This window comes from Macaca mulatta, chromosome 6 (assembly GCF_049350105.2).
Source record: "Macaca mulatta isolate MMU2019108-1 chromosome 6, T2T-MMU8v2.0, whole genome shotgun sequence".
Lineage (NCBI taxonomy): Eukaryota > Metazoa > Chordata > Mammalia > Primates > Cercopithecidae > Macaca > Macaca mulatta.
Window position 1 is genome coordinate 112,904,345 of NC_133411.1, and position 144,179 is coordinate 113,048,523.

Genomic DNA, 144,179 nt, shown 5'->3' on the forward strand with positions numbered 1-144,179 from the left:
ATGGATCAATTCATTATAGGAAACAGCTTAACAAATATCAGTAACTATTGAAACATGTATCTTTGAGGGCAATCTTGTTCCAACCCTCTTATGCAATACCACTTTCAATCATATAGAGTTCTGGAAATTCAATATTATCTATCTTGTTATATTTACAGTGATATTTTGACTTTCCCTATAGATTGGAAATTGGCTTCCTGGCAGCTACTGAGCACCCATGACATTTAAAAGAGATTTAGTTAAGAAATAACATATTTTGCTTAGCTTATTTGCGTTTAAGGACTTCGTGGTGGGCACAATGCAAGTCTGAAATGTAAAAGAGCCTACAGCAGGAAATATCACTTTAAAAGCTATAGTAATATTGATAGTTAAAATCATGTTAATTGATGTCTTCTTGGTAAGGAAAGAAAAATATAGAGAATCATGAGATTAAAAGCACTTGAGCACTTGGGAACACCAAGATTTAAAGAAGGAATGAGGAAGAGCAATTGGGGAATAAAACTGAAAAAAACCAAAAAACAAAAAACAAAAAAAAACCACAACTAGTCAGAATTGTAGAAGAGATTAGAAACATTGTGTATGGAATGACAGGAAAAGATGAAATTTTCAAGAAGGTGATGGTGAATAGTGTGGGAAAGTGAAAAGAAATATTTGGATGAAGACAAAGAAGATGCCAACAATCTAATACTTGGAAAGTCTTTGGTGAGAAATTGTAATAGAAATATTTAAGACATATTAGAAGAATTGAAGAGACACGATGAACAGAGATCAATTGGTGGAGTCTTCTCTTTCAAAGTTTTGGAATGAATAAAAAAATGTAGATTTTTTTTTCTGAGAGAGAGAATTTACAATGTCTAATTAAATAATGTAATTTGATAGGGGATATAGTTATAAAATCAGGAGAAGGAATCAAAAGAGAAGGAGTGATTGATTAAGGGTATAAGAAATTGATAGGAACATTAATGGTCTAAAGTTCCCAAAGAGGCAATATAATTGTTTATTGGAGTAGGGAGGTAGACACCAAGAATACAGGAAACAAAGAAAAAAAAAAAAAAAAAGGAAAATCTGCATCAAGAAAATAGGAAGACTAACATAGCAGGCCAGTTGGACATTAACAAATTGAGCCGATTGTGGTAAAATTTGTAGCTACTACTGTGTGTTAAAAAAAAGAAAAAAAAAGTTACCTAAGTAGGAATGAGTTAATTAAATTCTCATTAGTATTGATGATGATAAGATAATATCACATATGGTAGCTTAGATGAGAGATTAAGTGATATCCTAAGTGCTAGTATCTGAATGTGTTCCCCAAAATTCATATATTGAAACTTAGTAAGTAATGTAATAGTAATAAGAGATGGGGCCTGTAGGCAGTGATTAAGTCATGAAGGGGGAGCCCTCATGGAAGGGACTAGGGTGTTTATGAAAGACTTTCAGTAAAAGCGTTAGCCTTTCTGTATCCCTTCCCCCATGTGAGGACACAGCGTTTATCCCCTCTGGAAGATGTGGCATCAAGGCACCCTCTTGGAAGCAGAAGACTGTGTCTTCACCAGACACCAAACTTGCTGGCAGCTTGATCTTGGGCTTTCCACCCTCTAGAACTGTAAGAAATACATGTATATTGTTCATGAATTACACTGTCTCAGGTATTTTGTTATAGCAGCACAAACAGACTAGACACTAGGTTTCAACATTATTGGTTTCAGGAATTTTTGTTGTTGATGTATCAAAAATTATCACAGCTTAACATGTTTCTCTGATGAAATTGACTTAGGTGGCCAGGGTTTTAAAGTATAGAAAATTATATTATGCTAGAGTAAGTATGTTGGTATAGACTGTGTTTGTTTGCTCTGCTTTGTGTAGAAATCAGTTGAATAAAAATCAAGAAGTGTTTTTTTTTTTTAATCTCAGTATTAAGATAAAAGTTCTAAGTTACTCTGATTGGGATATCAAGTTTATTGATTAACACAGAAGTCATATAAAGCCTTGGATTTTGGTAAATTATTACTTAAAGATATTTTCAGCAATTGATTCTTTCCCTAAGACTCTTGAAGCACTCAACTTACACTTTCATGTTAATATGATTCATTTCATACTAGTATTTGGTTAAACAATCCAATATTTACGTAAAATTGGGTTTTACAGTAACACATGAAAATTTCATAAGCCCTTTGGACTAAAATAACTGACTCCAACTTATAAATGCAGATATGCCTAAGTTACTGGGTCCTCTAATTATGAGCTACCCATATGCATATTCACAAAACACACAAATGGCCACAATCAATAAAAAATCAGCAACTCATTGTGCCAAAGGTCTTTTGGGTGTATCACAAAGCATAAACAAGTTAAAATGGGATGTTGAACATCATTTGTAGGTTATTCAAATGTATTACTTAATTGTTCTTTGCTTCTCTGCTTCTACATTTAATCTATCTTGTTATCCATGTTCTCAAGATCTCTTGAGAACTCTTTCCAGAGAGCTTATTAACATATTTTCCATTAAATATAAAATTCTTATAGGCACAGGAAATCCATGACCTCCTTTTAAAATAATTTTCTTTCTTACCACACTGCTTACATTTCCAGAGCTGTGTATTGTCTTTTTCCTTAAGACATGACATATCCCAGAGTCTAGGATAAGTTTTATCTTTTTGGTATTGGAACAAGTGAACAGACAATCACAAGATGGGGCATTGTACATATTGTAAAGAATGCTGATGCTATTTTATTTCACTTTAATTCCAAAACAGTTTATTTGGGAAGTGTGGAAATGGACTGCAAAGTTTCCTAAAATAACATTTTCACGACTTCAATTAATTAGAAGTTTTTAACTTGAAGCCATTGATTTTTGCCATTGACCATTTTTTTCATTTATCCATTTGCTATAGACATATTACCATTTCATGATATTTTATGTAATGCTTTGCCATCAGACTTAGACCAATTTGTTATGAGTATCTACTAGGTTTTCCCAGTCAGGTAATAGTTATTGGCAATAATTAGGTGAGCGTTGGCTATTTCTCTACACCCTTACTTTCAGATTGTAATTAAGACTGAGACCAGATTCTTCCAGATATATAAATCTTCATTACTGAGCAGGCAGAAAAGAGTCACACAGACTATTTTGTTGAATAACCTTAATGAAGTTTTCAGCTTTCTGTTGTTTGAGATGTTGAATCACAACTTACATTACAGGTTTATTCAAAGCATATATAAAAATATTATAAAATCAGCATTCTTTTAAGTTAATGTCCAACAATTACATCTTTCAAGTGCATGAATGGGTGCAGGAATTAAACCTAGAGTGTTTTTATGATTTCAATAGTTCACTTTAAAATAATTCAACATAAGCAAATATGATATATTACACTTCATTTTTATTTCCAGATGCAGTCAGTTATCCTAACCCATATTCCATGAGTGATCAGCTTACTGTGTTTCACTGGAGGTAACTTCAAGAGATACTGTTGTCTATAACAAAATTTTGTGCTTTTTACATTAGAACAGTGAATGTCAAAATTGATTTTATTATTGGAAATAATGGCCTATTAACAATTATCTTAATGATTGGACTGTTAACTAGCATAGTAAATTGGAATAGTTAGAGGTACTCAAGATATGGAAATTAGATATTCCCTAACTTTTTATGATCAAGTTGTAAGAACTCTGTGGATCTAGGACCTGAAGCTTGATTCCTAAATATGCTTGTGCCACTATTTGTTTAGGAGGATTTCTGAGTCCCTGATGCCTCTTATACAGTATAAAAGAGTTCTGCCTTTGGAATGTTGTCATATCTGACTCTAGGGAACCTTTCATGCAAAGATGTGATCAGAGAATATAAAAGGATAGAGAGCTGGAAAATAATGTACCTGACAGAATAGGTTCTATAAATTGTTTGTGCCTGCTTTCTGATGAATGATTGCTTAATAAATGTATATATGTGTGGCAAAATTTGGTTTAAGGCATGCTTTTATTGTAGCATAGTTGAGAAGTTGTGATGAAATAGCTAAACCTCTGCCCTCCGCAAAGTTCTCTAGTGTATGTATATATTAGGCACATTCAGGTTAGCCTATGTCAGTTTGCTATGGGGATCCTTCTTCTTTTGCAGAGATGGGAAGTGTTTCTAAAATATGTCAACTAATCCATTTTGTTGACCATCACTATATGGCCTAGTGAAAACACATTTATTTAGGCCACTCTGTTAATCAGCAAATCCTCTGGTGCTGATAGAAACTAAAGCTCTTCTTGTAGCTACCTAAAGATTTTCTGATAAGAATAATAACTGACAGTCTTTGTTCTGTGAATTCCTGTTTAATGCAACTTACTGCACCTAGAATTCGATGTAAATATATATATATAATATATGCATAACATCATACTACTTATGCTGAAATATTCAAAGTGAATTATATATATCTTGATAATCTTTGACTTTTAAATAAGATTTTCATAGACAGTATAGCCTCATAAGAACACAAGAAATTATAGATAAACCTAAATGGCTTCCTAGGTATTTTCTTTTTGTAGATTTGGTACTGAGAGGGTTTGACAGCATCAGTAGACACTATCTGCTAATAGTGATTTTCAGTGGGGATGGTCTCATTCTCTCAGTAGGCATTTGGACATATTGGGGAGGGAGCTTTTACAGGATTCAAGATGATTCTCATAATGATTGAAGAATGCTACTGGGAGGCTATATTCCATAATATCCGAGGTTTAATGCCCAAGAAATACAAAAAACCATTCCTCCCAAAGTTTCAATTGCATTTCTATTGGAGAGCAATGCCAGCCTAAGCAATATCATTTTTCTCATACTTCTATTATATCATGAATTTGGCACATTGTAATTACCATTTCTTCTGTCTGTATCTCCACTCATCTGGAAAATTTAAGGGTGGACTGTCATTTTGGATTTTAGTGTATTATAATTACTATTTCTTGTGTCTATATTTCCACTCATCTAGATAATCTGAGGGTCTGTCAACTTAATCTTCATTTGTTGAGAATTCTTACAGTGTTTGGCAAACAAAAGGTTTTCAATAAGTGTTTATAGTTGAATAAACAGTATGTATATGCTACACAGTGCCTTTGTGTCCTTTAGGAAATGCTAAAGTTTGCTTCCTGAAGCTGACTTAAACATTTTCAGGGATTTGAGATCAGCAATATATAATTTGAAATAGTTAAAGATAAATAAATAAGGTTGAATTTATTTTTCCTACAACTGGTAGGAATTTTCTAGTTGGTGGAATTTTAAACAAGGGTGGAGAAACACAATAAAGGTGTTCTCTAATTTGGTCTTCCTAGATAAATTAGAATCAGATGTCTCAAAAGATAACTCAGTTTTTTACTATTTGTTCCTCTAATGTTAATGTTGAACAAGTTTCAGCACAAACAGGAAAGCTACATCTCTACCTCCACTTTCTAGAGCAATACTTTTCTGAGTTTATTTTTTTCATGGCTGTCAAAAATGTAGGGCTTCAGTGCTGTTTTTTGGTAGAAATTATATTTGAAAATTATGACACATGTTGAGACATATACTGTTGTCTTATGAAGAATCATAATGCCCTCTAAATGTTTCATAATTCCATCAGAATATTCAAATTTCATTTTGTATTTTGGGTGCAGAATTTTGTTCTTTGAATATTCAATAAAATATCCAAGTTCACATAAACTTTTTCATGAAAATCTTATGGAACCTCAACAGTCTCCAAGACTGTGGACTATAAATCACACTAATATCTTGCTAACATACTGGAGGAGACAAAGCAAACCACTAGTAGATTGAATTTTACTGCTTCCTTTGGCTCATTTCGGATTTCTCTTTTGGTGCACATTGGTTTGAGGTGGAAATTGGTTTTCTTTTTCCACTTTTATATTGAGTGTGTTTATGTGTGTATATTTCTTTTCAAAAACTTTTGATTTCCATCTACTGTGTAAAAATCAATGAAATAAAATAGAGGTTTTTAAAACTAAAACACTATACAGGCTGATAATAATTGATTCAGCAATTGTTTCATTGGGCTAACTAGATTTTACTTAACCTGCAGCCCTTCAGCAGATTCAGGGTTAAAGAGCTGGTTTTAGGAACCCATCTATTATATCATTAGTCTATGATGATAGGCTATCTGGAGCTTAGGATAAGCACAAGTGAAATGGTATAATTTCAGGAATGGGAATATTGTACAGACTAAGAGAATGTTAGGAGGTTTGCATCACAGTGTTGAATTGAAGCAGGAGAATGTATCATTTAAAGAATGTCTCTGCAGGGCAAGCGTATACCTATATTTGATTTAATACTTTGGAATTTGCATGATGATAGTATGCTTACAACTTTCTGTTATCTCACTACCATTAATACAGAGAACAGTAGCTTTGAACCTAACTTAAGTTATGAATTGTTTTTTAAATAAAACTGTGAGAAGCTGGGCTAGAAGATCGTTGAATTTCAAATTCTCCCTCTGCATTCATAATTTCAAGTTCATGTTCACAATATTAGAATGTATAGCTCTTTGAACTGTTTGTTCTGCAAGTAACACAACAGCAACAAACAGCAAGTAGCTTCATTTTTTATCTAGTTGAAAATCTCCAGAACTAAGACTAGGTCAGATAAATATGACCTTACTAGCAGTGAGTAAAATTAGCAAAGAAAACATGTAGAACATATTTAGAGGGAGTGCCTTCTTAGATAGGACATGAAAAGTTGTTTTATTTCTTGATATCATTACAAAACCACACACTGATCTGCCATCACCACAAAGAAATTCTGCTTTAAAATTTTTTGAGTTAACTCTCTTGACCAATTTATAATATGTCACTTATTTTATTTTTCACTAGGACTGGTTCATAAAATAAAGACAAATCTCATATATTCTTGTCAAAGTCACCATGAACTCCCACACCAAACATACAGTCAGACATCCCTGTAAGCAACAGTCACAGTTTGACCTTGAGTTTAGTTTGGTATATATTAAAGACATTGTTTTACTTTTAATTTACAAAGGCAATACAAACCCCTCAATCAAAAAACTATGACTGGTTTAGTTTAGATTCACAATATTATTTTGTTGGTGAGAAGGGAATATACAATATCTAAGTGATATTGGCATGGCATTTTGGATATTGTTTTCATGAAGTTAACACCTGTGTGCAAGGAACTGGTGAAGTGAGCCTGCCAAATCATGACTTATCAATTCTAGAATAGCTGTCAGATACCTACAACATTCAGTTACTGCAGTGATTTGGATAGAACGAGAACTGATATGGAGAATTTGCTTGAAGGCTACGTATGTCATTCCCAATAGCCAAATTCATTGAATCCCCTTTCTGTTCTACCTTTGAAAGCCAATACACTCATAATAGAATTTGTTGGTACAGTTTCTTTTTAGTAAGTACAATAAATTTTTTTTGTTTTCTCTTTTCATGATCTACTACTAATATTATCTACTACTGAAAGGAAGAAAAGTACAATTTTTAACTTTATGAAAAGTTTTAACTTCCTTTGCTTTTTAGTTACCCGCATCTTAATATTTCTTTTAAAATTTGTTGAATAAAATATTTATCTCGCTGATAAGAGATCTTTCTAATTTGTTCTACTCTAATGATTGAATTCATTTAATTTCTAAAATTTTATTTTATTTATTTAAATGCAATATATTTTTCTTGTTAAATATTACTATTTCGATCATCTGCAAGAACCTAGTGACACGGAGGTTTGAATTGGGTAGAGTCTGAGACAAAATAAAGTGTTGGTCACTATGAATCACTTGAGAGGGCATACCCGGGTCTAATTATATTTCAATTCCCAAGTATTTCCAACTGAATGTTTGTAAAATGAAATGTTTTTGTGGACTTCTAGGTTACAAACCTATCCAGCTTGTTAGTGTACTGAATATTACAGGCAATTATAATACAATGCTAAGTATTTGTGTATCTAAACATAGAAAAGATATAGTACAAATACAGTATACAAAACAAACAAACAAACAAACAAAAAACAAAAGATGCACTTGTGTAGAGCACTTAACACAAGATGAGCTTCCAGGACTGTATATTCTCTGGGTGAGTCAGTGAGTAAGTGGTGGGTGAATGCGAAGGCCTAGGACATTATGGTATACTACTACAGACTTCATAAAAACTGTAAACTTAGGATACACTAAATGTATTAAAAATATGTTTTCTTCAATAATAAGTTAACCTTGGCATACTGTAACATTTTCACTTTATTCACCATAAATTTTAAAAATTTGATTCTTGTAATAACACTTAGCTTAAAACACACATTGCACAACTGTACAAAAATATTTTATTTTTAATATCTTATTCTATGAGCTTATTTGTATTGAAATTTATACTGTTTTAATTTTCCAGCTTTTAGTCAAACACTAAGACACAAACACACATATTACCCAAGGCCTACACTACACAAAATCAAGGTCATCAATATCATTGTCTTCCACTTTTACATTTTGTCCCACTTAAAGGTTGAGGGGCAATGAACCATGGAGTTGTCATCTCCTATTATATCAATGCCTTCTTCTGGAATACCTTCTGAAGTACCTGTCTGAGGTTGTTTTACAGTTAACTTAAAAAAAAGTATAAGCAGAAGGCGTACACTTTAAAATAAAAATAAAATTATAGTATAGTATATAAATACATAAACCAGTAACACAGTCTTTTATTATCATGACCAAGTATTATGTAATGTACATAACTGAAAGTACTATACTTTTATATGACTGGCAGCACAGTAGATTTGTTTACATCAATATCACAACAAACACATGTTGCACTACAATGTCATGATGGCTATGACATCACTAGGACATAGAAAATTTTCAGCTCCATTATAATCTTATGGGACCATCATTATATATGTAGTCTGTTGTTTACTGCAATGTCATTATGCAGTATGTGACTATATTTTCTTGAGGATTTTTGCATCTGTATTTATCAGGGATTTGACCTATAGTTTTCTTCTGTTATGATATTTTTGGCTTTCAGGGTTCCCAGTTTCCTCCTCTTCAGCATGTGTGTCATCCCTCCATCTGCTCTCAATGCCTTCCCTCTGAAGATTGGCTAGGAATGTACCAGTCTGCAGTCCTCCTGGTCCCTCAGTGGGAGCTATTCCTCCTGGCTCCATCTAGTCATCCATCTTGGAGTAAAACTCAGCCATCTCTCCACGTATTTATAGACTGGCTTCATACATGGAAATAGCTTTACCAATCAACCTGGCTAGAGATTCTATGGGCTTCTCAAACCTTTTCTGTGAATGTGTCTTCTCTGGAATTTTGTGTGTAGATTTATAATTAGAGCTACTTACTGTTTTTATTTCTTTCAGTAACATAATCTTTTGTATCCACTCTTTTTCATCTTCTTTGAATTAGATACAACATCAACATGTCTGAACATTATGGTAAACAACTTAATTCTACATATGCATTCATGATGAGGAAAAAAGAATAATTTTAAGTGAACAATTCAACATTTTGAAGATTGACATCGTTTTACATGGTTTCTTTTCTCAGTTAATGATGTTTATATCTACCTATTTCCCGAACTGAAAACATCCCCAAAACATCTTTAGTTCATATCACTTATTCCTTTAGTTAATCAATCACTGAAACATGTTGATTAGAGCTCCCAAGATTCCTTTGGAAATTTCAGCACATCATTCCCACCATGATTCTCTTTTTGCATAATCCAATATCTACTATTAACACAAACTCCTGTTCCTAAAACTCAAATGTCATTGGTGTAATCATCCGCTAATCTTTTTCTCTCTCTCCCCGCTCTCTCTCACACACACCTACACACACACACACACCCCTACACACACACACACACACACACAAACACACACAACTCTTTACCTTTTCCATCCCTTTACTTATGCTAATACCACACTAGTATGTCCAAAATCATTAGAATGATACATAAGACCCCTTTTCAGTATTTTAACCTAATCTTATAGCTTTGTATTTTCCATTAATTAAGACACGTGATTTGCTCTTAAAACATGCTATAGTCTCTATTACCCTGTGGCTCCCGATTTCTTTCACACCTCTTTGCCATTGAACCTACTATTGAAACAACCTTTGCAAAAAATATAGCAGTGAGAAAATTATGACAGTGAAAGAGATCTGACCTAACCAACTCTATCTTGCCTATAACCTTCAAATTGCCCTTGGTCATTCCTGGGAGTGGACCAAGCTAATTTTGCGAGAAATTTAGTTTATAGTTTAAATGACAATACCCATTCACAAAGCTAAACTGACTTTTTAAAGTTAATACAAAGCCCCAAGTTTAGGATTACAAAAGGGGCCTGAATTATGGTAAGTTGTAGTCATAGTTAAATGATTACCAGATGATTATCATTGTTCCAGATGTCACAATATTTATCACTTCCCCAATTATTCCTGTAAATAACATCACTACTGTAGAAGCTAAGATTGGTCTTTTGAGATGTCTTTTCAGACTTTGAATTTCTGTTGACTGGCTGACTCCACCTGGACCGGCGACTCATAACTCATCTGGCCCCATAGCCCCTACCCAGAAGCACACTCAGTGCATGAGAATTATTTTCCACAACGCTGTAATTGCATCCCCAACCAATCAGCAGTATCCATTCCCTAGCCCCCGACCACCAAACTATCCTTGAAAAATCCTAGCCTCCAAATTCTGGGAGAGGCTGATTTGAGTAGAAGGAAACACCGATCTCCCATTGAGGTGGCTCTCTGTGTGTTAAACTTTCTCTATTGCAATTCCCTTGTCTTGATAAGTTGGCTTCATCTGGGCAGTGGGCAAGAAAAATAACCCACTTGGCAGTTACACTATTCTGTCTGATTAAAATTTCCTACTTGGGTTAAGTCTGCCACATCTCAGTCAGAATTGTATTTTTAAATAAAAACTTGGACCCATTTTTCTCTCTCTCTTCCTCATTTCTATCTCTATCTAACTCTAAAAACATATTGTTTTAAAATTTTCTATATTTCTTGTATTTTCTATATATAGAAAAATATATTTTCTATTTTCTATTCTCTTGATTATGTATTCAAAGTACAGGGGAAAGTGTTAGGTATTCTTTTGTAATGTCAAGATGTATTTCTATATAGCTAATAAGAATATTAAAATATGTAACAAAATACAGAAAATAGAAAATGCCTTTAATTCCATGAAAAAATCTCAAAAGATAGTTGAAATGTTCATATATCCTTTCGTGTAGTGCACTTCACACATACACACACACAAATTAAGAACATGTAATATAATTTTTAAAAGCCATTGAATATTGCTGTGTTTGGAGCATTCATTGTTTAAGAGTGGCATTTGAGATTTTTATCCTTGAATAATTATTTTATCAATTACCTGATATTATATAACAATTATTCATGACATAATGCAGTTGAAATTAATTCACTAGAAAAATAATAGCCTACACTTTTGCTTCTCCATTAAAATCCATGACTTTTATATTTGTCTTTCAGATAAAAAATTTATTTAGAGATGTAGGAAAGGCACAAAATGTTTTCTTAGGTAGCATATAGTACAGTGCAGCATCTGAGAAAAGGAGCAGCTACACTCATGAAAATTGCATTTATTATTTACAAATATATAGTTACAGAGATTGTCATATCAATCAAGTAGATATTGTAGACAGGGAATGCTCTTTTTTCATGTCCTTCTATTTGCCTTTCTTTATTTCCGTAAGCATTTGTTAGACATCTTCTATGTAACATCTTCGTGGAAATTACCACCTCTTTTGTATTTCTCAACTCCTGAATTAGCATATTTTTCATCATAATGGGTTGAGTTATTTTTGCTATGTCAAACATTTATCTATTATGTCTAAATGTTTACCAGAGCACAAATTGTCCGTACGTATATGTCCCAAGTCAATTTTACATCTTCAGATATTAAAGAAATAAAAATCCAACAAAATAAAACAAATAAATACAAATAAGCAGAATTAGAAAAGGGTATAATGATAACAGATTCACTAATTGTTAAGGACTGAAAATGCACTAGAAAAATATGATATTCTATATCTAGATTATAATAATTATTTTTTGTCATTGACTTTCCAAATCTTACTAGAAGTTTTCTATCTCTTACCTTAATATTTGGTAAATGGAAAATCACTCTAGATTGAAAGTTATGTGATACAGATCACATGTAATTTATATAGGTTCGACATGCCATAGAATATCTTGTTCTCATTTTCCTTTTCAGTTTAAAAATATTATAAATTAGAACATTTTTGTGCATTGGATAGAAAAATGAAACTGAAACCATATTTATGCCTTGAAGTTCATCTCTTCAAAGTAAAGTGATAAATTTTCATCTAATTTTGGTATACTGTTATTGCAAAAAGTTCCATTTTCTGATTTTAATCACCTATTACCCAACACCAGCCCTACTAACTTGCAAATAAGTATGCTGTCTTCAGTCATAAATGTGAAGGATTGCTGGATGGAGGTTGTGCAAAACAGAAAAGAATGAAGACACAAAGTAAATATTATGGCAATATTCATAATATAATATGAATTATAAGGAAAAATATAATGTTTGATTTATTGCAAGATTTTATTCTGACCAAGATTTTACTTGTTTGATATTGTTACCATACTCACAGTAAGCTTTTCCATAGTAATACAAACTTGTGTGAGTATAGTATCTCTCTTTTGCCCCTAAGATTGACTTCTCCTTCAGTACATTAACTATATGAACTACATCAACGGGCTGCTGTAACAGTCTGTTTTTGGTTTGGGTTGACTAATAAGAGGAACCAGCAGGAGGCGGGGGACAGGGAAGGGAAGGGAAGGTGAAAACTGGTTTTGGGGTAATTATTTATCTGGCTATATTCCTCATAGGTCATATTTGTTCTTTCTGTTTTCTCTATCAGCCATAGTTTTTGTCAGGTACATTTTTCTATACAACTACTCTCTTTGCCTGGATATTGCGAAGGCTTCTTGTTCTTACCATCCTCTGTTGTACTACTATCTTTTTTAAGTCTCCTTAATCCCTCCGCACAAATAATTTTACGCTGAACCCCTCAAAGCACGCAGTTTCCATGCACCATCTGCTTGTTGCCCGGAACCTAATTTATACAGTGAAAGAGAACAATGTTTATATTGCTTCTGAAAAAAATATCTATTTATAAATTTGAAGAATTAGTAGACTACTTAAAATCATTCTATAAGTTATTTTCATACTTAATATAAGAAACAATTTACAAAATGGATTTCTTTTGTCCTTTTGAATCTTTTAAAACAAATAAACTCTAAGGGGAAATACTAGAGAGCTGTGTTAACATATATTTCACACATGTGTGCACACACATCTACCCATTCACATATATATCTCTGAAACTTTAATTCTGTAACTTAATAGCAATTAAGGTATTTCCATTTTGCGTTCACATTTTTAAAAACTAGAGAACCCCTATGTGAAACCCAAAGTATACTTATCCCTCTGTCAACCTGAGAATAACCCATTGTTTTACTCTAAAAGATTGAGGTTAAAAGCAACATATTATTTGAGAAAACATGAAACATAACAGAGAAATTAAATTTATCTCTGCTTTTCATGCCTTTCAAGTCTAGCTCCCTAGTTTACTTCCCACACAGCTGCATCTAGTAAATTGGCAAGACATTTTGGTAGCTGAGGCAATAGCAGCCTTTAAATCCAATAATTTAAGATCTCATTCAAACAAAATAAATAAATAAGAAAGGAACAAATGCAATTACATAAAAATCACACTGTCATTATAACTAAAAAAAAAAAATCTAAATTTTATATTATCTGTGGGTAAGAAAAAATCAAGCAAACAGAAATATTCAAGAACACCAACAGACTCCAACAAGCTACCTCCATGGAACAGGGGAGAGGGCAACTAGCAGAGTCTAAAATTAATGCTGAACCATCAGCCAAGAATGGAATATTATTCAACATGTGAAATAAAGATTGCAGGGTTAGAATTGATAAGGTATAAGGGCATGTTGGATGAAAAGGCAGTCTCCTAGGAGTGGAGGAACACGGTGAAATGAGTTGATGGAAATGGAAAAACATTCTTTTGGAAGTGGAAAAAAACAAGATTTTCAGAGCAAGAGAAAATTTAAAAAATTAAAAGCATGCACCCTGGTCCCCACTTCCTCACTCCTCCTAAGAAAAATCTAATACAGAATTATACTTTGTTACAGAGACATAAGTGAGAGATTTTTGAACCAAGATCAAGTGAGTGATTTTTCAACCAAGATCCTTATAAAACAACAGATTGTCAGTCTTGTCAATAAAGATTCAGAATATCAAACAATCTTCTCTGAAAATGGTGACAAAGCTAAAATGAAAAATATAAAGTTATACAATTTAGCTGGCAAAAACCTTCCCCCCAACCCCCCAAAAAATGACACTTGGTCAAGCAGAAGAAAATTGAAATATATAAATCGAATTGCAAATCTTAAACCAAGTGTTTATGGATCTGAAAAATCATCTTGAATCAGAAATCAAAAATCTAAACTATAATGTTAACAGGAAGAAATAAAACAAAATTTATTGAATCAAAATAAATAGAAGGAATGATAAAATCATATTAGAAATAATATGAAGTTACAAAGTGACCTAGAAAGAATAAATTTGAATGAGAAATATTAAACTAAGACTAGATATAGCTAGATAGTCAAAGAAACAGAGAGAGAGAGACAGGAAAAAAGGAAAGAAGGAAAAAACAGACGGAAAGAGGAAAATCTAATAAAACACATGGGGTAAAATGTAAACAATAGGTGAATCTAGGTAAAGAGTGCATATATATGGGATATTCTCTATACTATTTTTGTTTTATCAACTTAAACAAAATGTTAAATTATTACAAAATTCAGAGTTTAGTATATACATGCAGACCTCTACAGTGTACACATCATACTGCAGAGTTACAATAAAGACATTTTTTTCTTTAGCACTTATAATCAAGGGAGGATAAGAACTACAAATGATTTTAATCATAACATTTTTAATCCTTGCATATCATTCTTTTGCCATCTTACTCACAAGTTCTCTTCTGTTAGCAATTAATATTATTTCATATAGTTGTAAGATGGTAGTCTTTCAAAAGGCATACCTCTTCAAGAATACATAGCCATTGATATTCTCATTTAAAATATTAATCATTATTTTTGTAAATTATATATTTTGTCCATTGGTTATTTGGTTAAATTTCATTTTTCTCTCTGATTTTTAAATATTTTTTGTATATTTAAATTTGGTTTAATAATAATAAAAAATAAGGGTCATGAAATAAAAGCAGGATAAAAAAATCATAAATAAAAGTCAGAGATGAATGTATTAGAATGGAAGAAAGGAAAATAATAAATAATATATGCTTAACAGAAGATAATAAACAAAAAATCAAAAAAAGGAACCAAATTAGTTTGTGACTATAATCCAATTATACTTTCCAGAAACAAAAAGAGACCCAAATCTATACTGAAAGAAATTATCATACCCCAGGGAAAACTAATTCACACAATCCATCCAAGACATATTCAAGTAAAACTTTTAGACTTTGCAGATATAAACAATGACAAAATCCTCAGAATGTCCAGGTGAGAAAACGATCAAATAAGCAGGGCAAGAGACTTACAATGGCTTCAGAGTTTTAAAAACAACAAATAAGACAGTGCAAAAATAATGAAGAATTTTCAAGAAACTCAAGGAAAGAATACAGACATAATGGTGTGTGTGTGTGTGTGTATGTATGTGTGTGTGTGTGTGTGTGTGTATATATATGTGTATGTGTGTATATATATATATATATACAGCTATGATTTCCTTCAAGTATCAAGGACATAGGAAAATAGTTTTAAGACATCAAGGATTTCAATACCCAGGACATAGTCTATGAGAACATGAAATTCATTCAATAGGAGAGAGCTGGGAAATTTTAGCAAGAGGAATAATGGTGAACATTTAATACACTTACTTTTATATCTAAGACTAAAAGCAGAATCAGGGCATAGATGAAAGAATAATTTATTATAGGCCATATACCATGTGTTGGATATTTTGGCAAAGCAGAAATAACACACATAAAATGAGAGGTGAAATTTGAGGAAAAAAATTTAGGGTAAATGAAAAAGTGTGTAATTAAAGATTGCCACTAGAGACTAAAAACACAGTAAAGGCTTAAATTAAACAATTATAAATAAGGATATTAAAAGAGTATCAGCAAACAAGCAACCACTAGGGGAAAAATATCCAAGCCTTCCTAAATACTTAACACATAAAAAAAGAAAGATTGTAAAGATCTGTAAGCAGCATAATCTGTAAGGTAGACCATACACATGCAAACATACACACAAAAATCCTTCATTCCCAAATGACATAAAACACAGCTGTTTCTCAAGTGCACATGGGACATATATTAAAAAATGATCATAAAGTAAGGTATAATAAAAATATTGTTAAGCAACAATGTTTTCTTAAAAATAGAGTAGAAATCTTACAAACAAAACTATTGGATTAAAACACAATAAAACATCACGGCGATTAAAAACATAGGAAATATGATATAATGCACATACTAAGTATAAGACATAATATCAAGCTGAGCCCAAACATATCAGTCACATAAAAATTGGGAATGAGCTTCACTTACCTTCTAAAAGAAATAATGCTTAATTTTCAATTTATCTTGCAAAGCAGGACCCCTCTATATGATGAATAAAAGAGAGACATCTAAAACAAATGATTTTAAAAGGTTAAAATGAAAGCAAGAGGCAGGTATCAATCCTGATGTGAGGTAGAATTCAAAGTGAAAAAACATTGTGAGAAAGTCGTACACATTCATAATGTTGAGAACCACAAAACACAATGAAGATGTCATAATTATAAATATCTATGCACGAAATAATTCAGTTGCTTTTATAAAGCAAAATCTGCAAGAGGTGAAAGGATGCATTGATAGATGAAAAGTAAGTGACTTTAACATACTACACTCAGTACGTGACAGATCAAGTATATAGAAAAGAAAATATATAGAAGTTACAAGCAGCATAATCTATAAGGTAGATTATACACATCTAAACACACACACACACAAATGCCTCATACCCAAATGACAGAAAACACAACTTTTTCTCAGGTGCATACATTAAAACTGATCATATAGTAATGTATAATTAAAATATTGATAAGCAACAACATTTTCATAAGATAGTGTGAAAATATTACAAACAAGACTCTTGGATCAAAACACAATATAAAAATAATAATTCTTAACAATATAACACACAATAAAATAACAATATAAAATATAATAAAAAAAACCTTTGCACCTAGATATTAAATACCTCCTCTTAAACAACTGTTGGGTAAAAGAAGTACAAGGCCAAACTAATGAATTTCTAAAAAAAAAAGTAGTAATGAAAACACCAATTATGAAAATCTGTGGAATACATTTAAACCAGTGATGACAAGAACATTCATAATAATAAAACTTTCATCAAAAAAGTTAAAAATAAATAATATTTTCAATTGAAAAGCTAAAAAGGAATTAAATGAAAAAGGAATATTAAGAAATAATAAATATATAAACAAAATTGAGATAGAAAATAGAAGTAAAATAGTTTAATGAATTCATATATCAAAATACTATTTATTTGAAAAAAATTTAGAAAGACAAACCGAGAGATAACAATAAAGTATAACATAGGAGAAAGGAGGAAACACAAATACAGAAAATAATGACAAGGAGAAAACAACCTTTAAAACAGAAATAACAATTTTCTTTTTTTGAGTCAGAGTCAGTCTTGCTCTGTTGCCAGGCTGGAGTGTAGTGGCACGATCCCGGCTCATTGCAACCTCTGCCTCCCAGGTTCAAGCGATTCTCTTGACTCAGCCTTCCGAGTAGCTGGGATTACAGGCACCCGCCACCAGGTCAAGCTAATCTTTTATTTTTAGTAGAGATGTGATTTCACCATGTTGGCCAGGCCGGTCATAAACTCCTGACCTCAAATGATTCCGCCTCATCCTTCCAAAGTGCTGGGATTACAGGCGTGAGGCACCCCGCCAGGCCCAGAAATAACAATATTAAAAGAGTCTGACAGTGTCTGTAACCACACTGAAAATATTAATTGTATATGTACTTTCAGAACACTTAAAATTATTCTCTTAATGAACATATAACCAAAATTGCTATTTATTATCTGGAAATGATGTCTTACAATGGTTTCTCATCCAAGTAGATTTTATTATTTAATATGAAATATAGTTAAATATGTTGTCACTTTCATCAATGATTAACAAATTATTCTGTAACGTGAATATTGTTTGATATTTATTGTTTAAGGTTGAAGATCAGCAGATGGTCATATTTGATTGGTTAATTTTGCAATGGATAGCATAACAAATGAACTATGAGAGTTTTAAGTCCTTGGTATTAATTTTTAAATCACCTTAAGTGAATTTCTCTACAGTTATCTCTAAAGTTACTAAAAAACTGAAAGTCCTGAATGAAATTTGAAATGTCACTGTAAATTGTAAGACCAAGATTCTTGGGCTTTCTTTTGTTGTTGTTGTTGTTTTGTTTTTGTTTTGAGATGGAGTCCCGCTCTGTTGCCCAGGCTGGGCTCACTGCAACCTCCACCTCCTAGTTCCCGATTTCTAGCCATTCTCTTGCCTCAGCCTCTGGAGCAGCTGGGATTACAGGCACCTGCCATCATGCCTGGCTATTTTTGTTGTTGTTGTTGTTTTTGTTGTTTTTAGTAGAGATGGGGTTTCGCCATGTTGACCAGACTGGCCGCAAACTTCTGATCTCAGATGATCTGCCCACCCCGGCCTCCCAAGGTGCTGGGATTACAGGTGTGAGTCATTGCGCATGGGCAATTCTTGGGTTTTTAAATTGTTCTTTTTAATTTTCGTTCTTTTTAATAGAATTCATAAAAGCTGCTAATAACAAATTCTGTAGATTGAATAAAATACAGTTTATGTATCAGGACACTGGCTATGTGGCCACCAGGTGATAAGCTGGTTTAGCAAGTGATTTCCATCTCTAGCCCCTCCGTGGCTGCTCTTGTTACCATTTTTAGACAGCAGGAAAGGGCATGTGGACATAAAGGAAAACAGTATTTTTTTTAGGCAAGTTGAACCCAGTACTTCAACATACATCTCAGAGTCTAGTCTTACATTCATAACTAGTTGCAAGGGCAGTTGATTACTGACAGGAAACATGGAGAATATATTTTAAGGGTTCCATTAGATGGCTTTTCCACAATATAGACTATCTACTTTTGTGTGATTAGAATATTTGGTGATTGATTGCTTATTGTGAAATGACATTGAACCAGTACAACAATTACAGATATGGATGGCTCTCATTTATGATTAGGGGATCTCAACATATTTTTCTTTGTTGATAATATTTTTTATGTCAAAGCAATGGTGGTTGCCCTTTTTATCTTGATTTTAATCAACTAATTTTACAATACATAAACATTCTTTACAGTGTTATATTAGGTCATTATTTAAGAATTATATTCTAAATGTGAATAAAATGACTTGTTAGCCTATAACTGAAGTAACTTGCTTATTTTCCATTAGTCTCATGACCACATCTAGCTCCAAAAGTTAATAGAAAATATCATTTTCATTACAAGCAATTGTTTACCAGGCTGAGCTTTGGGGGTTCAATGACCAAGAAAAAATGGCAAATAGATAAAAATAAGTGAAAAAGAAGTAGCATCTACTAGCCTGTAGCTGAAATATACTAAAAGTCTATCCACATAATCCCAGCAAAACATGCTAATTTACCTAATTTGCTATTTGATTTCCAGTCCTGTGAAAATGCTTACCTCTTTCATTCAGCTCCATTGTAAAAATATTTGAAATGTTTTTAATTGTATTCTACAGTCCACAATTGCAATACCTTGTAGAGCTAGCATCAAATTCAGCTTGATTGGACATATAACCTTTGAAAACCCCCTTCCATTTGTCTACATAACTTTATGATTTCTGGTTCAACCCTTTAAACTTAAAGGTTTAAGGCGACAAAATTACTTTCACTTGAACCTGCGAGTGACAACTTCTAGCAGATAGGGTACCCATCAGTGTCACGGATGTCTTTTAAAATAGTGAAAATGTCGACCTGTGTTCCCATGAATGTTCCTCCAGCCATCCAGCGTCATGTGAAGAAAATATATTTCCAAACTGTCTGTTACTTCTGGTAAAAAGGCAAACCTCAAGGGCACTTGGAGGTTTAGTTTATCAAAACAATTCTTTTAAAACGTTTCTGGAGAGGAACTGCTCAGGTCATCTGTCTTGATATCATGTCTTAACCATTTCTAATTTGACTCTTCATATTTCTTCACGTTTTGCTAGGTCTCCGGAGAAAAATTCACATTTCAAAGAAATTTATAATTTTTTCTGCGTTCTAAGAATAGAGGCAATCTCTTTAAAAACTACATTTACATGAATTATAAAAATAAAACAACTTTTAGCTATTTTCGCCAGATACATAATTTAATATTTTACTACGTATCTTTAACACATGGTAGAAACTTTACCATTATGAAAACATCTAAAAATTAAAAATGGAAATGCAAGCAATAAGAAATGTTCTAAATCTCTGTTATGAAATCTGTATACCAGTGAGTAATAGTAACATTATATGAAACAGACTTAGCAATTCTGAAGTAATTTTTCAACTCTTGAGAAACACTTTTTCTATTATTGTAACTGTTTTATTTTGCTTTGTTAAATTTGAGAGCAGAATCACATTTGCTACTTAGTAATTAACAGATAAAATCTGCTATAATATGTCATTATAGATCATTGCCAAATAAAAAGCAAGCACCAGATGGTGTGCTTTATGTTAAGCTACAGTGCACATGCATTAGTACTTTTTTTTTTTTCTCCCAGGAAAATTGCAATTTATTTTAGAGAGATTCTTTACACTATGGAAGCTGTAGAGGAAGAAGCTGTTTTATACTAAACTGGAATCCATAAAGAAGTATGGTATCATCTCATGCTTTAATGCTGTTTGTTGGGTTACTGTAATAAATAAGGCTTCCTTTATTTTCTTCCTTCTCCTCCTCCCCTTTCTCCTCCTCTCTTCCTTCTCTTCATTTTTCTTCTTATTGTTAGAATTGGACAACTGCATAGGCAACTGAAGCTAAATTATAATAAATCTTATTGTCTATCAGTTGTTAATAGAATCTTAGATTATGTTTAAGTTATAGATATTCTTTTTAACCTCCCCTTCATTGGCATTCTATTATATTCTGAGAGAAAATATTTTCCATCCCCCAACAATGATATGCCTCTTAATATTTGTCTGAAATGTCTGTGTTCAAACACATGGAAGCTTGGCTTGTTCACTGCTCATTGTACTCCTGTTAATAATCAAGCTCTTTTTGTGGACTTTGAAGTCCTACATGCTGAGACCTTTCTTATCATTCTAGCTTTATCTTAAGCAGTCTTCCTCTTGTCCAGTATTGCTGGCTCTACTGGCCATCTCTCAACTCTTAAAACAGAGCCAGCTATTCCCCATTTTAGGACTTTTAAATATGCCATTTCCCTCAGCTTTCTAGATTTCTCTTTTCGTCAGTATGGTTCTTATTTATTTTACTTAATTAATTAATAATTTTTTGAGGGAGGGTCTCACTTTGTCACCCAGACTGGAGTGCAGTGGCATGATTTCGGGTCACTGAAGTCTTGCCCTCCAGGGCTCAAGCCCTTCTTGCTTTTTGAAAGCACTTTAAGTATCAGGGAGGCCACATCCTCACCCCACTTCCATCCTGACCCTAAAACTTGTTTCTTTGATTTGTGCCAGTTTCTAGTCATGTATTTACATTCTGTTAAATTATTGCTTGTCTACCTCACAATATTTAAAATCAAGAATGGTAGGGACTATGTAAACTTTATTTACATATGTGTGTGTGTGTGTGTGTGTGTGTGTATATATATATACACAAATATATATACCTGAAATTCAATAAAATGTATTAATTATAAATCACTAAAATCAAAAAGAAAAATAACTATTTGACATACTATCCAATAAATGTCATATGCAGTTAATACTTAAGTATTAATGTAAAAAACTACTACATCTACTGTGGAAATAATTCAAATTGAATTGGAATCTCTTCTCTACCTTCCAAGTTCTTGTAAATTAGCAGATACAACAGACATATACAGGAAGAATTCTCAGAATTAGCACTTGTAGAATTGTTTCACCTGATGAGAGCTAATACATTTGATGTAATGCAGTTATCCATTGTTCTCCATATTTACTAGGAATTGCAGGAAATAATTATTTAAAGTTTATTAAAATGGACTTAGTTGAAAGATCTTACTGAAATGGAAAATCTATTATTTAGAGAATATTTTCAACATATTTTTAAAAGCACAAATGGGTATGTAACTGCTGTTTTATAAGCAGGAGAAACATGATTTCTCTAGCTCTGAGATTTTGAGGATGGGCATGTTGCAACCTAAGGAAAAGAATTCCGTAGCATCTCTGTCTCCCTCACTTGAAAGACCATCTTAAATTTCTGCACCGTTTGGATACACCTTTCTTTATCACTTACTTTTATTATATTAGCTTGACTTTTCATAAGGGGAAAAAGATATTGAGTAATATTATGGGAAATTAAATATACTCAGATAATCAAAATGTTTATATACACTCTACTTCCACTTTGGGTGTTCACACGCTATATTTTTCCAATCAGCCATTCAGAAATATGAGATGCTACTTAAAAGGCAGAAATTAAAAATATATGCAGGCCATTCAGAGATCATTTCCCCATAAAGTTCCCATGGTGCTAGTCAAGTTATTGAAACTTAGAGAAGTGGCAATAAAATCCAGAAGTGAGACATAAAAAAAAAAAATTGTGTGAAAACCTTTTATACCGTTCCTTAGTCCACTGCTTCACAGAGTGTGTTGAGATGAATAAATCTCCACTGATTCTGCTTGAAAAAAGTATTACATCTTCAAATAAGTTTGGTGAGTCCTGCATATGAAATGCTCCTTGTGGATACTCACAATGCTGTGTACTCTAAGAAATGCACAGTTGGTAGAAAGCTTCATATTAACATAGGTTACTGTTTTCACTTCTTGTTAAAATATTGGGAATTCCAAAGATATTTCTGCATAAAATGCACTGAAAAAACCTCCTTACTTGAGGCACCCTTGCTCTAAAGCACAGTGAACGATATGAATCTGTCACCTTAAATGCTAATCTTCTACTTGCTGACTTACCCACACTAAAGGGAAGTATGTTTAAACTTTCTGACAGTTTATTGTATTGTGGTTATTTTAGCGATATTGTCTGTTGAGAATTTTAAAATGTGCAAGCCTTTCTATAACTCTACTTTAAAAAGTAAAATGAAAAAGGAAAGTTCAATATTGTAGAATGAATAGAGGTGTCAGAATGGAGATTCACTATTTATTATGAATTATCTTGCCTTTATTGGCTGCAGTCAAGCTTTTGAGGTTAAATAAACAGTTTTCTGAGACTGACTGACTATACTTCATTTGTACATAAACATGTTCAAGAACCATAGCGATATTAGAGGTTTCAGAGTGTTGTATACATTGAACAAATGCACACATTGTATCTGTAGACATTATTTATTCAACATTTGTCATGCATTTCAATGACTAAAACTCACATGTGCATAGAAAACACTTCTCTAGAAATCAGCAGATTCTTGTTTTCCTTCCAGAAGAAACCCGACAAGAGAAAAAAGTATCTGAAACATTCAGTGCCATTCAAGTTCACATACTGAATAAACTTGCTGTCAGTCAAAAGTCAGATATATTAGGAAAAGAAAAACAGCTTGTAAGTAAACATCAATTCAGTTAGGTTGGAAAAATATGAAAAACCGCAAGCACAATGGACTAACTCACAGGTAGCTGCAGAGTGCTTCTGGTCTTACACAGCTTCAGAGAGGAGAGAACAGAGTTTTGATATAGAGGTAGAAGAGCACTTTCATTCCCTGATCCCTAGATACCTAGAATGCCCTTATGCAACCCTTGGAGGAAAAAAAAAAATAAACTTTAGTGTTTCAGTGTCGTTTGTTTGAAGATAACTTAGAACTCTATTAAACAGATTTTTGGTATGGTATAAATATTACATGTTTTCTAGTCTTTATTATTAATAAGCCTGAACTTATTGCAAATATTTTAATATATAATGCAATGAGAATTAGTTGATAAATTGAAAAATATCAACAACAAAAAAAACTAATGGGTCTTTAATAATGAGAAGCTAATTTTTAAAAATCAGAAAAATTAAAATTAACTAGTAATCATGATTTGTTTTTGTAGTTTGCCATTTTTGCTTTATTTAAAAAAGTTTTTTTGAGTTAGTGAATTCTACATTGAGTGAAATAATATATAGAGAAGAAAAATGAAGAAAATATTTTAATTCAAACTTATACATTTTGAATAGCACAGCTAAAAGTTATTCAGCACTGCCTCGTTTTTAAAAAAGTGATTTTTTTTTTGTTTTAGCTTTCAAAAGAAAAAGATCCAGAGGATAAGTATTAAGTAATTATTGCTTTTCTCATGACAATTGTGACTGGGAAATAGATATTTGAAGACAGGACATCCCAGCTTTAGTAATTAATTAGTACACGTTACTTATTTTACTTTATTTTCAGAAATGTCCACACCTTATTGGACTTTCCTTAGTGTAACTTACAAAGAAAACATTAAAATTTGTCATATAATTTATTTCCTCGAAGTATACTGTCTAGTGTTTTTGGAATTTCTTAATATAAAAGCAATTTAACTTAAACTCTATTAGATCTATTTTAAGTTTTTTATTACTTTCCATCAACTTCACTTCTACCCTAAAAGGTAATAATGATAAACCAAAAACTTATTTGTAGATTCTCAAAATAGAAGATTTTATAGGAATTTTTTGTTCATCAAAATAATTGCTCCTTCTATCATTAATTCATTCCCTAAATAAATATTTCTTCTGTACTTGAGAAACATCTTTTCATTTTAGACCCAAAATATTGTTTCAGGCCAATATCCTTGATGAACATTGCAAAAATCCACAACAAAATACTGGTAAAGGAAATCCAACAGCACATCAAAAAGCTTATCCACCACGATCATGTGGACTTCATCCCTGGGGTGCAAGGTTGGTTCAACATGCATAAATCAATAAATGTGATTAATCAGGTAAACAGAACTAAAGACAAAAAAAAAAAAAAAAACCCAAAAAACCAAATGATTATTTCAATAGATGCTGAAAAGGCTTTTGATAAAATTTCACATTCCTTCATGTTAAAAATTCACCATAAACTAGGTATTGAAGGACCATACTGCAAAATAGTAAGAGTCATCTATGACAAATCCACGGTCAGCAGCATACTGAATGGGCATACACTGGAAACATTCCCCTTGACAACTGGAACAATATAAAAATGCCCTCTCTCACCACTCCTATTCAATACAGTATTAGAAGTTCTGACCAGGGCAATCAGGCAAGAGAAATAAATAAAGGGCATTCAAATAGATAGAGAGGAAATCAAACTATCCCAGCTAGCAAACAACATAATCCTATATCTAGAAAACCCTCTTATCTCAGCCCAGAGGTTTCTTAAGCTGATAAGCAACTTCAACATAGTCTCAGGATGGAAAATCAATGGAAAAAGTCGCTAACATCCCATACACCAACAACAGTCAAACTGAGAGCTAAATCACCAATGAACTCCCATTCACAATTGCCACAAAAAGAATAAAATAAGTAGGAAAACAGCTAACAAGGTAGGTGAAAGATCTCCACAAGGAGAACTAAAAACCATTGCTCAAAGAAATCACACATGACACAAACAAAAGTGAAAACATTCCATGCTCATGGATAGGAAAAATCAATATCATGAAAATAGCCGTACTGCCCAAATAAATTTGTAGATTCAATGGTATTCTCATTAAACTACCACAGACATACTTCACAGAATTAGAGAAAACTATTTTTCAATTCATATGGAATAAGAAAAAGAGTCTAGATATCCAAGGCAATCCTAAGCAAAAAGAACAAAGCAGGAAGCCTCATACTATCTAATCTCAAACTATACTACAGGCCTACAGTAACCAAAACAGCACAGTACTGATACAAGAACAGACATAAATCAATGCAAAAGAATAGAGAACCCAGAAATAAGACTGCACACCTTCAACGATTTCATCTTTCACAATCCTGAGAAAAACAGGCAATGGGGAAAGGATTTCCTATTCTATGAATGATGCTGGGATAACTGGCTAGCCATATGCAGAAAATTGAAATTGGACCCCTTCCTTACACTGTATACAAAAATTAACTCAACATGGATTAAAGACTTAAATGTAAAACCCAAACTATAAAAACCCTGGAAGACAACCTAGGCAATCCCATTCAGGAAATAGGCATGGGGAAAGATTTCATGACAAAGACACCAAAAGCAAAAAAAAAAAAAAAAAAAAAAAAAAAGCAAAAATTGACGAATAGGATCTAATTCAACTAAAAAGCTTCTGCAGAGCAAAAGAAACTGTCAGCAGAGGAAACAACAGCCTACGGAATGGGAGAAAAATTTTGCAAACTATGCATCTGACAAAGGTCTAATGTCCACCATCTGTAAGGAACTTAAATTTATATGAATGAAACAAACAACCCTATTAAAAAGTGGGCAAAGGACATGAATGGACACTTCTCTAAAGAAGACATATATGTGGCCAAAAATCATGGAAAAAACAAGCTCAATATCACTGATTATTAGAGAAACGAAAATCCAAGCCACAATGAGATGCCATCTCATCTCACACCAGTCAAAATAGCTACTATTAAAACAGGTGCTGGTGAGGTTGTGGAGGAAAAAAATACTTATACATTGTTGGCAGGAGTGCAAATTAGTTGAACCATTGTGGAAGACAGTGTGGCAATTCCTCAAAGGCCTAAAGACAGAAATACCATTTGACCAAGCAATCCCATTACTGGGTATATACTCAAAGGGATATAAATCATTCTACTGTAAGGACACATGTATGCAAATGTGAATGTTCACTGCAGCACTATTCACAATAGCAAATACATGGAATCAACCTATGTGCTCATCAATGATAGCCTGGATAAAGAAAATGGGGTATTTATGCACCATGGAATACTATGCAGCCATAAAAAGTAATGAGATTATTTCCTTTGCAGAGACGTGGACAGAGCTGGAGGCCGTTATCCTTAGCAAACTTATTGAGGAACAGAAAAACAAATACCATGTGTTCTCACTTATAAGTGGGAGCTAAATGATGAGAACACATAGAGGGGAGCAGCACACATTGGGGCCTGTTGGAGGGTGGAATGTTGGAGGAGGGGGAGAATCAGGAAAAATAACTAATGGGCACTAGGTTTAATACCTGGGTGATGAAATAATCTGCACAACAAACTCCCTTGACACTTGTTCACCTATGTAACAAACCTGCACATGTACCCCTGAACTTAAACGTTTAAAAATAAATATTTTTTCAATCTTTATATATCCATTTGTCAAACATGGTTGGTGGAAATTTGTCATCTGAAATGACTAGTTACAATTTAAAAATTCTTTTGGTTCTTATTATATTGATGCTGAGATTATTTTATAGCAAGTGGCAAAAGAAAGTAGGTATTCTTCCTAGTAATTATGCCTGGAAAAATGTTTTAAAACAAATTTTGCTGTTCTTTTCTCATGAAAATAGTCAAAAAAATTAATTCTATAATATTTTGAAAGGAAAGAAATCTACTATAAATCTACTACATTTTACTTTCTGAAGATACAAATCAAATTCTTACCTTTCCTTACTATTTACCATAACTATTAATACTCTATTACTAATTTCTAACTAACATATTACTTTTGAAAATAAATGTTATTTTTGAAAAATATACTTTGGCCCTAAAGTAGGTTATCTTACTAATTTTCACAGGAAACTCTTCTATTTCTAATACATTATTGGACATATATTGCATCTATAATGCTACAATTTTGTTTTTTATCACCATACTCATAGGTCTGGGGATTACATGCATAAGATGCAATCTGTGCATATTATATTCTAAGTGAATACTAAAAGAAAATGTATAAGCTTCATAAAGTAAAATGCAAAATAAAATACAGATGATTTTGCTCGAATCCTCTCAGTTGGAAAAGATAAAAATACTTTCAATATTTGAACATGTTAAAAAGAGCTCTCAATGAACTTTAAAAAGAACACCTTGGAATATTTAGTTGAATACCTTATGAAAATGTGACCTCGAGATTGATAACACTGACTTTGAACACATCATCAATTCTTTCAAGAATAGCCTTAGGGTCTTGATGCATTTTAAGTGTGGTGCCAATATCCAGGATCAAGTCCTTAAATTTGCATGTTTCTAAACTCAGTTTTTTCACATTTACCCAGGACTGTCAGACTCTAGGGAATTCCTTGCCATAAAGAAATTTAAATTAACAAATTAAGTTATAAATTTTAAGCTAGTGGTGGGGATAGGTGTAAGGAGAGAGATGAAAGTAATACTTATCCTGAATAAGGCACCTGCATATCTCCGTAGAATGGTTCTTTGTCCAAAGGACACATCAGAATATTGTTTGAGGAACAACAGAATTAACCCAAAGGAGTTGGATTTTGTTTTGGAACGCATTGAATTTTAGCAGTTGAATTTAAATTCTTTACTATGCAAAAGACTGCAGAGTAGAATAAAAGAAGGTGTCATTTTAAATATACAATTTAGGATCAAGGTTAGCCAAAATCTGTCAATAATTCTGTGGAGTAATCCTCAATATCTTTATCTATAAAATTATAATAATAAGAGTAAGATTGATTACCTCTACCTCAAAGCATACTGTGAGGAAGGTATAAGTTAAACTCTCTTACAAAGTGTCAAGGATATAACATTTGTTAGTTATTTTATTTTACTCTATTCTATTCTATTCTATTCTATTCTATTCTATTCTATTCTATTCTATTCTATTCTATTTTATTCTATTTTATTTTATTTTATTTTATTTTAAAGACAGAGTCTAGCTCTGTCACCCAGGCTGGAGCGCAGTGGCGCACTCTCGGCTCACTACAAGCTCCGCCTCCAGGGTTCACGCCGTTCTCCTGTCTCAGCCTCCCTGGGAAGCTGAGACCACAGGCACCCGCCACTACGCCCGGCTAATTTTTTGTATTTTTAGTAGAGATGGGGTTTCACCTGTGTTAGCCAGGATGGTCTCGATCTGCTGACCTCGTGATCCGCCCGCCTCGGCCTCCCAAAGTGCTGGGATTACACGCGTAAGCCACCGCGCCCAGCCAACATTTGTTAGTTATTTTAAATGAGTGATGTAAAATAGACTATGTCTAGAATGATAAGTGTAGAAAAATAACTTAAACCTGCTTTTCTCTAACTCATTGCTATCCAATAGAATGTGTTTTATATCTGTTCCTATATGACAATCGTTTGTATGTGGCTATCAAGTTCTTGAAACAGGGCTAGTGTGACTGATGAACGAATGTTTTAGTTTTATTTATTTAAAAGTTAAACCTTAATAGTTACATGTGGCTAGACTACTTGATTAGACAGTGCAGATCTTTTTAAAAAGTATACATTCCTCATTGTGGGGAGATTCTGGGCAGAAGGATCCAGTACCAAGGATATTGAATATTTCTGACCACCTATCCAGATGGAATGAAAGCAAGTAGAATAGGAAAAACACAGTCTTGTAGACAACATTTACAAGACAAAAAGCAATTCAGTGACAATATATCCAAGAGTACCAATACATGATCAAGTAGGGATGAACCACTGACAGGACTACAAGACCTATGTAATATCAAAAATACAACATGAAAATACACAGAAAATAAATTAGCTGCTAGATAGACCCAAGAACTCTAAAATAATCAACTGTTACTTAAAGGAAAACCTGGAGGGAAGTTTTTAAAAGCTGCTAAAATCACGAAGAATGTTGCCCACTCCAATAGTAGCAGAATGTAGTATGTCCAAAATGATGTCTAAATTGAATGGAGAAGTAAGGCCCAACAAATCCTCAAAACTAGCAGACAAAAGCCATCTTTTAGAGCAATCTGCACACTGCAGAGAAACTGCTGGGAACAGAATCTAAATTGAGTATACCATGCATAGTTTATTTACACAAAACTTTATGTGTGTATATACGTGTGTGTGTGTGTTTGCACACTGGAAGTGCATATAGTTCTGCTGCTAAGATGTACTGTACAGTTAATTTTATACATTACTTTTTATATCAGGAATCTTACGAATTCACTTATTAAAATTAATAAGTGATATATACACTCTTGTGAATCATATTCAATTTGTAAAATTAGAGTAACTGATCTCTACAATCAATCCAACTTCAAAATGATATATTTTAATAAGTTAGGTTTGGTTTTCTGATATGGGAAAGATTTTAATTACAAACTCTAATTCTTTAAAGCATTTTTCAGATTTTCTATTTCTTCATGTGTCAGTTTTGCAAATTGAAACTTTCTTCTATTTTTTCATTTTCTTTAATATTTTTAAATTCATTGACATAAAGTAGTTAATAATATCTTCTTAGATTCTTTTAGTGTCTATAAATTTTGTAACGATTGCCTCTTTTACTGTTTTCTTTTAAAATTGTTTTTAAAAATAAGCTTCACCAAGCTTTTAGGTATTATTTTCCATCAACACTTTGAATATATCATTCCCTTGTCCTCTGTCTTTTATGTTTTCCTTTGATAATTCAGCTGTCAGTCTTATTGCTGAAAAATAGATATGTAAAAGAACTTGGTTGCTCTTTTACATGACTTCTTTTACCCTTGACTGTTTGTATAGTATTTTCTTAGTCTTAGATTTTGAATTATTTTACTATGAAGTGGATTGGTAAGGTTTTCTTTTGATCATTTTTGGAGCTTGAGTGTACACATTGATGTCTTCTTTCAGTTTTGATATTTAGCAATTTTGCTGTTTTTCCCAAAGACAAAAACGTAATTTTTTGAGCCTCTTTTTTTGATAGATTTTTAAGAGAGATGTTTTATTAGTTTTTACTTCCCCCCTCTCTATATACATGTATGATATAACATTATATTACATATTAGCTGTTCTTCTAATCTCTTTAAGTTATATATGCTGTAATTTTTCTATCTCCTTGGGATAAACGATTATATATTAGAAACTTTTTGTCTAGGTAAACATATTTTGGAATCAAATTTTGTTTTAATACAACTCTATGCATTTCATCAGTTTTCAATTACTGTTATTATTACTTGGTCAAATATTTTCCATTTCCATTTGGAGTTACACATTGAGCCATATGTAATTTAGTAATAATTTTCTCAATTTCCAAGCATAAAATTATTTACTCATAATCTTTCTATTTCTTGTTTTTTTTTTCTGATTTATAACTTAATTATTGTATGACACTTTATGTGATGCAAGCTTTTGGAATTTGGTGAGGTATTCTTCATGTTTCATAACGTGGGCAATTTTAGTAATTTTTTGTGCACTTGAAAGAGATGTGCATTTTTTTCTGTCTCATTCTCTTACTTATTCCTTAAAAAATGTGCTAATATGTCCCACATTGATTTGGATTTGTCTATTATTCAAATTCTGACTCTTTTGGTTCAAATATTTCTCATTGATGTATTCATTAACGTATTTTAATGTATTCATTTTTTCCTCTGAGAATGCATTCAGCCACCAAGTTTACTTTTTCAACGTTCCTTTAGTGGCATCATATTTTCTTTTGCTAATATAAACATAGCAAATACTTTGTCATTCTCTTTCAATAGAATTCAATGATATTGTTTTTATTTCTGGAAGTTAATATTTATTTTTACTTATCCTTATATATGCTCTTCTTATATTCTCTTCATTACTTCCTGTATCTATGGTTTTCCATCTGAGATTATTCACGTTTTGATTGAGAGTAAACTCTTTAATATTGTATTTTGTGCTGGCATGTTGATGATCAATTTTCTCAGCTTTCACTTTTCTATACATGTTTTTCAGCTTCTTTTTAGAAAGATATATATGTTTTTTTCTGGATATAGCATCCTAAGTTGGCAATTATTTTCCATCAGCACATTAAACATATCATTCCCTTGTTCTCTGCTTTTTTTTTTCTGTTAAATATTCAATGTTCAGTCTTATTGTTGCTCTTTTAACAAGACTTTTTTCCCCTTTGACTATTCGTATATTTTCTTAGTCTTATGTTTCTAATTACTTTGCCTGAAGTGCATAGTAAGTTTTCTTTTGATGATTTTTAGAGCTGCTTGAATGTATGGGTTGGTGTCCTCCTTCAATTTTGATATTTTCCTTTCATTATCTCATCAAATATTGCTTCTACCTCGTTCTATTTTTTTCTATTTCCTGGATGTTGATTATACTCTTGTTACACTTCTATTCCATGATTCAGTTATGTTATTTTCTGTATTTTCCATCTCATTGTCTCTTTGTATTTTATTCTGGATATTATTGTTATTTATTATTATTTTGAGACAGGGTCTTGCTCTGTCACCCAGGCTGGAGGGCAGTGGTGTGAACACGGCTCACTACAGCCTCAACCTCAGGAGCTCAAGAGATCCTCCCACCTCAGCCTCCTCAGTAGCTGGGACCACAGGCATGTGCTACCACTCCCATCTAATTTTTGTATTATTTTTTGTAGAGATGGGAGCTCACTATGTTGCTTGGGCTGGTCTTGAACTCCTAGGCTCAAGTGATCCTCCCATCTCAGTCTCCTAAACCTGGGATTACAGGTGTGAGCCACTAAACCCAGCCTCTGATCTGTCTTTGAATCTTAATTGTCTTTTCAGCTATGCCTAATTCTCTGTAAACAATTCTTTATGATACATAGTTTCTGATATTTTCAGTTCTCTTTGTTTCTTTTTGCTGACCTTAAAGTACTTTGATAAAATTATTAATGTAATCTTTTTAATTTCTACAGTGCCTGTATTATACTTATTGTAAAGTGCATGACTGAAATCACCATTATTCATACCTGTGTAGTTTCTTTCCCTATGCTGATTTTTCTCATTGTGTACAGCTACATATTTTAATTTCCTTATGCACTGGAAATTATAAATAAAAATTTTAGAGACTACTTGAGATTCTCAATGATATTATCTTCCTCTGAACATGATTGAAACTGGCCGCCAGAAACCCCAGATTATCTTAATTCAATAAAAGATTGAGGCAAATTGAAGCTAGATGTTTTATCTTTGGGAAGAATGCTCTGTTTTTGTTTAACCTTACTCTTAGGATTTAGCATATCAGCGTCTCAGCCAAATCCTATGGGACTAACAAGGCTTTGTCCAATTCTTCCCCTCTACCTACTTTCATGTGCTCTGTTTAAAATTATTATCAGCTCATTAACATATCATCTGCTATGCATAGTCAAATTCCTGTTGAAGAAAAGCAGTACCAAATCCTGGGTACACGTGTGCATTCCTACTCACATGGATCTATGACTCACAGTTCCTTACTTCCTTGGAAGATGTCCACAGCCTTGACATACACACACATATGTAAACACACTCAATATATATGTGAAATAAAAAATATTTGATTTCTGTTTAAGGGATGATTATTCCAAACCATTATGCCACTACTTCTACTTTGAAGAACTTGGAACCTTGTCATTTTAAGCACATATTCAATATTGCATTTTTCTATCAATGGCTAGCACCCATTAAGTTCTCCAGTCTTCTCCGAAAAGTATATATTATGGTTAGGCTTTGTGTCCCCACCCAAATCTCATCTTGAATTATAATCCTCATAATCCCCACATGTCAAGAGTGAGACCAGGTGGAGGTAATTGAATCATGGGCCAGTTCACCCTTACTGTTGTCCTCATTTTGAGTGAATTCTTATGATATCTGATCGTTTTATAGGGGGTTCTTCCCCCTTTGCTCGACACTTCTCCTTCCTGCTTCCTTGTGAGGAATGTGCCTTGCTTCCCCTTTGCCTTCTGAAAAGATTGTAAGTTTCCTGAGGCCTCCCCAGCAATGCTAAACCGTGAATCAATTAATACTCTTTCCTTTATAAATGCCAGTCTTGGGCACTTCTTTATAGCAGTATCCAAACGCACTAATACAGTATAATTTAACTTACTTACACTTTCTCCTCCCTCTCCCATTGCTACTACCTATCTAGGATGTTGGGTCAAGATTATTTAAATGATATATATTAAAATAAATGTTTTTTAGATTGACCATAATTTTATGGATTTTGGCTATTTGAATAAAAATAAGTGAGAGCCCACTTTATAATTTCTGTCACACTTTTCAGAAATGCTCTTTTGCAGGTGTTTGGAGTAATGATATCTTCTATAATCAGATTTGGTATGCTCTTGATCTTTCTGGGGTTTGTTATATTTTCTGGCCCACTGAGGATACTTCTTGTTGCTTTGCAGAGAAACCGTGGAATTTAAACCATAGTAATTTTTTTTCCTGAATCTGAAGAGTGACTTCATTTACCATGAACCAGAACATTCTCAGTGTTTAAGCATTTTTTTTCTCAACATTTGCTTAGAAATGAAAGAAGCTGGAACATTCAAACTGATTCAATCACTGCTTTGCATATAAAATGTATTTTTGACCAACCATAGGACTGCATTTAAACATAGAGTAATTTTTACACAGTGAATAAAAGAATAAGTTATTCTGTACTTGTGAAATATAAATTTGAATTGTCTACATTAATTAACTATGTCCATCTGGAATATTTTGCTTCCCATTTACCATAATAACATACTTCAACTTTCACACTCACTCAAGCTATGTAGACAAGCGTGCTATTTCTACACAAATATTATTTAGTATGTAAGGTTTAATAAATGCTTTAAGTACTCTTTATAACTGTCTAAGTTCTAATGAGTCAATATTGAGATTTACAAATGCTACTGGCAAGAAGCATAGAATTATTGATGTTACAAAGTATGATGTATTTTTTGCACGTTTAGTCCAAAAATAAAATCTTATACGTTTTCTGTAAAATTTTGATCATTTTTGTTTTGATAGTTTTATCTACTATACACAACTTGAGCTATCTCATAATTTAATCTTAATAGAATAAGAGTCCCAATGAAAAATTAAAAGTAAGACTCTGAGTCCCAAATTTACTGTGACAATACAGTGTATTCTTGATGTACATATATATGTAAAAGCAATTTGGTCACTCAATTTGAGTGTCGCCACAGAAAAAAAAAAGATAAATATATATTATATAATGCATTGGCTGTGATTTATTATTACAAGCTTGTCATTTCATAGAAGGCATTTAATATGAAGGTTTTAGTTATTTTGCAGGGAAATAAGGCACTTAACTGCTCAACTTAAAACTATTGCCTGCATTTCATAAGCTAATTACACATTTTGGTCTTTGATATTGTTTTTTAAATAAGTGATCACAACCAAAAATTTTTGAAAACATTTTATCAAATAGATATTATATGTGTTATATGTGTAATACATATTTTGTATTTGATTTCCTTCCTTCCTTTCTTCTTTCCTTCCTCCCTTCCTTCCTTCCTTCCTTCCTTCCTTCCTTCCTTCCTTCCTTCCTTCCTTCCTTCCTTCCTTCCTTCCTTCTTTCCTTTCTCTCTCTCTCTATTTTCCCTTTTTCTTTTTTTGTCTTGCTCTGTCGCCCAGGCTGGGGTGCAGTGGCCAGATCTCAGCTCACTGCAGCCATCACCTGATGGGTCCAAGTGGTTCTCCTGTATCAGCCTCTGGAGTAGCTTGGATTACATAATGGCCTCCACCACCAAGCCCAGTTAATTTTTTTACATTTTTAGTAGAGATGGCGTTTAACAATGTTGGCCAGGCTGGTCTTGAACTCCTGACCTCAAGTGATCCATCTGCCTCAGCCTCCCAAAGCGCTGGGATTACAGACGTGAGCCACCGCGTCTAGCCATTTTTTGTGTTTGATTTATAAATATGCTTTTGTAATTATTTTCTAAAAATACAGAATTATTTTGGCACTGTATTTTTAGAGATTAGCATTTAAGAAAGTTGTATCAAGTTACTTAACTTGAATAGACAAACATGTATGTATGAGCTATCAGTGTCATTATTTTGTCTCTCCTGATTGCATATTTTTACGGAAAGACACTTTAGTATACCTTATTAATTAAAATATATTAAACATCTATAAAAGTTGTCTAATACAGTAGCAATTTTTGCTGTACTTCATTTTAAAAAGTTAAAACTATTCTTTACTATATAAAATCAACATGACTATATTGCTATTAAATCTTCTAGGCTATAAAAATGGAAGAACTGATATATATTTATATTAGTGCAGTATATGATATATTATTGTTATTCTTAAATAGTTTTAAATATATTTTCTCAGAGAATGAAGGCAAGTATAGCCATGATCTCTGTAACCCACTACCAAGCTAGAGAGTGACTCAGAATACAGATTTGTTAGACTTTTATTCACAAGTTGGTAGACTTGACAATACCACCGCTGACTGCAATGTGACAGGCTGACCTTAAAAAATTAATTGGAAGTTACACCACATTAAAGATGTGTCGATTGCTTTAATAGGTATTGTGAGACAGAGAAGCATCTATTAGCCCTCCAGCCCTAATGATTCTGTGTGGATCAGTTAATGAGATGTAAACCTAGCAGCCAATTCAGAGAAGCAAAAATGATAGTGTGGATGGCAAGAAGCAGCTTTATTTTTCCTTATCTTATTCAGCTTTCCAACTAGGTATTCTAAATACAGACTATTTCTCCAAAGGTGTTTTATAATTGAGCTAGAAATAGGTCTTCTAATTTCCAGTAAATAGCTACTAATTTTACTAATGTTATACATTTTCACCTTTATTGTCTTGTTTCATAATTCCATGCTGAATGGTGTTTTAAAAACCAATGGTTGGTTCAGTGGCTACTCTATTTAAATGTAAGCTACTAGAGGCTAAGAAATGTCAGAAATGTCAGACTGCTTTGTCTGCTTTTTATTGTCATTATTGTAAAAGAGCTGAACTGGAGAATTTAGGGGAAAATAATCTACATGTGCTTTTCAGAAAATGAAAGCATGGGTATTATCTGGACTTTAAATTGAGGACAATTGTTACCACAAACCTCTTATACTTCTTACTATACCTCCTACAATTATCTATTTAAATAGACGCTATTTGGTGGCTGACATTTTATATAACATTCAAAACAATCCTTGAATTATCATTGTAACAACCAGTGCCAGATGTTCTATGTGTTTTTTCTGAGCATGTAAGAATCTCATTGAGCTCATTAAATTCGTGGCCAAAATGCTCATTTTCTACCATGAATACTATTCATCTTGCCAGGCCATTTAATCTCAACAATTATTTCAACAGGTACAGAGTTGTAGTTATAGCTCACTTTATTCAACTGTAATTGCTCCTCTGTGTTTGGAACTTATTCCTGAAATTTCTTATTCGATATTTGAATAGACATGGGCAGCTAAATGTAGGATATTTGCATTTGCTTCATTAAAACCAAAGTATTCAATTGAAATGTTGCTGTACTTTTGTTATTTTTCTTCTTCACATGTGCATGCTGGAGAATTTGGACTCTTAACTTTTGTTATCAAGTACATTATGGGATTTAAAAACTGTGGATCTTTTAAAAAAATCTTTCCTGGTGCAGCAAATGCTTAAATTTAAAATATGTAATTTGTTTTTGATTCAGAGTAGTACATATATGCATAAGATGAAAATATACTCAAATGTACCAGCTTTACCTGTATGTTTTAGGTAATTATAAGAAATGCAAAACCATCCATATGATATCACAGACTGAGAGAAGGAGGGACACACAAAAGCTTTTCTGTTTTAAATCACGGATTTCATTAGCTTTATGGCATTTTGAGACTAGTGAGAACAAAGACATTTTGAATTCAGTGGTGTCTGAACTATATTATATGTGGATGCGTAATACTGGGAATTCTGGTTGATTAGCAGAGCATGCCAGTTCCAAAGAGAAACTTGGGTGCACCTTTTATTGTGCATGACAGGTTCATGTGTATTTATTTGGATTTTTTTTTAACTTTCAGATCTTTGGACTCAAGTAAAAACATGGTCAGTAACTACATTTTATAAGGTGGCTAGTTTGACTCTAGGCAGCAGAATACGCAGGCTCAATTCTCTTGATTGGAAAGGATCTGTCAACACTATAAAAATATAATCAGTAGGCAAACAAGATATTAATCTAGAATGGATAGAGATTTTGAAGTAATATTAAAAAATTGTTTTGAGCCAGAAATAAATTGGTGTGTGGTATGGGGAATCTGTGTGTATCTGCAATACAGTGCTCCAGATGTTACACTGGCGATTCCACACCCTTAACTGGTTTGGATAGAAGAGAAAAAAAGAAAGACAATACTGAGTCAAACGACAGTTGTCTTTAGGACAATCACAATCAAAGTCACTATCACCTCTTTCTGAAAATCAGACGTAAGTCCTTATAAATATATAGGAGACCATTCTATTTAATACAATCTGTTAAGATGTCGGCGTTTCCTTTACCTTTTTAATTGAGAAGGATTCACCTTTATGAGAAATACAGAAAGAGTACTTTGGTGAAGGCAATCACCATTCTGAGGCATTAACTTTCTCCTGAAATAAGCAAACATTTGAATTCTCTCCATGTCATGTGTCTACTTTCTCTTTTTATGGCAGTTGCTTTTTAAAAGGGTTTCTTTCTAACTGCTGTTTTTCTTCTTTTATATCCTGAAGGAAAATAGAAAACAAGCTTGTATTTTTCTTTCAGCTTGGAAAGAGAAAAAATATTCCCCCCAAACAAAAATATTGACAGTCAAGAGGTCCAGAGAAGATCAGTAAGCCAGAACTGTGAAAGACACAAATAAAACTTTTTTTTTTTTTTTTGGCCCAAGGGATGCAGGCAGATAGATACAGTACACACTACATGCTCAATTTTATTTTCCTGGGGGTGACATTTCTTAAGGTGACGGACAGGATTGTTTTGTTGTTGTTGCTTTCATCAGTTCTGTTATTATCAGTTAGTTATATTCATGTGACTTCTCCAGTATGTTTAGGCCTCATTATGGAAACAGCAATAATGATATGATTATCTGAGGAACAAAACGAAGAGGACATTTCAAGGACTACTTGATAAATTGTCCCTGTCCTGCATAAAGATTGATTCAGATTGAAATGTTTTGCAAAATAAGGTCAAATAGAGATACTGGTACATAGTTGACCAGTATGTATTTGGAATTTATTTGAAACAAACACACAAACAAAAACCTATAAATGACAAAGGAATTTGAGGATAACTTTAATGATGTGATGATTCTTCCAAAGTTACTTGAGATACAATTAACTCATATGTGAAAGTTAAACAAATAGTAACTGTACTCCTCTCATTTATGTTTATTTACATTTTTTAAGTTATACACAATGACTAAAAGAAAATAAGTCCTGATGCTCCTGTCAAAAATAAGAAATTAAGCATTCTTATCCAAGGTATTTGGGTTCTATTACTATAATAGAGAGTAATTCTCTTAGAAGACAAACTTCTGGGCCGGGCACCATGGCTCATGCCTGTAATCCCAGCACTTTGGGAGGCTGAGGTGGGCGGGTCATGACATCAGGAGTTTGAGACTAGCCTGCCTGGTGAAATGGCCAGCCTTTCACCACCAGGCTATTTGCCATATGGTGAAATCCTGTGTCTACTAAAAAAATACAAAAATTAGTTGGGCGTGGTGGCGCGCATCTGTAATCCCAGTTACTCGGGAGACTAAGGCAGGAGAAACGCTTGAGCTGGGGAGATGGAGGTTGCAGTGAGCGGAGATCATGCCATTGCATTCTAGCCTGGGCGACAGAGCGAGACTCCGTCTCAAAAAAAAAAAAAAAAAAAAAAAAAAAAAGACAAACTTCTTTAGTACAACAATCATTCATTCACTTAGTCATTCGAAAAAGCAGGATTATTTGTCAAGCACTAGAAATATAATGAAAAAAAGCAATATAGCCTTTGTCCTCTAGTAGTTTATAGTCTAATCAGGAGAAATATATTTATCTATAATAAAATGTAAAAATATTTTTTAAAATTCAACGTACCATGGAAATATAGACATTGTGTTTGGCTTTGTTTCCTCATTATGACTCCTGGAATGAAGAAAGCAGCAAATAAACATTAGTTGGTTTATATTAAAGGTGAAAGAAAAAAAGGCCCTTGTTATTGCTAACTGCTTTCTGTTTCTCATCATCACTCACTTTACCAATATTAGTTTTACAGTATTTTCTGAAATATCTTGGTGGGAGGCATTATCAGTAGAAAATGATGGTACAGATAGTTCTATGACTGAAAATAGTGGATGGAGAAAAAAATGTTGTTAATGAGGTTATATATTGAACAATCAAAATTAAAAAGTGAATGTTTGCTTTTGGAGAGAAATATTCATGTAACAAGAAATGCACAATTTATTTTTTAAAAGTACTGCAAATCAATGTATACTTTAAAAATATAACATCATTTACACAATTTCTATACATGTTATTTGAATCCACATCCATGTAACTGTTGACTTATTTGGTAATATGTCACTGCATTGCAAAATCCTGAATAAATTCTAATACAGATTTTATTCGAAAGAAAAATGAAGAAAATGTAGACTTGCTTTTTACTGAGCTACAGTAATATTTTGATATAAGAGAATCAAAGCCAAATTTATAGTCCTTTCACCACTAGCATCTTGACAGAGCATCTGCAGTTGATACTTGCATATGTATGCGTAAATGTCTTGGTAAAAGTTTTTATAAATTATTAAGTCTTTATGCTTACAAATCATCTCTAAATGACATGTAAAAAATAAAATGCAAGGGCCAGTTTCTCCCTTCAACAACAACTAGAAGAACTAATAGCTGATAGCTTTTTGAAAAGGCTATAAAACAAGAGTAGGAATAAAAAGTCATATTTTATAAAGCAAAACAACTAATTTTTTCTGATAATAAAATCTGCAACATATGAAAAATAAACTGGAGAAGAAAACTCAAATCATTGCTATAACAACAGGTAAATACTGAAATATTTTGGAGTATTTTACCTTCCAAAATCTATTATTTTGGATTTATGTGTTTTTACTTTATTTTTATTTACACACAGATTTCTTTAGCCCATTTTATCTGCTCACCTTATAGCAGTTTCCTACGTCACTAAATATTTTTGCAAAATAGTTTAATAGATGCATAAAATTTCATCCAAAACAAATCATAGTTTACTGATATTTGGCTCATTATCCGGTGTTTCAATAATTTGATTAGTAGAACACATCACCTGCCCTTCATACATCTGCTGAATCCATATCATCTGTATCTGTATTGTGGTACTTATATTGTGTATCTAAAATGTAGTACTTAACAGTTTCTGTTAATATAAACCAGGGATTTTCTACTGAGAGTAGAAGTGGAGAGAAAGCAAAACTACAAGGGAGGCAGCAAAGGATGAACAGGTGAGGCACAGAGGATTTTTAGGGCAGTGAAAATATTCTAAGTGATGTAATAGCAGATAGTTGCCATTATACTTTGTTGAAACACATAGAACGTATAACATCAGTAGTGACCCCCAGTGCAAATTATGTACTATGACTGGTTACGCTGTATGAATGTAGTAGGTTCATCAGTGGTAACAAATGTGCCATTTTGGTGGGTGGATGTTGATAATGGGCGAAGTAATACCTGTGTGGGGGCCAGAGGTCTATCGAATATTGCTGTACCTTCCTCTCAACTTTTTGCAAACCTAACACTAATCTAATAAATAGTCTTAAAAATCAGAAAACTTAGATGTAAGAAAGATAAAGCTGTCATTGGAGTAGCATCATGTTATATAACAATGATTGATGTAGTGGCAGAAAAGAGTTTAATGAGAATACTATTATAGTTGTATACCTACTTAAATGCTAGGTATTTTACATAGATAACTCCTTTAATGTTCTCAACAATCCAATGATCCAAATACCAGTTATCCACCTTTTGTGGCTGAAGAAGCTGAAACTCACAGAGTCTTGGAACCCAGGCTATCTGACTCCAAAGTTTGCATGGTTCACTACTAGTGCTTCTAACAAGATACCTGAGTATGCCTGGGCTCAAGGAAGAACAGAAACAAATACAAGAGTCAGTGGTTCCTGTCCTGGTTTCCATTTTGGCTGCTGGTTTATATTGACATCAAAAATCCCTGGATGGAAGTAATTTTGAAAGGTCACTTAATCTATTCACCCTGCCTTAAACTTTTCTGACAGATGAGTAGCTACCTTAATTCTCTACCCCTTCAAAGGAAAGTACAGCTTCCTTCTGTCCCTTATTTGTGGATTTAACAAACCCTAGTGCAGGAAATCTCATCTTTTTTATAGCATAAATCCCACTCAATGCTATTTAAGCTTGTTGCCTTTTGCTTAGCTTCTTGAGAAAATGCAGTAATGTCTAAATAACAGAATTTCCTAGACTTCAAGACAGATACTAAAAATGTATTTTCTTCAAACTATATAATTCATTTGCCTTTAACTTTTACTTTAAACAACATGTTGTCTTTTAGTTTTCTTTTTGGCATTAGAGTTCTTTTCTTTCTTGTTTTTATTTTTTTAATGGAGTCAAATTAGGGTGTTCTAGAGGCAGTTTGACCTTGAGTTTGCTGGTTTTTCTAGTAGATTTTTGTTTAAATCCCTTTAAACAAATTTTTATAGCTGCCCTGTGATCTTCATCAATAATGTCAAAACACTGTGAGTAACTCCTTGTGTTTTTAAAATGTATTCTCTTCCAATCACTTGCTTTATTTTAATGACTTAATCAGATGTGTATAGAGATAGCAACACTTGGTGGGTAAAAAATCCACCAATGCAAATGCCCTTCTCACTGAATATTGATTCACTGATGATGTATTTCAAGAGCCTGCTTACTTTCCCTTTTTTATTTCCAGCCTATCTGTAGTCCCATTTAATTCATATTGTGCAGCTAATAGAGTTTCATCTTTATTCAATGTTTCCATCTTAAATTTAAATGGGATTAATGCAGTGAAAAGTTCTTTTTAAATGATTAGGTTAATAATCTGGAAATTATGGCTTCCCAAATAAGGCATTCCCAAAGCTCCTATCTGAATATTTACTTCATTTTTTAGGACTGCTCTTTGCCCGTCCTCAAATTTCCAAATCATTAATATAATGTTCATATGATTAATAATTCTAAATATAATTTATCTTCTTTGTGCATTACTTTGAAAACAGTAGAAATCATCTTCTCAATTGATTCAACAGCTGTAGATCTTTCTAGAGGTCACATTGCAAGATGGCATTTGTCATCAATCATGGCTTTAATTAAAATTTAGATTATAGCTGAGTAAACCTTCTCCTCTGCTGTTAATTTCTTAAACATTTTTACCCTTATCTTTTTTATTTTAAAATATAACAAAATAAAAATATTTATTGCATATTTTAATTTTATATTTTCTGTACTGCTTAGTATTGACTTTTACAAAAAACAAGTATAAGCATTAAAATCTAAATAATGCCTTCCATATAGTCAGAAGTTACCTTATTTGTATATGTACAATCTCTATTACCGTAATACACTGTTTATATTATCTTGCTTCTTAATTTTGTATCCAAAACAAACTACCACTGCTTTTCTTATTACTTGTGTTTCTTGTAAAGCAAATAAACAGAACCCAAACTTCCATTTACTTATTAAAAAATACAAATAATATGTGCTATGTAGGTGTGTGAAAAGCAACACCATCTTAAAAATATTCACGGTACTAGAAAGGATCCAATGGAAAACAAAAGGTAGTATTTTTAGCATAGTAGGACCATTTTTTCATACAGTCATATATGCAAACCCCTGTGCAATCTGAAAATGTGTACTATAAATTCATGCCTTCCCAGAAATCTAGACAATCTGTGTCATAACTGACCTGTTTAAGAGATCATCATATATCTCCAGAAATCGGGAATAATCAAAAATTGGTCTTAAAATATATGTTTAGACTACAGTAACTCTGTAAGTGTATGAATATTAATATCACATATGTTGTTAAATGTTTAACAAGTAGTAAACTAATTTGAGTCTATTCGAAAAAAGACTATATTTATTACTAATTGAGATGTGTATAATAAAAAATATTTAAATATTTTATGAAGTTGAAATCCATGTTGCCCAAGTCAGTGTCAATCTTAAATTACATAAAACTACGTTTTTGAAATGATGTATGTCTAGAACATGTTATCTATTTATTTATTTATTTTAAGACATAGTCTCACTCTGTCATCCAGGCTGGAGTGTAGTGGTGCCATCTCAGCTCACTGCAACCTCCACCTCGCAGGCTCAAACTATTCTCCTGCATCAACCTCCCGAGTAGCTGGGATTACAGGCACCCACCACTACCCCTGGCTAATTTTTATATTTTTAATCGAGAAGGTGTTTCACCATGCTGGCTAGGCCGGTCTCCAACCCTTGACCTCAAGTGATATGCCTGCCTGGGCCTTCCAAAGTGCTGGGATTACAGGCATACTGTGCCCAGCCTAGAACATGTTTTTAAAAAATTATAGTTACACGTTCTAAAGTAACTCTGTACTCAAATAAATCGAATACCTACATATAGCTTTGTAGGAATTCTAAAGAAAATTAAGACCAACAGCTCTATCAAACAACACATCAAAATATATGTGAAATATATGAAATTCCACCTTATATCACAATTTCAAACTTTTGCTGTACCTCTAGATCAGCAATAGGTAGTTTTATTTTATTTTTCCGTTCATTGAGAGTTTACCCAAATTATAAATCCTACTAATAGAAAGCAAGTAAATATAAAGAATGATAAATACTAAAATGTTATCAAAGTTTGTTTATATCCCAATAATAAATCATTTTGGGACATCTTTGGATTTAAATCAGTAGATATTACACACACACAGGCACACACACACACACACACACACATATATATATAATTAGTGCATAAAATTTATTCTGTTAAAATAATTGGATTAAGATTATTGGAATCCATTAATTGTTGATTCCTTTTGCCTGCCAATGATTACCTTAAAAGCATTCAAAATGCTTTTTTGAATAGCCAGGAAAAACTCAAGGGAATTTTATCTGGTTTTATAAGATTGAACTTGTATAGTTTTGTATAAGAAAATCCTATAAGAATTTCCATTACCTATACTACACTATATACACAAGAAGAACTTTATATTTCCAAGTATTTTTATTATTCTTACCAATCTTAGTGTCCCATATTTTATATACACAGTTTTCATATCCAACTCCTTATCTTTAAATTATTAAATAAGTTTGTTTGTCTTTTTAAGATTTATTGAATGAAAATTTAGTATGTTTAAAGTATCTTTAGGTCAGGTATTAGTATTGCCTAATGATATTAGAAGATTCATTAGAAATTAGATGACTTTTGGAGTCACAGCAGTATGCAAAGTGTAGAAGATAAAACGTTTAAATAACAGGCCTACTGACTCGTACATTAAAAATTATACAATGGGAAATGGTTTTACCACAAGGAGTCAGTACTGATGGATGAGTTCATTGGAAAAGTCCACCAAATGGAAGATCAACAAGGTCCATTTACAAATTAGGTTTTTCAATTCAATCTTATGAGTCCAACCTAGTGCCATATCAGGAAGTGGTTCACACAAGGGGAAAAATGTGATTATGATACTTCTCATTGAATGAAAATAACACAAATATTATATTCACATCATTTCACCTTTCCACAATCCAGTGACATGCACAGGGAAAAGTAATTCTCACATGTATTTATTACATGAAAAATAGATTTTAAAATGTAGGATTTATACCAAAAGAAAAACAAAATTGTGGACTGTTTTCAACCATTGCAAAAGTGTTGCTATTTTTAATTTTAAAAATGAATCACTAAAAACAGAAAAGATGCTTCTGGGGCAACATGACAAAACCTCATCTCTACAAAAAATACAAAAAAAAAAAAAAAATTACCAGATGTGATGGTGCATGCCTATAGTCCCAACTACTCAGGAGGTGGGAGAATCACCTAAGCCCAGGAGTTCAAGGCTGCAGTGAGCCGTGATCAGGCCACCGCACTCCAGCCCAGATGACAGAGTGAGACCCTGTCTCCCCATTCCCCCCAAAAATATAACCTACTTTCTAATAAAAGTGTAAACAGGAGGACAGAATAAGAAGTTTTCTAAGGATTGTGCTGTATTTGCAATTTATAAAGGAAAGTAACTCATGTTATTCTGGAGTTTTGCCTTACTTTGCAACTAATAACAGCTTTGGAAACTACATCTAGCCAAATCAACTTTTAAGCTAGTTATTGAAAATTTGAATTCTGCCTATAATGAACCTACAGAATACATTTTAGAAGTATCTTGGTTTTACAACCGAACTAAATTCAAATTTTCTTGGAAGTTCAGCTTCTCAATACCATATATTCACCATTTGTCCTATAACTTGATATTTAAACTGAACACATATTTCTGTTTCCATGAATATAAAATAAATATAAAACAACAAGAGGCTTTCAGTGGAATGTAAATCAATACTTTGGCAAAAATGTAACCTGTTAACTTTTCTCTATTCCTATCCAAACCCCAGGCTAATAGCACTTCAGTATTTCAAGCATTAAGTAAATCTATAACAAAACCCTACATTTGAAAGCAAACATATGTCTGGTTTTGATTTGTTATTCCCACATAAGTGCAGAACATAAACTACTTCCCACTGACATGGCTTTACCGCAAGCATACTTTCTCTAGTTTGTGGGCATAAAATATGAAACAGGCTCTTTTCATGAAGGAGGAAATCTAGCTTTGAAACAAAAAAAGACACCGTGGCTTGGAACTTTCACCCTTTTTGTCCCAAAATTTCCCTGTGATGAAAGCACATTTAAACATTACTCCTATTTATCATATTTTATTCTATTATATTATAAACTGAATTCATTGTACAAATGCACAGAGCTTCAAGATTATTAAGCTTTATTTAACATGTCTCATCCTACATAGTTTCTTTGAATACGTAAGATTTCCTAATAAATATTGAGATAATTATTTTGCCTATTTTAAAACTCAGTTAGCATTCTAAATCCAATTAAATTTCTAACCCATCAATCCCCGTGGCAAGTATTAATAATAGTATTTCTCTTTTTTTAACTTAATACGTCTATGTCGTAGTTTTGTATACACAGTAAAAAACTTAGTCAGAGTCAATACCCACTAAATTACCATGTTCTGATGGTGTTGTTTTCCTGATAGGCTATGCCACATGGGTTGGTATGTTACCATGGCCTTCTGATTAAGAAATAGCAATGGACTGGAAGGAAATCTACAAATGTACAGAAAACTCAGAGCAAGCATTTTATTCATATGTATCCAAGTCTATGGAAAATGTTACAACCTACTATTTTAAGGAAGCATCTAACTTTTACACAGAGATGAACTTGCCCACATAATATCGCTTGTATAGTCATCAAATAGTATAGTCAGACATATTTACTTCATTAAAAAAAAAAAAAAAACGAGGTATTCTGATTGAGCAAATGAGGAGGACATATAGGGAGCATCTATTATGCATAACAGATTGAGTCAGTCAGATGTATTATATCTGCGTATTTTATATCAATATTCTGCATGGACAGAGAAATATTAATACTAAGTATTTTCTTGTACAAGTTATTTAATTTCATCCAAGTACTTGTAGGACATACAGGAAAACCCCTTCTATGGCTGACTTCAGAGGCTTTGGATAGTAGATTTTTTTTTTATATGATCGTAATAGAAATGTCCACTTGGGTATATTATTTAGGAGAGAAAACATAATTTTCTATAAAGAATAACTTTAATTTTGAAACTTCCTCTAGAAAAGAGCAATACAAAGGAGAAAGATATGGAATAAAATCCTACAATCATGTGAATATTGGACTCTTAGAAATACTGTTTATAGCAAATTATGATATATGTTTTGCTACTTTCTTCCTGTGAATTATACTGAATACAGTATTTTTATTTCTTATGCCCCAGCATGTCAACATAAAGATAAGCATTAAGGGAATCTTGGTGATACTATATCTACTATTGTGTATTTTTCAGAGCCCTGCTTTATTCTCAAAACTCTTCTCTAGAGGAGATGAAGAGGTCAACACCAGTACCTACTTAGACCTCGTTAGACCTCACATCAGCACACTGATTGGGGTCCTTTCTCTGAAGCACTGAGATATTGTTTGCTTGATTGGCAAAGGAGAGCTGTCTCACCATGTTCATGCTTGCTGTTCATTTTATTTTTCAATTTTATATGATTAAGCTCCATTATGAGGAGTTTTTAGGTCACACACTGTTAAATGTTATTCCAACCGATGGTCACTTTGATCAGCTTGTCTCACAACTTTTCTTTGAAAATTCTGTGTTCCCTTTCAAAAGCTTTCTCAGTAAAAATGGTTTTAAATTAAGTCATCAAAGAAAAAATAATGCACAGGGGCCAATTAATACACTCACTGACAAGGCTTCTACTCCCTCTTTTTTCTTTCATCCTGACTCATGCAGTTAATTTAGAGGACATGGATTTCTTATACGACTAAGAAAAGAGAGAGAGAGAGAGAAAGAGAAAGAGAGAGATGCACTAATCTCAGACCGCCCTGGCATTGGCCTCAGAAATTATCTTCATCATGATTCAATGGAATGAGAAAAATCATATCACATGTTATATTGTTACTATTGCTGAAATGTGTGAACACTATTTTGTAATCTGTTGATGGGTGCAAGATGTGCATTTACCATAGACTTAACTATGAATAAAATGCATGGGAACCACAAAACAGATTACATGTTTAGATTCATGATAAATGCATTTTGAAAATGTACTTAGAGGAGAGAAAAAATTACTTAAGTTAGATATATAAATGTGTGTCACATATTATAGGCTTATATTTTTGATATTTTTTATTTTTTAAAAATTTCATTTAAAATGTAAGTGTATAATAAGCATAATTAACAGGCCACTAATATTATACTAGACAGAAATTACTTTTAGACTTACTATTAATTAAACATGTTAAAAATTATAATTTTACTGGCATTTTTTATTATTATTCAGATATATTCATTTTCCCCTGCTTTCAGCAAAAAAACCCCTGCTATTATTTATTTCCCTTAAAGGTATGTGCGTCTTCAAAAGTATAAATATATGCATTATTCTTTTTACTCACTTCCAATATGTCACTGTTGCTATACTTTAAATAATAATTCAAGTTATCAAACACCCCACGACAATGATGTTTTCAATAAGTTTAAGATATATTCTCACATGAAACATACTTGTAATTAATTCCACACCTGCATAGCTGAAAAGCATTTTATAATACCAGAGTCTCCAGGGGATTTCAGGTCTAGAGATTATAGTGCTGCAATTAAAGCAAGGTTTGTAGTGGCATTCTCATTATCTAAACAGAACTCCATCTCCTGAAATTGACAGAAAATGTTTAATTCTAGACATTTAAGGGACATTTGCATTAATAAAAGGGAAACCATACAGTGGGTCACATAACTTGCAAAGAGATTAAAGAATGTATAATGTCAGAGAAGCTCAGGGAACTTCCTTATTACAAGAAAAGAAGGTGGGAGACTCTTATATAGAGCTTTCAAATGACGGTGCATTGTTAAGCTGGCACGTGAGAAAAGAAATTAACTGATGGGACTGACAGCATGGAGCTGCCAGGAAACTAACCATGCTATTTCCTGATCCTAGTACTACTCATCAATGTCAAATTATAAATTATAACATCCTAAGTGAGACAAGAAGATTACAAAATATGAAAATGAAGACATTGGGAAAAAATTCTCAATTAACACTTGATTTTGATCCTATCTCTATAAGGAAAAAAATGTAATGTCTTTCTAAATTCATGGGTTGCAGAAATAGGCTTTTTATTATTGTAACTACAGTATTATTATATACCTCATTAAGTGATTGCAATTGCGAAACATTATTGCTCAACTGGGTAAAAGAATGTGCTGGTTAATATTGAGTGTCAACTTCTTTGGATTGAAAGATGCAATATATTGTTTCTGGGTGTGTCTGTGAGGCTGTCATCAAAGGAGATTAACACTTGAGTCAGTGAACTGGGAGAGGCACAACAACCCTCTGTCTGGGTGGGCACTTTATTTGTCCATTCTCATGGTGCTAATAAAGACATACCTGAGACTGGGTTATTTATAAAGGAAAGAGGTTTGGTCAGGCGCAATGGCTCACGTCTGTAATCCCAGCACTTTGGGAGGCCGAGGCAGGTGGATCACCTGAGTTCCGGAGTTTGAGACCAGCTTGACCAACATGGTGAAACCCCACCTCTAGTAAAAATACAAAAGTTAGCTGGGCGTGGTGGCAGGTGCCTGTAATCCCAGCTACTCGGGAGGCTGAGGTAGGAGAATCACTTGAACTTGGGAGGCAGAGGTTGAGTGAACTGAGATCGTGCCACTGCACTCCAGCCTGGCCAACAAGAGTGAAACTACGTCTCAAAAAATAAATAAATAAATAAAATAAAGAAAGAAAGAAAGAAAAATAAAAAGGAAAGAGGTTTAATGGACTCACAGTTCCACATGGCTGGGATGGCCTCACAATCATGGTGGAAGAGAAAGGAAGAGCAAAGGGACGTCTGACATGGTGACAGGCAAGAGGACATGTGCAGGGGAACTCCTCTTTATAAAACCACCAGATTTCATGAGACTTATTCACTATCATGAGAACAGCAGGGGAAAACCCCACCCCCATGATTCAATTGCCTCCCACTGGGTCCCTCCCATGACATGTGGGAATTACGGGAGCTATAATTCAAGATGAGATTTAGGTTGGGACACAGCCAAACCATATCAGACTCCATCTAATCAGCTGCCACTGTGGCTAGAATAAAGCAGGCAGGAGAAAGTGGAAGAGCAGACTTGCTGAGTCTTCCAGTATTCATCTTTCTCCTGTGCTGGGTGCTTCCTGCCCTCTAACATCAGACTCCAAGTTCTACAGCTTTTGGACTCTTGTACTTACACCAGTGGTTTACCAGGAGTTCTCAGGCCTTTGGCCACAGACCGAAGGCTGCATTGTCAGCTTCCCAACTGTTGAGGTGTGCAGACTCGAATTGATCCACCACTGGCTTCCTTGCTCCTCAACTTACAGATGGCCTATTTTGGAACTCTATCTTGTGATCGTGTTAGTCAATTCTCCTTAATAAACTCCCTTTTATACATACATATATCTATTAGTTCTGTCCCTCAGTAGAACCCTAACTAATACAGTAGTGCCTTGTAATATTTGTTAAAGAACCTAAAACTAAATCAACTTAATAAAAGCAAATGATTTTGTAACACTTTGTAATGCTCTCACTATAGATAATTAATTTGGGCCTTCTATACTTGTCAGGTTGTCTCTATTTATTCTTACTAAGAAGCTGAGGCTTTTGAATACTAAATGTCTTCCCTAAGGTTACTAGTACGTTGTGAAAATAAGTATCAAATATAAGTCTTCCCAATTCTAGCTCAATTCTCTTTCCTTTATGTTATCCTGCAACCTGAATAGACTCTTAAATTAGATTGTAAGTGTCTAAAGCCAGACACATTTGATAACCTTTATATTTTTTAAGGCAGTACTCATGTGCAACTGACCGAAAAAGGTCACTCTATTATGTTCAATTTTTTGTGGCTTCCAACATTTATTCCTTATGTTAAACGACAATATGCTTTATAAAATAAAGGCATGCCATCAAAATCAGACTCTAATGAGATAAGTTGAAAGTCAATTATGAGACTTTTGGTTTAATATAGACTAGCACCTAAATGAAACTCTCATTATTCGCTAATAGAAATGTGAATACTAGGGAAAAAAAGATAAATGTTCACAGCAGCAAAAGAAAACTAAGTATGAGAGACAAGCAATTGTCAGAATCTTGGAGAAAATGGAATTTCAGATTCTTTGGTTTGATAAAAACAATTAGTGTCAGAGGATCTGCTGCCACAGTTTATGTAGGAAGCCAATAAAATATGTTGTTTCAACCCTAATAATGAAATCTTGGTAGTCTACAAAATTTATAGCTAGAGTATTCATATTAATATTATAAAAGCTAGATTTCAGAGTATAAATTCATACTAGTGATAATAAAGAACATTTCATAATGACAAAGGAGTCAATTCACCTAGAAGACATTCCAATTCTAAATGTATATGCACCTAGCAACAGAACTTCAAAATACATGAGGAAAACTCTCATAAAACTGAAAGGAAACATAGGATAACTAAAATGAGGAATTGGCCAACATTATCTGCCCACTAAATCAAATGAATTTTTATAGAGAACTCGAGCCAACAACAATCAAACACATATTCTTTCAAAATGCACACAAAACACTAATCTATATATACTATATTTAGGGCCACAAAACAAACTCAATAAAATTAAAATAATAAAATATCATTCAAACATTTTATAGATTATAACAGAATTGAACTAGAAGTCAATAACAAAAAGAATACAGGAAAATTCCTAATTACTGGAAAATTAAACAACTTAATTATAAATAATAGTTCAATTTATAAATCTCAAAAAAGTTTTTATAATATTTTGAATTATATTTAAAAAGAAGAAATTATTTCAAAATTTGTGGGAAGCTGCTTAAGCTGCTGAGATTAAAATTTACAGCATTAAATGATTACATAAGAAGACGAGAAAGTTCTCAAGTCAGTAATATAGACTTCTACCTGAAAAAATTAGAAAAAGAAGAGCAAATAAAAACTAAAGCCAGAAGAAAAATAAAAATTATAAAGATAATAGCAGATATTAATGAAGTTAGATACACCAAAGCAAAGAAAAAAATCAATGACATGAAATACTGCTTCTTCAAACAGATCAAAAAAAGTGATAAAAATTTGTTTAGATTGACCAGGAAAAAGACAGAAGACACATTTATAAGTGCCAGAATGAAAAGGAGATATCACTACTAAATCCCACAATTGTAAAAATAACAATACAGCAATACCATAATAAACCCTATGCTCACAATTTTTAAAAGTTAGATAATATTGACTAATTCTTTGAAAGAGAAAAGCTAACAAAACACTCAAAGAAAAGCACACCATCTCATTAGACTTAATCATATACAATATATAAAATTTGTGGTTAAAATTGTCCAATGGAGAAAACTATAGACCAAAATTATTTCACTGCCCTATTCTGCCAAGCAATAAAGAAACAATACCAATTCTATACCACATTTTCAGAAAAGAGAGGAAAGAATACTTCACAATTTATTGTAGGAAGATAGCCTTAGTCTATACTGAAAGCAATACATAAATAAATAAAGCCAAAAAACCTACAAATCAGTGTCTCTCATGAACATAGATGCAAAAATCTTTGACAAAATATCTTCAAACTATATCCTACAATGTATAAAATACAGAAATACATTATGATCAATTTATATTTTTCCTGGGGATGCAAGGTTTGTTCAGCATTTGAAAATCAATCAATAATTTGTTGGATCAGTAGGCTAAAGAAGAAAAAATAATTATAAGTTAGATGCATGAACTAGTATTTGACAAAATTTAATGTTTTCATGATAAAAATCTCAGCAACTCAAGAAAAATGTTAAGGAAACTTTCTTAACTTCATAAAATGTATCTAAAACAAATTCACGGTTAACCTTATACTTAATTGTGAAAGACTGAATACTCTCACTGAGATAGGAAACAAAGCAAGCATTTCCTTTTATATAATTCCATCCTATTGGAAGATTTACCTTGTGTAATAAGGCAATAAAAATGAGTAATAAATTGATTAGAAAGAAAGGAATAATACTGCATCTCTTAGATTTCAAAAATCTAATGGGGGACACTCCTAGAATTAACAAGTGAGCCTGGCTGAGACAGAGGATTCAAACTAAATACACCAAAACTGTTGTTGTTTCTACATATTAGCAAATAACAATTGGAATACAACGTGAAGACCAATTCCACTTACACAAGTATAAAAAAAATTGAATATCATGTATAAATATAGTAGAATGTATTTTTAAAATCAGTATGCTGAAAACTACAGAACACTGATAATAGAAATAGATAAATTATGTTTATTGATTGGAAGATTCAATATTTTTAATAGGTTAATTTTCCCCAAATTGATATAGATTCCCTGAAATCTCATTAACATCCCAAATGGCTTTTTGTTTTGTAAATTAGTGAACACAACCACACATTTTTGAAAACATCTTTTTATATAGATGTTCATTATGTTACATATTTATGCAATGCATATTTTGTGTATTATGTATTTATTTATATGGAGTCTCACTCTGTCACCCAGGCTGCAGTGCAGTGGTGCAGTTTTGGCTCAGTTATTTTCACTTTAAGTCATTGAACGTATTTATAATAGACATGTCTTTGACTATCAATTCTATTAACTGGGTTTTTGAGGAGTTTGTTTCTTAGGAATGTTTATTTTATTTACAGTGGATCACATTTGCTTCCTTTTTCTCATGTCTGTTAATATTTTGTCATACCATTACCATTGTGAATGATATATTGTCTAAATTTTGAATTCTATAATCTTGCCCTGAAATGTGGATTTTGTTCTAGCAGGCTCTTAAACTACTGATTGATAACTTTGAAGTTGTAATTCTTGATCTATGCTTTGTTAGGGCAGATCTATGGAAAGTCTGAGATATTGACCAAAACCCTCTCATCTGGAAGTGTTTAAACTGCAAACTCTCTCTTTCTGAGGTGGACGGTACCTTAAATCTTTGCTTACTACTTTCAGCTTTTAACGTGCTCTTTTCTGGTATCTATTCTCCCTCCATGTATAATCTCACTGTCTATAAAGAGGTTAAGCAGCAATTTATGTGGAGATTTTAGGATTCTATTCATTATAATCCCTCTCTTTTGGAAGTCGTATTGGATTCTCTGACAACTCAAGCCTATAAGATTATGGCTTTCTGCTGTATTTCTATTTGTTTGACATCATTTTTGTATTATGGAATGTCTTCTGTGGAAAAGCCATATTTAATATAGATTTACAAGTTAGTATGCTAGATGTTTAGGGTTAGTATGCTACATTCTAGTTTCAGTTATGCACTTATAATTTTAAATTTCATTATTTTTATTATTTGAAATATAGTTTTGAGAGATATTCATCTACTATAAAATTTATACAGGTGAAATATGCAATTTACTGGATATTTAATAGTATATCTCAAGGTTGCTTTCAGAACACTTTCATCACTCTGCATGGCTCAATGTGCTTCCATACAGATGACCCTGGCAACCACTAATTCACTTTCTGCCTCTATGAATTTGCCTATTTGTCATAAAAATGAAAATATGCAATAGTGATACAGGAGTTAAGAAGAAATCACTTAAGCAGATAGTAAGGGTATGGGAGTCCTTGGCAAGGCTTTTCTTTTTAATGAAAAGCAGTCACAAATTATTTTCTAACAAAGAGCAGACAGTAAAATCAAGCTGCAAACATAGACAAGAAAGCTGGGAGTTTGCACAGGTGAATGCCAGCAGGCACTAGGGGCTACACATGTTCAAGATGGTGACTCCATCTTTCCTTCTCTGTCAGCCACGTGTACAATAAGGATAAGATATGGCACCGGCCACAGAAGAATTTATTTGCATATTAAGATTAAGACGTGGGAACCAGACGTCCCCACACCCTATGTAAACATCATACCTGATCTAACCGATCTGTGAGCCCTATGTAAATCAGACACTGCCTCCTCAAGCCAGGATATAAAAACTGGTGTGTCCACCGCCAGCTGTTTTTTTCTGTTCGAAAGTCCCCTCTCAACAGAGAAGGAGCTGTTTTTCTTTCCCTTTCCTTCTGCCTATTAAACCTCTGCTCCTAAACTTTTTGTGTGTGACCATGTCTTAAATTTTCCTGGCTTGAGATGATGAACCCTGGGTGTATACCCCAGACAACATAGTTGCTTTATATTGGGGATCTCATCCATGATACCAAGGTGCAACATTTATCAAAATGGTGAGTAGAGGAGAGAACTCCAACTCTGTCCTTTCATGTCGGGGCTCTTGCCCTCCATTTTAGAACCAAATCAAATCAATAATGGGCATATATCACCCAGGTAAAAACACAGTTAACTTGGCTGCTGTTCTTAAAGACTTAGATGTGGAACTTACTAAGGAGAGCATGGAGAATCCCCTGCAACCACAGGTTGCTGGACATGTTGGCCATGTTTGAACCAGCTTCCTTTCATGGAGGACTTAACCGTCATATGGAACTGAAAGAGATTTCAGTGCAACTGAAGATTTCTGGCTGGGGCTATCCCCTGGTGTTATCCAAAGGCTTCTGGACTGACCCCAACCTCTGACCACCCAGTGCGGTGTTGGCTACAGAATCTTCAAATTTTCTATTGTAATTTCCTCCTTTCCTCTCCACAACTGCCATATCTCCTATGCTCTCTGCATATGCAATATGCGGTAAGTTTTACAGTTCAGGGAAGTAATCTTATTTGGCAAGATCAAGGGATATTGTAGTAACTGGGGATATAGCTCAAGGGAAAGCATCTTTCTGATTTTCTAGGAACAGAGGGTCTCCTTTCTACATTGACAGTCACTCTCTGCCCTTGGTCTGGAGAGCATCTGGCCTTTCCAGGTCTCTCTCTGCCCTTGGTCTGAAGAGCACATGGCATGTCAAGGTCACTCTGCCCTTGGTCTGGAGAGCACATAGCATTTCAAGGTCAATAGCACTGCCTGGTAGAACAGGTATCATCTCCATGAGGCACATTGTTGGTTCTTTACCGAAACACTGTTAGCTTACCAATTCTCTTCCCTTTTTGTGCCTCTCTATAGACACTAGAAACCAGCCTTCATGCTGCTTCTATAAATGGGGAAATTCTGCCTTCAATAACTGGGAGTAAAATGCTATCTGAAGCCAAATTTTAGTCTCAATACTCTCCCATCAGCAGGAAAATAACCATTTTGTTCCTACATTCTTTTAAATCACCTATTCTGCCTCTAATTAGAATGATACTTAATTAGTAAGGGGATTTTTAAGTTTAGAAGTTAACCAGAACCATTTTCTGAGGTTAAATGCTTTAGCATGGGCTATAATAGTAGGATATAGAGCCCAAATCAACACACTTCCTCCATCAAGGAGGAAAGTGCATAAGTTTCCCAAACGCAACTTTCACATAGTCTCTCCAGAGATCCATTTTTGTGTGTGGGGGGGTGGAGAGCCAGGCAGGTCACACAAGTCTAGGAAGTCAAAGGGAAATCACAGGCAGAGAACTACAGCTGCATGGTGGGCGTGACTCATCCAAATCTCTTAGTTCCTCTGGTTCCATGGCTGGGGGTCACACCTGCAATCATGGGCAGCACATTCAACAAGGTGCCAGGACCCAGGAACCATGGAGGGAAAACAGCTGGGGGACACCCACACTGTCTTCCTCTCAACCCTGGGTCACACCAAAAGGAAGAAGGCAAAAGGGATGCCTTTTTCTCACTTCTCTTTCTAGATGGGTAATAGGTTATGTTCAGTCTGTACTCCTCTGGAGTGCATTCTGAAGCACTAGGACTTCTTTGGCCCTGGGACTTTGAAGAAAACGTGGCCCATTTTCTTTTGCATAAGGGCATGATCTTCTTACCCTCTTGAACCACACTGGCTTGTGGAAGGGACCTTCTCTACTCAATAGTGTTACTCAAATTGTTTCCTCTTGCCTAGAAGCAATCAAATTCCAAATGGTGCTGCAGAGTGAACCACGCATGGACACGCCTTTCTTCTGAAGACTCTTAGTTCAACCCCAGGAGGAGTCCTATTTTTTGTTCCCCACACTCCTTTTCAGCAAGAAGTAGCCAGAAAGAGTCATCGACCAACACCCCTAACAGCAATTAGGGCTACCACTCCTGAGTGAGGAAGGATACAGGAGTTAAGAAGAAAATCACTTTGGCAGATAGTAAGGGTAATGTGGTCCTCAGAAAGGCTTTTCTTTTTAATAAAAAGCAGTCCCACATCATTTTCTAACAAAAAGCAGCCTGTAAAGTCAAACTTCAGACATAGAAAAGAAAGCTAGGGTCCAGGCCTGGTGGCTTACGCCTGTAATCCTAGCGCTTTGGAAGGTCAAGGTGGGTGGATCATCTGAGATCAGGAGTTCAAGACCAGCGTGGCCAACATGGTGAAACCCCATCTCTACTAAAAATACAAAAATTAGCTGGATATGGTGGCAGGTGCCTGTAGTCCCAGCTACTTGGGAGGCTGAGGCAGGAGAATAGCTTGAACCTGGGAGGCAGAGGTTGCAGTGAGCTGAGATCACACCATTGTACTCCAGCCTGGTCAAGAGAGCGAGATTCCATCTCAAAAAAAAAAAAAAAAAAAGGGGAAGAAAAGAAAAAAAACTGAAAGAAGGAAAGCTGGGAGCTTGCACGGGTGAATGCTGGCAGGAACTAGAAACTAGACATGTTTGCAAAGATACGGGTTGCCTTGCAGAGCAAAAAAAAGCCTGCACATAAAGTACCTTGGACCATTTGCCCTCCTGTTTGCAGAAAAGATGTCATAGTCAGATAATATTAAAATTAAGCTCCCTTCCACATGTTCAAGATGGCAGCTCCATCTTCCCTTATCTGCCAGTCACGTGTACAGTAAGGATCAGACGAGATGGCATGTACTGAGGGGAGAATTCATTTGCATAGTAAGATTAGGGTGGAGCAACCAGCCTTCCCTGCACCCTATGCATACACCATACTTGACTGAACCAATCTGTGAGCCCTGTGTAAATCAGACACCGCCTCTGCAAGCTGGACTATAAAACCCAGCACATCAGTTGCCAGCCATTTTTTTCCACTCAGAAGTCACTTCTCTTAATAGTGAGAACGGTTTTTCTTTCTCTTTTCTTCTATCTATTAAACCTCCACTGCTAAACTTGTGTGTGTCTATGTCCTAAATTTTCCTGGCATGAGATGTGGAACACCAGGTATATACCCCAGACAACGTAGCTGCTTCAATACCTGCACTTTTATGTCTGACTTTTTTTTTTTTTCTTAGTCTAACCATTTCAAGGCTCATTTATATTGAGACACTTTCAGTAGTTCATTCCTATTTATGATCAAATAATATTACATGTATGGATATACCACATTATTTAATCCATTCATCAGTTGATATACACTGGTATTGTTTCCACTTTTTGGTAATTGTGAATGATATTACTATGAACACTCTTGTACAAATTTTTATGTAGATGTGTATTTTCATTTCTCTTGGGAATATACCTAGGTATGTAATTACTGGGTGAGAGAGTAACACTATGTTCAACATTGCAGGAACTGCAAAACCCTTTTCCACAGTGACTATACCATTTTACATTTTCACCAGCAGTACATGAGGGTTACAGCCTCCCACATTATAGCTATATGAGCTTGATAGGGCTGTCATAACAAAGAATCACAAATTGTGTGGCTTAAAAAATTCATTTTCTCACAGTAATGCAGACTAGAAGTTCAAGATCAAGATGTTTGCAAGGTTTGTTCCATCCAAGGGCTAAAAGAGAGAATCTGTTTTATGCCACTCTTATAACTTCATAACTTCTGGTGTTTTTGGTTTGTAAATAACATTGTTTGTATCTCTATCTTCATCATTACATAGAATTCTTGTTGTGTTCTTGTCTATTTCTGTGTCCAAATTTCCCTTCTTAATAAAGAACACAGTGGATTAAAGCCCCGAATAGTGACCTCATCTTAACTTGACTGCATCTGCAAAAACCTGGTTTCCAAATAAGGTCAATTCAGAGGTACTGAGGTTTAGGACTTCAGTATATCTTTTTTGGGGAGACAAAATTCAATCTATTACACTCATTCACATTGTGATTGTCTTTTTGATAGTAATCACCCTAATGACTATGAAGTGGTATTTCATCGTGGTTTTGATTTGCATGTTCCTAACGATTAATTATGTTAACCTTCTTTTTATGTGCTACTAGATATTTTATCTTTTTGGAGATATTTATATTCAGATGTCTTGCCCATTTTCAATTTAGTTATTTGTCTTTTCATTATGCAGTGATAAAGGTTATTTATTTATACATTCTGAATACAGAATATATAAATATGAGAAGTACACACCCAATTTCTGAGGTTACTATGAAAATATATGATTTGAAAATATCTTTTTTCATTCGTGTTTTGTCTTTTTCTTTCGTGACGATGTCCTTAGAAGCATTAAAACTTAATTTTGATAAAATCTGCCTTATGTATTGTTGCTTATGCTATTTGTTTTAGATCTCTAAGAAATCATCCCCTTTTCCAAGCTCATTAGGTTTAACTTTATGTTTTTTTCTAAGTGTTTTATTATTTTAGTACTTACATTTAAGTGTTTGATCCATTTTTAGTTTGTTTTTGGATATGAGGTGAAGCATGGGTACAACTGCCTTGTTTGTGTATAGATATCTGGTTTCCCCAGGGCCATTTGTTGAAAACACTTTTTTTCTCCACTGGGGAAATTCACATAAAATTTAAAGAAAGTTTGTGACAGTAAAACAAATAATAATATGTGAATTGTATGATGTAAAAGAAGGGACATATTAAGAGATTACATTGAGATACTACTAAAAAAGTTTTTCCCACCATGTCTGTCAATCATTTCCACCATTGGAGTAAAGACTACTTCCATTTATAAACCAAGTGTTTCCAAACCCAGATTTTCTCAGCTGTTCTACATGTTTGCATCATTCTTGATTTTTAGGTGCTATAGAAATTTTACCTCAAGTCCTCTCTAACACTGGAGTGCTCTGGAGGTCTTGGTACATACATTTTTTGCATATTGACTAAGTAAAAATACTATATATATGACTCTAATGCTGATTACACATAGTAATCAGCATGATTATAAAATGCCTATAATAAAATTTGGAGAAAAGGAAAGTAAAATTTATCAAAATAAGTGTCCTCCCCCTGGAGATGTATTTTCTTTTTATAATGTTTCCTCTATTTTATAGAATTATAGACTAAGATACAGAATATGGTAGCAGAGACTTTAATATATAAAGTTTGTATCATGTATTCTAATTTTCTGTAATAGTCCATATTATTATCCAACCAGTAGAAATGTTAGAATGTGTTCTAATTTTCTGTAATAGTCCATATTGTTATCCAACCAGTAGAAATGTTAGAATTTCATTCAAGATGCTGAGAAATGAGCATAAAAATCTGTATGTGGACAATATGAATCAGAAGATGAATATTTTGTATCTGAGAAAACAATGTATTAGTATAATGAGAACTAACTAAATAAATACATTAAATTAAAGGAAAGTGTAGGCTAGTAGGAAAGAAGCAAAAGAAAGGGAGAATAGTGAAGAAACTTCATCAGTAAATGGAATCAGTACTACAGCGGACTGAGACAATTATAGTCAAGGTGTTGGGAAGGAATAAACTTGAGCAAGTGTCACTTTTTCTTTCCAAGAAATTGTTCTATCTTACCTTGTGCACATGGAGTCAGATAATAAGTGTCAATAACTGTAAGGGTCTGACATTTTATCCTATCTACAAATTTACAAGTTAGCATAAAGAAGTTCTGTAGATGTTGGCAGAAGATATGATACTTCTAAGTGTTAGATGAAGACCTTTACTACTCATGGCACATCAGGAAGTATAATCTTCAAAATCATATCATTTCCACAGTGATGATGATCCCAGGTGGATTCCAAGAATGCAATGAGCTTCTATCACAGATGAGGAACCCCATATATAAAGAACCCCTGATTTAATAAGGAAATATAAGGAAACCTGCCCAACCTTTGTCCCAGAGGAAGACATTATCTTTATTATGCTGGAGAGCAAATAATTCTACCTTCTGCCCTAATGGGAGAGAGTATCATTCAGGGTTGCTCATGAGACCAGTATTTTTTAAAAGAAGATAGAGAACTGGTCTGTCACAAGACTGTTTAAATGTGAGAAATCCATGGAGAGTGGTTTCTCAAAATCAGTCACAGAGAAAGAAAGCAACAAAGCATTCAGGTTTCTCAAAGCATCATCTTAAGCAATGATTTGGATGGAACATGTTGCAGACCACTGAGTGACATTGTTACAGTATGGGTAGCTAGTTCAGTATGAGCAATACAGAAGAGGGTTTTCCAGTCCCCCACACACCAGGAGTAATGGTCAGGCGATTGTTAACTGTCTCTCTAAAGTAATAATTGGTCACAGCAGTGCCAGGAAAGGCAGTCTCGTAATAGAAAAAAACACCTAAAACTGGTGATCAGCAGCTTCTCAGTAAGATCTCAGGAGCTGGGAGAGTGGCAAGAAGTAACGCAAAACCCTGGAAGTATGCCAACATATAAAATCTCAAGTCAAAAGTTCAAGCTGTACACTTGTCTTTCAAGTCACCTGCTTGGCCATCTTCTAAGTGTACTTTCCTTTCTTTCATTTCTGTTCTAAAGCTTTTTAAATAAATTTTCACTCCTGCTCTGATACTTACCTCAGTCTCTCCTTTTGCCTTTTGCCCCTCAGTCATATTCTTTCTTCTCAAGAGGCAAGAATTGAAGTTACTGCAGTCCTCTATGGATACAGATTTGCCAGCACTCATATTAGTAAATGAGGAGTGCAAGGAAAACAGATGTGCTGTAGTCAAGAATAGGCTGAGGCAGACATGGGTGCAGCATGACTCAGTGGGTTTGGAGTGCAGGTGCACAACTCTACACATTATGTAACCATGCCACGTGAGGCACATTAGGTAATCATTCATGTGAGCTTGTGCTTGGCTCAGAACCACTATTGTCTGTAAAAGTTATAACTACTCTGCTGACACTGTACATATGGCTTGTGCCCAGGCTCATTTGTGCCCAGAGAGAGAGAGTAAAGCAATTTTGAAACTGTCTACTATTCCTCAAGTATTTTTCCAGCTACCCAGCACTTGCCCACTGACTCCCCTTAGACCTTAGTTAGAACCTGACAATTAGCATCACAAGCAGGATCCTGAGCTGTGCTGCTTAGATGTGCTCCTGTGGAAACATGGGCAGTGGTAGATGAGTCCTCTGCAAGCGTGGAGAAGGCGCTGAAACAGCTGGAAGTGTAGAGCACCAAGAAGGAGCTAGATTTTGCCAGCAAATTTGCATGGGCATTTTTGACTGTGCTGTGAGAAGTACACACCCAGTTTCTGAGGGATGTAGTGCAGGTAAGGGCTCTCCAGGTGCAGGCAGGGCACCTGAAGGCCTGGCTGCACAGCTCAGAAAAAGAGTTAGAAGCTGCTATGAATGGGGACCTTCAGGCACAGGTAGGGGTGCCTGGAAGCCTGGCTACAGAGCTTGGAACAGCTGCTATGGTGACTTGGTCCCACAGATGGGACCGAGGGGTCTATGCTGTAAAGAAGGGAAAGATTCCCCACCCACAGGGGGCCCCCTGTAGGAGAAAATGGGTTCCCAATGAGTGACATGTTCGCAGATGTGGATAGATTTGATTTTTGCCGGGGTTGACTGGGAGGAAATTGGTAAGCAGTCCAATGAAGTACTCTTAACTTTGTTGAAACAGTTGTCTCTGGAGCAGCAATTCCAGAAAATGCCCAAGGAGAAGAAGGACATTGCTGAGTGACACGGTCCCACCTGGGTGCTCCAGCTCAAAGACTATGTGCTGCAGCCAGGTGGGGGTGTAAAGCTTTTTCTGTTTGATTAGAAAACTGGCCTAGGTGCCCGCCTTGTGGAGACACTGGATGATGGAAGACCACATGCAGACTTGGCAGTTTAAGTCCCTGCACGTGGATAATTTCTGGGCACGACTGCATAGGCAGTTATGAAGACCGGTTAGTGAAAGTGAAACCTGTATCTTTGCACCTTGGCATCGGCTGCTTGGCTCTTTGCTTATGTACCATGTATGGCTCTCCCATACCTGAATACATTTTGAGGGTGGATGTTTTATACAGCTTGGCAGCTATGCCATGTGTCACGGACTTGATGGACCACTTCATGACAGAATTGGGACAGTACCACTATGTGGTGGATTTGACCAATGCATTCTCAATTAATATTGCCCTAGAGAGCCAAGAACAGTTTGCCTTCATGGGATGGTGACCATGGACTTTCACAGTGTTGCCATAGGGCTATATAAATAACCCCACCATATGCCATGGTCTTGTTGATAACATTATGTTAACCTCTAATTCTCTTGCAGATTTAGAAGCAGCAGCACTCCTCTTGCCTGAGATTGGGATGGTGCAGCTGAGACTGTCTTCCTGGCAGCCAAACAGGCTATTCAGTAGGCACAAGCCCTATGGGTAGTAGACCAGGGGCACCTGTTTGAGCTGGGTGTGCATGTGATCACAGATGGTTTCAGTGGGGCCTGTGGTAGCACACAGAGCACTTGAGAATGCCAGTAGGTTTTTGGTCCCAACTATGGAAGGGAGCTGAGCTCCAGTATTCCTTGAGAGAGAAACAGCTAACAGCTGTATATGCCACCCTTCAGGCTTGTGAGAGTGTGACAGGATGGGTTACAGCCATTGTGCAGATGACTTACCTGATAGTGGGATGGGTACATACATGGATAATGACCCCTCCCCCCCAAACTAGGACAGCACAGACATTCATTTTAGCAAAGTGGGATGCTTACTGAGAACAGTGGAGTACACTGAGAACAAGTCTTTTAGCAGTAGAGTTGCAAGAGGTCTTGGGACCTGTAGTCCTAATTCAAGATAAGGCCACGGGTCCTGAGGCACCCCTAGACCTTGAGCCATCACCATTTAAGGAAGTGCGTCCCCTTATTCCCAATGAGGCATGGTACACAGATGGGTCTAGTTAAGGTGCTACTGCTGCTTGGACTGCTGTTGCTCTCCAACCTAATACTGACACCATACGGTTTGAAACCAGGTGTGGACAAAGTAGCCAGTGGGCTGAACCCAGAGCAATGTGCATGGTGATCACCAAGGAGGTGATTCCTATAGTAATCTGCACCAATAACTGGGCAATTTATTGAGGTTTAATCTTGTGGTTAACTATCTGGAAGTTACAGAAGTGGCTAGTCACCAGCCCATGTGGGGCCAAGTCATGTGGCAAGACCTATAAGAGGGAGGATGACCTTCTGTGACTGGGTATGGGGATGAAAAGTAACCTGTTGTTGCCTGCCTCAATACCTGTAAAGGTAGGGAAATAAAAACCTGGCTTAATGCATAAAGCAACATTGGGGTAACATCGCCATGGGGTGATTGCCTGCCATAACTTGGAGTTATTGCTCCCTGTATTACTGCTGTGGCCTCTGGGTCCAGGGTTCTGCCCTGTGGGCATGTCTCCCCACTAGAAGAACTCTCTCAGCCAAAGGGGTGGAATGTAAAGCCTGTGTATCTGGTCTGTGTGCCCAGAGTTTATGTGTCAAGCCTGTGTATTGGGCCTGTGTGGCCAGAGCTTATGTGTCAAGCCTGTGTATTGGGCCTGTGTGGCCAGAGCTTATGTGTCAGGCTTATATGTCAAGCCTATGTGTGTCAGGCCTATGTGCCCAAAGCATATGTGTAAGGCTTATGTGTCAGGCCTGTGTGCACAAAACGTATGTATAAGGCCTATATGTCAGACCTGTGTGTCTAAGACCTATGTCTCTCTTGGCCTAGGGGATGGAGTGTAAGGAAAATAGATGTGCTGCAGTCAAGAATAGGCCAAGACAGATATCCAGCATAGCATGACTCAGTGGGTTTGGAGTGCAGGTGCACAACTCCGCACATTATGTAACCATGCCACGTGAGCTTGTGCTTGGCTCAGAACCACTATTGTCTGTAAAATGTGTAACTACCCTGCTGACGCTGTAAATACGGCTTAAACTCAGGCTCACTCATACCCAGAGAGAGAGTAAAGCCATCTTAAAACTATCTGTGATTCCCTGAGTGTTTTTCCAGCTACCTGCTACTCACCCACTAACTGCCCTGGGTGCTAAGTTAGAACCTGACAAGAAGCAACATAGGGTTATGAATAAAGAATATTAAAGTTTTCTTCCATGCTAGGGAGTTCTTGAATTTTTCACAGCTGTTTAATCTCCCACTGGCATCAATTATACATGTTGTAAATAATAAATATAAGCTTTGGAAATCCATATTCCTTTTCCTGCTCTGTTGGATATCATTGTTACAAGGCAGTAGATTGGAGATGGAGCAGGATGGAAAGGAATCCACACGATAGTCATATCTAAAACTAATATTGCATTTACCCTGTACCTGAAACTAAAAGATTTCTGTCAATTGTGACATTTAATTTTCTCAACAACACTGACTGATTATTGTTATCACCATTTTACAGATGAGAAACCTGAGGCACAGAAGACCTAATTAATTCTCATAAGGTCATAGAGCTAGTCAAGGGCAGTACAGGATTTCATCCTAGACAAGTTTTTATCATTGTGCTACAAAGCAAGAGTTGTAGTCCTTTGAAGTTGTTTGTGTGTTTTTCTCCACATAACTTTTATTTGAAACTTTGAAGTATGATTTCAAGCTAAACCTATTTAGGTTGTGGCAAAAATACACTGTGCTGGTCTGAAACTGAGCTCAGCTGAACATTATAGGAACAACTGGCTGAAAGGAAGTCTGTACATTTGGGACAGGATATGAGTGACTGATGGTTTTTGGTATCCAAATTACTTGGGTTTCAAAATTTTTATAAGTAGATTTAATTTGATTTCTACATTTTTATGCTTTTCTTCTTAAACTAGCCTTCACATTTTGTAAATTTACATTATCCCCCAAAAGCTTTAGTAAAACTTAATTTATAAAACTCTATTGATGATAGTTAAAGCTAATTCAGTCTAATTTCATGATCAAACAGTAAAAAAAATGGCTCATGCAAAGTAGTTTTTGGATGTCTCACATTCCTTCAAAATGTATCTTTCATATAACTTTGCTTTTCAGTTCACAGCCAGGTTATATGTTATATCAAATTGTTGTTTTAATAACCAGGTTTTTACTAGTTGAAAATTGACTGTTATTCAAAAACCATAGTATATTACATGTAAGGTTGATATTTTGGGGAGACTTGGAAATGATAATAAAAACAAATTTAGCATTCAGATTTGGAAAAAGGTGCATATGCAAATATATTTATACATTTTGGAAATATTTAAGAATAATCTTATGAAGAATTACCCCAAACTATTTGAAATATGGTTAAATGTGGCATAGGTCCACAGTTATCTGAACAGTTATTGTGTAGGATCATTAACAGTTGGTGACTTCATTTTAAACTGTCAATTTGAAAATGACCTTCAAGCTAGGTATGATTGATATTGGTGACATTAATCCATTAAAGTTGGCAGTGTGACATTTATCCAAGTTGCTGTAATCAAAAGACAGCCAACTATTAGAAAGTACAAGGGAGTGTTTTTGTAAGTACATGGAAATGTCTTTCTCCATAGGAATTTGTTGTTGAAGTATTTTGACTAGAACCAATTCAATAAATACAGGTTGTCTGATATTACAAAGATTGATTTTAAATAAAGATGTTGACTGGCTGCCCAGTCAACATTTGTACTTTTTGGCTTTCCTAATTAAATATTAATGAAATTGTTAAAAAGATATTTTCAAACTCTAATTCTACTAAAAATTAGGAATGATATTTGATAATCTTTCAGTCACTAGGAACAATTTAGTGATTTTTTTCAATGCAAACACAAGTAGCACTCTATAATTGAACATGATCATAGAGAAAGGTTTAAACATATGGTTATAAAATAAAATTTAAATAATTTGTAAAGGAAAATAAATTAACTATTTTGGTTATGAAGACAATAAGTGCAAAATTCCTAAATATGTATTTAAGAGAGTGAGTAAAAGCATGAGAAATTTCATCTTATACAAAAGGGCATATTAGTTTTGAAATTTATTAAGAATATTTTTAGTAAAATCTAATAAGATAACTTCATACACAATCTTTTTAGAATTAAATAAAAGTTGCACACTTTCCCAATAAAGCAAATAAAAATTTAGATTATGCGCTTGAGCCAGAAAATACAGAATCTATAAGGATTCATTAGGAAAAACATCAAACAATAGATCTAAGGTAAAATTAAACTTATTGCTTATGGTAATTGATGAAAATGAAGGAAGCTTTCCAATTAAAAAGACTATTTTTAAAATAATTAAAGATTATCAAATTATATGCTGTTTACAACATGCACAAATAAAATACAAGTGACACAGAAATATAAAAATAAAAATGTACCAACAAATATCAAAATATGTCAAGCAAATGTAACAAAATAAAAGGGGAAGTGGTCTTAAAGTACCGTCAGAGAATAATATTAAAAAACAATATTGATTATTGGAAAATTGTACACACGTACATATATGTCTTTGTGTGTATGTTGAATTAATAAAGCTTGTTTTCAAAATTGATTTAAGAAATTAAAGTAAAAACTAATACGATACAAAGTAAAAAATTATAATATACATTTTCTGATCAAAGGACAATAACACCAGGAATTCACAAGTTTGGATATGAAAACCAAACAGTTAAAGTTGTATAAAAATTAAAAAGCAAAGTCAGGAAAAGTAATTAGCATTGTATTAAGTAAAAAAGTAAAAATTATTTAGAAATTAATGACAAAAGAACAATAAATATCACAATTAATTGGTTGCATTTTCTAAAAACAAGAAAAAGATGGCAAAGGAGAACACACACAAACACACACATGCATATTTACTCAATTTACATGTGTGCATATTTACTTATTGGCTAGGCCTATGAAAAAAGGTAACCTCATGGAATGTAATTGGCTTACTTGAGTCAAAAACAAAAGAAAACCTCTAAAATCCTCAAAGAAAATAGACAAAAATAATGAACTCACAATTCATTACAATTTTTAAGTTTTAGATAATATTTATGAAATATTCTTCATACTCTGTTATGTTTGAAGAAATGTGAAGTTAAAGTAAGAATATCACATCATTTTCTGCATATTAAGATGTTATAAAAATAAATTTTTTTAAGACAGATCTTGCTCTGTTGCTCAGGCTGGAGTGCAGTGATGAAATCTTGGTTCGCTGTAGCAGCTTTGAACACCTGGGCTCAAGGGATCCTCCCACCTCAGCCCCTGCCCCCTACCAATTCCAGATTAGCTGGGACTATAGGTCCATCCCACTGTACCAGATTAATGTAACTAATGAATTTTTTTTTCCTTTATAGAGACGGGGTCTCACTATGTTTCTCAGGCTTATCTCAAAATTCTGTCCTCAAGCAATCTTCCCACAGTGCTGAGATTATAGGCATGAGTCACCATGCCTGCCCTAAAAATAATGTATTCTCTATATGCATTATCATGCTAAGAGTAGAACTTCACATTCAGGAAAATAGTTTGGCTATATTTATTAAGCTTTACAATATCTATATAAGTATATATATTATATATCATTAATGCAATATTATAATAGAGTTACCAATTCTTAAGAAAGGGAGAAACAGAGGTAAAAACTTATGTAAATATGTTCCTTTCATATGAGTTATAATTATGAAATATTAAAACTATGCTTAAAGATAAGGTAAATGAATAAATACATCATGCCACACCTAAATGATAGAATCTTATTCAGTCATTAAAATGGTAATTTTGGAGAGTAAGTGGGGATAATGTAGTTAGAAACTTAATATGTATAATATAAATGCCATTTGCCCACATTTTTAACAAATATATGAGCATAGAAATAAACAATAGAAAAAGACATAACAGAATATTGGTGGTCATTTTAATTTAAGGTGTGATTTTATGTCCTATGTATCTTTCATAACTCTATAAATATTACATATATTTTCATAATTTCATGTACATAATTTTATGTTTGATAAACATAAAACATAGGGTGAATGTCACATTTCAATGTAATCTATTGTGAATGTAATGTCAAGTTGTTTCTATATCTCTGTCCATCGATTTGATAAAGAATATTTTATGCATAAATATAAATATTTCTCTCCACAGGGTACTTTATGTTGCCTTTGGAAATATATGCCCTTTCTTGATACTGTTTCCAGCTTGTTTATATATTATCTGCTTTGTCAGAATGCTACTATTTCTAAATGCTGAGAAAACAGTAAAACAATATCTTAATTTTCCTAATATATAGGAATAGGGAGTCAAAATGAACAGCTGTGGCTTGTCTTATGCCTAAAATTTACAAATTAATTTGACATGTGGAAACTAAAAGCTAAAAAAAGTTGCCACCCAATTTTTAAAAGTCTACTTATAAAATAATTTTCCCCAAACTATTTGTATAATAAAATGAAAAATCAAACAAATTAAAGGGAATATATAACTCTTTCCTGAATGTGAGAGCATATCAGTGCATGGTTTAATTATGTTTAATAGAAAGTTTCTATCATTTCCCCAGTGTACAGTAGGCAAAGCATATTTTTTACTCTGCTGGTTTGAAAAACTACTGTTGAAAAGATTTATTCTGCACATAACAAAGCAAAAGGACAAGAGTACTTGAAGGACTTCCTAATTCTCTCTGTCGAAGTATGGTTGGGCAAGGTGATGTCACTTGCCCATAAACAATCATAATCAACAATGTTTACAAAATAAATTAAGAAAAGAAAAGCTGCCACAATTTTTATTATAACTGATGTGCCTTACCTTATTCTTTTTGAGAAACTAATGGGCTTATTTACTCCATGGAACCACATAATCGAAATTTTCAGAGAAGAATAAATCTTATGACATGAACTGTACTCTTTAGCATATGGTTCCAAAGACTGAAGGTGAGGATTTTGCTTTTTCCTTTTAACTTATTAGGCTGAAAGTGAGAGGAGATACACAGGGCCAGGGTAGGGATGGTGATCATTTTTAAAATAAGAGTTTTAATGTCATTGTTTCGTGCTAACTTTAGGCTTTGCTCTATTTTAGAAACTAGAAATCAGGGTTAATGAGAGGGTTATACTGTGTGACAAATGGAGGGATTGCAGGTGTTAAAGTTTTTGTTGCAGAATTATTGCAATGTCCTATATAAAAAAAGAGATCTCAGTTTTACTTAAAAGATCAAGCTTACAATCACCCAGGTTTGACATCTGATTGTTCCTGGTCTCCTGCCGTGTGAAATTTGATGAGATAAGAGACTGCCATTCTGCGATTTTAGGAGCTTTAATCTTCTTATCTACAAATACAAAGGTTATATACTTGCAGTTATTACCATATATAAAATAGGGACAAGATGCAAATTAATTTTCTTTCTTCTATCTCTCCTTCATTCCTCCTTTCTTCTATTCCTGTACATCGTTTTGGTGGCCAGTCGAGGGACTACTCGATCTGAGATATCTAGATATCAAGTAAAGCCCACCTGGAAGAGATTTATAATAGAATGAAAAGTCCCTACTATGCATTTAAGCTGTACTAAAATGCACACATATATGTGGATGGCAACCCTAAGGAATCATCCCCTTATGCATTAGTGGCATTCTCCAACCTTTGGATCTGAGTTAAGTATGGTTTTCAGAGGATCTAAGAACTCCTAACAGTGTTTTAGATGTGGTTGACTGGTTCACAGGCTTACAAAATCATTGGTAAACAATTAGAATTTTGTGCAACTTGGACTTTGAGACATTCTTTAAAAAAATTAGAGTCTCAGACAAAGATAAGGAGTTTCATATTCTGAAAAAAAGGGGGAAAATAAACTGTTTTCTGCTCATTGCTGTTGTCAGGAGATCTTTGGAAGTCTGAACGTTAATTCAGAAGATGAAACAAAGTTTCCAGGTCAGGATGACTGAACCTGGTATCCAACAACAAGAATTTGTAATTATTAGAAAGCCTTTGAGAGAAGTACTAGAGATTAAATAGAAAAAAAAAAAAAACAGTGGTAGAAAACTTTTGTTAAGTATCTGATGGCCAAGTGCTTTATATCTGCATGCTTAGATCTGGATCTCCAAGGCTCAGATGAGTGTGTGTGTGTGTGTGTGTGTGTGTGTGTGTGTGTGTGTGTACAGCCATGAATCACTTAAAGGGAATACTTCTGAGAAATGCATTGTTTGGCAATTTTGTCACTGTGCAAATATCATAGGGTGTACTTACGCAAACCTGTTACACACCCAGGCTATATGGTATAGACTATTGCACCTAGGCTACAAACCGGAACAGCATGTTACTGCACTTAACACTGTAGGCCATTGTGTACTAAACATACAAAAGGTACACTAAAAATACAGTAGAATATATAAAAAATGATATACCTGTATAGGGCATTTACTATGAGTAGAACTTCCAGGATTGAAAGTTGCTCTGGGTGACACAGTGAGCGAGTGGTGAGTGAATGTGAAGGCCTAGGATATTACTGTACACTATTATAAATTGTACAATTAGGTTGCACTAAATTTATAAAAAAATAAATTTTTTGCTGGATGTAGTGGCTCACGTCTGTAATCCTAGCAGTTTGGGATGCCAAGGTGGGTGAATCTCCTGAGGTCAGGAGTTCGAGACCAACCTGGCCAACATGATGAAACCCGTTCCTTACTAAAAAGACAAAAATTAGCTGGATGTGGTGGCAGGTGCCTGTAATCCCAGCTGCTCAGGAGGCTGAGGCAGGAGAATCACTTGAACCCGGGAGGCAGAGTTTACAGTGAGCTGAGATTGAGCCATTGCACTCCAGCTTGGGCAACAGAGTGAGACTCCATCTCAAAAACAAAAAGAAAAAAAGATTTCTTTCTTCAATAATAAATTAACCTTAGCTTACTATAACTTACTATGTAACTATTTTACTTTGTAACCTTTCAATTTGTTTTAACTTTTTGGCTTTTTTTGTAAAAACATTTAGCTTAAAATACACATTGCACAGCTGTACAACAATATTTGTTCTTTATTTCTTATTCTATAAGTTTTTTCTATTTAAGAAATTTTATTTATTATTTTTACTCATTACACTTCTTTGTTAAACTCTAAGACACAAACATACACATTAGCCTAGGCCTACACAGGGTTGGGATCATCAATATTACTGTCTTCCACCTCCACATCTTGTCCCAAAGGAACAAAGGACAATAACAGGCATGGCGCTATAATCTCCTCTGGTAGCAGTTCTTTCTTCTGGCATACCTCACGAAGGTCCTGCCTGAGTCTCCTCTTGAGGAGGTGTCACTGTTTTCAGAAATGTGTCAACGGAGATTTGCTTGGCTTGTATTTTTGTTATTATTTTTTCCACTATAGATTTCTTGTAAGAAAATAATACACTGTTAACATTTTACTCTATGAATAAACCTTTCAGTGTTGTGGGTCCATGTTTTCAAACTGTTTAAGGAGCACATTGATGTCTGCAAAAGCTTCTGCTAAGCCATTCACTGTGAATTTTCTTAGGGGTTCTTTTTCTTCTCTTGCAGTTTCCTTTTCTCTTGTCTCTTCTTCAGCTGTGTATTGCTGTTCCAGTTCCAACTACCCACTTGTCAATTCCTAAGGAACAACCTCCAAGAGGTCCTCAATGTCATTCTCATCCACACCCCGGTTAAAGTTGCTTGCCTCTCAACAAACCACAGTTGTGTTGATTTTTGCAACCTCCTAATCTTTGACAAACCTTTGAATTCACAGGGGAACCTCTTAAGTATCCTCTTACGGATGCCACTCATTCACTCCTTGGTAACATCACCCCAAGTGCAAGCAAGGTTCTTGATGCAATCGTAGATGTTGTAATCCTTCCAAAATTGTGTCAGTTTATTTTTCATCATCTCCCTCAGCTGCAGTAATACACTGGGCAAAGTTTCTCCTCAGGTAGTAGCTCATGAATGCTGCTAGAACTCCTTTACTATTGTTTGGATTAAAGAGGAGGTGTTAGGGGCTGGGCTGGGTGTGGTGGCTCACGCCTGTAATCCCAGCCGAGAGGTGTGGATCACCTGATGTCAGAAGTTTGAGACCAGGCTGGGCAACATGGAGAAACCCCATCTCTACTAAAAATTAAAAAAAAAAAAAAAAAAAAATTAGCCAGGCATGGTGGCAGGGGCCTGTGATCCCAGCTATGTGGGAGGCAGAGGCTGAAGATTCGCTTGAACCAGGGAGGTAGAGGTTGCAGTGAGCCAAAATTGCACTCCAGCCTGGGTGAGAAGAGCAAAACTCTGTCTCAAAACAAAGCAAAACAAACAAACAAACAAACAAAAAAACCCAACAACAATAAAAAAAAAACAAAGAGGTAGTGTTAGGAAGGAGAGACAACACATCGATTTTGAGATGAAGATCATCAGTAAAAGAAGAATGTGCAGGAATATTACCAACAATAAGCAAACTCTTCAAAGGAAAATTATTCCCTTAATAGCACTTCTCTGTTTCACTGGCACAACAATTCAGCACTATCAGTCGAATGCTTAATAATATTGGAAGAGCGGTTGGGTCATTCATGACTCCTTATTGCTCCTGTCATACACAGGACGAGTGTGCTTACTAATACTTGAAGGCTCTGGGTTCTCACTGTGACAGGTCATAAAGGATTTCAATTCATAGCCTGCAATATTGCCTCTAAGTAAGACCGTTACCCTGTCCTTAATAGTCTTGAAACTTGGCTTTGACTTGGTCTTCTTACGCATGAAAGTACATTAAGAATCTGTTCCCAGAATAGGGAGTTTCATCCATATTGAAGATTAGCTCTAGCAAGTAATTTTTTTCCACAGGCAACTTATCTAGAGTTTCCAAAATTCATCTGCTGCCCTCTCACATCAGCTCTCGCAGACTCACCAGTCATTATTACTTTGTATAATGGATAATGATTCTTGAACCATTTAACCACCCAGAGCTAGTAGGAAATTTATCACTGTAGTTGGGTCCAGGTTTTCCTTTCAACATCGCAAACAAACATTTTTCTTTGACTCTGATTATCATGGTACTGAGAGAGATAAGCTTCTTTGTCTGGCCTTCAATCCAGATCATTAGAAGTTTTCATTGGAAGTTTATCCATATCTGATAGGCTTTGCTTGAATTTTGTTAGTCACATTGCCTTCAATGAAGCATATCCTTTGACAGCTTCAGGCACTTTTTGTTCTTGAAGATGGTAGCTATGGTGGAATGACGCATGTTTGGAATGACACATTCGCCATCACTGATTTTCTACCTTTGTAATTTTTAGTCACTTCCAATTTTGTTTTCAAGTTCAGCCTTAATACAACCTCTTACTGGCAACATTAGCAATGGATTTTGTATACTTATGAGCCATGATGAACAAAATAACACATGATTATCAAGCACAAGAGAAAATGTGCGTTCAGGAGACAAGTTAGACATGAGATGCATGAGTCTGCTGCCAGTGTAATATAGTATAATATTTTACAGTTAATATTTTTTAAATCAGTAGAAGGAATACATTCTAAAGTAATGAGAAATAGTATAATACAGAATCCAGTAACATAGTCATTTATTATCATTATCAAGTATTATGTACTGTATATGATTGCATATGCTATACTTTTATATGATTGTCAGCACAGTATGATTGTTTACACCGGCATCACTACAAACATGAGAATAATGTTTTGAGCTATGATGTTACAATGGCTATAATGTCACTAGGCAATAGGAATTGTTAGCTCCATTATAATCTCATGGGACTACCATCACATATTGGATCCATCTTTGACTGAAATGTCATTACATGGTACATGACTATATATATTTACAAAGCTACTCATTCAAGAGGTATCAAAAATATATGAGAATATGCTGTTATTCCTTCCCTTCATCAATCCTTTTCTTACCAGTGGTCTTATATTTTTCTAATATCAATTTGTTTATAAGTCAGGAAAGAGAGAGGGTAAAAATTGGAAAATAAGAAATAGCAGAGGTAAATTCTCTGTGATCTTGGAATCAGAATGACAATGATGTTTACGTCTAAGGGTAAAGAGCAGTGTACAAGAAATCCCTTCATCCCCTCAGCATGGCCATATTGCCAAAATGAAGCTATTAAAGAATTTTGAAGTAAAAACTTTTATCTATTGCCAGGGGAAACGACAAAAAAGGAAAGTGATGAAAAACGTGTTGATTTTTTTTTGGTTTTGATTGGTTTTTGGTACTCGCTCCTTATGAGTAAAGCTATTCTAGGAAAGGAGATATATTTCATATATATCTTAAATTCAGTTTAATATAGAAGTTTAAATATTTGAAAATCAGTGACCTAGGGCAGAAAAATAATTCTCAATTTTCTATGACCATTGTCAACCAAAATTTTTCATTGCAAAGAGTAGATATAATTTTTTCGATATATATATCTTTGTATAATTTTTATATAAATTTTTATATATTTATATCTTTATACAATTTATATATATTTATATATGATATATCAGAAAAATTTACATCTTTATACAATTTATATGTATTTTATAATATTTATAAAATTTGTATATACAATTTGGTTAAAAATAAAATGCACAATATGAATTTTCAAGTATTTATGACAATCTCTAAAGTAAGCAATTTGCTGGCTTTTCCAGAAAATTTATTCTTCTGTAAATTTTGCAAGGGCTAGGGTACTATAGATACTACTCTGATAATTTTGAGTTAGTACTCAAAAAATTATATATGTATATGTAAATAAATGTATGTAAATATATTTAAATATTATATATATTTAATTATCTGATGAAAAAATTCATTCCCAATTAATAGCAATGTTTCCACTTCAATTTAGTTATAAATTACTCAGTAAAATACTTAAATATGGCCAGGCATGGTGGCTCATGCCTGTAATCCCAGCACTTTGGGGATCCAAGGAGGGCGGATCACAAGGTCAGGAGATTGAGACCATCCTGGCTAACACAGTGAAACCCCTACTACTAAAAATACAGAAAATTAGCCGGGCGTGGTGGCGGGCGCCAGTAGTCCCAGCTACTCAGGAGGCTGAGGCAGGAGAATGGCATGAACCTGGGAGGGGGAGCCACAGTGAACTGAGATCACGCCACTGCACTCCAGCCTGGGTGACAGAGTGAGACTGCGTGTCAAAGAAAAAAAAAGAAAAAACAAAAACCAAAAAACAAAAAACTTAAATATATTGACAAACTTTCAAATTAAATTATTTAAATATATTACTTGCAAAATTTCAATTTCCTCTGGTACAGAGTTAGGAATCCAGAGAAGATTAGTATTTACAGAATTTCTGTTACGTAAAAACCAGATTTGTCTGGAGCACATATTCAATTGAATGGTTTTATGTATCAGTAGAATATTTAATAATATAAGATTCTGTGGTAGAAGCATGATCTCTTCTACTAGATGGAAACTAGTGTAATATGCATGGAGAGAACAATGTTTTTCAAAGTAAAGATAACTACAATAATGGAGAATTAAATGGATACATGATAGAAAGATAATTGAAAGATAAATATAAAGATTTATACATATATATGGGTCACAACTATTCATGAAGTACTACATATCTTACAGTACTAAATTACTGTTGCAAAGATTCTTAGGTCTAGTCAATGAAATAGAACAAGTCAGGCAAAGTAGATTAATTACTTACATATAGATAGGCAGCAAGAATAAACAGAATCCGAAGGAACATGATAAGCCAGCCTCCAAGGCTCAGGAAAGTTGCCCTGGGTGGATGGAGTTTCATCACTGTGCCCCATGTCACAGCTCAGCTGAGGAACCTGAAGGCATTCTTCCCTGGGTTTTATAATCTGGTTGTCACTTTCGCTGCTGATTTCAAGCATTGCAGAACTTCTTGTTCTAGGAGAAAACAGGATATAGCCTGAGCTGTTCTGGATGGTTCTTCCTCATCTCAGGACATTGCATTCTTGGTACCTTGTACAGTTATTCTGAGAACTACAAATGGGAAAAGGGAGGGCTGGGTCAGCAGAGACTACCTGGGACCTTTCCTTCTATAGTCCATCACCCAGGCCAACTATCTCCCCCTTAGCAGAACTGTACCATTTCATATGCCCACTGAGGTTTGTCTCCCCAGATTTGGAGGCAGAAGTTTGTCTCCTCACAGCAATATCATACCTTGCCTGATATATCTCAGTGTACCATCCTTGATCCATAGCTATTTCATGATACCCAGGAGGACTATTGCTGTAAGCAAGATGACCAGGCCTGCCTGGAGCAGTGACCTAGCTTAGGATCCCAGTGATCTAGGTATAAAATTCCTAAAGAGCTCAAAGAACGATCGGTCCTTCAGGTCCACTGGGTGGAGCAAATGGGCCTGCTTCTGGATCTCTTCCACTTGTTTCTCTGTCATACTTGAGATGTTTATCTAGGTACATCAGGTATTGTTGGCAATAACACAAATGCCAGCCCATTCTGCTAGATAATTGAGGGCCCTTGGTTACCAGTGAGTAACTCCTGGCCAGTGAGTTCAGTAAATCTTGTTGGTGCTGAATAGCTAGTTGTAGCATCAGCTATCATCATCATGGTCAAGGTACAATTTGCATCCCATTTTTTCCAGGGCATGCACACCTATGCCAGGTATGAGGACACTGACAGCAGAATGGAACCAGCTGTTAGTTTGTCTTGCTGACAAGGTGTTTTGGGCAACCCTCTGGTGTATTATAAATGTGGAACCCTTTCAGTTTAGAGTGCCATTTTTCAAAAACAACCGAGCACCCACAATTCCCAAAGAGCATGCCCCATCTGAGAGTCAGAAGTACTCCATAGATCAGTATGCCTCACAATAGAACGACATATGATCTGGGGGAAACACATCTCATTCCAGTCAGAGGTAAGTCACTGTAAGAGTTACAAGTTGTATTGTACAAAGCCTGTGTCTGTTTTAGCCATGAGTTAGATGGCAGGGTAAAGTTGCAGGTGTATGGACCTTCTCGTTTCATCAATGATGTTTAAAGTTTGTCTCGTGATTTTATGTCAATGTTCTTCATCCATGGGTTATTAGATACTCTGCTGAGCTGAACCTGCACTGAGGGTATTACTCTAGTCAGAACTGTTGATGGCCTTTGGGACTCCTCTTTGATTAGCAATAGGCCATGGACTATTTGCACCTGAGAGTAATGCTCTGCATACATAGGTAGCAGATTGAGCAATACTTCACATTGCCACCTGCTGCTCCTGACCTGCTGATCTTCACCTGTATGTTGTCATTCCAGGGACAAACGGATATTCTGAAGGCAGAAGGGTGGAGAAGATTAGTTTCCCAAACCCTGCCAAATTCCCATATTTACTGTGGTCAAGGGTGTTTCTCCTTATTAGTTGGGGTGCCAACTGTCCATGTATTACAACCCAGGCTGTCTGTCCCAGTCCTGAGGCTACTATCTCTATAGGTACCCATTGCCCTTGTTGCTTGACTCAGGCCTTTTAGCCTTGATGTCCAGTCCAGGAAGGGAGGTCACATTCTACAAAATCCTGCCATGTCTCATAACATTGCCCATCCAACTAGAAGGATCAGATGTCCCTGGTGCTACTGGAGGGACTCTAGCGTCTTTAAACTCCTTAGTCCCACTCCCAACCTCTGAGGGATTTCACAGAAAGGAGGCACAGTCATCACCATTGCATGTAGTTTGGTCCATTGGGTGGAATGTCTGTACTCAGTCTCAGTCCAAAGATAGCCATCCACTGACCAGATGGTGACTGTTGTCCTGTGGAGTTCTTCTTTTCATTTTGTGGAGTCATAAGTAACCATGCCTAAGTGCCAGTAGGGATGTCTCTGAATCATGAGTCCCAGACAGTCACAGCAGGGGCCAAAGTATCCTCCAAGAGTCATTCAGTCACTTCTGATAAAGTAGCCGTTTGTTCACGGAACCTGCTAGTCCCTCGGGGTCCCAGCTAGGGACCATTTCTGTTTGATAATTGAGCTGTGGTGAGCATGCCCAGTTTTACTGGTAGGATTTGTAAGCACCCAAATAAGACTGAACAGTTTAGGTTTCAACATCACACATGGCACTTTGGGTATAAGGTGGTCAGTGTGTACCAGTGCCCACTAGCAAGCAAGTTGTCATTCAAAAGGGGTATATCTGGCAGTTGCCTCAGGAAATTTATTTGTCCAAAAATCTGAGAATCCAGTACAATCCAGTGGAAATTTCCTATTGCTGGAGACTCCATTCAGCAAGCAGGGAGGTTATGAACACTTGGAAATTTCATCAGGCTAGCAGGCTCTAAAATATTCCAAAGGCAGTGCCTGGGACACTGCTTGTTGAACAGCTTCCAAGACTTAAATCTGCATAGAGACTCATTCAAAGTTGGAATCTTGTGGGTCATTTTGACTAAGGAGGGCAAAAGCACACCCTGGTGGTGTATTTGCTGTCTCCAGTACCCAAAGAGGCCTACCAATTGTTGGACCTTCTTTTTATTAGTGGATGCCTTTCAGGCCAACAATTTTTGCTTGACCATATCCCAAGGGATGCATAGGAATTATTTCTATAGTGCTAGACCCTGGGCTTTAATTCAAATTGATAATCCAACCAGCACTAGTCAGGGTGTCAATAGCTAAGCCCAGTACATCTTCCACCTATTTTTCAGTGGGCCCTACTGTCAAGGTGTCATCAATATAATAAATCACTAAAACTTTTGTGAGGATTTGGGCTTGTACCTACTGATGGCATATTTCAGGGGGAATTGAAGTGTCCCTGAGAAAACACAGTGAAAGTATACTGTAGGCCATTCCATGTGAAAACAAATTGGTCTTGATCTTCATTCTCCAATGGAATTGCGAATAAGGCACTAGTCAACTCACTTAGAACATACCAATCTCCACTATGGGTTGCAAATGTCTCAGTGAAGGTGATAATATCTGGTACCTAAGGTTCCAAGGGTGGAACCTTAGCATTCACAATGTGGTAGTCCATTGTCAGACTCAATGAGCAGAGACCTTTTTGACCAACCAAACTGGGCTGCTACACGGTGACAGGGTGGTTTGTAACATTTCTATATGTAGTAAGTTCTGAATTAGCAAAGTAATTCCTTTTTTCAATTTAGTATGCAGTATTGCTTTTGTTGAATAACCCAATAGGGCTTGGGTAGTTTAAGTGGCAGGCAGAAATTGATAAGCCCCACTCTTATGACTCTCATTTTCTAAGGCAGTGGTAATATTCTGTGCCACAAACAGCCAAAATGTCAATGCCTATAATTTGCTTAGCAGTGGGAGCCACAATCCCTTTTTAGTGCATGCACTTGGATCATAGGGATTCACTGTTCGTTACAGCAAGCCATTAAACATCAGACACAGCAAAGCCATCTGTCCCATCGGATCTCTTTTTACCAGAAAATTTGATGGTAGAAGTCATATACTTACAGAAAAATCTACAGTTACTAGGGAATATTAAGTTCGTGAGATAGAAACACACAAATCCAAGACATTTATTCATTCATTCCACATACATACATGTATCACAGGCTACCGCCATGCACTGGGAGTTCAGTTATAAACAAAATAAACAAGTGCCCCTACCCTGAAGGGGCATCTCGAGGAGGGAGACTACAAACAGGTTAAATTCATAAAATATATTGTTTTAAAAACAGTTTTTAAGAGAAGTTTAAGTCTACGTTAAGTCTATGGCAAATTGAACAGATGGTACGAAGATTTCTCATATATCCCTGTCCTCACATATGCATAGCCTCCTTACAGTTTGTTGCTGTATTTCATGCTAGAAGGGTTCTTTATAGTTGAAATTAAATAGTTGTCTTACTTCAAAAGAATAGATCCTAAAATAGAGTGCATATGTGCCAATATGTTTCTAAAATCCCATTTACAAAATATTACATACCAGTCAGAATTCCACTGCCTTCTGTTTCCCAAAATGAGTCAATGTCTGTAACAGTCTTTTTATGTTACCAATTTATTAAAATATTCACAGATTCATAATAGAATACACATTAAGTAGAAATGTCTAACTCACTGTGTTAGTTTGTAGTTACTACGTTTAGAAATCTTTTTTTTTGTCATGCTAGGTTGCCTCTGTGCATCAATCTAAACTGATGATTTTGTTTTCCTTGGAAAACTTTCTTCCTTTATCTGTGAAACACTACTTTTGTGTGCTTTTTCTCAGTTTAGTCTTACAAATTCTTTTAATTATTTTTCCCCATTTTCTTTCCTACAAACAGTTAAATATATGTAGTATTTATTTCTTTCCCAGGCAACTTGTACTCATGAATATTTTCCTTCCTTAGCCTGTTTTTTTTTTTAATCTATCCATCATCCATAGATCCATCTATCCACTATTATTAACATCCATCCATCCATTAGCAAATATTCATTCAGAAGCTATGTGCCAGGCACCAAGTTAGGTATCAAGGATATTGACAGAAGACAGATGTAGTTCCTTCCTAATTCTAGATAAGTGAAACATATGAACAAAAATGAAGTCTATAAAATATTTATGATAGCCTGTGGCAGAAAACAGTGTATGGAGGGTGAAGGACACTAAGAAAGAAATGATTCTCCCAGAAAGGTAAAGCATTAAGATACATAAAGAAAATGTTGTGATTCTTAACACAGGGCTTAACATAGTACACATTTGCTGAATGAATAAATAAGTAAATTTACCAAGTTTGAGGTTCAAAACTGACTTTTTCTTATTTAAAATTGGGAAGGAATAATGTTAAGGTAAAAAACATTAGGATAAAAGAGACATCACCAAAAGTACATACTTACTAAATGAAAAATTGTTTTGCTCTAGCTGAAATTCTTGGCATATATTTTATGAAGTGACCTAAATTTTTGTAAAATCTGAAATGTGTTAACTACATAGGAAATAAAAATAATATGCATTTCACAGGGAAACTTTATTCAAAGGAAAAATAGAAATTATTTCTTAAATAATGACATCTCTTTTAAGGAACTCAGAATAACATAAACTAACAAAAAAAAAATTGTGTGGGAAAATGTTATTGGACTAAAAATAAACCCCTAGTTTTTTTTACTTTTTGTGAATTAGCCTCACATAAACCAATCTTGAATTTTAAACAGGGTATTAAGCATTTAAGCTTGCCCAAGATCTACTATCCCGTACACAAATGCACAATTATTTTTGTCACTCTTCTATAGAGCTAGCATTCTGGACAAATTTAACAGGAATGTTTTTGAGAAAAAGAAAAAGGATAAATGTCATTCAAAGTGTAAGAAAAAGCTGAAGAAAATTTTACTAATTCAAAAAAGAGTGTAAACTTGTTACTTTTAAGACAAAATTTTAAAATATTTTTAGTGATTAAGAAAATCATTGATGAATGTAAATAGGGGCAAATATGAAGTAGAAAGAGTTTTAAAATATCACTTTTTATACTCAATTTCCTTCTTTTAAATGCTCATTTATTACTCTTGATCTGTTATAACAGTTTCTTGACCAGCAGCTACTTAAGCCCAGTGTTTGATTTTCCCCATTAACCCTAAAATATTTATTGATTATCTACTTTTTTTTTTTTTTTTTTTGAGATGGAGTCTGGCTCTGTCGCCCAGGCTGGAGTGCAGTGGCCGGATCTCAGCTCACTGCAAGCTCCGCCTCCTGGGTTTACGCCATTCTCCTGCCTCAGCCTCCCGAGTAGCTGGGACTACAGGCGCCCGCCACCTTTCCCGGCTAGTTTTTTGTATTTTTTAGTAGAGACGGGGTTTCACCGTGTTCGCCAGGATGGTCTCGATCTCCTGACTTCCTGATCCGCCCGTCTCGGCCTCCCAAAGTGCTGGGATTACAGGCTTGAGCCACCGCGCCCGGCCTGATTATCTACTTAACAATGGTTTTCCAGGGCATAAATGCTATAAACAAAAATTTAGCAATCAAAATCTTTTCTGAAATGCTAGCAACTAACATTTTAACATTTCCATAATAAACAATGTATCAATTAGGGCTAGGTTCTATCAAAGAAGAAAAGAGGCCCAAAATAACAGTGGCTGAAAGAAGACAAATGCATCCATCTTTTATGTACAATTATTATTATTATTTTTTGAGAGGGAGTCTCGCTCTGTCGCCCAGACTGGAGTGCAGTGGCGCCATCTCGGCTTACTGCAAGCTCTGCCTCCCAGGGTCACGCCATTCTCCTGCCGCAGCCTCCTGAGTAGCTGGGACTACAGGCGCCTGCCACCTCGTCCGGCTAATTTTTTGTATTTTTTAGTAGAGATGGGGTTTCACCGTGTTAGCCAGGATGGTCTGGATCTCCTGAACTCGTGATCCGTCTGCCTCATGTACAATTCTTAAGGCAAGTAATCAGGTGCTGGCATAGCAGCTTTGCTACATAAAGCCCATGGATACCTGACCCCTTTCCACTTCTATGCTTTGCCATCCCTATACGTGAACTTCAATTGTCATAGGCTGAAATGAAGCTCAAGTATTGACAGTTATGTTCCAAGTAAATTTTATGGGGAAAGAAGGAAAGAAGAAAAGAAAGCATGCCGCCACACAACATTTCTGCTTCTGTCTCTTTAGCTAGGTCTCAGGCATAAGGACATACCTAATTTAAATGGAATTTAAGAATTCAGTCTCCATCCAAGTGTACATGGGCCAAGCCAAATGCAATGACTGTTAAAGAAAGAGAATGATACTGTGGTGAGAAATACAAAACTCTTCCACGCTATATCGTGTCCAAAATGTTCTCTTGATTCCATCTCTACGTATCTTAATTCCTTTAGGTATAGACAGTTTTCCTGGAGGGCAGCAAAGATAATGCCAAGTATGACAGCGCCAAGTTACCAGTCTTGCTGTAATCCAAAGATATTCTTAAAAATTAACTTTTTCCTGGTCCAGAGATCCTTCCTACTATCAAAATTGCCTGGTAGACTAGATAAGACCAAGTGATTCTGAGAACACTTGGTTAAATTACACTGCTCTCAAGCATATCTGCAAGAAATAGAAGATATTTGCAGTACCTAGAATGTTCTCCAGAGTTCAGTATTTGTTCATGCTTTTATTTACTCTGCAATGATTTCCTACATGATTTCATTGATGTTCTCCATTTAAGTCTCTCAGAAACTCCACCTGAGAACTCTCACTCAGGTGGAGTTAGCAGAAATGAATATTGCTGTAGTCTCTTCCTAATTAGTAGTTTCTTCATTTTCATGTGGCTGTTATTAACATGAAATGATGCTCTTGAATTCCAACTGAGATCTACCTCACTTTGGATTACAAGAATAAAAACAGTTGGCAACCTATTTCTCCTTACTGTGTTTAGATCTCCTAATGTCCTTCCAAATGCTGTAGAATGCTCTGATTTGGCACACTGTGTTCCTACCAACATAGGAAATAGCATAGAAACCCATTATATTGTTATACGTTAATAAACTTTGTAAAAAATGTATCTTAGGTACTCATTGCTTATTAATGTACTGCAATAATGTAATCTATCATTACATATTTCCCTTCTGATCATTTTTACCAAATATAGTACAGTCATTTTGTTCCTGCTCAATCCAAATATGTTCTATATTTACTTTTCTTATTTTCCTTGCACTAGTGAGGTAGTAAAGCTGTTAAGTAAGGCAACGTAGCAAGAGTTCCTACATTCCCTCATACTCTGAGGACTTTACATAAGTTACCAAAACCTTTTTGTGTTGTGGTTTCCTCATCTGTAAAACAGAGTTTAGTAGTAGCTACATGACAGTGTTGTTATGAAGCTTAAATAAGTTGTTAAAACAGAAATACTTGATAAATCTTAGCTATTATGCATTTTACCTAGAATTATCTTGCCCTAATGGACTGACCATATATATCTTCATTTTTAATTTCTCTCCTCCCTAGTCTCACATAATGTTTTGACAAAGCTTTGTTAAGGAACTTAGAGTGTATTTTTCATCCGGGTGGATATATATGTATCTGTTGTCTTGAACTTGTGAGCTCTTACAGAGTAGGCTTTATAGTATCTTCTTCATCTATGATTTACCAGTAATGTCTTACATTCATGATAGTTATTTAATATGTTTGTTTAATTATATTTAACATTTTAGGAAAAAGGTGTAAAAATGTAACACCTACACTATTGTTTAGCTTTTTACACTATTGTTTAGCTTTTTAATTCTTTCCCTAGAATCAGTAATTTGGTATGTAATATAAGAAATGATGTTTTAATAGCAAAAGCAATTACTGATATTCCTATTGGTAGTTTCTGCCTTCTTTGCAATCGCACATTTTTAGATACCTGTTGATTGATCAATTTATGAATATTTCATTTTAAATTATCCCAAATGTTCTGCAGCCTTTGGACAACACTTATTATTGTACAGACAGCCTGAATGTGCCTTCTCTGGAGCCTTTCCTTACTAGCCCCCAGTGAATATATTGCTTTATTCTTAGTGTTTTCAGAATGTTTTGTCATAATTCTATCAGGATTTGTGGCACAATATTGTAGTGACATATTTACATGTTTGTCTTTTCAAAATGTGTGTTTTCAAAATGTGTCTACATTTTTATTTCATGTTCTATCATCCTATATGTTATATCTGAAAGTTTATTGATTACATAATTGTGTGTTTAATATCCTATATTTTATTTTTCCACATTTATTCAATTATGTGATGATAATTCATTGCTGACATGATGATCTCAAATATTTCATGAGTGTCATGGTAGTTAAATAGAATTAAACAGTTTGTTGACTTTTTATCACAGTAAATAAATACTTGAGAGAGATGTTTAGTGAGACTTAGAGGCAGTGGAATTCCTGTGTTTCGGAGGTCAATCTCTAGAATCAGATTGTCTTTATACACTTTCTGCCCCTGACTTTAACTGACCTTGGACAGCTTACTAATTTCTCTGTGTCTTGTTAGAGATAATTGTCCATAATTCATAGAGTTGTTGATAGGATCGAATGAGTTAATCAAGGAAAAGCCCTGAGAGTTTTATGTCTGACATAGAGTAAGCACTGTTCAAGTGTTTTTCATAGGATACTAACAAGACCATTCAATAAATTGTGGCACCCCATTTTCTGAGCATTTGATTTCATGAATATTTAACCATACAGAGTTGTTTCCCTGTATTTTCTGTGTTGGTTAGAATGCATCGTTGGCACTAAAGAGAGAATTTTAATAAATATTGAAGTCATTGGAAAGAATGGATGAGGAGAGTGAGCCCAAGGATAAAAATGTGGGTCATCAGAAGAGTTGGATCTGCGGGACAAAAACTGTCTTATACACAACTACCCAGATCTGGGAAGGAATCAAAGCCAGGTGGCAGCTAATGTGGTGTTTGGAATGTGACAACAGAATTCAGTTGCAGTTGACTAGTCTCTTCCTCTTAAATAACATCATGCATTTTAATGGTTTATACTGAATGTTTAATGGCACGTTTTATAAGTTTAAACTGCCATCTTCTCAATTTCATTTGTCATTTGGATGCCAGAAGCCCAAAACTTCCTTTCATTTAATTCTCCTGAGAAGTCAACCTCATTGAAAAATACTTGTTTCTATCTTTTCACGTGAATTCACACATTAAAATTCAAAGGAATAGTTTTCTTTGCCTTCATGTTAACAAGTTCCACCCCTATGTTTTCAACAACTGGATTTCATGTTAGATTTGATATTTTACTATTTCCAAATTTGAAAGCCTTCTTACCAATCCCGTTTTGATCACTAAGAATTTCTACTGCATTAAAGTTAAAATTAAATTAAAGAAAAACTAATTGTATATTTGTTACCCAATCACATGTATTTACAGTGCTCCATAACATAAATGTTTCAGGAGATGATTGCTCTTCTTTTGCCTCTTGGTTTTCCATGCCTCAGAGAAAAGTTCTCTGCCACTTGACAATTTTGTAGTTCTTGTCAATATTTACTTGACATGAGTCTAACTCCCCTGTTGCCTACTCTACTAGCTAAGCTAGAAGATACCAGCGACTGAACATGACTTCAACATAAAATGAGAAACATTGGAAAGTCAGTTCATCTTTATTACTCTAAAAAATATATAGATCCTCTGTTTTCTGTTCTGAAAAATAGAGTACAAGTAGTCTAGATTATTCTGAGGATTTTATGAGCATCTTCTGTAAGAGAGCCTCATATAACGTAAGTTTATAAAAATAAAATTTAGCTAGTCTACTTCGGCCTGAACTTGATGACAGAATGAATGATAAACATTAACCCCTTATTTAATTCGTACTGCTGTGCCCTCCCTAAAGGAAATTCCTTGGGTTCAGGCATCCAGAGGTAACCTCTACTTTGGATGACGTGTTTAGTAATTTGAAAGTCCTCAGGCACGTTCTGTAGGAGTCCCAAATTCTGTTTGCCTGGGGTCTTCTTGCCAGCTCAGTAGTCCTCTTGGCCACATACTGTCAAGCTGGCCGTAGCCATCGTCTACTATATCCGGTTGGCTCACAGGAAATCACGCAGCCTTGCTGAGCCAAAAGAGGGGAAAACTGGCTGCCTCACCATAGAACTGTTCTCTCAGTCTAAATCCCTCTTTCACTTCTCTTTTATTCCATTTCTTCCTGCTTAAATACAACAGAGGGTAAAACAACAATATCTAACTATAAAATGAGATAAACAATGCCAGCCTTTCCTTACAGCAGGTAGTCCCAATTTCTACAAGAGCTTCCTGTGGATTCTCTTTCCTTCAGGTTTCCTACCATCTGGTGTTTAGCTCATCTCCTTTTGCTGTGTCTTCTCCATCACGTTGGTATTTCCAAGATCTCAAAAGAAAGAAAGTGAAGTTCTTAGGACTCACTGTCCATGAATATCCAAAAATTCCTTCAATTTTCCTAGGTGACTGCTCACATAGGCTTTGGGGGTGAGTGTGTTGATGTCTGCACAGTGAATTGGGTCACCTCTTAACAAACCCCGCAAGGGGTGCCTTTCTTTCCTTCCTCTTTCAAATGTGAGAATATACTTAGCAGCTATTGTTTTCAACTTAGAAGACCAGAGCTGAATTTCTGAGATGTCAGAAAACGTCCCTTCAATATTTTGTTGCTATTTCTGAAGGAATTTCCTGCAAGAACATACATTAGAAGAGAGACATGTGTGATAATACCTCATGAAGTCTTCTGGAACAAGTGGCAACTCTGCTAATGGGTGAGGGTGACCCTGGCCGTGACTCACACATGCAAATAATTATAATACTACTAACAATAAAGAAGATGATGATACCTCACATTTACAGGTCTCATTATTTTCCAGTAACTCTTCTAAGAGCTTTGAAGCTGCTAACACATTTAATCCCCACAGTAACCCTAAAAGAAAGTACCATTTAACTTATTTGAAAGTTGAAGAAACTGAAACACAGAGAAGTTAAATAACTGCCTTAAAATATCACAGATGAGAAGCAGTAGAACCAGTCTTTGAACCTGTGAAGTCTCGTTTCAAAGCCTCCCATATTAGCTAATACCTCTTCCTAAATAAAACATAATTAAATCATGATATTTTATATTGACTAATATGTTCACCTTTAAATGAAATAATAACTATTATTAATCATGGATAAAAGTAAATTTTTTCCAGGTATTTATTTTAGTTAAAATATTTAGATAATATTTGATAGTTTTCTTTAAAACTCTATATATCATGACCTCACAAAATTAAATCTTAATAATGGAAAATGGTTGATAAACTGTTGCAGCATTTTAGGCAAACTTCAATAATGGTTATTAAAAATATTAATTTCAGTGTGAATATTTTAAAATTATAAGATTAAGCGTACAGATTTCACCCTCTTTTGACGTTTGTCATGTATATGTATTTAATTCTGTTACTAATGTTGGTCCTGTCCCCTGCTAATACAGTTTATTCTTTTCTTTCCATTCAATAATTTGAAAAGTCTCATATTATTTTCAGTATATTTTCAGATGGCAAATCCTTAACACAAAAACACTTTTTAATTTATTCTACAGTTTATTTTTGCACTCTAATATTCTTATCCAGAAATACAGTGTATGCACAATCAATCACTGTGGTAGCAAGTGGAAGGTTAATCACTGGGAAATTCTTTGAAATAAATATTTCATTGAATACAAATATTCTAGATTAATAAAGCTAATAGTATTCCCTAGCCCTAAAATGTCCTTAAAGAAATACATATCTATATTGAAATACAGTTAATCTTTTATAAAATATATTTTCTTTAGGTATTCAATTTTATTTAAAATCATAATTTATTATAGAAGATTAAGAAAAATTATCTAAAAAGGAGAAATTGTATTAAAATGTTTCCTGAGATGGAAACAATATATTTTTAGCTTTCTTTCTTTTTCTTTTTTTTTTAAAGACTTCAGCAGGTAAATACAAAGTGATTTTCCTAGCTGGTAAAATTCATCCCCTAGGAATATTTACTAGCATAAATGTCAATATTGCATGGTTCATTTATTGAAAGCCAAACTACTTGAATGACTTTGGATGTGTTATTACAGTTAATGATTCTTATTAAAAACAACAAAAGAATGCATCAATCAGGAGGTATAAAGAAAGGAAAAATAACTTTGAAACACTGGTTTTCTTCATAAATCAGATTTGTTGAAATCTGAGGAGTCTTATGCTAACACCATCTTGGTTATCTATTGCTTTGTAACACACTACCCTGAAAGCACCTGGCTTAACCATTTCATTTCACTAACAACTTTATGTGTCATAAACTTGGGATGGACTTGGTTGTTAGGCTGGATGCTTAGCCTCTGATGGAAGTAGCTTCAGTTGGGGTGTCAAACAGAGGATCTACTGGCCAGTCTGGCTCCTCCATGGTCTTGGTTTTTTATTTCATTTTCCACAAAGCAAATCATCCGCTTAGGCTCTTCTTGTGGTTTAGGCTTCTCAGAGTTTGGCAACCTCAGGATATTTAGACTTCTTACAAGGTGGATCATGGTCCTCAGACATCCAGGTGAAATCTGCCAATCCTTTGAATTCCTAAATGCAGAGATGGCATCATATCCCTTCTATCACATTCTATTTGTCAAAGCAGTCCCAATTCAGCACAGATTCATGAGGAGGAGAGAAAAAAAAAAATAGACCTCTACCTCTTCGTGACAATAAAATCAAGTGATTTGTGGCAATCTTTAATTTGGATATGTATTTGTTAAAAAGACACTCTTTTTTTTTTTTTTTTGAGACGGAGTCTTGCTCTGTCACCCAGGCTGGAGTGCAGTGGCCGGATCTCAGCTCACTGCAAGCTCCTCCTCTCGGGTTCACGCCATTCTCCTGCCTCAGCCTCCCGAGAAGCTGGGACTACAGGCACCCGCCACTTCGCCCGGCTAGTTTTTTGTATTTTTTAGTAGAGACGGGGTTTCACCGTATTAGCCAGGATGGTCTCGATCTCCTGACCTCATGATCCGCCCGTCTCGGCCTCCCAAAGTGCTGGGATTACAGGCTTGAGCCACCGTGCCCGGCCAAAAAGACACTCTTGAAATATTCTTTTACTTCCTAGTTTTGCTTACTCTATTTCAAACCAGTGCTGCATTAGTTAACATGTGGCTCACCATACACTTTCTAATGAGAAGGCTTCAAAAAGCTCAATCCCCAAATGCCAGTACAAACACTAGCCTGGCAAAAAGTCACCTGAATTCCTCCCTCCAATATACAGAACCCGAGCTGCATGGACTTGTTTTCCCAACACAGAAAACATTATAGTAAACAAGGGATTTGAGTTTAGATATTTACTCAGCTTCTCTGCATCCTGAGCTCTTTTTTTTTTTTTTTTTTTTTTTGCCTCGATCCTCTGCCAGGAGATCAGCTGCTTTTCTTACACTTTGGCTCTTCACCTCCCCTAAGCTAACATGCACTCCCTGGCAAATTATAAGCATTCAGAACTGGAGCAGAGACTGTGTCTTGAGGGTAAAATTAACTCTACCAACTGAATAGTTTCCCTTGTTCATCGAAATGTTGAGTTGGAGGCTTTAAAAAATGTCTATGTGCATAAACTTGGTTACTAGTTGAAAGCAGAAATAAATGCTAGATAAAAAGTTTTCACATGTAAGAGACCTGAAACATGCTATACTTCTATGCACCACTTCGTGTGTGGTCATTTCCTGCTTTGTTCTTTTGTTGCACTATTTAACATGCTTTATCTCTCATTTTTTAGTTCATATATGTTGCAAATACTTACTGAGGGTTATTATAAACTATGATGTTCTTTTATTGTTGAAGTATTCCCTCCTTTAGAGTCGACGGGTTTCACTCAAGATCCATGATCCACCTAAGATTTATAGTAAAATGATAAAGTGTACAAATGAATATCATAACATGTCATCCTTCAGCTGGTTCTTGAAAGCTACAAGAGACAGAATATGGTTATAAATACATGTAAATATATAATCTCCATTGTTTTTATATATAATGATACTATACATTACAATATTCTGAAGAAAATGGCATTCTTCATGATTTAATTCACTTAACCAGTGAATGCTTTTCTATCCTTTGGCATTGGAGTGCTGTGCCTTTCATGGATGTTGTCAGCCTATGCTAATTGAAATGTTTATAAAATGCTGATTCTGAAATATTGCAGCTTAACAGTTCAATAGTTCTTTAATGGGCCCTCTGTTTTATTAATGAAATGATTTATAGAAATATTTAATCTCACTGATTTACCATTAGCATTAATGAGTCTAGTTATTAAGCACTGTATTTCCAAAGGCTATGAAAACAGCCCTGGCAAATGTGTAGTATTTTGCGATGAGTTATTTGTGCTGAGATAGAATCAATGCTGTGGGAAGCTTATTCCTCAAGTAGAACAGCATTATTTATGAACATGTAACTTGATGACTCTTTTTATAATTTTCATACCATTGCTTTTTTATTTATAAGAAATTTAATATCAATTATGAAAACCATCCCACAGCATTTTAAAGACATTTAGATGATATATAAATATATTTTTCATATTAATTAAACTATGCTATGACAGTAAACCATTTAAAAATACTTAAACTGATCCTTGAGGAATACAGAAGTTTATTCTTTGGAGAAACCACATTTGTATTTCCTATTGTCTCTGGTAAATACTTAAGATAACTATTATTATTTATCTAGAGAATCTTCTTTAAATAACAAACTGAATCCCACAAAATATTTGTGTCTACTTATGACAATATTTTATTTTTATATATTTAAAGATTTCACATTTTATGGACAGAATTTAGTTATATATCTTAAGTGTATTTATGTGACAAATTTTCATCATGTGATGTCACACTTTAGGGTCCCTCCCCTCCCCTTCTTTCCCCTCCCTTCCTCTCTTTTTTTGTCTTTTAAAGGAAATAAACATAGTGGTTCAGAGGATGGGTTTTAGAGGTAAAGTAGCTTGAATTTGGATACTTACACTTTGCTAGCTACGTGACTTTAGGCAAGTCCTTTTGGATTTCTGAATCTCTGCTTCTTCTACAGACATAAAAAAAGGCATAAAAGCAAAATTGTGTACCTTGTAGGTTTTATATAAAAAGAATAAAATATTGCATGAAGAGAATTTAGAGCACTGCCAAGTTTATAAATACATTTAATAAACATTAGCTATCATCATAATAAATAAGTAGGTCTAAAATCAAAACAGGAGGGGAGAACTAAGAAAAAGATCATTTTAATGTATCCAGAATGAATGGAATTGTAATGCTGGATAACCCCTAAAACTTTTTTCTAAAGCAGATATTTCTATGATTACATTCTGAAACAAAGTTCTAACCTCTCTTCTATATTTTAACCTGTGGTAATCATGCTTAAAACTTTAAATATGTCTTAAATTAGCTCATTTTGGGAGGCATAAAGATGATGACCTATAAACTATTGAGTAGGATTGAAAGTTGTAGAGCATGCAGAACACTATAATGGTTTCCAGTACACCCACTCCAAAGGTCACAAATCCCCCAATCTCTGGCTGTCTTTAAACTAACTTGTACTGAAAGCAACTGATTCTTGTAACGACTTGTCACAACTCTCAGTGAGAAACCATCAAGTGAGAATTAAAAGAAACAAATCTCTTGCTGACTAATTTATTCATGGATATTTCGAACCTAGAAGGACCATATAGAATTAGATAATGTAGTACAAACACTACTTTATAAAAGGGGGAGTAAAAACCTAAGAAGCTAATTTATTTGCCGAATATGGCAAAGGAAATATGTAGCAGAAATAGCTTTAATACTAGTTTTCTAAGCTAGTTTTCTACCCTTTCCATAGTAAAACTTACAGTGTATTATTTTTATAAAATTGACTGCTCCATATGAACAGGAAGACAATGTGGCATTACAAGAATAAAATAAGTGTTATTATCTGCTATTTTGGACAATTCTTTATTGTGGCTCTTATGATAGCATGCACTTTTGCATATAAACATACTTCAGCAGCTGGAACCCAGAAGCAATGCTTCAAATGGAAGCATTTTACATTTGGTCTCTTGCTTTGTGTCTCAGTCTGCTTTTATCAATCAAAAGACAAAAATAATTTACAAGAGAAAAAACACTGCATTAACATCAAAATGTCAATTCTTTGAGAATGAAATGAACAATATGTAAATTTTTAAAATACTGAACTAATAAAAATAGCTAAACTAAGACACTTAGTATTAGGATGAAAAATGTCAAATTCATATTTTTTGTTGGAGAAGATATATTTATTTGTGGTTATTTCATAATTTCATTATTTATTTGTGGTAACTTTGCATATAAATAGGACTTTAAAATAGATATATACGTTTGTTTGGTGAATTTCAAGGAAGATATAATGTACATGCATACAACACAATTGTCAAGACAATTCTAGACTTTATTTTTTTCTATAACATTCAGGTTGACTTGAGATTCTTACTGCATTTGAGCTTTTAAAACATTTTTTGATTGCCTTGTTAGTGGTTCAGAAGACTCCAGAGAAACACAAGAGTCGGACTCTTTAGAATTATATCTGTTATTCTAATTACTTGCTGTGAGACCTTGAGCAAGTTAACTAATTCACCTAAACCTCAGTCTTCTCATTTCTAAAATGGGAATTATATGGAATCTACCCTTAGAATTGTGGAGATCAAATATGACAGGGTATAAAAATATAAGTTCTCAATATATATTACATATTATTGTTGTCATTATTAACTTAAATGTGTAAACACACATTATTTCAACTAGAATTTTACAATGAATTGGTTGAGTTCAGGAGAGAAGCAGCACCGGCTTCCAGTTGTCCTCTCCCAGTGGGGTCAGAGGGACAATGCTTAATTCAGTAAGTGTGTAACTATATGCAAAAATATTGACAACCAGGGAAGGTCAATCTGATAACCTGGAACTTTGGTGTCTAGATTTATTATTGGGCATTGCTCAATAGACCAATAATATATGCTTATACAGATACCTACTTATGTCATTCGAAAAAGCCATATACCTAGTATCATCGGGGGTGTGTGTATGTGTGTGTGTGTGTATATACATATGCACTGGTGTATAACTGGTATATACATATATAAAAATGCATTGGTGTATATATTATATATGTATCTGTGTGTATGTGTGTGTGTGTGTATATATATATGCATTTTTGGTTTTTTTTGAGTCAGAGTCTTACTGTGCCACCCAGCCTGGAGTGCAGTACCTCTATCTCAGCTCAACACAACCTCTGCCTCCCGGGTTCAAGCCATTCTCCTCCCTCAGCTTCCCGAGTAGCTGAGATTACAGGCATGTGCCACCATGCCCAGCTAACTTTGTGCGTGTGTGTGTATGTGTGTATTTTTAGTAGAGACGGGGTTTCATCATGTTGGGCAGGCTGTTCTCGAACTCCTGACCTCAAGCAATCCACCTGCCTCGGCCTCCCAAAGTGCTGAGATTACAGGTGTGAGCCACCATGCCCAGTCTATGTTCTTTTTTGACTTCTCATCTTATTTGGTTGACAGAGAATGTTATATGGATGAATATAGGGATTTCTATAATTCTGAGAAATTTTTAATCTCTAAGAAAATCAAGGCCGGGCGCGGTGGCTCAAGCCTGTAATCCCAGCACTTTGGGAGGCCGAGACGGGCGGATCACGAGGTCAGGAGATGGAGACCATCCTGGCTAACATGGTGAAACGCCGTCTCTACTAAAACATACAAAAAACTAGCCCGGCGAGGTGGCAGGCGCCTGTAATCCCAGCTACGCGGGAGGCTGAGCCAGGAGAATGGCGTGAACCTGGGAGGCGGAGCTTGCAGTGAGCTGAGATCCGGCCACTGCACTCTAGCCTGGGTGACAAAGCAAGACTCCGTCTCAAAAAAAAAAAGAAAATCAGAGACTAACAGAAAAGCATTTGGAGAAATCATCACCATTCTAGCATAATTAAAAGAACTGATATATATTTACACACCACTGGCATCCATTTAAATTCTGATTTTCCATTTTATGTCAGATAAGCATAATTTTATGATCAAATGTAGATTAAAAAGAATTATCATATTGTCATGAGATCTCTGGGAGGGGGGCATTTCGATTTTTCTGGCCAGAAACCTCTATGGCGCAGCACCTTTGCCTGAGTTCTTGTCCTACAGCTAGGAATAATGAGGAAGGCAGACAAGTGAAGGGTGAAGAAGGAGTGTTTTTTTTTTTTTTTTTTTTTTTTTTTGAAACGGAGTCTTGCTGTGTCACCTAGGCTGCAGTGCAGTGGTGTGATCTCGGCTCACTGCAACCTCCGCCTCCCAAGTTCAACAAATTCTCCTGACTCAGCCTCCCAAGTAGCTGGGATTGCAGGCATGTGCTACCACGCCCAGATAATGTTTGTGTTTTTAGTAGAGACCTGGTTTCATCATGTTGACCAGGCTGGTCTTGAACTCCTGACCTCAAGTGATCCACCCACCTCAGCCTCCCAAAGTCCTGGGATTACAGGCGTGAGCCCTTGAGCCCGGCCACAAGAAGAGTTTTATTTAGTGTTAGAACAGCTCAGAGGGCTGGGTGGCTCCTCTCTGGTCGTCCGGTCGAGTGTTCAGTTCTTAGCAGAGGCGTCCCTGGAGAGGGTGGCTCTTCTCTGCAGGCAAGTCATTTTTACGTCTCTGCAGGTTTCTGAAGCTCTCAGCAGAGAGGGTAGCTCCTCTGTGCCGGCTCCTCTCTGCCGGCAGGTCGTCTCTGCAGTTCTCAGCAGAGAGGATACTCCTCAGATACTCCTCTCTGCAGCTGGTCATCCCAGCTATCAGCAGAGAAGGTATTGCTCTCTGCAGCGGGTCGTCCCTGCCAAAGACATCTCTCTCTCCGCCCCCTTCATCCTCTGGCAGTCCTCCGCCCTTGTCTGGCTGAGCCCACGGCTTTCACAAGCCTCAGAAAGGAGGAAGTGCCTGTGGATTGGCCCATGGGCAGGAATGGGCAGGCCCGGAAGAGGCAGAAGGAGTCCCCACTCTGGCCCAGGACTGGCAGCCCGGCCCTCAGTCTTCAGGCCCTCGCTGCCTACTGCTCCCATTCATGACCCCAGGGCTTGGCCATCCCTCCCCTCCATCTGATTGGAGCAGATGCCAGGAGCAGAGAGTGGCCAGGCAGTGGGAGCAGACACCCCTAAACCTTCAGGGACTGGGGGTGGGGGGTTAGTCCTTCCTGGGGCCCCGAGGGTGCAGGCTGCTGAGACGCCCAGGTCCTGTGCCTGGGAGGGCAGTCGCAGCTGCACCCAGCAACTTGGAAGGGGCAGGGCTCCCACTTGTCTCCAGCTCCTGCCTGTTTCATGGAGCGGGAGGCCCAGGTCCGCAACTGCAGGTGGGGAGGGTGCAGCTAGCTGCACCCTGGAGGGCTGATCCTGCCGCTTCCTGGCTCACCCAAGAGCACAGGGAGGCTTGGATCCATAGCTGCAGTTTGGACAACTGTAGCCCCTCCCAGGGGCTCCTGCTTGCGTCGTTGAGCAGGAGGCCTGGAATTGCAGGGGCGGTTTGGGCCGCTGTAGTGGCACAGGGAGCTCTCTTCAGAAGTGGCAGGGCTCCCACTGGCTCCATGGAGTGTGCAACCCCAGCCACGCTTCCCCGCTGTAGCCGGCATGATGACAGCAGCCACTGCCATCAATATGTGTCAGAACAAATCCATCAAATGAATGACCTACTGGGTAAACTCTTCAGGCCATTACCTTCTGAATGGATCAGCTGCAGCCATCTTCAGGCTTTGTTTTTATCTGCTCAGGACTTATAGTCGCAAGGGAGAGGAAGTCTGATTATTCAATATTGCTTGTGTGCCCATTCTTCAGCCAGGAGAGGGCAAAAAATTTTGAAGGTAGCACCAATAATTCTATATCTATCATGAGACAGTTAGCTCACTGAAAGAAAATTGAGGCACATTTAGCACAGACGGAGAGAGAATGTAATGCTATACATATAGTGTACTTCACTGTAGCAAATGACGTTATTTTAAACCAAAATTATTAAGTTTACTTGAGGGTTGGGCCCTCATCTCAACTTTATGTATCTCAAACTTGAAATATTTTTATGCAAACATCACTCTACTAAGTATTTTGTACATTATAAATCATGCACGAAAACATAAATAGGATGAGGTAGAAAAATGGAAATAGAAATTCTAATATTTTCTTCCTGTACTATCATGGGTGATTGTCCTGTATTGGTGACTAGTATAAACGAGTGAATGTACAGTGCATCAAGTGATCCTACATAAATACTATTTCTTCTTTCCGTAAAAGGTGGAGAGGCGGGGCACAGTGGCTCAGGCCTGTAATCACAGCACTTTTGGGAGGCCAAGGTGGGTGGATCACCTGAGGTCAGGAGTTTGAGACCAGCCTGGCCAGCATTCTGAAGCCCCGTTTCTACTAAACATACAAAAATTAGCCGGGTGTGGTGGTGCGTGTCTATAGTCCCAGCTACTCAGGAGTCTGAGACAGGAGAATCGCTTGAACCCGGGAGGCAGAGGTTGCAGTGAGCCGAGATTGCATCACTGCACTCTAGCCTCTGGGTGACAGAGGGAGACCCTGTCTCTCCAAAAAAAAAAAAAAAGAAAGAAAGGTGGATAGCAGCAAGCAGTCACAAACTGGAGATCTGCCTGAAGGACAAATATTTTTCATTGTAATTTTATTATAGATACGTGTGTTATGACGACGGAATGCCCATTAAGCTGCTGTATCTTTGTTATATGAAAAAGTCCCTACTAGAGCACTTTGTCCTCAGACCTGGGAGCTGCTTTTCAGCACATTTATTATGATTCCCCTAGTAATTCCCCAAAACATTACTTAAGTGAGTAAGAATTTTTCCTTTCCCAGAATGCAGAATCATTTGGTGTAGCTTCTGCCTCCTCTAACTAACCTTCTTTTGGGTTATTAACATTTTGCAAGTCACCACCGTTAAAATAAGTAATGTGCTCTTTCTTTTAGATGGAGGAGTTGAGTAGTACCTGTGTATCATATAATCACTCCAGCTTAGCATTTCTTTGATATTTTTATTGTTGATTAGCACGAGGATCTTCCTTTTGAAATGTGAAGTAGAAATTTCAAACAGCTTCATGTCTTGGAAATTCTCAGTACTCTGACTGCTGAATAACCTGTTTTACATAAAAAGTGGAACACTGTCCTTGCTACTGGTGATTAGTGAACACTTAAGTGAACAATCTTAGATTTTGCAGGTTTTGAACTGTCGTTAATAGCTGTTTAGCTTTGATATGGTAATTCTTGGTAAATCTACTTTTAATATGTCCAGAGATATATGATTTTGTAATATAATAGCCCATGAATAAACATCCAGAAATTAATGTTAAAAATTTCTATAAATTCCAAATGTTAAGCTCTTGTTTTTTTAAAAAACATCAGTAGAATGTTCAGATATTACAATATTTTAAATTATGTAAAGAATACATGAAAAGACCAAGAAAGCATATGTTTTTCTTTACAGCAAATGGACATATGCTTTTTAGCACTAACAGCAAATAAACAAGTTTCGTGAATATATTAGGCAGAAGACTAATATTTTTACTATTTTTTAACCTATACAAATAACACTTTCTCATGGTTCACTCAAATATATTAACAAAGCTTTGTCAGTAAAGACTTCCTTGCAGTACTTCTAAATTGACTTACTACGTTGTATATCACATACTATGAAATTTTTCCATAAAGTAAGTTTTGAGAGAAAAAAAAACAAAATTCAAAATGTTTTTTGCTTTAAAATAACTATTTAACATGTACTAAAATAATACAAACCTACTACGCTGCTTCAGCAAGGCTGTGTAATAAGCTCTTCAGACTGCTTTGTTACCTCACTGACAATCCAAAACAACAGTGATAAGATCAAATAAAATCGATGTACACATTGCTATTCTTCTATTTTTATGTGTGCATTTTATAGTTGCTACCACTCTTTCTTTATAATCCTCAGACAAGGGATTGAGTTGTTATTAAAAGGATTTTTGCAACTTCCCTGAGATGAATAGGTGGCCTACAGATGCATGACAATTATAGCAGCATGAGCATGAGGGGACTTCACAATGTTGAGTGTATTCCAATGACAATCTTTTAAGGAATTTCCTGTGACTTGTTTCGGGGAAAAAAAAATACAATAAGAAAAATGGACAAGAGTTTTATAGCTTTTATGTATAACCTTTAAAGAGTGAATAGTAAAGATTTTTAAACTGAATTAATAATGCAAAATAATCTGTGACAATTTAAAACTATTTTCCCAGAAGTTTTCCTTAAACTAATTAAATGCCTGATTTTATCATATAATTTATCTCAATGGTCAATAATCTCTGATTTACTGTCTTTTTTCCCTGCTAGAATATTAGCTTACACAGGGCAGATTTTATCTCTAATACAACATCACATACACCCAATACCAAACTGCCTGTGGATAATTACATAAATAGAGATTGAGTAAATTAATGTATTAGAGTTATATGTAAATAAAGAGTATTTGTATATAAATTTGAGTGTACGAGCACCTGTTTTTGTTGTTGTTGTTGTTTCTGTTTTTCACTAGACCAATTCTTTTGGAAAATTATGCTTTGGTTTTTTGGGGTACTATTTGCTGCTTTCTTTTTGCTTAAAAACATGAAAAGCATGTTTGAAACTGGCAGCAGTAAAAGCTGTTCTTACTTTGCATAATCAGTGGAAAAGAAGAGTTTTCCACTATTTTCTTTTCCACTGTTTCCTTTTGATGACGCTGTGGCTCCTTATTCCAAACAGTTGTGTTTGTAGCAAACTAGAAAAACAAAAACCAACAACAAACAAAGGCACCTAGTACCATTACAAAACTTTGATCAATAATATTATCCTAATCACACAGAAAAGATTTTCCATAATATATTCAGAAAACTTCTAGACTCTTGTGAACTGTGGCTTAAATTTTAAATACAAATTTTCTTACTTTAGTTTAAAATTGTAGTATTAAATAAATAAATGCTTAAGGGATGAGAGGAGTTGTAAATTAGGTAGCACTATTAGAGTGCATTGAAAAATTCTTTCTGACTACCTTGAATAAAATGATTTCATAGCATTTTCTACAATATTTTAAGGATCTTTAAGTATTTTTTAATTTTTAAGTATTTTCACTAATTTTCAATGATTCTCTATTCCAGGCTAACCTTATTGTAAAATATGACACAAAGTAAGCGCACCCCAAAATTAATTAAATTCATCATTTTGAGAATAAATGACAAGATGAATTTAAAAACGTATAATCAAATAAAGTGTCTTTAAATTAGTATTCTACTTAGATTATCTAATTCTTATTATTATAGTATATTAAAGAGACTTTCATAATCTCAAGTGATTTGTTCTCCATTTGTATTATTGAGCTTTCATATCTATCAGTAATATAATTTCCTTTATAATTAGAACAAGTTATGTGAAACAAGGAAAAAACTCTTCCCCATAGTAATGAGATGAGGTACAAATTTATATTTTATTTTTGGTATGTTTAGGTTTAGTTTGTTGGCCTAATAGTTTCTTTGAAAGTAGTTTTATTCTTTAGCATTCTAGTGACCTATAACAGATAAAGTAACGTGAGTGAAGTAGTTCCCAAAATTTAATATGTCAGAAACTTTTCATTTAAATACTGAAATTCAAAAGTAATTTATTTCAAAGCTTGTTCTTACCATCTCTTTTTCTTAATTTAGGTTAATGTTGATGCCTCTACAGACTTTGGTTCAACAGAAATAATTTGAACAGAATGCTATAATCCTATTAAAAAATGGATTGATTTTTTATTTGATCCCCAAACAATAATTTCATAGACATAATTGCAATGAACCACTGCTATGCTATTAGAGCATTAAAGTGAATTTTATGCCATTAGCTGAAGTAAAATAGTTCACTGGGTTAAAAAAAAGGGGCTTAAAGATTTGTATAAAACACAGAAGATTGTTCATACATGGCCATAGAGTTTTAATGAACAAGATCTCAGAGATTGTGTAGTATATAATGTATATATTTTTTATTTCTGAACTTGCATATAATTTACTGGACAAGGTTGAAATAAATAAACTAACATGTTGACTTGAAGCATCAGCTAGAAATGAGGTATGATATAGTAACTGAAATTTGCCTTATAGAAAGTGCTAACATTAGGCCAATGCTAAAATAACACTAGAAGGTTAATGCTTTGTCAATATTGGACTTTAACTTGCTGTTGAAGACTCCATCTGGAAAGTTGTTTGAGGTCAATTTGGGTATATGCAAACACTTCCATCAAAGCATAATCTCATTGATTGTAAGTGCAATATAATAATTACTGTACATTCCTAAATTGCTTCCATAATATGTATCCCATAGATACTCCTCAACAGATGTATTTTTGAGAGATTTATAATACAAATAACCAACATTATAACACTATTATGTAAATGATTCAAAAAGATGGTCTCTGTGTATTGACATCTAATTTGCTTATTTATTTACTATAGGCTAATATCAGTTATTTTGAAAGCCCAACAACACTAAATTCAAACTTTTACATATTCGATTATTTTCAAAATAGCCCTTTTTAACCATTAGAGCCTGTCTGCTTTGCATGCTTCTAAAGCCAACATTTGCCAGCCATGCCTCATGTAAGCCTTGCAGAGGACACCAACACACTGCTGCTGCTGCCCTTTGTGGTTCTCTAACACAGAGTCTCCACAGTGCTACTGAGAGACAGCATCTAGACAGGTAAACCCCATCTCCAGCATCCTTTTCCCTTGGACTTTCCTTCCTTGCCTTCCTCCTCTTATGAGTAGCAACTCTGCTGTATAGCCCCTAGACAGCCTCCTGCTGTGAGGGATTCCTCCATCGGCCCACATACAAACTTGTTCACACCTCCCTCACTCAATAAAGTTTGTATGTGCTACTGCCATTTCTTGACCTCTTGGTCTTAGCTTTTATTTTCTGATTAGTTCCTGAATCTTTCCAACCCTTTATACACTTTTATATACATTATTTTATTCCTTGAAAAATTTATACTATGTTACATTATCTTAAAACAATTCTAATATTGTACCTTTTAAGGTTTGAAAATTAAATGACTTTAAAAGGTAAAATGTTCAGAAGAGTTTCTTACGAATGTGTGTGCTTAAAAAGGTAACCTATATTATTATTATTAAGCAAATCCCCAAATATCCTAAAGTGATACTACCCCAATTCCAGGTTTTCTCAGACCCTGACCACAGCAGGAGACTTAAAGAGAGTTAACATGGGTAGAAATGGGGAAGTAAGTCTGCCCATGGGCAGTATCTACCATGGGGACTAGCTTGGGCAAAGGGCAAGTTTAATAACCAAAAAACCCAAGTGATTTACCCAAGGAGGTGATATTATAGTAATTTTTACCCCACCATGTGTTCTGTATGCTAGGTACATTATGGGTTAATTGGATATCAACAATAATCTGGAGACTTCTAAGTGAGTTGGAAATCACATTTGGATCTATTTCTGACTTAAAATTTTTCCATATATGAAGTATTAATATCAACAAAAGTTTTATATATAAAATTGATCCCACTTTCAATGAATTCCTGAAATTATAATCTAAACATCATAAAACTAGATGCTTTGCATCTATTACAGGAATTCCTGATAACCGATGTAAAATGTATCTGATTTTTCAAATTGTTTCTCTTCAAACAAATCAATTGTTTTTAAGTATATTTAGATTGAAAATTAATAAATGTGTGACTATGATTTTATTGCATAGGTGGTAATCAATACATTTTCATTATAGGTGGGTCTTACAAATACAGTTATGTGTAGATTTTGAAAATCAAACGGACCTATTTTGTCTACTAACTATATATAAGTAATCATTTAATACTTATTTTATACCTTTAAAAATTGTTATAATCAAATACTAAATAATATTATTTCCCTTTTTCACTGAAACGTTAAATAAGAATATCTGCCAAGCCTCTCTTGTTATGTTCAATTTCAACATACTATCACCATCGTAAGTGTTTAGTTATCTGTTTTTTCTTTTCCACTGAAAATGTTGTTATACATATTTTATACCTGTTGTTCTTCCTTAGATTACTTCCATTTCTTCCTTAAGGCATCACCATTTTCAGGCAAAATGCACACAGCAATAATGCCAACTCATCCAGGACCTGGATACTGAGTTTCAAAAATCAAAGACCCTGTCATTTGCCTTGACGGAGACTCAATAATAGCTATCACTCACATTAAGACTTTTATCCTCCTATAGACCAACTCCTGAAGGTTTGAAAATCTAGAATAATGTAGTTTTACTTTTGGTAGCGTATTAATGCTTATGTAGTAGTGGAACAAGGACACAATTTTAGATTATTTGAATTGTTAAGGTATTTAAAGCTCAAATATTTCTATTTCATTTTAGTGAACAATATTCCCCCTAAAAACTATTGAAATGAACAATCTTCAAACTAATGAAGATAGCTTTGAAATAAATGGAAACATGTCCCTGTAAACATGGAGACAAAACAACTGATACGGTATAAAAAATGAATTAGTAGCCTTTGGGTCTGTATTGCACTCTCATTATGACATATATTCATAAATTAGGTAAGGGTATTGCTATAACATTTTATTGAATATTTTTATTAGTAAAGTAAAAATGTGATTTTCTTCAGTGTGTTAGTTTTTTGGGGCTACTGTGACAAAGTACCACAAATAAGTGGTTCAGGATTTTATCATTATTTTTTTCCTGTTGTAATTCAGGAAGTCAGAAATCTGGAATCAAGATGTCAGCAGGTTGGCTCTGGAGGCTCTGAAAGATAATCTGTTCCATGACTCTCTCCTAGCTTCTTATGGTTACAAGCAATCCTTGACATTGATTGGTTTGTAACTGCATTACACTCATCTCTGCCTCCATTATCACATGACCTTCTTTCTAACTGTCTCTATGTGTGTATCATCTTCCTAAAAGGACACTAGTCCATGGATTTATAGTCCACTCTTATCCAGTGTGGCTTCATTTTAACTGATTATGTTTCTGAAACACCAGGGGTTTGAGCTGTGTCCTGCTGCTCATCACACTGAAAGCCAATCAATGACACAATGAGTATTGCCAGGGAGGAAGGCTTTAATAAGGTGCTGCTGTGGAAGAGATGGAAGATCTGTCTGAAACCAGTCTCCCTGATGGACTAAAATTAAGGGTTTGTATGTAGGGAAGAAATGTATCCATGTGTTGGAAAACAAGAACTAGGGAAGAGGGGTTGGTCAACAGAAAGCAGGCGTTCGGCTAGACAATCATAATACATGAGGGGTCTAGCATGTCCTTGTCCAGATGTGGTGACCTGGTAAGTTTCAGTTCCTTAATACTATCTGGGAGGCTTGATAGTTAGTTTCCTGAGAAAGGAACTCGGGTAAGATAATTGTAACTTTTTCAAGTTTTAAGACTGGGTTAATTTCTGTGTTTATTCAAAAGAAACCAGAAACATCATTTCTATAGAACAATTGGGCCAGATTCAATTACATCTGTAAATACTAGATTTTATTTCCAAATAGGATCACATCCTGAGATCTTTCCTGGACATGAAATTTTGAGGGACATTATTCAACTTATTACATTCATGATTTATATCAAAAAGCTTTGCAACTATTGATGGTATAATGCGTGTGAAAATTGGTGCTCAATTAACTGTTATTTTGTATTCTCAGATGTACCAGTAATTCACTCAATTTCAGTGCACTGGTGTTTCTATTTACAAAACTTGGATGATAACGATGATAACTTCCGTATATATTATAGGTTTTAATTAGAGTCATGCAAAATATGAATTCATAAACATTTTGGATTAAGGAGGTTCATAATTTAATAATACCATCAGAATAAGAACTATCCTAACTCCTTCTAGTAATCTGTTATGTGACCTTGGGCAAGTCATCTGCCTATTTAAAATTTGTGTGACTCATACATTAAAGTCAAGGTGCTGAACTAGAATCAAAAATCAAAAATCTGTAGCCCTTGGATCCATTATTTGCATTCATATTTTATTTTACCAGAAAAATATACAAAACAATAAACTTCATTGCTTTTAGGCAAGACTTGTACTTTCCAGTTAATCACAGTTCTTATCCCATCTTAAAATGTCAGATTGGCTATTTCATATTTAAAACCTTGGTGACTTCCAGAAGGCATCTGAATTTGTGGTCCTAGAGTTTTCTAACTATATAGTCTCTTGAATCTCAAGTCATAGATTACTTTCAGAATGATAAAGTCACATTTCGTGACTAGTTTATCTCATTTGAAAATGGTATAAATTATTTTGACTCCTTAAAGGATAGCTACTTAATAAGTATAAAATACTATTATGCTGCAATCTCTTTGTTACTGCTTGAAGTACCACTATGTATTAAGTGGACATCTGCGTTTAGCTTTTCATTATGACTTCTAGATTATTTCTTTGAGAGGTTAAAACTAATTCAGCTCCTATCAGTGGATATGAGTAGTCACAATTGCTTTTGCCCAAGGACACTCATGTAAATCAAATGTTAATTTCATCTCTGCGAGGTGCCATTAAAACAGCAATAAGCTGTCTGCCCGCATTTTAGCTTTGTGAAGACAACATGCATTTAAATACTCTTTTTTATATCCTTGGCCTTCTGCTCACTAGAGAAATTTCTATTCAGGAGCATTTTTACTGCCAATGTCTGTCCATCTTCTCTCTCTTCAAGGTAATATCTAGTACTGGGAAGTCTTAATTGGTGCTGAAACAGAGAGCAGTAGATGGATATACATGTATATATTTTCTAAATGCTAATATATTGAATATTCTACTTACACATAAGTTTTACAAATAAAGTTAATCTAAGATGTAAAACTCTTTTTTAAGGAGAAAATGATTCTTGCATGTCACAAAAGATGAGAGTCTAGTGGAAAAAGATAAATGTTTATAAAACTGTTTATTAAATTATAGTTGTGTTAAGTGTAACAATATAATTATTATTCATGAGAAGACCTTTTCCATGAACAGGCTTAACAATAAAATTCATTTAAAAAGGATACTAATTTTTTAAACATTACTTAAATAGAATGCACAAGTCCAATAAATGGATGAAGAATACTAGGGAGTCATCGTCAATATCCCAGACCTCTCCGTTTCACTGAGCCTCTTGAGTGACTGTATCCTTGGAAGTGTTGCTAAAGCTTGACAGTATAAGAAACTGGGTAATAAGAATCAAGAGGATCTGTTTTCATTTTTCACTGAAGAAAATTAATTTATGTCTGTAACTTAGTAACATAATCCAGAAACTTCAGTATTTCGAACACAGTGTCCAGCATTCAACGGGATCACCAGGCATGAAAGAAGGGAGATGAAAATACCTTTAAAATGGGGGAAAAAAGGCAAATATTTAAAACAGATCCATAGAAAATATAGATATGTACATTATACAATAGTGGAATTGAAACAAAAACATTGAATATATTCAACAAAATCGAAAACAAGGTGAAATATATAAGAGAATTGGGAAAATAAAATATTGCATTTCATTGCTCTGTATATTGGTTTTGTAACCAAATAGACAAAAGAAAAAAGATGTTTGATGACCAGAATTTATGTCTGTAAAAGTTACCGAACTCGATAAGGAAGAAAAAGATAGGAACTAAAGAAAAGAACAGAAAAGCTATAGAATTTATGGACAAAAGTACACACACCCGTGCACACACATGCAGACACAGACACATAAAACACTCTTGATAAGGCCGGGCGTGGTGGCTCATGCCTGTAATCCCAGCACTTTGGGAGGCTGAGGAGGGCAGATCATGAGGTCAGGAGATCGAGACCATTCTGGCTAACACGGTGAAACCCCGTCTCTACTGAAAATACAAAAAAAATTAGCCGGGAGTGGTGGCGGACGCCTGCAGTCCCAGCTACTCGGGAGGCTGAGGCAGGAGAATGGCATGAATCCAGGAGGCGGAGCTTGCAGTGAGCCGAGATCGTGCCACTGCACTCCAGCCTGGGCGACTGAGAGAGACTCCATCTCAAAAGAAAATAAATAAATAAATAAATAAAAAGAAAATACTAGTCATTTAAATTCAACAATATAGAATGTGGAAGATATCTCAAATGAAGTTAGATTTATCCCTGAAAAACAGTATTAGTGTACCATTTGAGAAATCAATCTAATTCTTTGCATTCACATAATTAAAGTGAAAAATTATGTGATTATCTTATTAGATACAGAAAATTCATTTAACAATATTCAGTACTCACTCATGATAAAACAAGCAAAAGCTTCTAGAAGCATAGATAGAATAACAAACATCCTACTCTATGATGTTTCTCCTGAGATTGTGATAGAGACAAGAATGCCTATGGACCCCAATTCTATTTAATAATATTCTGGAAATCTTGGTAACATAGCAGGGAGGGATGACACTAAAGGTCGAGATATTAGTAGACTAGGAGGCTCTAAGAGAGATATTTCTAAAAATCCTAATTGGATTAAATAATTCTCTTGTTCAAAACCTTTCAGGTTGGACAAAAATTAGACTGCTGTACAAGGCCCTTCATTATCTGGTAATTATTTACCTTTCTTGACCAATTCCCTCCAATCAAACTTTCATCTTCTAAGATTTAGCCATGCTTGCTGAGGAGGAAGTTAAAGCAACTGGAGTGTAATACACTTCTGTGATTATTTATCGCCAGTGGAAAGCAAAGAAGGAGGACAAACCAGTCTAATAATCTTGTCAATGTGATTACTGAACCTCCACGTAAATGGTTAAATAATTTGTATAAAGAGGAGAAATCTATTAAATGTTCTTAACAAGATGTCCCTGTTTAAACATTGCTTATAGTATCTAAAACCCCAAATCTAGGATATAAGCCTGTTCCCTCCAAAAGTTTCTATAAACTCTACTATAAAATGAAGAGTTTTCTAAAACTAACTCCTCCTCATGATGTAAGTTAGTAATTTATGTAAAGTAGTGACTTTGTCCCCAGTAAACCAGAGAGTACGTGTCCACTGCAGGTATGGAGAATTTGTGGGGCTGCCATCAATGTTAGCCTCTCTGATGGCTTATGTCCTTGAAAGTATTAAGCTTGATAATGGACAAGAGCTCTGATTTATATGATAATGATCTTACAAACCAATCCATTATGTTAGTTTACAGCTCTTCATTTATTCATTTCAGGTGATGTTAATAACGCTGAAGAGATATTATTGACACAGAATACAGGAATTTTGCTATTGTGTCATGGATCTTTAATCTTAAAAATGTGGAGATAACTGGTAAAGTAAAAAAAATGGTTAAGGTAACTTCAAGTGGTGTTAAATAGCAGCAGATAATTAAATAGAAAGAGTTCTATGGCAAGGAATATGTTAGCTAGAAAGGACAGTTAATGGACCTTTTAAATGATAACTTCCCAGCAGAGATTTCAATATGTGTGTGAGAACTTAAAATCTAAATGAGGGATGGGAGAGGCGAGAATTACAGATAGAGGGAAAAGCAGGACTAAAAGACTCGGGATAAGAAGAATGCTATTTTATAGAATAATAGTAAAACCACTAGTATTGGAGAACAGAAACTAAGAGTGAGAACAGAAGGAGGTGGATTCAGGCACACAGGTAGCAGCCAAAGCATACAGGGGGCAAGGAGTTTAAGTTTAATTGTAGATGCGATGCAAAGCTAATGGAGGGTTTTCATTTTATATTATTTTTAATGATCTGGCTTTTGTATAAAGTGTCAATTATAAGGCAACAAGATAGAATATTCTAGGTTAAAAACAAAAAACAAAAACCAAACAAAACAGAATTTTTTTTTTAACCAAGAACATTTGGATGAAGATGGCACATTGTGTTCATAATAGAGATACGTTTTAAAGGAAAGTTGGCAGTTTTCTGGTGAATTGTATATAGACATAAAGAGAGAGAGAGCTCAAGGGAAATTTCTAAGTTTTGGACTGAGCAATTGAGTAAATGGTAAAATTATTAACTAAAATGAGTAGGTTGAAATAGAAACAAGTTCTAGAGATGAAATTAAAGGGAAAGTCAAAACTGCTTGATTTACGTATTAAATTTGAGTTGCCTAATTGACATACATAAGAGACCTTGAGTAGGAATTTGGATATTTATGTCTGGAGCTCAGGGGAGACTTCTGATGTGAAGTTTCTCATTTGGGAGTCGTTATACATACATACATACATACATACATACATATATATATATATATATATAATGAAGACAAGGGATCTCTGAATTTGGCAAACTGAATACTGGTGACTTTGCAAAGAGTGATTTTAGAAGAATACTGGGGAAAATGCCTAACTGGAATGCAATCAAGAGAAAATAGGAGGTAAGACTGGGAAGATAGCATTATATAATCCTTTAAGAAGTTCTGCAATGAAGAACTGCAGAGAAATGAGATATTAGCTAGGGAGAGCACTCGTATTGTGTGTATATATTAATGGAAATTATTCAGCACAGTGGAATATTAGCAGATTAAAGAAGGTGAACATTAGGTGAATGAAGAACTTCCTGTTTCAACTAATAGGAGTCAGAGTCAGGATATAAATAAAGTATACTTGGAAAGAGAAAAGGCCACTGATTAACTTTCAAAGAGAAAAAAGTTGACATAATAAAAGACATAGATATATACTCATCGGTAAAAAGATAAAGTTGATCTCTTCTAATGACCTATTTTTGCCGAGATAATTATTAAACATAGTCATCTATTGAAAGCTTAATAACAGAAGAAAATTGGCAAAACATGTTTTGCTTAGTCAGAATATTTCTTAGATAATTCTACTAGTATTGCCACCTGGTACTGCAGAATAATTTGAGATTTATGAGGATAAAATAATAAAGTGGGAAAGGTCATTTTACTTTCACGTTCTCATATCTTACATTATATTTAAGAGCAAGAGTTTAGGAAGGAAATCAGAGAAAAATCTGGTTAAATCAAAATTGTCTTTTGCCAGCAGAGTGCATTGAGGAACAGAGGAGTAAGGAAATGTAGTGTACATGTAGGGGAAGGATTATGAGGTTGAAATGAAACATAATCAAGATAAGGAAGAAATAAGAACATGAAGTTACTGGGCAAATCAAAGAAAACATGTAGTCATTAGATTAGAAATACTGATGAGGTCAAAGATCAGATGCATTAGGGACACTAAATGATCTAAAACAATAAGATGCTGTGATCAAAGAGTGGGATAATTGTAATAAAAATTTTGGATTAGAGATGATAAGATCTGGAGCAATGATTCTCAAACAGGAAACTGCTAGCATTTTGGAGTGGAAAATCCTTCACTGTGTGTAATTCACCAGCACATTGTGGAATGTTTTGATTCTCTAGTCCTGACTTACTAAATGCCACAACTATCACTCCATTCCAATCACATATTTCCAGACTTCTCTTGAAGTACTTTCCACGTGAAAACCACTGGCGTAGGGCAGCACAGTGGACCCTCATGGATACAGTAAAGAGTTTTTGGAACTACTTTAAGGATGCTATGAACTCTTTTACGTCTGTGTTTATTAACTGTTAGCTTTACAAAGTTAAGAACCATTTCCTTCTGTTTGTCTAGCACAATGTCCAGCACACAGAAATCACTCAAAATGTATTTGGAGTAAATATATATAGAATGATGGAATCTATTTGTTCTTCTTTACTTTTAAGTTTGATTGCATAGTTCACAAATGCTTTTTTGTGAATGATTTTATTTCCTAATAAGAAATTTAATAACTTTATAATTTTCTCTTTGAATGTTAAAAAGAAGCTCTTTCATTTTTACCTAGCTTGGGTTTTGAAGTATATTTGCCTTAATCCACACACTATGTTTGAATGCCTTTAGATGAACACATTTTTTTTTACGTAAGTCTCTACCATTCTCTCTTTCTTTACATTAGTCCTGTTTCATTCATTTTTGTTACTTGCATGACCTTTGTAGGTAGTTGAGTTTAGAATTCTTAATATAATCTCATAATTTTAGTGTAGATGATACTTGTATTAGGCTTAACCAAAAAGAATATATGCACATAGTATAAACAAAATAAATATTGATTGTGAATAATCCATATGATTTCCCTCATTTTCTTACAAGTAAAGAAAGCTCTGATCGAAAGTACTTGAATTCCAGATGCATAGAAGTACGTGCCTTCAGTTTAAGAAAATCTTGTGCCATGGTACATGATGCTTAAATACTTGGCATATTTATTTTTAAAGTAAAACTTTTAACTTATAGAATAAAACCCTCAGTTAAAGACTTCAACAAATTAAATATGCATTAGATATGTTCTATTAACTCCTGTTTCTTCTAATAAAAGCATATTTTTAAATTTCTTAAACATACTAAAAATTCTATAATTTGGAATAACTTGCATTTTCAATGTCTATAGCATTTACCTCTTTCCAGTGTGTTTTATTCTACTAGGCAATAACCAGGTTCTATCTTGTTGATTTCCACCCTGTACAAAATATTACATATGTAAAATGATTAGAGTGAAAAGAAAACATTTGGTCTGCATAATTCAATATATACTGCTATATAGTCATGTCTCGCAGTTGGTTTATCCAACTAATAGGCTATTTTTTTGCAACCCCATCCTAACAATGCTTCATAAAATACAATTGACAAGGTAAAATGAGGTGAAAGGTGAAAAGAACAAATTGAAGAAGACATTAGGCTTTAACTTGACTTCACAAATTTTTTTTAACTCAATGCTTTCAAAGACATGATTTTTAAGTGCTTTTGATATGGTTAAAGAGTTATGTTTCCAACCTAGCTTTTTAATATATGAAAAAGTTATTTTTAATGTCATAAATTATTCTCTAATTAATTGATGGAAAAAATGAATAAAGTGATTTAAACCAATATAAGCTTTTATAAAATTTTATTAATTATTGCAATAACTTTCAAGTAAAATAAAATTACCCATCCAGTAAGCAATGAATTTATACTTAGCATCACCATGAGTTCACAGGTATTAAATTAGCCACAAAGGAACTCTTGGGAGGAATCCAAACTTAATAAGAATGGACAAGAATGCAATTTTAAAAGGAACATGAAGCCAAATGTATGGCATATAACTCTGATTCAGTCCACGATAATGTGTCACTATTTCTCTGCTATTTTTATAGATAGTTATTATATTTTTGCCTCTATTCTTAGTCCTCTTTCTTTCTCAAAGAAAGCTGAATTTCAGGAGAACTGAACTAGTTTTTTTTTTTTTTTTTTTTTCTTTGTAAAACCAAACTATTTTTAGACCTCAAATATTTCTATCATTAAACCCATGTGACAAAGCATATTTTGAAAGGGAGCATGGCTTCTAAAATGGTTTTCACACTGTGAGTATGTGAGTATTTCTTTAATTCCAGAATAATACAACAATCAGGTCTCAAAAATCTCTGTAAGTGGCTGCCTGCCAACTTTCAGCACATAGCCCCTTAAACTCCCTTGATAGTTAGGGCTTGCTGCCTGCCATATAACACTGAAGCTCTTGGCAAAACTCTCCCAATTTATGGGGCTTTGGGAGTCACAGCCTTGAGCTCTGTTGCAGCAATAGTTTAGCATCTGTCATGCCAGAAAGCCCAGAGTTTCCGCTGGCAACAGTGTGTCCCTGCCCAGGCAAGCATTGCAGAGTGCAGGAGAGCCAGAAGACTCCCATAAGGCTGGAGGCACAGTTTCCATTTGCCAGGCTGCCAACATCAAGCAGTTGATGTTTAGCCATGACTGCAAATATATCTTATGAAAATCTTTGACAATCTGCATTTGAAACACCTTTGTACCATCAAGTAAAATGTATGTATTAATTTTACATATATATTAGCCAGAAATATTAACCTTACTAAGGGTTAAGGTTGAAGATTAAGCAGTCCTACTCTCGAGCATACACGGACATTGATACTACATTATTACTATTACATTAGTTACCATTACTGAGTATGCCCCAGATCTCACATACCGTGTTAAATGATTTACATACATTACATTTTGTATGACAATACAAATCCAATTTAAAAGTTGTGAAATTCACACGAAGTCACTTTAAGACACTTGCTCAGTGTCAAGTCTTGTAGATTGGAGAGCTGGAATTTGAATGTAGGTTTTTCTGATACCAAAGGCTCCATGCTATTCTGTTTTTCTCATGCCTTTGCAATTTTTTTAACTTTTATTTTAGGTTCGGGGGTACATGTGAAGGTTTGTTACCTAGGTAAATTTGCAATTTTCCTTCTCATTCTCAGGACCCATTAGAGTGGAAAGGACTTAAACTTATAAGACTTTCTATACTTTTCTGAAATTCTGGGTCTGGGATTTTTGAGGAACCTGGTCTAGAATCAAAATGAGCTCTGAACAAATCTTTAATAATTTTTTTAAACGCAAAGTTTGAGGCTTGTATTACTCAAGATTATTTTCTTCAACACTTTTGCTGAAGTTCTGCTTAAGTTTGGATAAGTTTGCCAATGCCTCCACATCTCAGTATGTGTTAAGATTAGACATTAGAAAAATCAATTACTTAGAGAGATTTAGAAGAAAAAAGATGCAATTTAATATATCTGACCAGTGGCTTTAACGATTGACATAAAAAACTATTTGGAATCAACATTATCTATGCATAATACTATTTACCCATGAAAAATATTTACTCACTCAAATATGTGCTATGTTAACCATAGGTATAGCCCATGAATGTAGGTCATGGTATAGCCATGAATGTATATGGTTATATAATTTTTATTAATAGGCGTGTCAATTGTCATTATGTTAAGACAGATACATAGCTGAGAAGCCCTGTTGTTACATAGACACATGGGCAGACTCGTACCATTACCCAGGAATATTTCTTATTTTCTAATCTAGAATACAAAAAAATATATATTTTCAAGAAATTTCATTTTACTGTGGAAGAACTTATTTTTAAGGATACTATAGTTCATCATTTGATCACATGTTTGGTTGTCTATTTTGTAGAATAATCTTTATTCATGTATTAAATTGTATGTAAAAATGTAATAAAGAAAATGCACAGGGTATAAACTTAAATAAAAAGTACTATCACCTGTAAACCTCCCAAAAATAAATATACATCTTTTTAGACACAAATGACATTCACAGTATGTAGCTTATGGAGAAGAAAAAACAAAGCTGTAAGTAATATTTGCCTCTTTCAAGCCCTGAAATAAATAAGAATTCTATATTCTACTATCCTCAATAATAAATTGTTAATGAAATAAAGACAGGAAATTACAAAATAAGGGCAAAAATGCTTTATGTGGAGGATGATTTGCCCAATCTCTTCATTTTTTGTCGACAAATTGAGAGATCATGAGATATACCACTGAAAAGAAAGAAAGAAAGAAAGCAAGCAAGCAAGCAAGCAAGCAAAAACGAATAAGACATCAAACAGTGTAAGTCAGAAAAATCTTCCTCTTCTTTGCTCCTCCATGCCGTATCCAATCATTTCTAAGTCATGTGGTTTTTACCACATTTCCACATCTGCTTAAAATTCTCCCTCCCCTCCAGTTAATATGTCCTTGCCTGAAGCATCACTTCTCTGGGGGAAGCTATGCCTACTGCCTCAGGGTGCATCAGGCTTCCTCTTAGATATTCTCAAAGAGCTCTGATAATTTCTTTCGGAGCCCTTATCTGAGTCTGTTATTGGATGTTTACTGATGTGATTATTTGATTATTTCCTTCATTTTTCTGAGAGAATAGGGACCATGTCTATTTATTTATCTCCATTTTGTTCATATCTTCAACACGTTGTCTGACACAACGTTGTCAATCTTCTTTGACTGATTGAATGAACAAAATTAATACATGATTTAAAATTTAAATTGGATAACTGTTAAAAGTAAAAGAAAATAATTTTAGGAATATGAGATAGTTCATATCCTTATAGACTTGAATATAATTGTTCTCTCCAAAATATTATCACTCTAATTTTTTTATTGTATAAATTTACAGCATACAACATGATGTTTTTATATACTGATACATGGTTAAATGATGATTACAGGTAAGTAACTTAACATATTCATCATCTCACATAGGTACTTTTTGTGTCCATGTGGTAAGAACGCCTAAACTTGCTCTGTTAGAAAATATCCTGGACACAATACGATACTATTAACGATGGTTCTCACGCTATATTTTAGATCTCTAGATTTTTTCTTCCTACATAACTGAGACTTTGTACACTTTGACCTACATCTCCCTATTCCACCTCTCTTTCCCACCTTTGGCGACTGCCATTTTATTCTCTGTTTCTATGTATTCTACTTTTGTTTTCTTAAAAAATATTCCACATATAAAACTGAGCACACAGTATTCTTTCTCTTTGGCTATTACACTTAACATAACACTTATCCTTTAAGATTCAGAATAAATACTATCAATATTATTACTTCATGAAATATTTTTCCAGGAACCAGTGAGAGACACATAGAGAAGACTTGAACCTAACATGTAGCTTGAAGCTAAGCCACCCAGAAAACACAACAGTTAGGAAAGTAACCACTTGTGGTCACAAAGTCAGTGAAATATTGGGGCTCCTTATTAAACAACATTGTCTGGGAAATTACTAATAGAGCTATTTACTCTTTAATCCAATTACATCACCGAGGGGTCAAAGTTATCAGATTTGATTTTGCAGTAATACTGGTACATGTGATTAACTGCCCATATTTAATGGAATTATAGAAATATTTTGCTATGTATAATGGGGTGTGTTCTGGCATTATTTTTAAATGATTAAAACAAATAGAAAAACTGGAAATTTTTTGGAAGGTGGATAAATGTCTTTGTTTGTTGCCCAATATATCTTCAAAACTAATTTTCCAACCCATCTTCCAAGTGTGAGAGTCAAAAAGAAATAACTGTATTTGCAAGATTTCATAGTTTATTTTTAATGATAAGTGATTTAATGAGAGACATATTCAGAATTACTAGTTACTATATTTGAAATCATTTCATGTCACATATTATCCAAGATTCTTTAGAATTTAGGTTTAATATGATATAAATTTTGCATGACAGACTTTGCCTTTAACTAATTCAGCTGTTTCCCTACGTAAAAGGTAAATTGAACCTAAGACAAAAAGGTCCTGTATAAAAATAGTTTCCATCAAATGTAACTAGGACAAAGATTCTGATTTCTATTGATAGCAAAAATGTTTATGCAAAGTAACATCTGGATTCTTTGTAGGTGTTGAGTTGCCATGATATTATGGAAAAGCATAGGGCCACATTGGTGTGGGTGAGATGCTAGTGCAGGGAGAAGGGAAGTGAGTACATATCGTACACTTTGACTTAATTGGAATGGGGAGTTTTCTTCCACTTTTCCTTGCCTCACTAACTAGGAGCCTGTTGCCATCAGCACTTGAAAGAATATAAGCTTGTGCTAAGGATCTTTCACCCCAGACATTTATGACTTGTTTACACTGGCATAACTTTTTTTTTTTTTTTTTTTTTTTTGAGATGGAGTCTTGCTTTGTCACCCGGGCTGGAGTGCAGTGACGTGATCTTGGCTCACTGCAACCTCCGCCTCCTGGGTTCACGCCATTCTTCTGCCTCAGCCTCCCAAGTAGCTGGGACTACAGGTGCCCGCCACCACGCCCGGCTAATTTTTTGTATTTTTAGTAGAGACGGGGTTTCACCGTGTTAGTCAGGATGGTCTTGATCTCCTGACCTCGTGATCTGCCCTCCTCAGCCTCCCAAAGTGCTGGGATTATAAGTGTGAGCCACCGTGCCCGGCCTACACTGGCATAACTTTTTATTCTTCCATTGATTTCTCATAGGGCTCTCATATCAGCAGTTTGATTACTGGCCACTGTATTGTGCCTTATATCAGTCATATTAATATTTGTTATCAACAGTGGGCAGACTTGAAAAGAGATTAGCACCCTTTTAATCATAATGTATGTGAGGGTATGATAGTCTGATTTTCCCCTATTATCATCAATCTGAGATAGAGGAAAGATTGAAGTAACACTAGCATGTCCTTGCATAATCATAGCTCAGTTGCTAGAAAAAGATTTTTAAATTCAAATTGATTGTGTCCCCTTAGCAATTGGGGAATGAGAAAATCAAAATATCAAAAGAGGAAGACTGGAGTAATTGTGGTTGACATTTCTTATGCTCATCTGCAAGAGGGATACAGCACAGTGCTTTCATTTCTTGAATGAAGCAGGTGTGTGAGGGAAGTGCCTGATGGTGGTGGTGGATGGGGGGAGGTGGGAAAGAGAAACAAAGAAATTGAAAAATATGAGTCTTTCTATATTTTCCCATAAAATGGGCTGTGTTCACCAGAGTACAATATTTTATTCATCTATCTAACTATCTTCCAAAGTGAATTTGCTGATCAAATTTACTATGGCTCTTTTAATACAAAAATTTTGGTTTTCCTATGACCAGAGCTGTCCCTTGATACCAACATTAAGAAATAGGATATATTGTAATAGAATATAGCATACTAGAAAATAAACTAATAATATCTTAAATATCTGAAAAAAGTACTCTTAGGCAGCAAATAAATTTTTTAAAAATAGTGAAATTATGATATGAGATTCACTTTTATTATGTAATTTTACATTCTATTATAAAAGTAGAAAAGTATTTTTAAGAGCAAAAAAACCGATGCATTATTTGCCTAAATCAAAAATATTTATACACTCAACTTATATTTGCCAGTCTATAAGCTGAGTATTTCAGTTTTAAATGGAATCACATGCATTGTACAGTAACAATGGTGCACTGCCTTGATGTTGTATTATTATCCAGGAATAAATTCTTGTGCCCTTCTTTCCACTATTTCTCCTGTGCTTTTCCAATTTGTTCTGGAAGAACAACTGGGCCTCCCCCTTGTATTTCCAGAATGTATGATATAAATTATTGGGAAGTATACACTGATAACATGACTTTAGTAATATCTAGTTTAATACCGAATACCTTTTTTTAAAATTTTATTTTTATTTATTTATTTATTTATTTATTTTGAGACAGAGTCTCGCTCTGTCACCCAGGCTGGAGTGCAGTGGTGCGATCTCAGCTCACTGCATCCTATGCCTCCCGGGTTCATGCCATTCTCCTGCTTGAGCCTCCTGAATGGCTGGGACTACAGGCGCCCGCCACCACGCGTGGCTAATTTTTTGTATTTTTAGTAGAGACAGAGTTTCACGGTGTTAGCCAGGATGGTCTCGATCTCCTGACCTTGTGATCTGCCCGCCCCGGCCTCCCAAAGTGCTGGGATTACAGGCATGAGCCACCGCGCCCGGCCAATATCTAATACTCTTAATGGAGCCAAAACAGAGACACACACACACACAGATAACAATCAATGTGAAAAAGTAAATTTACTTAAAATAAAAGGTACATATATAGAGGACATCTTTGAATGGGTTTTTAAGACACAATGTTTTCTTTTCTTTCACCAAATCTATTTTCAAGCCAATTTTCATAATATAAATTGCATTTACCAAAACATGAACCTTTCACATATGCATAGAATTTTCTCAAAAATTTAATTTGTTTCTATTATTTGTTATATTAATTTCATAGTATATTTAAATCTATAAATTATTTATGAAGCCTAGATATGATTTTTATATTATATGAATATGTGAAACATGTAAATTTGTTTTTTAACCTGTCAATCTGCTTTAAAAAGAAACAAAAACACATGCACAGAAAATTCCTTTACGTTTTGTTAAGTTTTCACTTCCATTTTTTTACTAACTTTACATAATACATTTTCACTGTTTTCGAGGACTGTTGGCAATGACAAGTGCTATGTCATGGGCAGATCACTTGTAAATGGATCTTGACATAATTTCTTCAACTGCATCCATATATCTTTTCATTTCACTTAAAAATATTCTCCCAGTGCCAACTATGTGCTAGAATATGCCAGATGTCATACATGCAGTCATAAACAAGACAGCTTTGGTTTTCTACCCTTGCAAGGTTAGTTTCTAATTTGTATGGAAAACATGAAAAAATTATACATAAAATATAAAGGTTATGATGGAAAAAGTACACATTGTTATAAGAAAGCATAATAATGGTAACTCATCTAGTCTTAAAGTAATTTGAAGTTTTAAACCGACACCTGAAATATATGCTAGTATAAATATTTTAACTTAAGAGATGTTTATTCTATTCACTTAGCATGTCCTAGCACTCAGTATAATATATAACCGACGTATAGTGGTCAGTCAAAAAGACATAGAGAATAAATAATAGATGAGTGAAAGGGCCTGACAACCAAAGAGATTTTGTGGTGAGATAGGTGCAAGGTGTTAAAGTATGTCCCTGGCTGACACAGAGAATGGACTCTCCATAGCTACCTAAGATGACTGAAGTTAAGGCAGACCAGGCAGCCATAGCTGGGTGAGGGAGGAGTCACATACCGTATGTTATCAGAAAGATGTTGTGAAAGTGTTACAAGACCTTCCTTTCTACAATCAAGCCAAACCAGTTCCTGTTGTGGGTGCCGAGATAAACTGTGGCCAACACCCACCTACCCCACTGGTTATTTGAAGGAAACATCTGACAGAGACCTCTGGTTTGGGGCTTGTAAACCATCCAAACAGGGCTTGCCTATTTTGACCAATCAGAACGAAACAAGTTTGAGTCTTTGATTTGCATAAATGGACTTGATTGAGAACCTGAATAAGAACTTTCCACCTTTAAGCCAGATCTTTCCTTTTTTCTATAGAGAACATACTTTCACTTGTACTGAAGGCTGTGTCTCCTCAATCAGCAGATTTTTTTCTTAGAAAATAGTTATATTTTTGCCCCCACTGAACTCATTAATCTTTGATTAACAAAGTTTGCAGAGAGAAGAGAAAATATAAAAGCTTGAATGTGAGCAGTTATAGAGAAAATAAGTTAATCATGACTAGGTGAACAATGAAGAGACGAAGTTGGAGTTTTAGATAAAGGCCAGATTCTCAAATATTTTTGAGTCCCTGAAACCAATTGAAATATTTTTTAAGAAAGATTTACATAATTAAATCATCAAATTGAATTTCAGAAAAATCACTCAGGCTACTCTGTAGAGAATAGCTTGGTGGGGCCAAATCTGGTAGAAGAGAGAATTTAAGACTGTAGAGGTCATCTAGCTGTGATAAATGAGCTCATCTAGCTGATAGAAGATGATATCTCAGACTAGTATTACAGTTGGATTTTTGAGAAATGTGAACATGTCCCTAAAGAATGTAGACACATGAAAAATTTAGTTATGAGTTTAATGTGTTGAATGTGGAAGAGGTTCGTGTCAAGGAGGATTTTCATGTGCTAAGGGAACTAAGATAACAAACAGTAGTATTTTAGAGAAAAATAGACCTGTGCAAAAAGAATCTGAGATGTCTGTGTGGTATTCACATTAAAGTGTCTAGTTGACAAATGGAAATGAGGGTACAAAAAGGTTATCAGTTTTCTCCACTAGAAAATATCATGTATTTCCAAGATGTGAAGGGTAGAGTTTATCTAGGGATTTGAATGTCCAATTTACAGGAAGGTAATTAACTATTTTAGATGAGAAGTCATTTCTGAGATTTTGATCTCAAAAAGACTGTGGAGTTTAGCCTGTTGGTACAGTAGTGGCCGAAGAGTCAAATAAAGGAATCTAAAACACAAAGCTAAGGAAATGGAAGCTGGAGGAAGTGGGAAAAAAAGATGAACATAATGTGCTCCTGGTCAAAAACAGCATTTAGGAATAATTGACCCAATAATACAGAGGAAGCATTGCTGTTATTCTAGGTTATATAAGAATGAGTGTATGGGTTTAAAATTTTTTACTTGAAAAATGGTGAGTAAATGCATAGTTCTATATCAGTATCTCTAGAGAACTCAGCTGGTGCAGTGCCTGTCACTTAATTTATTGGATGTACCAGAATGCAAAATAAATCTTGTTGCCTTGTTTATCTTTTATTTACAAATAGCAAAATAGGGAAGTGGATTCCTAAACGTATAAAGCCAAAACGGTTAAAAAACACCAAAGGAGGTGAGAAATGAAGGATGCCTAGGATCTTTTCATGGACGAATTTGACAACTAGGCCAACCATTTTGAGACCAAGTAGAGGGCTGCTTGAATGTAGAAATTGTTCTTTCAAGGTAAATAAAAAGTCATGCATATTCTGTTATCTATGATCCATAGTCATCATAAATATTTCCTTTTTTGTTATAATTCTGGACCAAAAAGAAAATTAAAGATTGTTTGGCTTTCTTAGCTTGATCAACCACAGACTTATTTTTACTTAGACAACAATAAATTCTAGCAGATTACCTGTTCAAGAGAAAAATCAATTTTGTGATTCATAAGTTTAAGAAAGTTATCATTGATGTAAGGAACTAAAAATATATATCCTGCAATTAACTTAAATAAGGTATATTTCACCCTCTGACCAATCTTGCTTTTGATAAGTAGGCATGACCAGTTTCAATGAATACTGTTGTCATCTCTATCTGGTCATTGTTCTCTGCAAGGTATTTCTTGCTAGAAAGATAATTTTTATCTCCTTTAGAAAAGCAGGAGTTACAGGATAAATGCTTACGTTTAGAAGTTTCAGGCAACTGAATATTTCATAGACATTTACTTGATTTTCTTCTAAAGTAGCAAAAGTTTAGGAATGTAAATGTCTATTTTGCTAGGAAGACAATTTATTATTTTGATGAGAAATGTATTATAAAAGTTAATTACTATAAAAATGTATTATAGCTTCCAAAATTAAAGTAGATACATTAAAGACCAACCTAGCATCGTCAAAAGCAGAGTGAGTTGTACAAATTCACAGTTTATTGGAGAAGGAGGGAATAGTTTTATTACAATGTCCATGGGGATCTGAGCTTACTGTGCTCAGATTATTCCTCATTACCACTTTCAGCATACCACAGGAGCTTTCCAACTCTTATATGGAATAGGCTACAAAAATAAAGTTAGAGATAGGCCCACATATACTACTTTTACATGCACTTAGTCAAGAAGCAGTCTATACTTTTTGGCCATCTGTATGACTTATTTTGAGAAATGTCTATTCAGATCCTTTGCCCACTTTTTAGTAGATTATTTGAGTTTTTTGCTGGTGAGTTGTTTGGGTTTCTTGCATATTCTGTGTTCTATTGTAATGCCTCAAGCTTTGCTCTTTTTGTTTAGAATTGATTTAGCTATTCAAGGTCTTTTGTGGTTCCATATAAATTTTAAGATTTTTTGTATTTCCATGAAAAATGTAATTGTATGTTGATAGGAATTGCACTAAATCTGTATATTGCTTTGGGTAGTGTTACTATTTTAACAATATTAATTCTTCAAATTCATGAGCATGGAATATATTTCCATTGTATCATCTTTAGTGTATTTCATCAGTGTTCTATAGATTTTTTGGATAGATTTTTCATTTCTTTGATTAAATTGATTCTTTGGTATTTTATATTCCTTGTAGCTGTTGTAAGTGGGACTACTTTTTAATTTTTTTCAGAATGTTTGCTATTGGCATATATAAATGCTACTGATTTTTGTACGTTGATTTTTTTGTCCTACAACTTTACTGAATTTATTGATCAGTTCTAATAGTTTTCTGGTGGAATCTCTAGGATTTTCTAAGTATAAGATCATGTCAACTGCAAACAAGGTTAATTTGACTTATTTTCCAACGTGTATGCCTTTTATTTCTTTCTGCTACCTAGTTGCTCTGTAGGGATTTCCTGTATCATGTTAAATATGAGTGAAGAAAGTGAGTATCCTTGCTTTGTTCCAGATCTTAAAGGAAAGGCCTTCAAGTTTTCTCCTGTTCAGTTTGATGTTAGTTGTGGGTTTGTCATATATGGCTGTTATTATTTTGAGGTATGTTCCTTCTATATCCAGTTTGATGAGGTTTTTTTCATCATAAAAGGATGTTGAATTTTATGAATGCATTTTAAGTATCTATTGAAATAATCATTTGTTTGTTTTGGTTCTGTAAATGCAATGTATTATGTTTATTGATTTGTGTATGTTGAACCATTCATGCAACCCTAGGATTAATCCCACTTGATCATGGTGAATGGTCTTTTTAATGTTTTGTTGAATTTGGGCTGCTAGTATTTTCTTGAAGATATTTGCATCTATATTCATCAGGGATACTGTCCTGTAGTTTTTGTATCTTTGTTTGGTTTTTGGTTTCAAGGTATTGCTGATCTCATAGAATGAGTTTGGAAGTATTCCCTCCTCTTCAATTTTATAAAATTTTGAATATAATTGGTATTAGTTCTACTTTAAATGTTTGGTAGAATGCAGCAGTGAAGCCATTGGGTCCGGGGCTTTTTAAAAGTTACGGTTTTGATCTTATTAGTCATTTGGCTTGTTGTGATTTTCTACTTAGTGGTTCAATTTTGGTAGTTGTATATGTACAGGAATTTAGTCATTTTTTCCCTAAGTTTGCATAGAGTTGTTTGTAATATTTAATGATTATTTGCATTTCTGTGGCCTCAGTTGCTATGCCTCCTTTTTGTTACTGATTTTATTTATTTAGGTCTTGTCTCTTTTTTCCTAGTCTAGCTAAATATTTGTAGATTTTGTTCATCTTTTCAATAAAAAATCTTTTCATTTAATTGTTCTGATGTGTTATTCTTTTGGCCTCAATTTTATTTATTTCTGCTCTGACTTTTATTATTGTGTTCCTTCTAATTTGGGGTTTGATTTGTTCTTACTTTTCTGATTCTTTGAGGGGCATGACTAGGGTGTTATTTAAACCTTTCTCCTTTTTTGATATAGGCATTTATTGCTATAAACCTCCCTCTTGGTATTGCTTTGCTGTATCTCATATTTTTGGTATTCTGTAGTTTTATTTTTGTTTCAAGAAATTCTTACATTTTGTTCTTAATTTTTTCACTGACCCATTTTCCGTCCATGAGCATGTTATTTAATTTCCATGTGTTTGTGTAGTTTCTGATCTTCCTCTATTATTGACTTCTAGACTTTTTTTTTTCCATTGTGGTTAGAAAATATTTTTCATATGACTTCTACATTTTTGAATTTGTATGGACTTGTTTTGGTGCCTCAGCTATTATCTATTCTGGGGAATGTGCTGGTGATAACAATGTTTATTCAGCAGCAGTTGAGTGAAATGTTCTTTAAATGCCAATTATGCCTATTAGATCTAGTGTGTAGCTTGTGTCTGAAGTTGATTTTTTTTTGTCTGAATAATCTGTGTGTTACTTAGAGTGGGGTGTTAAAGTCTCCTACTATTACTGTATTGCAGTCTGCCTTTGCCTTTAGGTCTATTAATGCTGCTGTTTATGTAGAGCTCTAGTGTTGGGTGCATAGATATTTATAATCATTATTGACTCAAGTTGAATTGACCTCTTTATGATGATATTGTGACCTTCCTTGTATCTTTTTTACAGTATTTGATATGTAGTCTATTTTATCTAATATAAGCATAACTACTCTTGCTGTTTTGTGGTTTATGTTTGCATAGACTGTATTCTTCTGCTCCTTCACAGCATAAAGACACACATAAAGGGGTCTATGTGTGTCTTTATATGTGAAGTGGGGTTCTTGTAGGCAGTATATGGTTGGGTCTTGTTTCTTTATCCATTCAGCCACCCTACATTTTTAATTGAGTAATCACATCTATTTACATTCAGTGTTATTACTGATAACAAACTTACTATTGCCATTTTGTTGTTTACTTTCTGGTTGTTTTGTAACTCTTCCCTTCCTTTTTTTCTTTCTGTCTGTCTATGTGTTTTAATTCATTCATTGCTATGTTTTAATTCATTCATTGCTTTTTATTTTTAATGAATCTACTATAGGTTTTTGTGATGTGGTTACCATGTGGCTTACAAAAAATATTTTATAAATATAGCAAGCTATTTTAAAGAGATGACAATTTATCATAGATAAAGAATAGAGACAAATAGAAAAATGGAAATAAAATTCTACATGTTATCTCCACCCCCAACACATATATTTGGACACTTACTTGTCTCAATTTATATATTTTATATTACCTATCTCTTAATAGGCAGCTGTATCTATTATTGTTTATGATAGATTTGTTTTTGGACTTCTCATGCTAGAGTTATAAGTGATTTTCACACTGTATTAGAGAGTTCTTTGTTTATCCATGTACTTTCTTTTACCAATGGATATTATATCTTCAATTTTTTTTTTTTTTGATCATTAGTGTTTTGTTTTTTTTTTCTCTCAGACTGTATTTCTTGTAAGATGGGTCTGGTAGTGGTAAATTCTCTCACCTTTTCTTTGTCTTGGAAAAACTTTATCTCTCCTTCATATTTGAAGGATAACTTTGCTAGATACGTTGTTTTGGGATGATAAATTTCTTTCTTTTAGTAGTTTGAAAAAGTCATTCCACTGGCTCCTGGACTGTATGATTTTATTGAGAAGTCTGTTGCCTGATGATTTGGAGCCCCTTTATATTTTATTTGCTTATTTGCTTTTGCCACTTATCTCTTTGTCCTTGAGATTTGAGAGTTTGATAATTTTACGCCTTTATATAGTCTTATTTGGGTCCAAACTGTTTGGTGTTCTCTGACCTTCCTTTGCTGGATATGCGTATCTTTCTCATGTTTTGGAAAGTTTTCTGTTATTATTTTCTAGAATAAACTGTCTACCCCTTGCTTTTTCTAAACTCCCTCTTGCACACCAATAATTCTTTAATTTGGTCTTTTGAGGTAATTTTCTTTATCTTGTAGGCAATCTACTATAGATTTTTTTGTATTGTGGTTACCATGTGACTTACAAAAAACATAGGCTCATTTTATTCTTTTGCATGTGGATATCCAGTTTTCCCAACAGCATGTATTGAAGAGACAATCTAGGGGCATATTTCTATTAAATGTTGCACTAAATCTATAGCTCACTCTAGGTAGTATAGACATTTTAACAATAGTAATTCTTCTAATCCATGAACATAGGATACCTTTCAGATCCATGAACCCAGGATACCTTTAAAATCCATGAACCCAGAGTGTGTCTGTATACATACACATATTAAAATATATTTAATATATTTAATCAATGTTTTGTAGTTCTCAATGTATGGAATTTTCACCACCTTGGTTAAATTTATTCCTAAGTATTTTATTTTTTGATGTTATTTTAAATTGGATTATTTTCTTCATATTTTTTAGTTAGTTCATGGTTTGTATATAGAAACCCTGCTGACTTTTATATTTTATTTTGTATTCTGCAGTTGTATTGGATTTATTGATTAGCTGATTTTATTACTATATATAGTATGCATCCAAATATCACTATGTATACCATGGATATGTACAATTATTATTTGTCAGTTAAAAAGATCCTAAAAATAATCAATGGAGCATTTATGGTTTTCTAGGTATAAAAACATGTCATCTGAAAACACAGACAATTTTATTTCTTCCTTATTGATTGGAATGCCTTTATTACCTTTTCTTACCTGTTTGCTCTGGCTACAATACCAAGTACTATGTTGAGTGGAAATGTAAGAAATGGCATCCTCGTTTTCTTCCTGTTCTTAGAGGAAAATATGTCAACTTTTTGCAGTTGAGTATAATGTTAGCTGTGGGCTTGTCATATATGGCTCTTTTTATGTTTAAATTTCTTACGTACCTAATTTGTTGAGAGTTTTTTATCACAAACTGATGTCAAATTTTGTAAAACACATTTTCTTTCCATCAATTGAGATAATTATGATTTTTATCCTTCACTCTTAATGTGATATATTACATTTATTTATTTGTATAATCCTTAAATCACAGGAATAAATTATACTTGATTGTGGTGTATGGTTCTTTAAATATGCTGTTGAAATTGTTTTACCAGTATTTTGTTAAGAATTTTTACATCTATATTCAAAGGAATATCAGCATGTAATTTTTAAATTTTTTTTCTTTTAGTGTCCCTGTGTTGGTATCAGGATAATGTTAGCCTTCTAAAATGAGTTTAGAAGTGCTTCTTCATTCAATTTTTTGGAAGGTTTTGAAAACAATTTTTCTTCTTTAATGTTGGTAGAGTTCACCAGTGAAGCCATATCATATGGGATTTTCTGTGTCAGAAGGTTTTATTTTTTATTACTGATTAAATCCCCTTACTGATTTTTGGGTCTGTTCAAAATTCCTATTTCTTCATTTTTCAGTCATGGCAATTTGTATGTTTCTACGAACTTATCCATATCTTCTAGGTTATGCAGCTTGTTGGCATATAACTGTTTATAGTAGTTCTGTAGGATCCCTTGTATTTCTGTGTTATGATTTGTAGAGTCTCCTCTTTCATTTATAATTTTATTTATTTTGTCTTATTTTAAGGTAGCTTAATCAATGTTGTTGACTTTAAAAAGGAACTCTTAGTTTCACTTATTTTTTTCTATTGATTCTCTAATTTTTTATTTATTTTTGCTCTAATCATTTCTCTCTTTTGCTAACTTTGGCTTACCGTATTCTATTTGTATTTCTTTGAAGTATAAAGCTAGGTTAATTATTTAACATTTTTCTTTTTCTTCATGCAAGCATTTATTTCTATAAGATTCTCTCTTTAAGCTGCTTTTGTTGCATTCTACAAGATTTGGTATGTTTTTTTTCCATTTTCATTTGTCTCAAGATTTTTTTATTTCCCTGTTGACTCCTAGTTTCACCCAGTGGTTGTTCAGAAATGTGTTATTTAAAATACACATATTTGTAATTTTTTTAATCATTCCTTGTTACTGATTTGTAGTTTCACATAATTGTGGCAGAAAGATACTTGATATAATTTCAGTCTTTCTAAATTTGTTAAGACTTTTAACAGTCTATATTAAGGCAATATTAACTTTACTTCAATTGCATACAAATACTCTTTGCCCTTACTTCTCTCCTACTTCTCCATATTTTGTTATTGATATCAATTTTGCATCTCATTATATTTAACATTATCAAATTGTTGCAGCTATAGTTACTTGAATGCTTTTGTCTTTTAACTTTTACACTACAACTAAAGGTGATATATGCACCCTTATTATAGTATTATAGTATTCTAGATTTGACTATATACTTACCTTAACCAATATGTCTTATACTTTCCTATTGCTAACTAGCATCCCTTTATTTCAACTTGAAGATATCCCTTTAGTCTTCCTTTCTTCCTTTCTTCCCTTCCTTTCTTCCTTTCTTGCCTGCCTTCCTTCCTTCCTTCCTTCCTTCCTTCCTTCCTTCCTTCCTTCCCTCCCTCCTTCCTTCCTTCCTTCCTTCTCTCCTTCTCTCCTTCTCCCCCTCTCTCTCTCTCTTTCTCTCTTTCTCTCTTTCTTTCTTTCTTGACACAGAGTCTCGCTGTGTCACCCAGGCTGGAGTGCAGTGGCGCGATCTCGGCTCACTTCAAGCTCCCCTCTGGGGTTCACGCCATATTCTTGCCTCAGCCTCCCAAGTAGCTGGGACTACAGTCACCCGCCACCACGCCCAGCTAATTTTTGTATTTTCAGTAGAGATGGCGTTTCACCGTGTTAGCCAGGATGGTCTTGATCTCCTGACCTCGTGATCCGCCTGCCTCAGCCTCCCAAAGTGCTGAGATTATAGGCGTGAGCCACTGCGCCCTGCCTAGTATTTCTTATAAAGCACGTTAGTGATGATGAACACCCTCAGCTTTTGTTTGCTTGGCAAGTCTTTATCTCTCTTTGATTCCTGATGGATATCTTTGCCAGGAAATATGTTCTTTGTTTGCAGGTTTAAAAAAAATTAAGTTTGTTAATTTGTCTGTATTATCACACTCTCTCCTGGCCTATAATGTTTCCACTAAAAAGTCTGCTTATATTCTTATGGGCTTTTCTTTGCAGGTGATTTACCTGTTTTCTCTTGCTGTTTTCAAAATGTTGTCTTTGTCCATTGACTTTTGACAATTTAATTGTAAGTTGTCTCAGTGAAGCTCTTTATGTTCAATCTATTTGAAGTTTTGGGAACTTCATGGAACTTGATACCCATTTCTTTTTCCAGATTTTGGTAATTTTTTATTTTGTTCTTCTTTAAATAAGCCTCTACCCCTTTTACTTTATCTGTTTCCTCTAGAAATCTTATAATGCGTATATTGGTTACTTGACAGTGTCTCATATGTCTCATAGTCTTTCTTCATTGTTTTTTAATGTTGTTTCTTTTTGTTCCTCTGACTAGTTAATTTTGAATGATCTGTCTTTAAATTTGCTGATTCTTTTTTCTGCTTAATTAAGAGTTTTTAGCCAACTTATTGAATTCTTCAGCTCCAGAATTTCTATATGGTTCTTTTTTATAATTTATATCTCTTTGTTGAATCTCTCCTTTTGTCCATATATTGTTTTCTTGATTTCTTTTGGTTGTCCTTTTGTGTCCTCATAGCACAATGAGCTTCTTTAAGACCATTATTTTCATTCGTTTTTCAGGTAATTTGTAGATCTCTATTTCTGTGAGGTGAGCCACTGGGGCTTTATTTTGGTCCTTTTTAAACTTTTAATGTTAATGTTCCTTGAAGACTTATATTACTGTTTTGGCAATCCAAGAAGTAGTCACATCTTCCAGTTTTTACAGATTGATTTTGAGAAAGAAACACTATTCTCTGCTAGTCCAGCTAGAGATTTGGAGAATCTCTCAGGTCTTTTATGTGGATGTACCCACTATACTATTCTTGTTCCCTTTTTGGATGAAAGTTTTAAGATTATGTGCCTTCTCTTGATCCCACTGGTCCAGATTGGGTGCCTCAAGTCTCCTGTTTATTTTTCTTAGGGACATGCCCTGAGCACTCTAGGTTGTGCACCTTCTCCCAATCCAAGAGAGTCTAATTGGCTGCTGATATCTGTGTGCTCTCTTCAGAGGCTAGCATGTGCTACCTGTGTGGGAGTGCACACCATCTGCTGGAGAGGGTGGGGCACTAGCCATAGGTGGAGGAAACTGCTGAGGGCATATGTCAGCTGGTTGAGTAGGTTCGCAGGTGAGATGGGCCATGGAGTTTATGGGAATAACTCTTGATGGATCTGAAGGTCAGTTGTATATGAGGAGGATATTTGTTTAGATCTGTGCACCAGCTGCCATTAAGTCCCCTCCCTATTCTCTTCTCCTAGCTTCTCCCAGGAGATTCAGTTATTCTGAATCCCTGTGTTTTGGGTGCGGTGAGACAGAAGTGGGCCTCCTAGGCATTGCCCATCAAGGCTAGGGAAACCAAGTCCTCACTTCACTCTAAATTTTCCCCATGAGGGAAATTATGGGTCGAGGGGCTCTCTCTTGCCAGCGAGCTGTACTGCTTTGGGAAAAAAAATGACATAGATGAAGTGACACTGTTCTTATTCTCTCCCATATATCTATTATGTTTTTGTCTTGCGTTTTTCTCCACCGAGGTGTTGCTGCCTCTCAGTTGCACTCCTGAGTTCCCGTGAAGGTATTCTTGTCCGTGAGTGGTTGTTAAAATTGATGTTTATTGGAGGTTTGAAGACTGGAATCTTCTATTTCATCATCTTCCTGATATCTGTCAGACACGTTATTTAACAATATTACATACTGGCAATTTTCTCCTTTTGCTTTTCACTAAAGGAAATCATGATGTCAAAACTGTATGGCTGATGGTAAGAATTTCCAGCTTGTGGCCTGGCATGTAAGAAGCTTGGAAGGTGCTACTTTATTCTGATAAGTAAAAAGCTGAAAAAACTGAAAACTCAACACCATTTTTTTGAGTTGTCAAAATAGTGAGGTCACAATTGCCCCCAAAACTGGAGAGAATGACAGGTGAATGCAAAGAATTAGAATTTATTGAAAAAAAATCCCTGCAGGAACCAGTGCCAGGGTAGAGAAACTGTAATTATAAATGTAACTGAGGAATTACTCAAGACTTAGTGTGGACAAGTCTGAGACGTTAAAACTCCAGGGGGCCTAGTAATCAGAGAGTCCCCATACTTTGTGAGTGTTACCTCCTGGAACTCTCAGATTCTAATAGTAAATATTGAAGAAAAATCCTCTTGTGCTACTGGCAGGGGTAGGTGACATGTAACTATTTTGAAATACCAGAGTACTTTTTTTTTTTTTTTTCTCAGAAACTGATTGACCGAAGAGAAAGAAAGCATCCAATTCTGTCTACTTGAAGATTTCAACATGGGACTAAGGAAATACCCAACTTTGACACACTCAAGATATTCTGTCCCACTTGAAGTGGAAAAGGACTAAGAAGTTCATAGTCCAGAGCCACAGGTTCACTAAACTACTGACTTCTAATTATCAGAGGATATAATGTTTCTTTCACCTTTACCCCCTAACCTTTAACATCACATTACTGAAGGCCTATTATTTACAACAGCTCGTTTTACCCAATAGATCATGCCTAGTTATCAAGAAAATGTTTCAAGACATACTAAAAGTCAAAAAACAATGTTTGAAGATAAAAAGCAAAGATCTGAACCAGATTCAGTTATGGCAGGGGTACTAGAATTTTGTAACCAGGAATTTGAAACAATTATGATTAATGTGTGAAGGGTTCTAATGGAGAAAATAGACAGTATGCAAGAACAGATAGGCATTGTAAACAGGAAAATTAAAACTCTAAGAAAGAAAAAAAAATACGGAAGATTAAAACAAACAAAAAAAATAACATTAGCAGGTATGAGGAATGCCTTTAATGGGCTTATCTGAAGACTAGACAGTTAGAAAAAAAACTTCCAAGCTTGGGGATATCTCTATAGAAACCTCCAAAACTAAAGACCAAATATAAGATTGAATAAAAAAAAAAAAGAACAGAACACTCAAGGACTATGGGGCAAATACAAAAGATGTAACATATGTGTAATGAGAATAGGAAAAGAAAAAAACAAGAAATAAAAACCAAATTAGCAATATTTGAAAAATAATGACAAGAATTTCTCCAAAGTAATGCCAGACATTAACCCACAGATCTAGGAAGCTCAAAGAGTACTAAGCAGGATAAATGCCAAAAATCTACATGCAGGTTTATCATGTTCAAGCGATAGAAAATAAAAGATAAAGAAGAAGCCAGAAAGAAGCCAAAGGAACAAACCATGTTATCTGCAGAGAAAGAAATACAAGAATTACATCCAAGAAAGAAGAGAGAGGAGTGAAATATTGTGTTAAAAGAAACAAATTGCCAACCTGCAATTCTCTATCTTATGGAATTATCCTTCAAAAGTGAAGAAAAAATAAACACATTCTCAAACAAAAATTGGTGGAAATTCATAGCCAGTAGACCTGCATTACAAATGTTAAAAGTAAAAAGAGTTCTCTAGAGAGGAGAAAAAAATATAGGTTAGAAATTCAGATCCACATAAAGAAAGAAAGGGAATCACTGTTAGAATAATAAATGCAAAATAAAACTTGTATTTTTTTAATTTAACACATAATAGTTTATTCAAAATAATAACAGCAACAATGTATTCAATTATGTATTTATATATATGTATGCTTATGTATAAGTTAATTCAATGGAAGAAATAATGCAAGGTTCAAGAGGGAGAAATTAGGATTACTTTATTGTTATAAACTAGTCACACTGCCTTTGAAGTGGTATAGTGTTATTTAAAAGTAAACTTGGGTTAGTTGTAAAAGTATCACAAACTCTGGAACCACCACTAAAAGAGGTAAGAAAAATGTGCTCAGAAAGGAGAGAAAATTGCATCATATAAAATGCTAAAATAAAACCAAAACAGGCAGAAAAAAATTGGAGTATAAAAATAGTAATAAGAAACAGGGCAACAAATAGATCAAAATAACAAATGATATATGTGATTATTTTAATAATCGCTTAAAAAAAAGACAAGGTCTCCCTATATTGCCCAGACTAGAGTGCAGTGGTGATTCACAGGCATGAACCCGCTACTAATCAGCATGGGAATTTTGACCTGCTCCGTTTCTGACTTGCGCCGATTCATTCCTCCTTAGGCAACCTGGTGGCATCCTGTTCCCGGGTCACCATATTGATGTGGAGCATAGTGCAGATATTCCATCAGCATAGCTCGCCACAGCCCAGAACTCCTGGGCTCAAGCTATCCTCCCATCTCAGCCTCCCGAGTAGCTGGGACTACAGGCATGTACCACTATGCCCAGCTCAATAATCACTTTGAACATCAACGGTCTCAATACAGCATTTAAAATACAGATTGTCAGAGTGAATCAAAAAATAATACCTAACCATGTATTATTTACAAGAAACTTACTTTAAATATATAGAGTCATATAGATTAAAAGTAAATGCCAGGGGAAAGACAGACCATGCTAATATTAATCAAAGGAAAGTGAGAGTAGTTATATTAATTTCAGGCAGAACAGATCTCAAAGCAAGGAAAGTTATCAGAAATAAAGAGAGGCATTACATAATGATAAAGGGATTGATTCTCCAAGAAGATGCAACAATCTCTACTACATTTGCACCTAAAACATGGTGTCAAAATACATGAGGCAAAATTAATAGAACATCAAGGATTAATTCACTATTGTAGTTGAAGACTTCAACATCCTTCTTTCAGAAATGAATAGATCCTGCACACATATAGTTAATAAGAACAGTTAACCTCAGTAAAATCATCAGTCAACTAGATATAATTAACATCTATCAACTATTTCACAGAATATGCATTTTTCTCCAGCTCACGTAGAATATTCACCAAGACAGAATACATTCAATCATAAAACTCATCTTAACACATTTTGAATTATAGAAATTATATAATACCTGCTGTTAGATTACAATAAAAATTAAACTAGAAACCACTAACAGAAAGAGAGTTGGAAAATGCCAAAATATATACAGATTAAACAAGACACTTCTAAATGACACATGGGTTAAGAAAAAATCCTCAAGAAGAATTTTAAAATATTTTGTATTAAATAAAAATTAAAGCACAAATGATCAAATTTTATGTGATGTAATGGAAGGAGTGCTTAGAAGGAAATTTACAGTGTTGAACATATAAGAGAAAAATAACCTGAAAATAATAATCTAAACTTCCACATTAGGAAACCAGAAAAAGAATAACAAATTAAATCTATAGTGATTAGGAAAAAAAAAAAGAAATGTAAATTAGAGCAGAAATTAGTGAAACTGAAAACAATAAAACAATAGAGAAAAGTTAATGAAATCAAAAAATAACTCTATGAAAAGATCAATAAAATTGATAAGCTTCTTGTCAGGAAAAAAGACAGAGGACACAGTTTACTAATATAACAAATCAAAGAGGAGTTATCACCATGCATCTCATGGACATTCAAAGGATAATAAAGAAATAGTCTCAACAATTCTGTGTCCACAAATTTGGTAACCTAGATAAAATGGACCAATTCTTTGAAAAACATAATCTGCCCAAATGCACACACCAAAAGTAGACAATCGGAATAGGTGTATCACTATTGATGAAAATGAGTCAATAATTAGTAATCTTCCCAAACAGAAAATACCAGGCTTAGATGGGTTCCTGGGTATATTCTACCAAACATTAAAGGGATAAATGATATCATTTTTTAACAGTCTCTTCCAGGATATAGAAGCAAAGAGAATAGTTCCTAACTCTATAAATAGATGAGCATTACTGTAATACCAAAACAACATTACAGAAGAAGAAAACTAGAGACCAACATCTCCCATGAACTTAGAAGCAAAAATCATATCAAAATGGAAATAAATGGAATCAAATACTATATAAAAATAATTACACACCATGACCAAGTGAACTTTATTCAAGGTTTGCAAAGCAGTTTCAATATTTGAAAATCAATTAATGACATCCATTACATCAATAAGTAAAAAAAAATGATATGATCATATCAATAGATACAGAAAAAGTATTTGATGAAATCCAGCAGCATTTCATGTTTAAAACTGTCAGTACACTAGGAGTGAGAAGAAAGCCTTCTCAATATGATAAAAATATCTTCAAAAAACCTTATGGCTAATAGTGTACTTAATGGTGAGAAACTCAAAATTTTCCCACTAAGATAATGTGCAAGGCATGGATGTCACCTCTCATCACTGCTTTTCAATGTTGCACTGGACCTAGCTAAGGAATAAGAAAAGGAAATAAAGGAAATACACAGGTCGGTAAAAGACCCAGAGTAGCTAACACGGTGTTGAAGGAGAACAAAGTTAGAGGATTGACACTACTTAACTTCAATCAAGACTTACTCTGAAGCTACAGTAATAAAGACACTGTGGTTTTAGTGAAGGAATAGACAAGGAGATCAATGGAACAGAATAGAGGGCCAGAAATAGGCCCACACAAATATAGTCAACTGATCTTTGAAAAAAGAACAAAGGAAATAAAATGGTGGAAAGAGTCTTTTCTACAGATGATATTGAAACTGGAAATACACACACACACACACACACACAATATAGCCATAGATTTTATACCTTTCAGAAAACTAAACTCAATATGGATTAGAGACCTAAATGTAAAATGCAAACTATAAAACTTTTAAGTGGTAATATAAGAGAAAATCTACATGACGTTGGGTTTACCAATGACATTTTAGATGTAACATCAAAGGCTCTCAACACAAGAAAGAATTGATACATTGGATTTCATTAAAATGAAAAATTCTTGCTCGTGTAATACACTGGCAAGACGATAAAAAACCAAACCAGAGACCAGGAGATGGGATTTCCAAAAGACATATTTTTTCACAAAGGACTGTTATCCAAAATATTTATAAGAAACTCTTAAAATTCAACTGTTTTAAGATAAGCTAAGATAAGAAAACAATCTTATTTAAAGATGACCAAAGACATTAACAAGCACCTCATCAAAGAACACATCTAGATGGTTAATAAACATATACAAAGATGACCCACATCATATGTTATCAGAGAAATACAAGTTAAAGCAACAATGGGATACCTCTACATCCCTATTAAAATGGCTAGAATCCAGAACACTGATGGTATGATTCAGCTGTGTCCCCACCCAAATCTCATCTTGAATTGTAGCTCCCATAATTCCTATGTGCCATGGGAGGGACCTGGTGGGAGGTAATTGAATCATGGAGGAGGATATCTCCCGTACTGCTTTCATGATAATGAATATTATCAGATCTCATGAGATCTGACAATTTTATAAATGGGAGTTCCCCTGCACATGCCCTCTTGCTTGTCACGAAGTAAGATGTGACTTTGCTTTTCATTCACCTTCAGCCATGATTGTGAGGCCTCTCCAACCACATGAAACTGTGAGTCAATTAAAACTCTTTCCTTTATAAATTACCCAGGCTTGGGTATGTCTTTATTAGCAGCCTGCGAACAGACTAACACAGCTGACAACATCAAATGCTGGTACAAATGTGGAACAACAAGAACTCTCATTCATTGCTGGTGGGAATGTAAAATAGTACAACCCCTTTGGAGGAGAGTTCCAGAATTTAGTTTAAAATTAAGTGTATTCTTACTATATCATCCAGCAGTTGCATTCCTTGGTATTTACCCAAATGAACTGAAAGCTTACGTTCACACTAAAACCTAAACACAGATGTTATTAGCCACTTTAGTTATAACTGCCAGAATTTGGAAGAAACCAAGATGTTTTTAGTAGGCGAATGGGTAAATCAACTAAAATACATCTCAACAGTGGAATGTTATTTAGCACTAAAAGAAAATAAGCTGTCAACTAATGAAAAGACATGGAAGAAACTTAAATATGTGTCACTAAGTGGAGGATGCTAATCTGAAAAGACTACATGTCCTATGATTCCAACAATATAACATTCTGGAAAAAGCAAAACTATGGAGACAGTAAAAAATTAGTGATTTCCAGGTGTTAGAGGAGAGAAAGGAATTTACAGTTGAAGCACAGAGAATTTTTAAGACAGTGAAATGATTCTGTATGATACTATAATGTTGGATACATGTCATTATATATTTATCCAGACCTATAAAATGTGCATCACCAAGACTGAACCCTGATGTAAACTATGGATTTTTGGTAATTATAGGTAAATGTAGGTTAAATAATAATAATATATGTACTACTCTGATGGGGGATATTGATAATTGTGGAGGCTACACATGTGTCAGGGCTAGAAGGCATATGCTAACTCTCCCTTCCATCTAACTCTGTTGTGAACTTAAAGTCTGTTAAAAAAAAAAAAAAAAAAAAGCGAGTAGATTAACGAATTGCTGTTCAACATGACAGCCTCTAACAACATCTGACTTTTAGATTTAAACTAAAAAGTAAACTATAAATTTCTGTTGGATAATGTTGTCATGGAAAGTGTTAAACTGAAAACACTCTTTTATTAAGCTATGTACGCACGCTTGAATCACTAGGTTTTTCTTTTATAGTTATTTTCCAGTAAAGAGGCAACACGTATATTAAGAGAATCTACAATGATGGTTGAGATTCAGAATACATTTTCACAAAGGCAAAAAGAAGGATTCCAGATGTAGATTATATTCTCCATCTAATCCACAATATCTATTTAATAGTCATTGAACTGTATTAGCAAGTGAAAATAGGACTCTATTTCTCCAGACCTTAAAGGTGTTTTGGCAGAAGTTTGTATATAGAAGAGGAAGATTTTATGTCCTCATTGCTACTTTTAGAAATTTCTAATTTGAGAACTATTTATACAATGATGTAGTAAATAATTCAGTAAATAATTATTTAGTTTGATTTGATAACTGAATGCATTAGCTAACTTTGAGTGTAGGAATTTCCCTCAGATACAACTATTACAGTAGACTGTATTTCCAAAGCTGAAAAACAATATCCTCTGTCTCTGCTTTAGCAATGTGACTTGCTTTCTCCTTGTCAAAAAATGCTACTTATTATCACTGTCATTGAATTTGGTCTGTCTAGGATGACCAAAGTTCCTGATTTGCCCAGAATGTACTTTTTTGGTAGTGAAAGTCCTGCATCCAAGAAAATATCTTAGCTCCAGGCAAAGAGTGATTATTAGTGAACCTGTCCATCTTCCCTCCCACCCACCCCACTCCCCAGCTGTGAGCAATAGCATGTGGTAAAAGTAAGCTTTATTATTTGTGAGGATGGGCTTCATGTTACTTTTACCTTTACTGTTTAGAATGCTCCTTCTTAGATCTAGTTTCTATGCTGTGAAGAAACCCAAGAAGCCACATTTGGAGGCCTGATATCCGTCTAGGCATTCTCTGGAATCTTGACAACAGGAGAAGGAGGACTAGGAAGAAGGTCCCAGGCTGACAGCCTCAGCTGAGCTTCTAGTCCACAGCTAGACTAACTGACAGCCTTTTAATTGAGGCCCTTTTGGAAATTCCAACCGTATTGTGCCCCAGATGATACCACATGAAGTTAAAGAACACCCTGGTTCATCCACAGAATCATGAGAGATAATTAATGGTTGTTGTCTTAATCTTCCAACTTGTGAGATGGTTTATTATGCAGCAATAAATAATTGAAACAATGAGTCACAAAAGGTCAGCAAGTACTCAGAAGTAAATATCTAAATATTAAATACTGTGCATGGTGGAAAAAAAATGTTGGACTTGCAATCACTTTGCAGATTTAAAGTTTCAGATCCTTATTTGCTAGCTGAGATCTTTTGAACAAATTACTCTCATTTCTTCCTCAATAAACTGGAGATAACAATACTTTATGAAATTTTAGGAATTGCCAAGCAAGATGATGCATATGAAAAAAACTTTAAACCACAAAGTGCCACATGACTACAAGACTAAGTTGCTACATCAGTCATAAAGGAGCATCATGTTACCCTGTTATTGAACTGTAAATATAAGAAAATGTCTGTTTAGAATATGAAACTTATGAAAGAGGGGCAGTTTAGAGAAAGGTTAGTTGCAATTTATTTCCTAATAAAATCTTTCGACTTCTATTCCAATAGGGAAAGAAAACACCACATTCAGTTTTTAGCTTATCCAAGTACACTAAGCTACTTTGTACAATATGAAGAAATATCCTTTCATGTTCACTAAGACCTCATAAAATTATGTTAGACTCATGTGACTCTTCCACATTACATCTTACTATGGATTTTTCATTTTTCCCTTTAAAGTTTTAAAGTATACTTTGCTTTCACCATTAAATTTTCATTAGTTTCCTATTTTTGTTCAGTTTCTCTGTGATATGGGTAATGTAAAGAGGATAATTCAGATTAAGTATCACACGGCTTCTAGAGTTTATGATGATACAGAAAGAAAGTGATTCCCTTGGCTGAAGGGCCTTTGAGTGAAAGAGGGAATGTTATGTATTAAAAAGATATGAATATGAGATACGAGATCAGTTTTTTGGTTTATTTGTTTGTCTATTTTTTGCCAGGGAATTTTTTTTTTTTATTTTTCTATTTGATTGGTAAGCAGAAATATCTAATCATAAACATTTTAATTAAAAATTTAATAAGCTTTTGGAAAGAAGCAACCTTCTAACTGCCACAACTTCCTATAAAAATAAAGATAAAAACAAATCAAAAGAAAGCCATAGTAGTGTGTCAGAGTGCATTTCAGAGCATGGAAAAACTAAGGCTGAGATTTTGCAAGACAAAAATATTTTTATGATTTTCATGGTTGGTATAATACTGGGACATTTTTTAACTTGTTATTAATGACCTATTAAATTTTACTGCTGAAGTTGGAGAGAGGAAAATTACACACATGGAGTCTTTAAAAGGTTTTGTGTCTAACAGCTTTGACACTATCCTACTGATTTTTGTCCCTGCCCTGATGGGTAGCCTTGAGTAGTGTCTGTTGTCTGGAGTCTAATGTCACAGCAATTAAATTCCCACAGGAAGCAGCAGTTTTAGAAGATGTGATTAGATTGGAGACACTGATGCTTGTTTTGATTTTGAAAATGCATCATCGATCATGGCTACTGGTTTCAGCAGCAGCTTTAGCTGAGGGGAGGTGTGGGCTAAGTGTCTGGCTTTATATTTAACTTTGGGGAAAATGAAGTCTTCCCTTGCCTGTCAAGTCTTTACTCTGATATGTGGCCAATGCCTTTAGCAGATAATCCCAAAGATGTCAAATAACCTTTATTTCCCAGAGGTCGTGTTGATCTTTTTCTTCTCATTCTGACCTCAAAACAGACCTATTCATTTTACATCTGACATCAGACTATGAGAAAATAGAGTAAGTTTTAGCTTTTTCCGAGACTTACTGGAATGCTTGTTGTTGTTGCTGTTAATATGCACCTCCCACCCCTTTTAATGTGTTTCTTGTTTGGGTGCATTTGAGTGTGCTCTGGGTGTGTATCATTATCCATAGTTCAAGACATATCAAAGAAATTAAATCCACAGATTTTTAGAAACAAAGAAAACTATGATTAACACTAGATAGTTTCTTAGTGTGACAAGATATTCTAAATACCACGGTTTGATCATTCCATTGTATGCATGTATCAAAGTATCATTTGTACCCCATAAATATGTACAATTATTATCTATCAATAAAAAGGAATTCTAGGAGTGCATTTTCTTGACTTTGTTGTAAACATTTTCTAATTTTCATATTATCTGTTTTCAAGATTCCAGAGAATGGCTAAACTGATATTGGTATAAAAGCAAAAAGAAAAAACAAGATGTGATGGGAAAGAGAAAAACTGTTGGGTAATCAGTCCCACATATGTTCCCCTACAAAAATAAAATCAGCAAGCTTGTAGTTAATAGGTAAGACTTTCTCCAGCTACCATTTTGAAGCAGATTCCTCTCTCCCACTGCTTCAGTCTCCAAAATTGCATAAAGTATTGTTCAATGGGCCTATATATTTGAATATGAATTTAAATGAGTCAAATTATGATATTGAATGAAACAAACCAGTGTATATACAGCTGTCTTTACAAATAGAACATCATATACTGAAATTCAATGGGAAGGTTAACATATACTTTGTATGTATATGCACATAAACTGTGGTACTAAGTGATTATCTGACAAATAATAGAATTAAAGTTAACCTCTACTATTGAAAATACCCCAGCTTTCCCCTAAAAAAGCATCAAAAATAATGTTTTACCCCAACTGCCAAATAATCCTATTTTATTGATGTTTGCCTCAATATTATTTCAATATTATTTTAAAAATGGAAATTCAAAGTTACAACTTCATTTTTAGTTTGTTTATGAAAACAGACATTATGAAATAAATAACATTAGGGATTCTTATATATTTTAGATATTAACTTCTTATCAGATATATGGTTTGAAAATATTTTATCCCATTCTGCAGATTGTCTCTTTACTCTGTTGATTGTTTCTTTTGGTGTGCCAAAAGCTTTTATTTTTACTTTTTTGAGGCAGAGTCTTGCTCTGTCACTCAGGCTGAAGTACAGTGATCCAATCTTGGCTCACCGTAACCTCCGCCTCCTGGGTTCAAGCAATTTTCCTGCCTCAGTCTCCCAAGTAACTGGGACTATAGGCATGTACCATCACACCCAGCTAATTTTTGTATTTTTAGTAGAGACAGGGTTTTGCCATGTTGGCCAGTCTGGCCTCAAACTCCTGGCCTCAAGTGATCCTCCCACCTTAACCTACCAAAATGCTAAGATTATAGAAGTGAGCCACCATGCCCAGCCAAAATGTTGTTTAATGCAGTTCCATTTATCTATTTTTGCTTTTGTTCCCCATGTTTTTGTGGTCATGTCTGAAAAATCATTGCCCAGACCAATGTTAAGATAGATACACATACACCCAAATACACACAGGCACACAAAATGAAATACTATTCAGCCTTTAAAAAGAAGAAAATCTTGTCATGTGCCTCAACATCAATAAACCCTGAGGATATTACACGAAGTGAAATAAACCAGCCACAGAAAGACAAATACCACGTAATCTCACTTACATGTGGGATCTAAAGTAATCTAACTCATAGGTGCAAAGAGCTGAATGGTAGTTGCCAGGGTTTGGGGGAATGAGAAAATGGGGTGGAAAGTGTTTGAAGTTATATTTAGACAGCATGAATAAGTTACAGAAGTGATTATAGTTAATAGTGATTATAATTAATAGTAAAGTTATATTTTCGAAAACCGCTAAGTAGATTCTACATGTTCTCACTACCAGAAAATAGCTACGTGAAGGGGGTGATATGATAATTTACTTGATCTAATCTTTTCACAGCAAGAAACTGTATCAAGATACATTATATATCATAAACATATGTAATTTTTATTTATCAAATATACCTTACTAAAGTTGAGGAAAAACAATTAAAACTGAATGCATTTGATGTATTCTACACATACACTTAAGACTACTGGAGAAAAGTAGCAGTCTAAAAGTTCAGCTCTTCCTAAAATATTTTAAATGTACCGATCTATCTCTCTAGATATACATTTATGTATTCATATAAATAATATACATACAAATAAAAATATATTTATACTGATATGTTATATAATATTGAATATATATTAAAATTACACTTATTTATATATATATAAAATTCTTCCTTATGTAAAAAATGCCTATCAAAAAAAGAGAATAATATATCTACAAATGATAATACATATAGTGTTTCAGCATGTGCATTCTTCATCTACACAGATATGGGTTCAATAGCTGGCTCCACCATTGAGTTTTGTAATTGTAGGAAATATACCTGATCTTGTTAATCTTAAATTGCCTTAATTGTAAATGGGGATTACAATAACACTTAACTCTCAGGATTGTCATGAGGATGTAATTAGGTAGCAGAAATGAATTGTTTTACTTGATTGAATGATACGTAGTAGGAAGTCAGTAAATATTAGCAACTGCTAGGCTAGCTGTCGAAGCGTAATATTTAAGAAATCATAACTTTAAATGTTACCCTGCTGTAGGAACTAATCCTTGGTCAGTTGTTTAGATTTCTCTTGGGAGCCAACTATGAATCAGCAATATGCTGGTGCTTAGGACACTAATTAAATTAAGGAAAATTCTCAACAAAGAGTTTGGAATGGGACACAAGAGAAGAATGATACACACATACACACAAGACAGCAATAGAGAGCTTGGTTAAGTATGTAGCAGCATCAAAGAGGAGCACTTTAAGTGCTAAGGGTCCCTCACCCTTTCTAGAGGAATTGATGACAAGCTACGTCACAAAGGATAAGGAGACGTGAATCAGGGTGTCTGACTTGGAAGAATGTTCAAAACTAGGGGCATGAGAAAATGCAGAGAGGTAAGAAATAACTCAGGGGGGGTCTATAGCTAAACAATCTAGAGCAAAACTGACAAGATCTGGAGAGTCAGGCAAAGGTCAGTCACTGAGGACCTTGAATGTCCTGTTAAGATGCCCTG